Source organism: Heloderma suspectum, chromosome 1 (genome assembly GCF_057233095.1).
Source record: "Heloderma suspectum isolate Gila_16-S chromosome 1, 16-S_ref, whole genome shotgun sequence".
NCBI classification, from domain to species: domain Eukaryota; kingdom Metazoa; phylum Chordata; class Lepidosauria; order Squamata; family Helodermatidae; genus Heloderma; species Heloderma suspectum.
The window spans coordinates 62,426,771-62,570,949 of record NC_139458.1 but is presented as its reverse complement, the minus strand read 5'-3'; the positions used below and the strand labels follow the sequence as shown (position 1 = coordinate 62,570,949).

Sequence of the window (144,179 nt, the reverse complement as noted above, 5' to 3'; positions counted from 1 at the left end):
AACTTAATAGTGGAGGAGATTGAGAAGCATCTTTGAATCTATGACCACAAGCATTTTAAAATGAGATAGATGGCTTCCAGCTGTGCAAGTAGGGTTGGCTCCACAATGTATCATACTTCCCTCCTGGGCTAGCCATGCTCCCTTCCATGCACGCAGAAAACCTTCCCACCATCAACTCTTTTGCTGGTGGTTTCTCTGAGAATGCACTGATAAGGACAGGCTGTGGAAGAAAAGCACAAAGCAGGAAACTTTGCTTACGTAACAGCCCTCTCACTCTCACACTGCTTTTCCAGGTGCCAGGTTGACAGGAGTTGCTATAAGTATTTACTGTGCTACAGGGGAGCACAGTTGGATACAAAAGTGTTGCTCCACCAGCAGAATGGAAACTGCTGGCAGTATGGATTTCCCCTCCTCCTGCAACCCCCCCATCTGTTCTGGAGGGTTGGGGGACTGTGCAGTGGGCTGCAGAGGGAGAGAAGAGGACAGAGAAGTCCCATTGCGCAAGCAGACATCCTCTCTCACAACTGTTGGATCCAACCCTTAAGTGTAAGCCTGAGCCCACTGGTGTAAACAAAAGATGGATTTCAGAGGATGATGGCCTTATCAAAGGAAGTCTGGTGATAGGGCTGGATTTGTTTATCATCATCATTGGCTTTTATTACTATTTGATGTTCATTCTACTTTGTATTTTATTCTGGAAGCCTCCTTGGGAAGGACTTACCCTTAAAGGCAGCCTAAAAATATTTCAGATAAATACTATAAACCATGGTTATTGGGTGTAGATCATGAAGAACAGTCTCTTATGTATTACGTTGACACAATGGTCCCATTATGAAGCAGGACCTGGATGGATGGCATGGCCTGATTAAATTGCTAGAGCTAAAAAATAATGGCTTATTTGATTTTATAGAGCCAAATGTTCCTCACCTGGATTGGCTTATTTGTCTTCTGTTTTGCTGTCAAACTAAATTTAGGTGCTTAAAACTAATATAACAGGGACACGATGATAATTATCAGTGCAGATCCCCTAGGCATGTCTGCACTACAAACTTTTATGGGTTTTGGGTTTTATGAGGCAGGGGTCAGCACAGAAAGCAATTCTGGGTAGGCAAATGTGTGAAGCCCACCCTGTGGTGATCTATGCAGATGGAATTCACTCTACACAAGTGACTTCCCAGTATGAATTTGCAGCCTCATGTAATTTTTCTTGTATTCCAAGGCAGGCAATGACATCAACCCAGGGAGGGTCCTGTCCCCAAGCAGCTTGCCCCAGCTGCTGTCATACTCTCCCCAGAGAATAAAGCAAGATGCTGTGTTATATTGGGCACCTGCTGAAATACAGCAGGTGTGTTGTTCTGGGCTGAATAACATGAATTCTTCATCAGGCAGAATGCAAACACAGAATTCTTCAGCAAGCAAACACTGAAGACAGACATCGGCCAGGAGTGCTTTCAGGACTGGGCAACTTGTGGCCCTCCTGATGTTTTGGCCTACAACTCCCATCAGCCATATCCATCACAGCCAGTGGTGGGGGATGGTGGGAGTTGTAGGTCAAAACACCTGAATGGTCACAAGTGGCCCACCCCTGCTAAATGGTATCTTCTCTTGGAGCAAGGAACTACCAACAAATCCCTTCCTCATTGATTCTCAGATCACACAGTACTCTTATTTGTTTCAAACTGAAAACAAGGAACCTACGAGGAGAGTGAGAAAGTTTCCACATTTACTGCCAATGGGAGATTAAATAATACACTCATTACATTTGAAAGCCTGGATGTACCTGTCTTCCCATGGAGATACCCACAGTGCAATCAGTGGTAATTCAAAAATCAATTTCTCTTCTGTAGTAATTAAATGTGCCTATTTAAACAGATCTAATTGATAGTGCCTGCAACTCATTTCAAAGCAGGGACCCTTCAGGGATTCCAGTGATGAACTGATACGGATTCTGCAATTCCTTTCAAGAAGTGAGTGGGTATGCATGGCAAATACAGGGTTGACTGTGGACTAGGAATTGAATGTCTGTGACAGATGTCACAGAATGAAATGCACCATATCCTTGAAAAAGATTTGGCCATGGGGGCCAAAGGCTACTAGCCCAACAGGCTCTTCCACAGTTCCTCTGGATCACAGGCATCCTGATCCTAGTTTGATCCTAGTATTTATTTATTTATTACATTTATATCCTGCCTTTCCTCCAAGGGCCTCAAGACAGGGTACACGGTGTCTCTCCCCCCCCACCCCCATTTTATCCACACAACGGTTGGACAGGGATTGCAGAGGGATAACGCCTACAAAAGGTGCAAGTGAGGGGAAATGTGTTCTTGAAGCCAGCGTATTTTGGCACCACGCCCTTTGCCTTTAGCCACCCCCTGTTTGCCCCACCCATCACTGGAATGTGCCTCCTGAGTGCTTTTCCGAAATGGAATTCGGCTGAAAACCCCTGCTCTAAAAGCAGCACTCAGCCTACACAGGGCTACAGTACTGTTAGGATTTCTAGATCACCTTCACTCCACAGGCCTTACAAGGGGCCCATGGTGGACATGCCCTCTCCACAGTGGCTAAGGCAGAAGATGCTCCCCCCTCCAGAGCAAGGAGGGGAGGGGACCCTTTGCACTAGCTGTGTGCCTGGTCCTCAGCCCTCAAACACAGTTGCATTTGTATTGTAACGAGATGCTGCATTAAAATCTCCAAACCAATCTACTCTTGACAAAACCAACCAGGATTACGTTGTGTGGGAGAGGACTGTTTCTAAACTTTATTGAATGAAGTTTACTGTTCTTTTAAATTCCATTGTAATGTGCACTTTCCAAGTGGGAAGTATATGACCTGGTTCACATGTAACAACAACCCATAGTACGGGTTGTGTATGGGTTTTCATTTCCTTTATTATATTTCTACACTGCCCCATAGGGATGTCAGAGAATTTCTCCACGAATCTCGGGGAGACCGAATGCCAGCGCATTCAGCCCCCTGAAATTGGTGGAGAAATGGTCTGCCCCCCTTCCCCCCCCAGGACGGGACTTACCTTGTGCGAATGTCCCTGGTGGCGGCGGAGGCGGCAGCGGTTCGGCGGCGGCCGGTCTTCCAACCGGCTGCCGCCGTCGCCATTTCCAAGTTAAAAAACAACAACAACAATAAACATCATAGGCTACGTAAAGATTTACGTAGCCTATCACGGCTGAGTGAAAACAAAAAACAAAAAACCGCGCATACGCAAATGGCGACGCCCATGGGCGCCGCCATTTGCGTTCCTTATTTTGGCATGTGTAGTCTATGTAAACATTTACGTAGACTACGGCGAAAATAAGGGGAACGCAAATAGCATTCCCCTTATTTTCGCCGTAGTCTACGTAAATGTTTACATAGACTACACTTGCCAAAATAAGGAACGCAAATGGCGGCGCCCATGGGCGCCGCCATTTGCGTACGCACGGTTGTTGTTGTTTTTTCACTCAGCCGTGATAGGCTACGTAAACATTTACGTAGCCTATCACGGCTGACTGCAGGGACGCAAACGGCAGTGGCTACGGCCGCCGCCATTTGCATCCTGGCAGGACAGAAGGATTCGCGGCCGGAGGGACGGGGCACCTCCCCCCCAGCCAGAATTTCGGGGGGAGGGACGGAGCGCCTCCCCCCCACTGCGAATCAAGCTTCGGGATCAGGTAAGGGACTTTCGTACATCCCTACCGCCCCATAGCCAAAGTTCTCTGGGTGGTTCACAAAAATTAAAAACCATTAAACTAGATTACATAAAATATAAAACCATTCACGTAATGACATAGAACAAATAACACACACAACAACATATATCTAAAACAGTTTAAAACAATCCTCCAGAGACAATCAAGAGTATGAGTACTGAGTGTGAGGTTGAGTATGGGTTGTTGTAGAATCGTGGGTTGTCGTTGAATCGTGGGTTGTCGTTACATACAAACTCTGCACTATGGTTTAACTATGGGTTGTTAACCATGAACAACCCAGAGTTCACAACCCAACAATAAACCATGGGTTCTCTTCTTGGGTTGCTTGTGGTTAACAACCTTTGGGTTACCCTTGGGTTACCCTTGTGGGGTTACCCTTGAAGATGGTTCAAAAGCTGCAGCTGGTACAGAACGCGGCGGCTTGCCTATTAAAGGCAGCCGCCAGCATGATCACATCACTCTGGTGCTGAAGGAGTTGCACTGGTTACCAGTTGTTTTCCAGGTCAAATTCAAGGTGTTGGTTTTGAACTTTAAAACCTTGTCCAGTTCCGGCCCAGCCTATCTCAAAGAGCATCTCCAGCAACAACAGACAGGCCGCATAACAAGATCAGCCTCGGATGGCCTTTTCTCTGTCCCATCAGCCAGGACAGCTAGGCTGGTGAGGACAAGGGAGAAGGCCTTCTCTGTGGTGGCCCCACTCTGTAGAACTCCCTCCCTAGGGAACTCCGCCATGCCCCCTCTTTAATGAGCTTTTGCCACGTATGGAAAACTTGGTTATTCAGGCAGGCATTTGGAGTGGGTTAGGGTATTTTTAAATAATGTTTTAATGTATAATTTTACTGTTCTAAATTGTACTGTTGTACATCGCCCAGAGTGGCCAGGTGACCAGCCAGATGGGTGATTAAGAAATTTAATAAATAAATAAATAAATAAATAAATAGTATTGGGACAAGCAAAAAAAGTCATATAAGTCCAGAGCTGATAAGAAGCAACAAGAAAGACACCCCCCCTATAAAGAAGATAAAGTTCAGCTCTCCACCAAGTACCTCAAAACTAGGGATGTCAGAGAATTCCGCCATGGATCTCGGTGAGGCCGAATGCCAGTGCATTCGGTTCCCCGAAATCCGTGGCAGAACGAAGCCCTCCTGCCCCCCCACCCTGCGAAACGGGCCCGGAACAGAGCACCTACCTGCTCCTGTCCGCATTGACTTACAAATGGCGGCCGCATCTGCGGCCGCCATTCGCTTCTTCCACGTAGCCGTGATAGGCTACCTAAATACTTACGTAGCCTATCACGGCTAACGCAGAGACGCCATTTGCGTCCCTGCGGAAGCTGTGATAGGCTACGTAAATATTTACATAGTCTATCATGGCAAAACTAAGGGGACGCAAATGGTGGCGGCTATGACGACCGCCATTTGCGTTCCCTTTTTTTTGCCGTTTTAGCCTATGTAAATATTTACGTAGGCTATTACGGCAACAACAACAACAACAACAACAAAAAGGAATGCAAATGGCGTAGTGGCCGCCATTTGCGTTCCCTTTTTTTTTTTTTTGCAATAATAGCCTACGTAAATATTTACGTAGGCTAAAACGGCGAAAAAAAGGGAACGCAAATGGCAGCTGCCGTAGCCACCGCCATTTGCGTTCACTGTTTTTTGTGGGGTTTTTGCCATGTTAGGCTACGTAAATATTTAAAGGTAAAGGTGTCCCGAACCAGTCGTGTCCGACTCTAGGGTGCGGTGCTCATCCCCGTTTCTAAGCCGAAGAGCCAGCGCTGTCCGAAGATGCTTCCGTGGTCATGTGGCCGGCATGACTGAGCACCGAGGTGCAGGGAACGCTGTTACCTTTCCCGCCGAGGCGGTACCTATTTATCTACTTGCAATTTCTTGCTTTCAAACTGCTAGGTTGGCAGGAGCTGGGACTGAAGACGGGCGCTCACTCCATCACACAGCACTTGGGTCTCGAACTGCTGACCTGCCGACCTTCCAGTCTGCAGTTCAGCGTCTTAACCACTAAGCCACCACGGTCCCACGTAAATATTTACGTAGCCTATAATGGCAAAATACGGGGATGCAAATGGCAGCTACGGATGTCCGGCTGCGGGCGGCCTCAGCCGGCGGCTCCGCAGAATGTCCGCGGAGCGGAGCCGGCCAAAGAGAATTTCGGGGGGAGGGACGGAGCGCCTCCCCCCCACCGCGAATGTCACCCTTCGAAAAGGTAAGTGACTTTCGTACATCCCTACTCAAAACTGTACACCCCTGTCGAAAACTGGATTATCGATTCCTGGGACGTTTTCCCATAACCTGGATCATGAGTCCTGTGGCTTTCCATCTCTGCCTTCCCAGCTTCATTAAAATTCATCCAGTGTTCCATTAGTTCCCTTCACAGCTGACTGAGACCCATATCAGTATCATACCCCCCCCCCAATACAAATAGATGGAGGAGTTTGAGGTGCAGGATATTCTGGACAGCTGGGAAATTATGGGGCAACTCCAATCACTAGTTGATTGGAAAGGTTACGGCCTAGAAGAGGGTCATTTGTGGGAGTCCATATCCATGTCTAGTTACTACGACTGATCCAGAAATTTCACAAACGATATCCATCAAATCCTGGACCAACTCAGGTGAGGAGGGGCATGCCTGAAGAGGGGGATGGTGGCATATCTCCTACTTTTGAGGCTCCACAGTACCCTGAGGAGAATTCAGACAGATCACAGGTAATCCCACTTCAAGGGAAGTCCTCAGCATCCTTTTATCCCTGCAGTTTCCCCTGTTCCTCAGCCACCAGGAGATGAGACTACAGAAACTGACACTAGCCGTTAAAGAACTGCAGTCAGTAACCAGCTCTGGTGGAACTACTGAAACAGCAGGCTGTGCCAGGCTTTTTCAGGCCTCAGTTGACTGCAGTCCTTTGCCAGAAGAGCTCTTTATGGGAGAACCTTCCAGTCAGGATGTCAAGCACAGCTCTCTCCAAGGTCTTGCCTAGCCTGAAGCCTTGCCTCCAGCCTTGTCTGATAATGCCTTGCTCAGAGTGACCCAGAACAAAAGTGAATACCGTGTGCAGACCTGGTAAATTAGGACACCTAGCCACCTTAACCCTGGGCTCTACAATGTGGTGTCCGTCGGCACCAATGTGACCACGGATATCTCTTTTGGTCTCTGGCAGGTTCACTGATGTTTATTTTATTTCATAAGATTTTTTTTAAATTAAAATGTGTGTGCTTTTTTAACTGGAAGGCTTAACATACCTCCCTCCAGTGCCAGCTTTATTTATTTATCTATTTATTTATTTATTATTAAATTTATTAATCGCCCATCTGGCTGGTCACCCAGCCACTCTGGGCGATGTACAACATACAATAAAAACAGTTTAAAACAATAAAATTCTACAATAAAAACATTTTCTAAAATACCCTAACCCACCCCAAATGCCTTTAGTTCAACCATAGTGCAGGGTTTGCACGTAACAACCACCCATGATTCAACAACAACCCACACCCTGGGTTGCCCTTATGTGCAAACCAGGCCTATATGTTTGCTACTCCAGCTCTGATCCTCTAGCACTTTCTTTATCTCCTCTACGGGGGTATTTGTTGGAGAAAGGGCTATGAGGATCAGGATTAAATTCATGTTTAATTTAAATAGGCTATGCTGTTTGCATATGCAGAGTGCCTAAGCATGCCCTAGGATTCATTAAATTGCATCAGAAATGTTCAAGTGGAAGATCTTTTTAAATTAAAGAGTGTTTGGAGGATAAGATTTGTGCCAATACATAACATTTGTGCAGGCACATCTTAAAGACCATAACATTTACAAGCACCTTGACAGATCTGGAATCTATACAAGATAGTTGCTTTCAAATTTGGTAAAAATAATACTTGTAGGAAAATACTGTCATTCAAGACATAGAGCAAGTATTTGTGCATGAAAATATAGCAAATCTCCCTTTAGAGACTTTTTGATATAGCCGCCAAGAACTTTGTTCATGGGGAATCAAATGCCCTACTACTCCATATACCCAGCAACCTACGTAGTCTTCCACTGCTCCATATATTCTGTGGGCTAGAGAGTGCATTTTACTAATCATTAATACTATATACTCAAGAAGCATGATGCAGGTGACTCTTGTGATTTCATCAAATCAATAAAGTAAAGTGGACCTTTACCATGGCAAGCCTTTACCACTCTTTACTTTAGAGTAAAACTAGCCTTGAAGCCTGGAGACCTGAGTTCAAATCCCAGCTGAACTATGAATTCAACAGGATTGTCAGATTGAATCCTAGATAGGGTTTCTATTCCGTTAAGAGTTCTGAGGCAAGGAGATGGTTTGCAGATGCAATTTATCCTGATGCAGCACAGCAGAGACACCTGATGTCTGCTATATTTTGCTGTACAAGAGCAAAAGAACACAGGAATGGGGTGGGGAGGCTTTTAGATATGATGCATTTCATCTCTGGTGGGCTACCAACCCAACAAATGAAGAAAATAATGACTTGCCTTCTAGATTTGTAGGGATTAGTAAATTAAGAAATGGATCTAACTAGAGAGGTCAGTTATAGGCCAGTCTGAAGACTTCTCATAGCAGTACAAGAGATGGCATCAATAGTTGGGACAACACAAAGTCAACAATATTTATCGTGATGTCCATAATACAGAAATGTTAACCTGGCATTGCAAGTAACTGATTGAGACAAAACTAAAAATCTGGGTGCCAAAATCTTCCTGAAATGTATTTGTATTTACCCAATTCATGTGGCCATATAATATTTTGTTACATTTGTTCACATCTCCCCTCCATGCATGCTCCTACTGAAATAAATGATCTCGGATGGTTAACTCAGATTGCTTGTTCTTGTTAAAAGGTGACATTACTATGCATAGGTGTGGTTTGTTCAAGAGGTGAACATGATGACATCTCTTGATCTAGCTCTGTCCATTGTTGTTGTTCAGTCATGTCCGACTCTTCGTGACCCCATGGACCATAGCACGCCAGGCCTTCCTGTCCTGAGCTCTCTCCCGGAGTGTTTCCGGATTCATTGCATCGGTGATGCTATCTAGTCATCTCATCCTCTGTCGTCCCCTTCTCCTTTTGCCTTCAGTCTTTCCCGGCATCAGGGTCTTTTCCAGAGAGTTTTCTCTTCGTATTAGGTGGCCAAAATATTTGAGCTTCCGCTTCAGTATCTTTCCTTCCAATGAGCACTCAGGGTTGATTTCCTTTAGGATGGACTGATTGGACCTCCTTGCAGTCCAGGGGACTCGTAAGAGTCTTCTCCAGCACCACAGTTCGAAAGCATCGATTCTTTGGCGCTCAGCCTTCCATATCGTCCAGCTCTCACAGCCATACATTACTACTGGGGAAACCATAGCTTTGATTAGACGGACCTTTGTCGGCAAGGTGATGTCTCTGCTTCTTACTATGCTGTCTAGGTTTACCATAGCTTTTCTCCCAAGGAGCAAGCGTCTTTTAATTTCATGGCTACAGTCACTGTCTGCAGTGATCTTGGAGCCCAAGAAAGTAAAATCTGTCACTGCTTCCATTTCTTCCCCTTCTATATGCCAGGAAGTGATGGGGCCAGATGCCATGATCTTCGTTTTTTTAATGTTGAGTTTCAAACCAGCTTTTGCACTCTCCTCTTTCACCCTCAACAAGAGGCTCTTGAGATCCTCTTCGCTTTCTGCCATTAGGGTGGTATCGTCTGCATATCAGAGGTTGTCGATAATTCTCCTGGCAGTCTTAATTCCGACCTGTGATTCATCCAACCCGGCGTTTCTCATGATGTACTCTGCATATAAGTTAAATAAGCAGGGTGACAATATGCAGCCTTGTCGTACTCCTTTCCCAATTTTGAACCACTCGGTTGTTCCATGTCTGGTTCTTACTGTTGCTTCTTGACCCTTGTACAGGTTTCTCAGGAGACAGGTAAGGTGGTCTGGTACTCCCATCACTTTAAGAATTTGCCACAGTTTGTTGTGATCCACACAATCAAAGGCTTTAGCGTAGTCAATGAAGCAGAAATAGACGTTTTTCTGGAATTCTCTTGCTTTCTCCATAATCCAGTGAACATTGGCGATTTGATCTCGAGTTCCTCTGCCTCTTCGAAACCCAGCTTGTACTTCCGGTAGTTCTCGGTTCGCATACTGCTGAAGCCTAGCTTGGATGGGTGACCAGCCAGATGGAAGATTAATAAATTTAATAATAAATAAATAAATAAAATTTTGAGCATCACCTTGCTGGCATGTGAAATGAGCGCAATTGTGCGATAGTTTGAACCTCTGTAGCTCTGTCCATACTGCATGGTATAATCACCACTTACTGCAGCTTGGGCTGGACCAACCTCCTCCAAGCTGGTGCCCTCCAGATATGTTAGACTACAAATTCCAGCATTCCTCAGCCAACCTAGCTAAGGGATCCTGGGAGTTCTAGTCTAACACATCTGAAGGGCCCAGGTCCAGGAAAGCTGCATTGGACTATTCAGGCTCCCTGGCTGCACCACTCCTCTGCCCCTCTCCAGTCCTCCGCCACAGGCTTATGTCACTTGACCAGAGGACAAGGTACAGGGTAACTCATCAGTTCAGTATTTGGGTAAAGCTTCTAGCTGTCTTTGGTCTTTTCATTTTTAATCCCAATGCCATTTTGCCAACCAAAACAAGCAGTGAAATACTCTCTATATTTAATGTGCTCATAAATAGTTTTGGCTGTTTTTCTTGCTAATTTAAATTCCTCCATAGGTAAATTTGGGATAGCAGTGCTACCATTTGATGGATGTTCTGCTACCTTGCAGAAGCCATTATTAAGGCTCTCTGCAAACAAGAGGTTCTGACTTGATTTCTAGCACTGTCAAAATAAAGAATGGTGAGCATATACAGGCAGTAAATTCTGTGCTTTCCAAACACCTGCTGAGGACAAGCCTCGGGAGATGGGACTTCTGAATTTTTAAAAGATGATTATCATATGCTTAGGCCTATAAATTATGCCTTGAGGTTCTTTTGCCCTCCATTTCTTATTGGGAATTCCCACACACAAGCTGTAGAGTTAACAACACATTTGTGACCTCCTGACAATGGGAAGAGAAAAACTGGAAGTAGACTTGCTGTATATTCAGTTATTCCTTTGTTACAAGATATTTGAGTAGACTCTGGATACAGCTGAGCACCTTATACCAATGGATAACATGATATAATTGGAATCAAAGTCTGCATTGGTTTGAAGTTAATCCTCCTCTCCCAGACAAGATGTTAGTTGTCTAATATGGCTGATTGCAGAAGGCTGATGGTGTCAGTAAATGATAAATGATGCCACACAGTTCTTGTTCCTAAAAGATGGGAGTACTGAAATATACATTCTGGGTCTGGCCCTGTGGTCCTTTTGTAGGAGTAGGAAAATCCTCACTGGACCAGCAAGATATCTGCTTCTGAAAAGAGTCTAGGTTCAAGCTACAGTGTAATAAATAATAATGTATGTTCAAAAGAGCATTTCATTAGAGTATAATCTATCCATTTCATTTATTTTTATAGGTTTATTACATTTATATCCTGCTTTTTCCCCCTGTTGCAAGGAACCCAAGGCAGCTTACATGGTCCGCCTCCTCTCCATTATATCGTCACAACAACCCTGTGAGGTAGGTTAGGCTTAGTCAGTGACTGGCCCAAAGTCACCCAGGGAACTTCGTGACCGAGTAGCCATGACACCTATTCTATGCTCGCAGTGATGCAATTGGGTTCTCACAAATGACAAGATTCACAAATGTTTTAAAAAGTGACACTCTTATTTATTTTTAAAAGACATTTCACTGATACATTTCCATGCACTGAAAATTATTACTCTGTCCCAGCCATGAAGCAAAATTCACATGGGAGGTGAGTATTTTCCCACATCTCTCCTGGCTAAGATGCCTGGAGCTTTAACAGAATATTCTGCCGAAACATTGGCTATGTTTGGATATAACACTAAACAAGCCAGTCTACCAAGACAGCTTTGTTGTTGTTGTTGTTGTTGTTGTTGTTCAGTCGTTCAGTTGTGTCCGACTCTTCGTGACCCCATGGACCATAGCACGCCAGGCCTTCCTGTCCTGCGCTCTCTCCCGGAGCGTGCTCAAGTTCATATTCATTGCATCCGTGATGCTATCTAGCCATCTCATCCTCTGCCATCCCCTTCTCCTTTTGCCTTCAGTCTTTCCCAGCATCAGGGTCTTTTCCAGGGAGTTTTCTCTTCGCATTAGGTGGCCAAAATATTGGAGCTTCAGCTTCAGTATCTGTCCTTCCAATGAGCACTCAGGGTTGATTTCCTTTAGGATGGACTGATTGGACCTCCTTGCAGTCCAGGGGACTCGTAAGAGTCTTCTCCAGCACCACAGTTCGAAAGCATCGATTCTTCGGCGCTCAGCCTTCCTTATAGTCCAGCTCTCACAGCCATACATTACTACTGGGGAAACCATAGCTTTGATTAGACGGACCTTTGTCGGCAAGGTGATGTCTCTGCTTCTTACTATGCTGTCTAGGTTGGCCATAGCTTTCCTCCCAAGGAGCAAGCGTCTTTTAATTTCATGGCTACAGTCACCGTCTGCGGTGATCTTGGAGCCCAAGAAAGTAAAATCTGTCACTGCTTCCATTTCTTCCCCTTCTATATGCCAGGAAGTGATGGGGCCAGATGCCATGATCTTCGTTTTTTTAATGTTGAGTTTCAAACCAGCTTTTTCACTCTCCTCAACAAGAGGCTCTTTAGATCCTCTTCGCTTTCTGCCATTAGGGTGGTATCGTCTGCATATCGGAGGTTGTTGATAATTCTCCCAGCAATGTTAATTCCGACCTGTGATTCATCCAACCCGGCATTTCTCATGATGTACTCTGCATATAAGTTAAATAAGCAGGGTGACAATATGCAGCCTTGTCGTACTCCTTTCCCAATTTTGAACCAATCGGTTGTTCCATGTCTGGTTCTTACTGTTGCTTCTTGACCCTCGTACAGGTTTCTCAGGAGACAGGTAAGGTGGTCTGGTACTCCCATCACTTTCAGAATTTGCCACAGTTTGTTGTGATCCACACAATCAAAGGCTTTAGCGTAGTCAATGAAGCAGAAATAGACGTTTTTCTGGAATTCTCTTGCTTTCTCCATGATGCAGCGAATGTTGGCGATTTGATCTCTAGTTCCTCTGCCTCTTCGAAACCCCGCTTGTACTTCCGGTAGTTCTCGGTTCGCATACTGCTGAAGCCTAGCTTGTAGGATTTTGAGCATCACCTTGCTGGCATGTGAAATGAGCGCAATGGTGCGGTAGTTTGAACACTCTTTGGCGTTGCCCTTCTTTGGAATTGGAATGTAAACTGACCTTTTCCAGTCTTGTGGCCACTGTTGAGTGTTCCAGATTTGTTGGCATATTGAATGCAGCACTTTAACAGCATCATCTTTTAGGATTTTAAATAGCTCGGCTGGAATACTGTCATCTCCGCTAGCTTTGTTGTTACTAATGCTTCCTAAGGCCCACTTGACTTCACTCTCGAGGATGTCCGGCTCAAGTTGAGTGACCGCACTATCATGGCTATCAGGGACATTCAGATCTTTCCTGTATAGTTCTTCTGTGTATTCTTGCCACCTCTTCTTAATCTCATCTGCTTCTGTCAGGTCCCTGCCTTCTTTGTCCTTTATCATGCCCATCTTTGCACAAAACGTTCCCTTGAGATCTCCAATTTTCTTGAAGAGATCTCTAGTCTTTCCCATTCTGTTGTTTTCCTCGATTTCTTTGCATTGTTCACTTAAGAAGGCCTTCTTGTCTCTCCTTGCTATTCTCTGGAACTCTGCATTCAGTTGGGTATATCTTCCCCTTTCTCCCTTGCTTTTCGCTTCCCTTCTTTCGTGAGCTACTTGTAAAGCCTCATCAGACAGCCACTTGGCTTTCTTGCATTTCTTTTTCTTTGGGATGGATTTCGTTGCTGCCTCCTGAACAATGTTAAGGACCTCCGTCCATAGTTCCTCAGGCACTCTGTCTATCAGGTCTAATCCCTGAAATCTATTCCTCACCTCCACTGTATATTCATCAGGGATATGATTTAGGTCATACCTGAACGGTTTAGTGGTTTTCCTGACATTCTTCAATTTAAGCCGAAATTTTGCAAGAAGCAGCTCATGATCTGAGCCACAGTCAGCACCAGGTCTTGTTTTTACTGACTGTATGGAGCTTCTCCATCTTTGGCTGCAAAGGACATAATCAATCTGATTTCGATATTGACCATCTGGTGATGTCCATGTGTAGAGTCGCCTCTTGTGCTGTTGGAAAAGAGTGTTTGCTATGATCAGTATGTTCTCTTGGCAAAACTCTATTAGCTTTTGTCCTGCTTCATTTTGTACACCAAGGCCATGCCTGCCTGTTATCCCCGTGATTTCTTGACTTCCTACTTTAGCATTCCAATCCCCTATGATGAAGAGGACGTCTTTTTTTGGTGTTAGTTCTAGAAGGTGTTGTAGGTCTTCATAGAACTGATCAACCTCAGCTTCTTCGGCCTCAGTGGTTGGGGCATAGACTTGAATTACTGTGATGTTGAATGGTTTGCCTTGGATTCGTACTGAGATCATTCTATCATTTTTAAGATTGTACCCCAGTACTGCTTTTCCCACCCTTTTGTTGACTATGAGTGCTACTCCATTTCTTCTAAGGGATTCTTGCCCACAATAGTAGATATGATGGTCACCTGAATTAAATTCGCCCATGCTTGTCCATTTTAGTTCGCTGATTCCCAAGATGTCGATGTTCAATCTTGCCATCTCATGTTTGACCACCTCCAGCTTACCTTGATTCATTGATCTGACATTCCAGGTTCCTAAACAATATTGTTCTTTACAGCATCGGATTTTCTTTTCACCACCAGACACATCCACAGCTGAGTGTCCTTTCGGCTTTGGCCCAACCGCCTCACTCTTTCTGGCGCTACTTGGAAATACCCTCTGCTCTTCCCCAGTAGCATATTGGACACCTTCCGACCTGAGGGGCTCATCTTCCGGCGTCATATCTTTTAGCCTTGTGATACGTTCCATGGGGTTTTCTTGGCAAGAATACTGGAGTGGGTTGCCATTTCCTTCTCCAGTGGACCACATTTTGTCAGAACTCTCTGCCATGACCTGTCCGTCTTGGGTGGCCCTGCACGGCATAGCTTATGGCTTCACTGAGTTACGCAAGCCCCTTCGCCACAACAAGGCAGTGATCCAAAGATTTGGATGGGTGTGTGTGAATGGGGTGTGTGGATGGATGAATTTGTATGAATAGGTATTCATGAAAGAGAGATGTGGTGAAAGAGAAAAGGGGGTGGCATAAAGAAAAAGGGCTTTCTTTGCCCACTTTTGGCTTTGGCCGTGTTCACTGCCAATGTGCTACCCTGACTACTTTCCCTAGCAGGAACGTGGCACTTGGCTTTAAAAGGTTTCCCCACTCCTGCCTTAGAAGCAAAGAACTTGTTGTGTAGCTTGTAGGGATGTACAAAACACTTACCTGGTTTCGTCCAGGGACATCCACGGTGGGGTGGAGGTGTTCTGTCCCTCCCCCCAAAATCCGCATCGGGGGGGAGGCGCTCCGTCCCTCCCCCCAAAATCCTCGAGGGGGGGGAGGTGATATGTTCCTCTCCCCTGGAATCCTGCATGGCTGGCTCCGCTCCGCGGCCAGGCCGCGGAGCCACTGGCCGGGCCAACCTGCAGTGGGGCCTCCAGCCACTGCCGGGCTGCTGCAGACACAAATGGCGTCCTGAGTAGGTGTCAAGGGCTCCTTGGAGGCCTCTTTCAGTCTAATCCAGTAGCCAAGTCCAGACACAGACAAAGGGATTCCTTTCAAAGCTTTATTCTTCTTTTACAACTTAACAACTCTACAGGTAGCAACTAGATCTGAGCAGCAGAGTACCTATGCCCTAAGTTGAAACAGTTGGTCCCCGTTTGAATGGGAATTACTGGCAGACCCCTGAACTTAAGGACTAGGGAGAGTCCCTCCCCTTTTCCCTTGGATCCTCTGGGCGCAGCCTTTGTTTGAGCGCCAACCGGGCACTACGCCTCCTTTCCGCGCCCTCCATCTGGCGCCACTCTCTGCATCTGCGTCGCGCATCCACCAAGTCTGCTATCTGTGCCTGGTCACTCCCTGGACTGCTTTCTAATCTAGGAATGCTGGTGGGAGGAATCTCTGTCAGCTGTGGGTCCTGGGAAAGAGGAGCGCGCTCCTCTCCCAGGAGCGATTGCTCTTCCTCAGAATCAGAACTACTCTGGGATTCTATGGGCTCAGTGTTCACCCTGACAGTAGGGGACGCCATTTGCGTCCCTATGGTAGCCCGTGATAGGCTACATAAATATTTACGTAGCCTATGACGACTAAAACGGGAACGCAAATGTTGTCCCCTATGCCATTTGCGTTCCCGCTTTAGCCATCATAGGCTACGTAAATATTTACATAGCCTATCACGGAGAAAACGGGAATGCAAATGGCATAGGGGACGCCATTTGCATCCCTGCTTTAGCCGTGACAGACTACGTAAATATTTACGTAGCCTATCATGGGCTACCATAGGGACGCAAATGGCATCCCCTACTCAGGACACCATTTGCGTCTGCAGCAGCCCGGCGGCAGCCGGAGCTGCCGCTCTCACTGCTGCCAGAGCCACTGCCGGAGCCGAAGCCAGGTAGCCAGCCAGTACCTGCCTTGAATTGGAACTAGAACCTCCCACTTCCGTGCTCCCACTTTCAATACCCTGATATCCTGGTATTTCCCCTTAATGTGCTCTGATTTTCCACCTTAGCTAACGTATCTGGTCGTAGTCCCCTCCCCTGCCTGTCCATATGCAGTGGTGTTTGTATTTCCCTCCTGTCCAATCACAGCTCTCGACGGCTCCATGTCATCTTCCGGCTACTGATCACATAGCTTCCTCAGCACTCAATGTTTCCTCAGCAACAAGCAAAGGGATGGATGTGTGTGCTCTTGTCTGATCTCAGAAGCTGAGCAGGGTCAGCCCCGATCAGTAGTTCGATGGGCGACCGCCTGGGAATCAGGCTTCTTGCATTTAGCAGGGGGTTGTTCTATCCCTTCAAATGAGACTAAGTTTTACCCCCTTCAGCTTTTTTTTTTAAAATTAAGGCGTTATCTTTGAAGAATCATGGCTTCTTTGCGATGTTTTTTTTCTAATTCAGGCATGATCTTTGAAGATTTGAAGTTGTGAAGCTTCACATCTTCGAATCTTTGAAGATCATGACTGAATCAGGCTTCCTGCACTGAGCAGGGGGTTGTTCTATCCTTTCAAATGAGACTAAGTTTTACCCCCTCCTATCCCCTGCTCCGGATTTTTTTTTTAAATTAAGGCGTTATCTTCAAAGAATCATGGCTTCTTCGCGATGTTCCCCCCCCCCTAATTCAGGCATGATCTTCGAAGATTCGAAGATGTGAAGCTTCACATCTTCGAATCTTCGAAGATCATGCCTGGATTAGAAAAAAAAGCATCGCAGAGAATCCACGATTCTTCGACAATAACGCCTTAATTAAAAAAAAAAAAAAGCTGAAGGGTGTTAAACTTAGTCTCATTTGAAGGGATAGACAAATCCCCTGCTCAGTGCAGGAACCCTGATTCCCAGGCAGTCGCCCAACCCACTACTGACCAGGGCTGACCCTGCTTAGCTTCCAAGATCAGACAAGCGCGCACACATCCATCCCTTTGCTTGTTGCTGAGGAAACACTGAGTGCTGAGGAAGCTATGCGATCAGTAGCCGGAAGACAATATGGGGCCATCGAGAGCTGTGAACGTGGTGGATGTGGAATCAGCAGAAACAGGAAGAGTTTCTGATCCTCCAATGACAGTCTCCGTCTTTAAGAGCAGGAAAACAGCACAGCGCTTGAGTGTGAACCGAGCTCGCACATTCGATGAAGCATCGCAACGGGGAAAATGGGTGAGTGTGAATAATCACGTTTTAATGTGAGAGCGTTTAACCCAATTGGACACCAAATTCATTGCGATGGCGGGCGCAATGTAGTTTGGCCCCAGGAGCCACTGCTGTGGCCAAATTTTGGAAAGCACTGTTTCAAGCATTGGATGTAGGAGTACACCTCTCCTCTGCTCAGAATCAAACTCTGGAACAGTATCTGCTTTGTTATATCATGTATTGACAATATAACCGGGCCTCACTATTACCCCTGGCTGAGTTTGCTCTACGACAATGTTCATGCATCTACGCAATATAGCTCACTCTTCCCAAATTATGGTTTCCACCCCTGGTACTTCCCTAATTCCTGCTGCCCACATAGTGCTGTACCAGCTCTGACAAGTTCCTAGAAGAGTTGCATGCTGTACAGAAGGTCCTTAGAGAAGTATTGGGACAAGCAAAAAAAGTCATATGAGGCCAGGGCTGATAAGAAGCAACGAGAAAGACACCCCCCTAAATAGGAGATAAAGTTCATGCAAATGGCCACTCAGTCGAGACCCTGGTGGGTGGCTGGAATGCTGCAATCACTGGGGCATTAGATCGGGTGGCTCCGAAACGCCCTCTCCCCCTGAACAGGGCTCGGACTGCACCATGGTTCAATCCATGGTTACAAGCTCTGAAACAGGAGGTGAGACAGCTAGAGAGCTGGTGGCAGAAGTCTCGCTCCGAAGACGATTGGACATGGGCTAGAGCTGTATCTTCAGCCTATCACGTGGCAATGAAGGCAGCAAAAAAGGAATACTATGCTGACTCTATTGCATCCGCAAAGTGCTGTCCCAGGAGGCTGTTCAAAGTGGTCTGGAGCCTGGTCGGTCCAGTTGGCACTTTGCGGATAAAACTGATCGGATTAGGAGTGTTATTCTGTGCGCTGTGGATATAGTTAGCAAACGAGAGGAGGCCTGTGGCAAACTGGTTTTGTGGGATCGGTTGAAGCTTCTTCCTTCTGATGAAGTGGACAAAGTGCTTTCATCTGTAAAGCCAACCACCTGCTTACTTGATCCTTACCCATCTTGGCTCATTATGAGCTGCAGACAGAGATTGGGTGAGGGGATCAGGGCGGTGGTGAATGCCTCCCTTGAGGAGAGAGTGATGCCATCAGCCCTCAGGGAGGCAGTGATAAGACCGCTCTTAAAGAAGCCCTCCTTGGATCCCCAAGTTTTGAAAAAATTTCACCCAGTCTCGGATCTGCCATTTTGGGGCAAGATCATTGAGCGGGTGGTGGCAATGCAGTTGAAGACACACTTGGAAGAAGCCGATTATCTAGATCCATTTCAATCAGGCTTCAGGCTTGGGCATGGGACAGAAACGGCCTTGGTTGCTTTGGTGGATGATATGAGGAGGGCTTTGGATTTTATTTATTTATTTATTATTAAATTTATTAATCGCCCATCTGGTTGGTCACCCAGCCACTCTGGGTGATGTACAACATACAATAAAAACAGTTTAAAACAATAAAATTCTACAATAAAAACATTTTCTAAAATACCCTAACCCACCCCAAATGCCTGCCTGAACAACCACGTTTTTAATGCACGATGGAAGCTCATTAAAGAGGGGGCATGATGGAGTTCCCTAGGGAGGCAGTTCCACAGAGTCGGGGCCACCACAGAAAAGGCCCTCTCCCTCGTCCCCACCAGTCTAGCTGTCCTGGCTGATGAGACAGAGAGAAGGCCATCCAAGGCTGATCTTGTTAAGTGGCCTGTCTGGTGCTGCTGGAGGCGCTCCTTAAGATAGGCTGGGCCGGAACCATATAGGGTTTTAAAGGTCAAAACCAACACCTTGAATTTGGCCCGGAAAACAACTGGTAACCAGTACAACTCCTTCAGCACTGGAGTGATGTGATCTCGCCGGCGGCTGCCTTTAATCAGGCGAGCCACTGCGTTCTGTACCAGCTGCAGTTTCCGAACCGTCTTCAAGGGTAACCCCACGTAGAGCGCATTACAGTAGTCTAAACGAGAGGAGACCAGGGCATGTACTACCGATGGGAGCAGATGGTCGGGAAGGAAGGGGCGCAGCCGCCGTATCAGATGGAGTTGATACAGCGCTGTCCAGCTCACAGCTGACACCTGAGCCTCCATGGACAGCTGGGAGTCCAAAATGACCCCCAGGCTGCAGACCTGGTCTTTCAAGGGTAGCCGTACCCCATTCAACACCAGGTCAACATCCCCCAGCCTCCTCTTGTCTCCCACCAAAAGTACCTCGGTCTTGTCAGGGTTCAGCTTCAGCCTATTCCTCCCCATCCAGCCACTCACTGTCTCCAGACATTTGGACAGGGATTCTACGGCCAACCTTGGTGGAGATTTAAACGAGAGGTAGAGCTGCGTGTCATCCGCATATTGATGACACTGCACCCCAAACCTCCTGATGATAGCCCCCAGCGGCTTCACATAGATGTTAAATAGCATCGGAGAAAGGATGGAACCCTGTGGCACCCCACAAGTGAGTGGCCACGGGTCCGAAACCTCCACTCCCAGTGCTACCCTCTGGCATCTGCTGGAGAGGAAGGACCGGAACCACCGCAATACGGTGTCTCCAATGCCCAACCCCTCCAGGCGGTCCAGGAGGATACCATGGTCAAAGGTATCGAAAGCCGCTGAGAGGTCGAGGAGAACAAGGAAGGAGCATTCACCCCTATCCAGAGCCCTCCTCATATCATCTACCATGGCGACCAAGGCCGTTTCTGTCCCATGCCCAAGCCTGAAGCCCGACTGAAATGGGTCTAGACAGAGGTGGATAGGGGTGAATGATCCTTCCTTGTTCTCCTCGACCGCTCAGCAGCTTTTGATACCGTTGACCACGGTATCCTCCTGGACCTCCTGGAGAGGGTGGGCATTGGAGACATTGTATTATGGTGGTTCTGGTCCTTCCTCTCCAGCAGGTACCAGAGAGTAGCACTGGGAGAGGAGGTGTCGGACCTGTGGCTCCTCACATGTGGGGTGCCACAGGGTTCCATCCTTTCCCTGATGCTATTTAACATCTATGTGAAGCCGCTGGGGGCTATCATCAGGAGGTTTGGGGTGCAGTGTCATCAATATGTGGATGACATGCAGCTCTACCTCTTGTTCAAATCTTCACCAAGGTTGGAAGTGGAATCCTTGTCTAAATGTCTGGAGACGGTGAGTGGCTGGATGGGGAGGAATAAGCTGAAGCTGAACCCTGACAAGACCGAGGTACTTTTGGTGGGAGAAGAGTAGGTTGGGAGATGTTGACCTGGTGTTGAATGGGGTATGGCTACCCTTGAAAGACCAGGTCTGCAGCCTGGGGGTCATTTTGGACTCCCAGCTGTCCATGGAGGCTCAGGTGTCAGCCGTGAGCCAGACAGCGTTGTACCAACTCCATCGGATACGGTGGCTGCACCCCTACCTTCCCGACCATCTTCTCCCATCGGTAGTACATGTCCTGGTCTCCTCTCATCTCGACTACTGTAATGCACTCTATGTGGAGTTACCCTTGAAGATGGTTCAAAAGCTGCAGCTGGTACAGAACGCGGCAGCTTGCCTGATTAAAGGCAACCGCCAGCATGATCACATCACTCTGGTGCTGAAGGAGTTGCACTGGTTACCAGTTGTTTTCCAGGTCAAATTCAAGGTGTTGGTTTTGAACTTTAAAACCTTGTCCAGTTCCGGCCCAGCCTATCTCAAAGAGCATCTCCAGCAACAACAGACAGGCCGCATAACAAGATCAGCCTCGGATGGCCTTTTCTCTGTCCCATCAGCCAGGACAGCTAGGCTGGTGAGGACAAGGGAGAAGGCCTTCTCTGTGGTGGCCCCACTCTGTAGAACTCCCTCCCTAGGGAACTCCGCCATGCCCCCTCTTTAATGAGCTTTTGCCACGTATGGAAAACTTGGTTATTCAGGCAGGCATTTGGAGTGGGTTAGGGTATTTTTAAATAATGTTTTAATGTATAATTTTACTGTTCTAAATTGTACTGTTGTATATCGCCCAGAGTGGCCAGGTGACCAGCCAGATGGGTGATTAAGAAATTTAATAAATAAATAAATAAATAGTATTGGGACAAGCAAAAAAAGTCATATAAGTCCAGAGCTGATAAGAAGCAACAAGAAAGACACCCCCCTATAAAGAAGATAAAGTTCAGCTCTCCACCAAGTACCTCAAAACTAGGGATGTCAGAGAATTCCGCCATGGATCTCGGTGAGGCCGAATGCCAGTGCATTCGGCCCCCCGAAATCCGTGGCAGAACGAAGCCCTCCTGCCCCCCCACCCTGCGAAACGGGCCCGGAACAGAGCACCTACCTGCTCCTGTCCGCATTGACTTACAAATGGCGGCCGCATCTGCGGCCGCCATTCGCTTCTTCCACGTAGCCGTGATAGGCTACCTAAATACTTACGTAGCCTATCACGGCTAACGCAGAGACGCCATTTGCGTCCCTGCGGAAGCTGTGATAGGCTACGTAAATATTTACATAGTCTATCATGGCAAAACTAAGGTGACGCAAATGGTGGCGGCTATGACGACCGCCATTTGCGTTCCCTTTTTTTTGCCGTTTTAGCCTATGTAAATATTTACGTAGGCTATTACGGCAACAACAACAACAACAACAAAAAGGAACGCAAATGGCGTAGTGGCCGCCATTTGCGTTCCCTTTTTTTTTTTTTTTGCAATAATAGCCTACATAAATATTTACGTAGGCTAAAACAGCGAAAAAAAGGGAACGCAAATGGCAGCTGCCGTAGCCACCGCCATTTGCATTCGCTGTTTTTTGTGGGTTTTTTGCCGTGTTAGGCTACGTAAATATTTAAAGGTAAAGGTGTCCCGAACCAGTCATGTCCGACTCTAGGGTGCGGTGCTCATCCCCGTTTCTAAGCCGAAGAGCCAGCGCTGTCCGAAGACGCTTCCGTGGTCATGTGGCCGGCATGACTGAACACCGAGGTGCACGGAACGCTGTTACCTTTCCTGCCGAGGCGGTACCTATTTATCTACTTGCAATTTCTTGCTTTCGAACTGCTAGGTTGGCAGAAGCTGGGACTGAAGACAGGAGCTCATTCCGTCACGCAGCACTTGGGTCTCGAACTGCTGACCTGCCAACCTTCCAGTCTGCAGTTCAGCGTCTTAACCACTAAGCCACCACGGTCCCACGTAAATATTTACATAGCCTATAATGGCAAAATACGGGGATGCAAATGGTGGCTACGGATGTCCGGCTGCGGGTGGCCTCAGCCGGCGGCTCCGCAGAATGTCCGCGGAGCGGAGCCGGCCAAAGAGAATTTCGGGGGGAGGGATGGAGCGCCTCCCCCCCACCGCGAATGTCACCCTTAGAAAAGGTAAGTGACTTTCGTACATCCCTACTCAAAACTGTACACCCCTGTCGAAAACTGGATTATCGATTCCTGGGACGTTTTCCCATAACCTGGATCATGAGTCCCGTGGCTTTCCATCTCTGCCTTCCCAGCTTCATTAAAATTCATCCAGTGTTCCATTAGTTCCCTTCACAGCTGACTGAGACCCATATCAGTATCATACCCCCCCCCCCAATACAAATAGATGGAGGAGTTTGAGGTGCAGGATATTCTGGACAGCTGGGAAATTATGGGGCAACTCCAATCACTAGTTGATTGGAAAGGTTACGGCCTAGAAGAGGGTCATTTGTGGGAGTCCATATCCATGTCTAGTTACTACGACTGATCCAGAAATTTCACAAACGATATCCATCAAATCCTGGACCAACTCAGGTGAGGAGGGGCATGCCTGAAGAGGGGGATGGTGGCATATCTCCTACTTTTGAGGCTCCACAGTACCCTGAGGAGAATTCAGACAGATCACAGGTAATCCCACTTCAAGGGAAGTCCTCAGCATCCTTTTATCCCTGCAGTTTCCCCTGTTCCTCAGCCACCAGGAGATGAGACTACAGAAACTGACACTAGCCGTTAAAGAACTGCAGTCAGTAACCAGCTCTGGTGGAACTACTGAAACAGCAGGCTGTGCCAGGCTTTTTCAGGCCTCAGTTGACTGCAGTCCTTTGCCAGAAGAGCTCTTTATGGGAGAACCTTCCAGTCAGGATGTCATGCACAGCTCTCTCCAAGGTCTTGCCTAGCCTGAAGCCTTGTCTCCAGCCTTGTCTGATAATGCCTTGCTCAGAGTGACCCAGAACAAAAGTGAATACTGTGTGCAGACCTGGTAAATTAGGACACCTAGCCACCTTAACCCTGGGCTCTACAATGTGGTGTCCGTCGGCACCAATGTGACCACGGATATCTCTTTTGGTCTCTGGCAGGTTCACTGATGTTTATTTTATTTCATAAGATTTTTTTTAAATTAAAATGTGTGTGCTTTTTTAACTGGAAGGCTTAACATACCTCCCTCCAGTGCCAGCTTTATTTGGATTCAAAAGAGTGGTTTTGTGTTTTTGAGCTTGGACCCCACCTCTGCCTGGGACTTAAGTTCTTGGGCAAGTTACTTTCCTTTTAACCTCACCAGTTTACCTTCTGGGAACTGAGTGTTTTGTGACCAGCCATGCCCACCATGGCAGCCATTTTATGAATGAACAAGGTACCCTTGTGGCAGCCATTTTGTGAGAGAGCTCATGACACACTCAAAATCCCAAATGTGCCCATTTTACCCCATGGCTCTGGGTTCAGAGAAGCTGTCTGATCCAACAATTGGGTATGCCTGTGTGCTGATTGTACTCAGTAAATCTGGATCTGATTTGTCAATATCTTGGCACCTCTAAATTAAGAGTTTGAAGCTTACTGCAGGGGCAATACAACTGGTGCAGTGAGCAGGGTAACAAGAATACTGCTATGTTCAGATTCAGAGGGAAGGAAGAGGCAGTTGTTGGCATGTTAAACTGACTCCTGGTCTGTCCACAGTTGGAGCTGTGGGGTCTGGTCACAAAGCAATCGGCGGTCCTGAGCGGACCAGGAGCATGCCCAGTGGCTATGAAGGACTGCACTCCAGTGGCTCTGGAAACTACGTGGGAATCTCTGCAGCTGGAAAAGTGGTCAGCTAAGGAGGTGCAAGGTGCAGGAATTCTGGCATGGCTTGTGCTGACAGCATTGCAAACTGTCGGGCAGAAGGAGTTAGAATGGAAAGAGAAAGCAGAAAAGCTCAAGGACGAGCTGGGGCAACAGCAAGATTTGAGGCTGTTAATTAGAGAAACGTTGCAAGACAGCCTGGCCTCCAATGAGGCGTCGGAGCGTAAGGCTGAAGAAGTAGCCATTCAATTGATACGCCGAGCTTGGAAGAAGTGCCCACAGAGTGCCAAGGTGTGCAACATCACCATCTCACCCGATTGCGATGAAATCCCTAGGAAGTGGAAACTGAAGTTGAAGACCCAGGCCAGAAGATGAAGACATGGAATGGAGTAAAGGTGACGAATCAGCGCCCCCAGGGCACAGGCTAGACCCCTCTTAGAGTGCAAAGTGCACCAGAGGATGGTCCCAAGGCAGAATGAAGCAGAGCAACCATGTTGAAGATCTCAGTCACGGTAATAGTGTTTAACTTTGAACTGTTCTAGAATTTCATAGAGCCTGTAGGTACTGACCATCAGCTATATGATTTCTGAAGAGTGTAACTATTAAGCTTTTGCCGTGGGATTCCCTGCAATGAAGAAATCTCACTGATTTGGCTGTCCAGTGTTGGATTGCCTGAGTGTGTGTGCTGAAGAGATCGAGAAACTGGACAGTGTGTTCCTAGCCAAGCCAAAAGCGGAGACAGTCGGACACGTTTTGTTTTATTGTTCTTTTTATCATGATCTTTGATGCACTTTTATTACTCCGATTTTACAACAAATCCCTGGCAGATCTGTTTTATCTTACTTATCGTATTTTTTATCTGATCAGAATCCCCATGTAACAGCAAAAGTGGCCAGTTTTTGTGCAGCTGCTATCACTTGCCAGAGGGTGTTGACAAATAATATTATTTTAACATTATTTTAACATTGTAATAATTTTTAATATTGGGATTGAATGTTTTTAATCATGTTGTCTTGTGTTTGTGTGGTCTGACAGCATGAGTTTTGTATGTTTGTTATTATTTATGCACTTGTCTTGGACCGAAATAAAAATATTCATTCATTCATAGTTTAACTTTTAAGTTCTGCAAATCACCCTGCTGCCTCTCAAAGAAGACTGATGGCTGCATAAAGAATGCAGGTATAAGGTGACCTCCATCTCCCTGCAGAGTCCTGAGTTTTGGCACTTTGTTTCTGTGTGCCAAGTTGAGGGGGAAGAAAAGGGGGGGGGAGGGTGTCATGTTGTGAATCCCTGGCTAGCCTAACTAGTGATGGATGGCCCCAAGAGTTTTTCCCCTCACTCAAGCCTCAGTTTCCCTAGTCCTTGCTTATGAAGCATTTAAAAGTACAATTGTTGTTCCCTTGCTGTTTAGAGCCTGGCAGTTCAAAACTGCCCTGTAACTGTTAAGTTTACTTTTGCAAAGGGGAGGGGAGCATAGCTGATTATAGTGTGTAAAGCCATGTGAACAGCTTTAAGAATGACAGCCAATGTAGATCTCTCCTTCACTCCTTACAAAAGAGATAGTTTTGTTGTTTTTAATATTTGAAATAGCTTAGATTTAGACTTCCAACTAGAGCCATTGAAAGCTCAGATGCACTGGCAATGTCTTTGCAAGCTCCCTAGTTAGACAGTTGCTTCCCCTCAACAATCTCCGAGCAACCAAGCCAAGAAAGTGTGAAGGGAGGAGAGTAAATTTTTAGAGTGAAGAGGCACTATGACAGCAAAAATAATGCCAAGGCCCAGCTTCAGTTATGCAGTGAGGCCTTGTAAGTTATAGCCAAGATTTGGTTAGAAGTAGCATAGAAAGGCTTGGGCATTTTAGAATGTCAGAGTCTGTGTGAGCTTATCTCTGTCAGTGTTCTCAGAGCGGAGCCAGGGGGAGTCACCCAACTCCCTGTCTGCTGCTGGTCTAGCCCTGGCGGGCAGGGAGGCTGGAAGATGTCTGTCAGAACCTGACAGAGGCAGAGTGGAATTTGCAGAAAAGTTGCCCAGGTTGAAGCATCACTGCTAGAGAGCTGAGCAGTGCTGCTCTGTTTAGACAGAAACCTTGCTGAAAGGCTGAAGGCCCTTGTCTGTTGAGTGATCTGGAAGGGGTGTACAGTCACACCTTCCCCCTTAAGCTGATGCAGAGGTGGGGAGCCTTTGCTGGAAACATCTCATCTTCATTGCCCAAAGCCTTCTCTGTTTGGATCCATCATCATCTGGGCTTTTAGAGACACTCTGCACATGGACTGGAACTTTGGATTGTTAAAGACTTGCCATGGAAAGAACTGTGAGGTTTTTCATAGCCTTGAACTCTCATTGCTGTGGATTGTGTGTCTGTGTTTGTAGTCAGCTCAGTGTACAGCAGGCTGAGTTTGATCTATGACTTTTGGACTTCCCTCTGCCAGAACTCATGCAGCATGGAGTTGTCGATGTGAAAGCAGTGGCCTAGAACTCTTTGCATGTCCCAATGTATGCTGAAGTATTAAATACATTAGTGGAAAACCTATGAAAAGTACATCACCTAGAAGAGAAATCCCTCTTCATATCGATTTCTGACTGGTTTCAAGGCATCAGGGTGGTGATGGTGGTGGTGGAAGCAAGAGGCTACAGTAACTGTGAATATCATAAGTAGTTTTATAGCTTTGTGTGCTTGCTCATATGGCTGTCGTAAAATATACAGTAAAGTAGTTATCAGTCCCCTGGTGATCAAACAACAGGGCAAAGAAGATCCGGCCCTCTGGGTAAGAAGAGAATGTGACGCGCAGACTGGTATCATCCTTTGATCATCTGGGGGTGGAATGTAATGGCCCCAGGAGTGTAACCAAGTCACCTGTAGTTTTAGAGGGGCCTAGAGATCCATAATGCTTGGCTTAGGTTCATTATGGGTGCAATTTCCTTGCTAGTGGGCCTCTGAGCATGTGAGATAAGTCAAAGGTCGATAGTGCAGCCTCAGCACATTCCATACTAACAAAGGCTAGTATCTTATCAGGGCCTAGGATGTGCCTTAGAAGTAAGGCTATGTTTATGCTGAGCTACAGGTGGCTGTGCTGGGAAAGTTGCAGAAAAACGCTAATTAATGCTTGCTGCTGTCATGCTGCCTCACTGCTAACATGTATGGTATAAAACCCATTTTACCCCATGGCTCTGGGTTCAGAGAAGCTGTCTGATCCAACCATTGGGCACGCCTGTGTGCTGATTGTACTCAATAAAGTACTCCTTGTAAGTAAACCTGGATCTGATTTATCATTATCTTGGCACCTCTAAATTAAGAGTTCGAAGCCTATTGCAGGGGCAATACAAGGCACCAGCCTTTTAAACTCGAGGGGAGACTGCTACCTTCCCTTCCACACTCTTGTCAATTTCCTTGTATGTTTCCTACTGCACTTGTTGCCTTTGACAGGTGAAACATACAAAGGCATTGACAAGGCAAGGCTATATGTATTGGATAGCCATAAGTGCACACTTGTGCACTTCTGAAAGACTGCCAAACCCCCCACAAACAAATCCAGCCCCATTTGCACAAATTTCTGGGTCCAAAATATAATTTAAAAGGAGGATGGTTAACAAGTGACAGCCCCTCCAAAGTGCCATTTAGGCATCGTTGGAGGGGCAGTCACTAGTGAGGGAAGCTTGAGGCTGCATGGGCAACATGATTGGGAAGAGCAGCAAGGGTTTTTTGCTGAAGGGCTCTTTGCCCAATCACTGCAACCGATGATGGTTAGGCTCTGCTGGGTTCAGACAACACGCCAACCCACCATGGGTTGAACAACCCCAAGAACAAGCCATGGGTTGTCAGGGTGGCTTGTTGCTCCAAAATGAGCTACCCAGAGGGAAGCAGTCTAGGTTCAGATGACAAGACAACCCACCATGGCTAGTTACCCATAATGGGTTGTCATGTCATGCAAGCTCAGTGTGTTTCTGGGGTATTTCACAATAATCCACCAGCACCTATAATTTATGCTGCAATCTTTTTGCACACTAATTTCCAAATAAATCCTATCAAATTCAGTGGCAAATGTCAGAGAAAACATCCATAACATTGGGCTGCATGCCTGTGCTACCTGTGCTGATTTGGCCTTTTGGGGTAGAGAAGATGAGCACAGGGACCAGGGCACAGGCTGTTCTATGTTGTAGCTCTTGGATGCATTAAATGTGTGCATGTGACATTCCTAAAATCTTCTATCTGGAAGTAATGCAATACATTCTCTAATGGTGTAATGAAACTGTGTGAGCATCAGTGGAATCATAGAGTTGGAAGCAATGTCAGAGGTCATCTAGTAGTCCAACCCCCTTCTCAGAAAAGGAACTGCAACTACAGCACCCCTCAGATACCCGTCCAGCCCCTGCTTAAATACCTCCAGCGAAGGAGAGCCCACCACCTCCCAAAGCAGACTGGTCCATTGTTAAACCAGTGTCACCATTAGAAAGTTTCTCCTAATGTTTAGTATTTGGGCAACGTCAGTTTCTAGGGAAAGAAAACCCCTGAATCTCTTTCCTCCAATCTTTGGCACAATCAGTCCTGTCTTAGACAAATCAATGGAGATCAGACAAATTTATGGGGGATAAGGCAATCAATGGCTACTAATCACTATATATTGTCTCTGGTATCAGGGCAGGGCAGGATGCCTCTGAGTATCAGTTGCTAGGGAACACAAGCAGGAGGGCGCTGTTGCACTCATGTCCTGCCTGTGGGCTTCTCTCAGGCATCTGGTTGGCCACTGTGGGAAGAGAATGCTGGACTAGATAGCCCTTTGGTCTGATCCAGCAGAGCTCTTATGTTGGAATGTCCTGAGGCTTCAGCTAAAACAACTCTCTCCCTACCCACCTGCACCCCATACTTCCCCTATTTTGCTGCCACAAACTTTGTTTTTATCTTTCTGAAAACTTTTCTCAATTTTGTGTGATGCCTGGTGACTTCCTTGGGTGAAGAAGAGTGGGAGGAGAAAAGATGTTATCAAACGAAGACAGATGGGAGGATGTATTGAGCGTTCAAGCTATGACTAAGAGCCATCTTATACGTTACTGTAGAAGCAAGTACATGTTCAATATTAAGTGTATGCATGCTTCTTGATTCACAATGTGTGAGGCAGCTACACATGTTCTTAATGACAGAAAAGTTTCTGGGAACTGGCCAATGCAGCTTCCTGCTGCAGGTTTTCATGGTATAAGTACAGGGGGTGGGGAGGAAGGATAGTTGGCTGTCGTCATTGTCGTTGTCGTCATCATCATCATCTACAAGCAGAAACTGCAACAACATCTTGCAGTGTGAGGTGTTCCTGTCCAAGGTTCCAGCCAGCCATGCCCTTTTCCATGATACTCCATTCCCACACCTGGTTTCCCCCTCTCAATGGTCAGTCAGCATCCTGTTGCCACTGAGCATGATGAGTCCTCATTGGCCTGTTTTAGGGTCTTCCCCTGCAGGGTTTTTCTTCCCTAAAGGTTCTCCCCCCTCCCCCTGCTTCTACAAACTTGAGGTTCCACTAACCTACTGATACCTCCCGCTTGTGTCCTCCTGGTGATAGTTTGGCTCCAAAGGGCTCAAGGTAACATACAGTACATGGTTATCCCCTCCCCAATTTTATCCTAAAACAACCTGTGAGGGAGATTTAGCTGACAGATAATGAGTCACCTAAAGTCACCCACTGAACTTCATGGCTAAGTGAGGATTTCAACCTGAGTCTCCCTAGTTTGACATTCCGGCCTGTACACCACACCTTGCACTTAACAAGTACAAATGGAATTTATCTATTTTTACTGTAACATATGGAATGGCCCTAAACTGAGTATATGTTGAAACCTATGGAGGTGAGGAAATGGATAAAGAGTGGCTCAACACATTACCTTACTTTTCTGTACATCCCTGTTAACAGGGTACTGCTGAATACATGTTCTAGTGGTGGACCCGTGCTGGTACTGGTTTCCCCAAGGGAAAGGAAAAACAAGGTTTGCTGAGGGATTCTTTGCTTTGTGGGGTCTTTACTACTCTGGTGTGTAAAAGGCTATATTTGGGTAGGAAGCTGATAAAGCAGGTAGAGCTTATAAGGTGCAAAGCTTTGAATCAATTCAGGAAAGGGACATCACATCAGACACTACTGATGTCACTGGGTGATATTGATGTCACTGGGTGAAAAAAGAAGAAGAAAAGTCCATCCACATAGTTTTAAACTATGAGTATCCCCAATTTCTGACTAAGTAGATCTGAATTCTTGCAGTATAAACAGCAGCCCATTAAAAAAAAAACACCTACAAACTGATTTGACTGGGTTCGGAGAAAACGATAACCCATCGTGGCTTATTTAACTCATCCTGGGTTATCATGTCATTTTTGGGGTATTTTAAAACTCACGATGGCTTATTTGGCCAAAATAACCCACTCTGATAACCCACGGTCTGCAGTAGGGGTTATTTAACCCACCGTGAGTTATCGTTTCATCTGTTGGGCACTGTGGGTTATTTTGCTCACCTACAGAGTTGTGGGACAAGAACGATTTAGATCGCTGCCTCTCTGGTCCTCGCAGGCATTCTCTCTATAACAGAAACACCTGAAATCATCTATTTCGGCACTGTCTATGGGGGGAAATAAGCAATGACTCACCAAAAAGTGAAAATTAGAGATGTATGAATCCCCTTACCTTGAGTCTGCGGGGGCGTCCGCAGGGGGGGAGGCAATCCATTCCTCCCCCCTGGAATCCTTGCTGGCTGGATCCACTCTGCGGTGAGTCCACGGACCTGCTGGCCAGCTTCGTTCCACAAGCGATACGGCCGCCATTGCCGTGCCGTATCGCTGCTGAGCAGAAACAGGAAGTGATCCAGATGCAAATGGTATCTGCCTGTTTCTTCTTGTGATAGGCTATGCATCTGTATTTATGTAGATATTTATGTAGATATTTACGTAGCCTATCACGTAAAAAAACAGGGATGCAAATGGCGTCCACTATGCCGTTTGCATCCCTGTTTTTTCACGCGATAGGCTACGTAAATATCTACATAAATACAGACGCATAGCCTATCGTGAGGAAAAACAGGGACGCAAATGGCATAGCGGATGCCATTTGCATCCGGATCACTTCCTTTTTCTGCTCAGCAGTGATACAGCACGGCAATGGCTTGTGGAATGGAGCTGCGGGCGAGGAGGATTCGGCTCCGCGATGGTCCAGCGGGAGGCGGAGGTGAGTGGGATCGTTCCACCATGGACTCGGGAGGCCGACTTCCCTGGAATTTGGCCTCATTGGAATCTGTGGCGGAATTCTTGGACATCCCTAGCGAAAATCCCATGTGCACCGAAAAGCATTGGCAATATAAATCCTTGGGGTTTGCAGGATCGGGACCAAACTTGACACACAGCTTCCCATAGTCAGGAGGCACCCAATCTGTGCTCAAACCCCTGTGCAATTACCCCAGAGGAGTGAAATCTTAAGTGCTCCAAAAAGGGGTGGCGGCTATAAACCCTTGGGGGTTTGTAGGATCGGGACCAAACTTGACACACAGCCTCCCATAGTCAGGAGGCACCTGATCCACCCTCAAAACCCCTGGAAGTTTGCAGGATCAGGAAAATTCCTAGGCAGCCTCCCCTAGCGGGGTAGGGTAAAATGTGCAATTCCGCTTTAGCGAGATTAGAAATAGTTCCTAATTATTTTAAAGAAAACAAAGCAGATCTTAAAAATATTTCTTCTTGTTGTTTGCAAGGATGCCCAGTGGAGTGTTAGTAGTTCCAGCTGAAAGGAGGGTTTTTGATAAGGATCTTGACAAAATATGAACGCTATCACTCACTGAACAAAATGCTAGCATTTCAGTAGTGTGTAAAAACCAGGCAAATACCCAGGAAAAAGCCACTTATGTGTGACATCTGCTATAGTTTGAATCTCTAAGTAGCTACACATTATCATATACACACTGGCCAAGAGCCATATGAATGTCATGCATGTTGCAAAACTTCTAGGCAATTGGTCCATCTGGAGAGACATCAGCTCACCCTAAAGTCCGCTTTTTTAAAGTGTAACAAGAACTTCAAAAATGTAAATTGCATTCCAAAGCCTTTGCAATAAGAACAAGCAGGATGACACTGAGCAAGCTAAAAGATCAAAGAGTGCCAAGCAAGAGAGACTTTTCTCATGTGGTGTTCTGTTTGCCCAAACTCTCTTACAATGAAAATGGTGTGCGTGCAGCATCAGTGAATGATATCTGATAATCTCCACGGCATCAGAAAGGAGGAGGAACATGCATATGTGAGACATGAAGCAAGATACTTCCTTCACAATCTAAGCTAAATAGACACTTGTTCATCCACACGGGCCAAAACCATTTAAATGCTATGTATGTGGTCAATCTTGCATATTTTCAGTGCTTTCTTCGTCAGAAGGGATTTAAAGCCCAAAACAAACATCTGACCCACAAAATGACTTCATGCCCCAGACTAAATTTTCTGTAGAGTTCTATACAGAGGAAAGAGTTCTAGGAGCTCCTGTGCGACAGACAGCCTTGGAAGGCAGATAACAAAAAGATACTGAGACTATTATATGAGTCCCAGCATCACTTGGATTTTCACTATATTTATGTTGTACCTTATCAGTGCTCAGAGTTCAAGCAACGTTTTGAAACAGAGTAGAGGTTAGGTTTGCCCAAACTTGAAGGAAGCCTAAGAGATGACAAAAAGTAGATAAAAGTAGGCCTATCGCCATAAAGCCTGTATCAGAAGAAAAGCCTTGAGGAAGCTCAAAACATGCCGGAGAAAAGGTACCTGAGTTTTCTCTCTGATATGAGAAAAATGTGAAAATGCAGCACTTTGAAGCAGCATTCTCGTCACAGCAACTTTGTCGTGTACAAGGAAGAGAACAATACATAGGAAAAGATGTTTGTCATGGCACTAGCCCTGCAAGAGCATAAAGAAACCCACAATTTAGAAATTAATCAGAAAAGCACGCTTACCTGTAGAAGTGTGTTAAATGTGGATGACTCAGTGCATATTAAAGATGACTCACTTTATGATTTATCAGATGATGGTTTCTTTGATAATCCAGAAGCACTTCAGTGCACTTTTCCAGCTTTCAGTAAAAATATACATAATAGACATAAAGCGTGCAAATGTGACAGATATGGAAAAACCTTCCCTTCTTCTCCCAAACTTCAAAGATGTTATCTTACTCACACAGGACAGAAGCCCTTTGGCTGTACTCTTTGCAGGAAGACATTTAGATAGTCAGCCTGCTTAAAAAGACATCCGCTCACCCATACTGAAAAGAGCCCATGTAAATGCCCTGCATGCCAGGTAGAATGTGAACATCCAAATTTGCTTGTCAGTCATCTGGGAGACTGCTTTGAATTTAAATCTTCACAGCCCTTGGTTTATCCCCAGACACCTTCACAGTCCTTTGCCTTATAGGAACTGCAGTCAAATCATGGAGCTGAAATCAAAGTGGAGATAGAATTTGAGGGCTCTGTTGTTAACACTGATAATAAAGACATTTCGTTGTGTTTGGATAATAAAAGGGTGGAAATGGACCAAAGTGCAAATGGCCGCAACTATGATCTCTCCACTGGTGAAGAGCAAAGAAGAGTATTGGAGAGGCTTTAGTATTGTAGGGTGTGCTTTAAGACATTTAAAGCACCCTCTGAACTTGAAATATGCTATTTAAAGCATGCCAAGGAGAAGCCTTTGAATGTTCTGTTTGTGGCAAAAAACATGCAGGCAAGGCCCCACTTGAGAAGGCATTACTTCACCCACTTCAAACAGAGCTTGTAAAGAGGAGAACTACTTCAGTTTCAGCAAACGGAATAAGCACTTTGAGGCATTGTAGTTACAAGTGAGAGGATTTTTGTGTGTTGGGTGTGCGTGTGCCATACCTGTTGTGCAAAGGGAGAGGACACCATTCCTGTAATTACTGGAAAAGTTGCTAAGTTTTTTTTCTGTTGCAGCTGAGATCTCAGTTAATCTGTTATTGATTTACTCAATATGGATGATACACTGTTATACATGTCTCTCTCTGTGTGTGTTTGTGTGTGCGTGTGTATTGTTGCTCTGTATGCTTTTGTAATATGGCTTGTATACCTTGCTTTTTCAATGTGGGCTGTGTTTCCACAACAACAGAAGGAGAAGCAAATGGAGGAGTACCAGATTTTTAAAAAGGAATCAGCTTTGCTGTGCAGGGCTCCACAAGCAGGTTCTCCGCACCAGTAAAAATAGCTTCACAGAACATACTTCCTGGGGGGTTGGGGGTTGGAGTGAATGTCATCTGACTGGCAGGGGCTCCTCAACCAATAAGAGAAGCTTCCCCCCTCCCCCCCTTTCTCCTTTCCCCTGAAACTCCAGATGCACCTGCATTTCAGGAGCAAGCCTCATTGAGCACAATGGGACTTACTTCCGAGTAGACACAGATATGCTTGTGCTGAGAAAGGTGAGGGGGAGAGAACACAAATATGGGAAAGCAGCCCCCATTTTAATCTGCAGGACCTCTATAACGAAGGGTTGAAGTAGTTTCTTCCTAAGACAATAAACCAAATGAAGGAGAATTGGAGCCTCGAGATCACACTTTACTTCACTTAGGGAATTGGGCTTTAAGCTGTGCCATGTCAATTGAGGGGAATCTCTGTAAGTTCTGATGTCGGCATTGAGAGGGCAAGCCTCATTCAGCACAATGGGAGTTACTTCTGAGCAGACTCGAGGGGGTTTGTGCAGGGACGGGAAACACCCAGGGTCATGGCGAAAGGCACGCCCCTGGGATGCCTGAGGTAAATGTGGGGGTTGAGGCACACAGCAGCTATACCAAGGAGAACCCAACTTAAGGAAATGAATCGGACCATAAACAGTCTCAGGAAATACAGTTTTTCCTCGAGAAGCTCCGGGGTGGCTGCTGGATGGTCATGACATCATGTATCCCTACCTCCACACACAGCCAGTTCAGAGTAAATCACTCATGTAAACAGGCCCCTGGTCATGGACTGCAATAAAAAGATGTGGATTTGGAAAAAGAGATGATAAAAATGAGCATAGAAAACTGGATAAACTTTTTGGAGTTTGGGGGTCATACTTAAATGACCCCCAAAATAAAATGTTGTGTGGATTTCTGGATGGATATTTAGAGTGCATGGTATTAGCAGTTGTTCTGTATGGGCAAGAGAGGAAGACATTAAAAACAGGTAATATGATTACTGGTTTTATTCAGTTTCTCTTATATGAGTATGCATACGTTTGTTTCAGAAACTCTTTCACATGGCCATTTCTTGGTCTTTACTAAAAAGAAACCTGTACCACACCTTTAAATAATGTGCATGGGAATTAAAACCCAGGTTCATCTCTTTATATGTACAGCTTTTATATGTATAGCTGGCTTGGCAAATCCTGCTATCAGTGATGCTAATATTTGGATCTTCTGTTCCCCACTGGACTGGAGGTGTTTATCTCCAAACTGTATAGTCTCAGGTCTAGGTACTGGTATTACAGAGGTAGGCAACCTTTTGGGGCCCATGGGCACATTTGGCAATTTGAGAATCTTGTGGGCACTACCACAAAATGGCTGCCATATGAGCCATGGCTAGTCACAAAGGACAAGTAATCTTCCCAAATGATGACTAGGTACAAGACAGAGGTGGGGGTCTGAACCTCAACACACTAAATAATTCCTTTAAACCCACACTTTTCAGTGCCAACAGAAACCTATTTGTTAATTTTTAAAAAAATTAGAGGGATTGGGCACCTTGGTGGGTGCCAAGAAAGTTGCCCAGGGGCACACTGGTGCCCGCAGGCACCACATTGCCTGCCCCTGCAGTATTGTCTACAATGGCCATTCTGTCTAAGGATGATGGGAGTTGAAGCCAACATATCTGAAAGGGATCAGGCTTGGGAAGGCTGATCTAAAGTAGCAGCAGAGTCCTTAAATGGTAACTTTTAACTCAGACTGAGCTAATTATCTCACTGTTTTAGGTAGTGTATGCATGCGGATGAGTGATCATCTGTTTGATCTGCCCCAGGATGAGCCCCCCCCCATATATATATTATATATGTGTGTGTGTGTATGAAAGACTTAGGGCGTCTTTACACCTCCAGTTTATTGCACATTCATGATTGGCCACTCACTGGACTGTGCAGGTCCATTACATGATGTCTTCATCATCCAGTCATTATCCCACCATTTCCACCCACCTATCCTGTGTTTTCCTCAAATGGAAAAAAATGTGGTATTTTCGCACATATGTGCAAATGAAGCGCCATGCCCTCCCCATGTATTTCTCCCCTAGCATGAATAAACCGCTGTGTGATGGCAGCCGTGGGTGGTTGTTTTGGGTTGTTGGCTGTGAGGTCATGGTGGCTAAAGCGGTAACGATCGGCTGTAGGGCGTATCGCCTTCCTGTGCCTGCGCCATTTTGGGCCCTTGCCATTTTCAGCCTGCGGCATTTTGAATAAGGCGGCATAATGGCAGGTCCGCAGAGCGGTGTGCCAGCCTTCCAATCTGCCGGGAGGGACCTTCCCTTGCTGTGCTTTTCCAGCGAGTAAATGGCTGAGTAAATGGCAGAGATTGTCAAAAACACTGAACGGGGAGGCGGGGTGGGGAGATTGGTGGTTGGGCTGCCTGCGTGTCGGTCCCCATCCACCAGTAATGTGCAAGGGGAGGGAAAGGTGCAGGAACCAGGGAGGAATTATCGTTATACCCCGAGCGCATGTAATGCTTCTTGGCAGAAAGGTGGCGATGCCTCTGAGCGGCATGTGAGAAGGAAAGAAATGAAAAATAATGCGACGGGGACAGTGAGGGCCCAAAATGGTGAGAATAACCCAGTCCTACAATGATACCAGATGGGGAAAGAACTGGCATTGATGTGGAATTCTCTGCCCATGTGATGGGGCCCTAACAACAAAGTATTCAAAAAATATTTTAAGCTAAACGTTTCAGCTTCCGCCCTCATCAGTAGCTGTGCAGTTCACTGGGTATCAGGAGTGGCCATTTGGAATGCCTGGAGATGAAAGTTTCTTAGGAAAAAAACCAGAGGTATGAGTGGTGTAATGCTGACGAATTGTCCTCCAGATTACGGCCATAAGCATTACACCAATTCCTCAGCATTACACCACTCATACCTCTTTTTTTTCTCTGTTGTTAATACTCTGTTGTTAGTCTTTCTATCTTTCATATACATTTTACCTTAAGACTGACTGCATCCACAGTGGATCCAGAGCCTCCTCATTGCTTTGCTGTTATGATGCTGTACGCCAACCTTTCTCTCTCTCTCTCTCTCTCTCTCTCTCTCGATGGGTTTTCTGACGGTTCAGCTTGAACACTTGAACAGAACAATTCCTCCCCACCACCAGTCCCCACCTTTCCTAAGGGGCAAAAAAATTCCTGACACTGGGAAAGGGGAGTAACAGGTCATGGACGACAGGAGTGTCAACTCCAGGTACAAATGAGAGCTTCCAGGGCTTTTCCTTGGCATTTCAAGCAATAGGTTGTGGAGCCGGCAAGCCCCATACTAATTCAGCTACAAATGGTGCAGGCAGAGCGGAAGCCCTAATTTGGGTCAAGGCAAGCTTAAAGGAGGCGTCCGCACGCTACCTCAACTTATGGCTGCTTTAATTCTAGGAGGGGTGCTCAAACATCCCTGCTTCAGATAATCATCCAGTCTCTGATTATAGTTCTTTTTCTCCCCCTCCCCTGCCGCCACCTTTTTTTTTGCATTTCAAAGTGGCATTTTCTGCACTTGGATTAAATATTTTACTGTCACATGAAGCTAATTTATAGTGCCTTTTATCATGAATATGTACTAAGGTCTCTTGAGCAGCTCTTGAACTGTACTTGCATTTATTCACTCTTTTCTAACAAAATTCCAACCTTCAATGATGCCAGAACAACAGTGTTAAAAGAACAAGATCATTGGTAAGTAGGTACACCAGTGCCTCTATCTTGACCTACATGTTAGCATTGGACCTGATCTCAGTCTTCCCCAAAGTCTTCCAATATGTGTTAAGCTTAGCTGAACCATCCCACTCCTTCAAAATGCTACCTCAGTCTTATTTATTAAAAATATCTTTAGACCGCCAATTTAGGATTTCACAGTACAGATACAGTAATAAAACAACCACACTCCACAAAAATTAAAGTAATAACAACAGATTCAAATGCCTGGCTGAAGAGAAACATTTTCGACAGGTGTTTAAAGGATTGCAGTGTAGGTGCCAGCTGAGCCTCTTTAGGGAGGGCCTTTCATAACCAGGCACCACTGCTGAGAAGGCCCTCTGTCGCTGAATAAGCATGAACGTCTCAAAGCATGAACAGATGGATATGTGAAGAGACGTTTTTCTTCACACCAACCATTGTAGTTAATTTCTGTCAACCACAATGTTTTCACCATTCCACGTCAGCCCCACGTCTTTACCTGGTCTTCAGCCACTTATTGGGTGACCCACTCTGCAGAATCTTACACTTGTATTCCCACAACATGGTAGCAGTCTGTGCTTCTTGGCATAGGATGAAGGTAGGAATCAACACATGGGGAAGGGCCATGGCTCTGTGGTAGAGCCATGCTTTGCATGCAGAAGGTTTCAGGTTCAAAATTTGGCATCCCCAGGTAGGGCTGGAAAACTACCTGCCTGAAACTCTGGAAAGCAGCTGCCAGTCAATGTCCACAATGCTGGACTAGATGGACCCATGGTCTGGCTCAGTATAAGCAGTGTCCTATGTTCCTACGCCAGGTAAATAGTGCTGTGGGGAGCAGTGGGTGGAGATTTGAAAATAGCAGTGGTTTATCTTCTTTGAATATAGGTGGACACTGGCTAAAATGAGCTCACAATGCCTGGTTGAGCTAACTAGTTTTAGGATGGTAGGAAAGGTGTGAAGAAAAATGGTGAGCAAACCATCTACAATTGTCCAGTCTCATCATAGTCTCAAAGTAGGTAACTAGTTCACCTTAGAATATTGCCTGCAGCAGTCTGTCTAGTCCAAGATACATTTCCAATGAGGTTTAGTGTGCATTTTACATACAGACATGAAGGGTGGAACATTTTTCAGAAGTTGTCCTGAGTAAATATTTATACACAAACCAGAACAGCACAGAAGGCTTCTTTTAAAGTCCTGAATATTTCAGAAAGCATCTGTTACTAGACTGAGGCATCATGTACAGCCAACCATTACTGTTTAATGAGATAAACAAAGAAAGGAACTTCTGCTATCTAAAAAATACACACCAATACATTTGACAAATCCTATTCATCTGAGGAGGCAGAATCCAGAAAACTGAGCCAACTAGCATAAGAGATTACAAATGCAAACATAAGTCTTTACAATTAAAAGAAAAATCTGTTGGTGTGGTTACATATACAACATCCACAGAAATTACCTGAAAGCAAACTTTCAATTGAGCATTGCTGATGTGGTAAATGAAAAAACATATTCAGCTTGGGTTTTAGAGATGTGGATTGAAATACCTGTTTGGGGATGGGCTTTAATCCAACACAAAGATAAGCACACTTAAGTCCACAGGTGTGAATGTGCTGGAGGAAGCAATCCTATGGCCACTAGACAGCAGCTAGACGGCCATAGGATATCTGGTTTTCCGGGAACCAATCTCAGAGTTGGTTCTGAGGTCGGTTCCCGGAGAACTGACCTCCCCCCACTTCCGTGCTGCCTTGGAGGCAGTGCAGAACAACCCTGTCCTCCGTGCTTGCAAGAGGAGTACGGAGCAGCTGAAAAGGGGCGTTCCGGGGTGGGGAGGGCAGAGATGCCTGTATGACACATTCAATGTGTCATACAGCAGCCTCCTCCCCCACTCAGCCCTCCTGCAGCTAGACAGCCACAAACAGCTATCTAGCCGAAAATGCAGGGCAGAAGAAGCACGGAGGGAACGATCCCCTCCGTGCTTCTCCTGTCCTGCATTGGATAGGCAGTTGCCTCCAAGTTAGGAGGCAGCCGCTTATCTGAATAGGATTGCGCCTTAAGGATATCTGACTTGGCCTGTGGCTATTGAGAGGTTTGTGGCTATTGAGTGGTTTGATGCACAGATGAGAGTAGGCAGCTTATTTCACATGATTCTTGGCAGGATGAATTCGTTTTGTTTTATATGTCTAGAATGCTTTTATACAAATAGTACCCGAGAAGGAACAGAGTGGCCTCCATTTTTGTTTTTTAAAGAAGTTTAGTTTTAGGAGATTATAGGGTTAAATCTTGCTTGTGTGTGCTCCTCACTTTCAGCCAAAAGGTTAATAGTTTAGAGATCAAAAGTTTAGTTTGAATGTAGAGGACAGGAATTTGTGCTCAAAGGAGCAGGAGATTATAAAATTCAATAAAAGGCCAAAGGAAGGGGAGGGGGGAGTTCCAATGCAAGAAATGGAAACTTAGTTTGCAGAAATTAACCAGAAACTACCCTCCTGACTAGTGTTGGGGGGTGGGGGGAATAATCATTTTAGAAGATATAAACTGAAGGCAAAGAAGCAGTGAGAGAAGGAAGGAAAGAAGCCCAGAGTCTTAAACAAAAGAGTCAGAAATGCTAGAACTAGAGAAGTGATTGAGAGAGCTGGACCAACGACAGTAAGATACTGCTTGGATAAGGGACTGGGATGAAATAGGGACACAGCCTAGTCAGGTTAGCTGGATGCATTTATCCCTGTTTGTTTTAATGCCCTATTGCTCATATGGGTTTTGTTTTGTTTTTGTATTGTGTGTGTGTGTGTATCCATTCAGATTTTAAAGCTTTTTTCCATTGATAATTTTCTTCAGTAACATGTAAATTTCATTATTTCAAACGTTGTGGTCTCTTTTTTTGGTTACCCACCCCATGTCTAATAGGCAACCCTCACACTACCCAAAGTAGATACCTGACAACCAGAGAGTTTTAAGGCTGGTTTGGTAGAAGCACCCAGAGAAAAGATTTCCACCTGGTGGCAGCAAAAAATTGGTGTTTCTACATTAAGCAAAAAACCCTCAGAAACCCACATCCTTTCCGGAGTTTCCTGCTTTCGGTTTCTTTGTGGGATTAAGAAGGGCTTCTTTACACAGCAGCCACATAGTTTGAACTGAGGGGGTGCCTTCCTTCCTCCCTAGTATGTGTGCAAAGGGGGGCGGAATCTTGTTTTTATAGTTTAACTTCTGCTGTACTGTTTTCTCGCAGCTCCCAGGAAACCTCTGGCTTACTTCTGAGTGGACATAAAATGTAAGATTGTGCTGTAAGTCTGCAACCCTTGGCATACTTATGTGGGAGTAAGCCACGTTGAACTCAATCAGACTTACTTCTGAGTAGACATAAGATCACCCTGTAAGTCTGCAACCCTCAGCACACTTACTTGGGAGTAAGCCCCACTGAACTTAATAGGGTGTTCTGAAACAACAGAGGACGTTGCTTCTGAGCTTGCTGGGGTGGGGGATCAGATGTGTCTCCCTTCGCTGCAGGGAGGCATTTTACCCTCTTCTCCCTCCAATTGAGAAATGCAGAGGCAGGAGACACAATTGGCAGGCAATTCTTGCCCTCGCTCCTGTCAAATCTCATCCTGGCTGCACCCCAACAACCAAAAACAAACGCCCACAGCAGGCAGACACAGTGGTTTCTTCCATTATTGGAGAATTTCACAGGGAGGCCATGGCATTCCTGTTGTGTTTGCTAGAAAAAATACCACATTTTTTGTATTTGGAGAAACCATGAGATAGGCTGGAGGAAATGGCAGGAGACACCCTGGAGGGTAATGGTGTCATCTAAAGAGCCCACAAACTTCTGAGCGAGAGCCATCTCAATAGCAAGATAAAAGCTGTGTGTGAAAAAGCTCCATTGACAGGAAAGACAAAAAGTGAAGGCAGACTATTTTGCCTGTTTTCCCTTCCTCTCACAGAACAGGTGTGACAGTATCCAAACCAATACCTAATGGAGTGCCGTTCTAGGTATGAACCCAACCATACACTAACATCTTCATCTGAGGTCCTCCTTCAAGGGACATCTGAGTGATGTTCAGAGGATGGTAACAAGGGAGAGGGTCTTCTTGGTGGTGGCCTCCAATTATGGAACGCTCCCCTAATTGAGGTCTGCCTGGTGCCAACATTGTCATCTTTCTGGCACCCAGTTAAGACTTTCCTCTACTCTCAAGTTTTTGTATGCAAATGGTTTTATATTACACGATTGTATTGTATTTTTTAGGATTTTAATCTTTGTAAACAGCCCAAAGAGCTTTGTCTATGGGGTGATATAGAAATATGATACATGAAATGAAATTTCACAAAAATTATCAAATAAAACCACATATCAAAATGTTCTGTGGCCTGAGCCACAGGGACACATTCAATAACCACTGCAGTAGCCATGATCCAAAGGGTCACATGACAAACTACCTACATCAGGGCTTCCATTAAGCTGTTCACAAAACATATGGGGATCCTCCAACACAGAGTGCAGATTTAGCACAGCCTTCCCCACCATGGTGCCCTCCAGATGGTTATGACTACAACTCCCATCACTGCCATCTAGCATGGCTGATGATCAAGAATGCTGGGAGTTGTAGCCCAAAACATCTGGAGGTTGGGAAAGGATGCTCTAGCAGAAGGACTGTGTAATGGGATAATCATACCATTACACAAAAGTTACCATAGAACTGGTAACAATTGCCTTCAGTGCTCCTGTGGTGGTATTTTCTTTTTGTTTCAGTCCCTTGTGTAGCTCAAAGTCTGTTGAGCTGGTCTGGCAAGGCTAAAATCTTAGTCCTTGTCCAGGGGTGCTTCCAGACGGACAGCTCCTGGCACCACCACTCAAAGGCATTGCGCAGCTATTCCATCTTTCCCTCAATGGTTTTTATCTGGTAAGAAAAAAAAGACAGAGGAAGCAGTGGGAAAATACAAGAGTATTACAAACTGAGGCCAACTTTACCTCTGTAAAGTTCTGTGAGGCAGGGCAATGGCAGAATAAAAGCTTAATCTGAAAGCACATAATGGTAGGGATGTCAGAGAATTCCACGCCGGATCTCGGTGAGGCCAAATGCCAGTGCATTCGGCCCCCCAAAATCCATCATGGAACGGCCTGCCACCCCCCCGCCCCCCGCGGATCCCCCCCGGGATGTGACTTACCTGGGGCGGATGTTCTGGACGGCGGCGGCTCCAGTGGCGGCTTCAGCGGCTGGTCTTCCGAACGGCTGCTGCCGCCGCCATTTGCAGTCTGTGTCTCCCCCCCACAGACTTGATAGGCTATGTAAAGACTTATGTAGCCTATCAGGTCTGGGTTAAAAAAAACAACAACGCGTAAGCAAATGGCAGCAGCTACGGCTGCCGCCATTTGCGTTCCTTATTTTTCGCCGACTTAGTCTACGTCAATATTTACGTAGACTAAGACGAAGAAAAGAAAGGGGAATGCAAATAGCGCCCACTATGCTATTTGCATTCCCCTTTCTTTTCTTTGTCTTAGTCTACGTAAATATTGACGTAGACTAAGACGGCGAAAAATAAGGAACGCAAATGGCGGCAGCCGTAGCCGCCGCCATTTGCGTATGCGTTTTTGTTGTTGTTGTTGTTACCCAGATCCCTCCGCGGCCGGAAATCCGGCTGCAGACGGCCCTGGCCTGGCCGGCTGCTCTATGGAGCCGCCGCGGAGCACAGCTGGCCGTCGAGGATTCCGGGGGGGAGGACTGGATCGCCTCTCCCCCGTTGAGGATTCTGGGGGGAGGGACAGAGCGCCTCCCCCCCGCTATGAACAGAATCTGCGAAAAGTAAGTCACTTTCGTACATCCCTACTTTATGGGCCCTTTGGGGCCAGTAGTAGCCATGGAAGCTACTACTCAACGGCGTCTGAAGAACGCATAAACAACTGTGAGTATGGAATGACAAGCGCATGATAAATGCCTCGTGTAGAAAAGCCCTAAAATTTGCTCAGTGTGGTTTGAAAATCATCCTTGTCCTTAAAATGTTATGGAGATTTTTAAAGAGTTTCTGGCCTCTATGACTGCTTGTGAGGATGAGTTGTGGATTCCTCTCCCCTTTTTTTTACCAGTACGTGGGGGTCAAGGGGCCTTACTTTTGACCTTGGTCTACCATAATTTTCCAACAGAAGAAGAAGTTCCTTCTGGGAAATCCAGGCTTCTTTAAATCTTTGCTCATCAGAGTAGGAGCTAATGGAGAGGCTGTTAAATCTGGTGCCCTCCAGATGTTTTGGATTTCACTTCCCAGCCAGCATGGCCAGTGGTCAGGAATCCTGGAATTGTAGTCCAAAACATCTGGAGGGGACCAGGTTGGAGAAAGCTGGATGGTTCTGTGGTAGAGCACATGCTTTGCTTGCAGGAAGTCCCAGGTTCAATCCTTGGCAGATCCAGTTTAAAAGGATCAGGTAGCAAGGGATGGAAAAGTCCTCTGCCTGAGACTTGGAGGGAGCAATCCTATGGCCGTCTAGACAGTGTCTTTTGGTTTCTGGGAACCGAGTTCAGAACCAGGGCCTTGAGCTCAGCTCCCAGAAACCTCAGTCCCCACCCCTCCCCCACTGCCTCATAGGCAGAGTGGTTCGTCTCAGTGCTCGTAACTACAGCATGGAGTGGGCGAAAAGGGGGTGTTCCTGGGGGCAGGGAGACCACAGAAGTGTTGTTACTATACTTCCTATGCACTGTCCGGCCCCCACGCACCCCCACTCCAACATCCCCAGCTAGACAGCCAAGATCGTCTGTCTAGCCGCAAATGCAGGGTGGCCGGAGCGTGGAGAAGATCCCCTCTGTGCTCGACCTGCCCTGCATTGGATAGCTGGCCACCTCTGAGTTCGGAGGCTGCTGACTATCCCCATAGGATTGCACCCTAAATTGCTCCTGCCAGTCAGGGTAGACCGCACTCGAATAGATGGACTAGAGGTGCTACACTGGTAAATATGATTTGGGAGAAAAATCTACTCAAAATGGAAAGAAAATCTTCGTTGCTCCATATAAGCAACTGGCAAGTTCAGTGTTGCATTTAGAGTAACGAGGGAACTGATAAACGCTGGATAAAAAATGCCCAGAAAGTAATATTAAACTCGTTCCGCGCATGCTATTACACCCGGTGTCCAGCAGAGGGGAGCAGCAAGCAATCACACCAGTTTACCGCTCTTGGGCTGCGGCCATTGCACTCCAGGGCTCAGAAAGATCTTTGACTGTTTTAGACGTATAGAGATAAGACAAGACTGCGTGTCACAGACCCTAAACGCCCGGTACTACTTTGCACGTCTCCATTGGGCACAGTCCCATAATCCTATGCATGCTTATTCGGATGTAAAACCCACTGTGTTTCGTGCGGTTTACTCCCACAAAAGTATGCACATTATTGGAGCCTGAATTATAATTTGTGGACAGCCTTGCCCTGCGGATTGGATTCACCCTTTGGTTTTTTTTTGGTTTTTTTTTGCAGTTTAAAGGTGGTATTACTACTTTTAACTGTAAATAGTAATACATTAACATTAATAATATTACATTAACATTGTAATATTAACTGTTTTCTCCAGCAGTCTAAATTATACGATGGTTTTGAAATATCCAGTCCTTTCTCTCAAACTCCGCAACTGGTAATATGAAGCTGAGCGATCATCTTCCTGCATACGGCTGCAATGCTATCAAAGTAGTTTTTAGTATTTGTGGACCAACATTGTAAACTATGCAAAAGATTTCAGCATATTTTACTGTACAGGGCTGGGGACTGCAGCGCTGCTCCTAAAGGGATCCAGCAGCCCTCCTTTGCAACGTTGGAGGCATGTCTCCAACATCTGTCGGGTTTCCGCTTGCCATGAAGCGTTTAAAAGCGCAGGCGCGTTGCAAGAAGAGGGGAAAAATGGATGTGAGCCCGACTTACTGAAAGAAAAATAAACTTATCTAGCCGTTGCTTCCTTTTTTGTAGATAAAAATTATTTATCTACAAAATAATTATTTTGTATTTTATTACGTTATTATTTTAGTACTTGGGAGGGCATTAATCTTGCCTGCTTCGAGTTCACGCATTTACTTATTCTGTTTTTGCTCCGTACATGAAGGATTCTACCAGCTGCCGCTCCTTTACCGGAATTCTTACTAGTGAACCATTAAGACCATTTCCCCTTGGATGAGGTAAGGACGAAGATCCTCACGAACCGGATACTAATGAACGTTTGCTTTCTTCCCTCCCTGCTCGGCTCTATGCATAGACGTTAAAAGTTGCAGAGGCGATCAATTCCTTCGCTTGGAGACGAGGCTTCCGGGTTCCTTTCCCCCGTCTCGTTAGAGAGGTGGCAGCTGCTCTTAAAAGACAGAGCTTTAGGGTGCAATCCGATGCATGTTCAGACAGAAAAAAGGCCTACAACTCCCAGCATTCCCCAGCCAATACGTAGGACCTTTTTTCTCTCTGGCTAAACATACGCAAGATCGCACCCTTCTTGTAGCTGTGGTTTGGCAGCAGCAGTTCTTTCTAAAAACCGTGCTGCAAATGTAAATATAGCCCATAGATGTATGCGTGCAGGGTGTGTGGGTGTTGCGGCTAACTGCAACCCTATGCATGTCCCATGAAGGAGATACAGGGTTACAGCTCAAGAAAGGTTCGCAACAACCATGCAGTGATCATATCTCAAGGCGGAGAGGGCGGAGAGGGGATGGTTTCTGGCCATCCTGCAGTGTAGTCCAAGGGAACAATCCCATGCACGTTTAGATGTTGCTACGCCCAATAGGTTGGGGAAGGCTAGTCCATTAAATCTGCCACAATAAGGGTGCAATCTTATGCATGTTTAGACAGAAAAAAGCCCTACAATTCCCAGCATGCTGCCTGGGGTATCCTGGGAATTGTAGGGCTTTTGTTCTGTCTCAACATGCATAGGATTGCGTGCTAAACCTGGTTCAAAAGAAAAGTATGCATGTTCACCCAGAACTACGACTGCAATCCTGCGCCCACTTACTTGGGAGTAGGTCCCATTAAACAAAATGGGATTTCTATCTGAGCCGACTTAGCCAAGGTAGCACTATTGATCCCGCTACGTTAAAAGGGGTTTGCTCCCCGGCAAAGGCGCACAGGGTTGCTGCTACCCGGCCCGCCCTAGGATGGATGCTCAGAAGTAAATCTCGCGGGATGAAACGGCGTTCACCTCTAAGTAAAGCATTTAGGAGCGCAGTCTTGCTCTTACTGACGCGGCCGCTCTTGAAAACAAACAGTAAAACCAAGCCTCCCACCCGCCTCAATTTGCAGCAAAGGCAAACCTCGTTAAATTCCCCTTCCTTGGTTTGCAGGCACGTTGTGCTCTTACCCCCCTCCACGTGTAAAATGGGAGAACCCAAAGAACAGGCTCGCTGGACCAGGGAGAAAGTGTCGTGCTAGCAGTGCTATCTCTATGCGCTCCAGTTCCTCGGAGGGCGGGAGCTCCGTGGGAGCGGGCCTGTAAGGGGCCGAAGTATTGCGCGCGGCGGCGGAGGCGGCTTCGGACTGGGCGGGCCAACCCACTCGGGGAGGGGAGGGGAGGGGAGGGGAGACCAAGCGCAGCCGTGGGAGGGCTTGGCGGAGCCCTCGTGGGAGCGGCCGGCCGAGCGGAGCAAGGGCCCTCGCGCGGGAGCGGCATGGCAGCGCCGCAGGAGCCGCAGCCTCCGCCCAAGAAGGTCGTGGCGCCCACCGTGTCGCAGATCAACGCGGAGTTCGTGACGCAGGTGAGGCCCGGCGGCCCCTGCGGAGGCCCCGAAAGGGCGCCTTGGGGGTGTCGCTTCTGGCCGCTTCTCCGGGGCCCGTCCTGCTTGGCGAGCCCGTAATGGGCGCAGGGAGGGGCAGGGCGGGCGAAGAGGCAGCGCCTCGTCCCGCAGCGTTTCCTTCGGCTGTGGGAGCCCGTTCCTGCAAGATGTAGTGGTGATGGCGGGCAGTGTCAGATCCTGGATGCACGGCGCAGCCCTAGACATGTCTACTCAGAAGTAAGGCCTGTTGAGTTCATTGGGACTTACGCCCAGGTAAATTAGTACAGGATTGCAGCTTTAAGGCTCCTACACTCACCCCCCCCCCCCCCAGGACAGCCATGTGTATTACTTCAGTTGTGAAGCGCCCACCGTGCCCATGGTTGGCCACAGTGGAGCAGGTGCTAGTAACCTCAAGACTGGGTTACTGCGGTGCGCTCCATGTGGGGCTGCCCTTGAGGCTGGTCCGGAGGCAGGAGTGGGTGCAGAATGCCACAGCTCGGCTGTTGTCAGGAGCTGCCCCTTTCCAGCATGCAACTCCTTTGCTGAGGGAGCTGCACTGTCTCCCTGTTCACTACCAGGCCAGGTTTAAGGGATTGGTACTAGCGTACAAAGCCCTAAACAGCTTGGGACCAGGATACCTGAGAGAGCTCCTTCTCCCTTACCAGCCTGCCTGGTCACTGAGGTCATCAGAGGGCTTGCTCCTAGTCATCCTGCATGGACTTATGGCCCGACTGGAGTCCAACTGGAGAAGAGCCTTCAGGGTGGTGGCCTCCTTTCTGTGGAACTCCCTGCCTCTGAAGGTCAGGCAGGAGCCAACATTGTGCTGTTTCCCATGCCTCCTGAAAGCATTTTTATTTCAAGAAGCTTTCCGTGATTAGGAAAGCCATGGCTTTTATTGGTATTCTGTTTTTTTAAAAAGGAAACTTTTAATATGGTGTTCTATTCTTTTTATCTTTTATTATTCACTGCCCTGGAATCTGTTTAGAGGTGGAAGGGTATATAAATGTTATAAATAAATACATGCTTTAATTCTGCCTTCACCAACCTGGTGCCCTCCAGCTATGTTGGACTGCAGTGCTGATCATTCCCAACTAGGAATGATAGGAGTGGCAGTCCAACACACTAGAGGGCATCAGGTTGGGGAAGGTTGCTTTAACTGTTTGCCAGCCCCCATGATGGTGATGATAGCAGTAACATACTCTGAGCCTGTGCAGTTTCTCATTTTAAATTTATTGAAATAATAATGCCAGCATGACTACAGGAATAAAATGGGGTTTGCTTCTGTAATCTTGAGGCTAAACACAATCACTTGGGAATAAGCACCCTTTTGTGGTAGGAAAAGGTAATATATTTTTAAAGTAAAAATAACAGCATTCGTAATCATGTACATGCCTATCTGGTTGTCCCCTGACTATAAAAAGACAAAAGAAAAGATGCTGCAGTGAGCAGTGTCAGACCTCACGGGCCAGCCAGGCGTTGATGCTGGGCCTGTTTCCCGCCACCTCAGTCATTAGTCACTCTCCTTTGGCAGCCCCTGGTCTTTGGCCCTGAAGTCCAGCCCTAGCTGCACCACTGTGATGGCCACCAACTTAGACAGCTTTAAAAGAAGTTTACACAGATTCATGGAGGGTAAGGCTGTCAACGGCTACTAGTCAAAATGGTGATATGCTTCCTCCAGGATCTGCCTGCTTCTAAATCCCAGTTGCTGGGAAACAGCAGCAAGAGAGGGTTGTTGCCTTGCTATCCTGCTTATGGACTTCCTATAGGCATCTTGATGGCTGCTGTGAGAAACAGGGAGCTGGACTAAATGGGCCAGTCTGATCCAGCAGGGCTCTTATGTTCTTATAAAAAGAGTCTGGCTCGATCAGACCAAAATGCCATGTTCTAGGCCGTCATCTTGTTTTCTGCAGAGGCCAGGAAGCCTGCAGTAAAGCATAGAACCGATGGTCCTCAGCTGTTGTTTGTACAGCAGTAACTGGCATTCAGAAAGATGCTGCATCTCTGGTTCCATTTAGCTCTCATGGTTGATAACTATTGATTGTATCCATGCTAAGGCAGGACGTTTGATCATGTTTTCTGCAAAGGCAAGCATCGTATGCCCAAATGAATTCCAGGCCTTTCTGTCTTCAGCATCAAACGTATGTGTATTTGTGGGAGTACCGGCTGTTAGGTATATGTGTGACTTTTTCTCCTTCTCGGCATTTAATTGCTCAACTAAGGGAGCAATCCTATGTGGAGAGGTGGCTGCCTATCCAAAGCACGGTGGGAGGAGTGCGGAAGGGATGGTCTCCTCTGTGCTCCACCCACCCTGCATTTGTGGCTAGACAGTCAATTTTGGGACGCTGGAGTGCGTGGTGGGGAGGCCGTCTGATGCATAGGAAGCGTCATACCGGCACTTCTGTACTCCCTGCCCCTGGGAATGCCCTCTTTTGCCCTGCTCCATGCTGCTGAGTGCGGAGCCCACTTTGAGGCGGCGGGGGCGGGGAGGCAGTTCCCTGGGACCTGACCTCTGACCGTGGGCTCTGAGGTCGATTCCTGGAAACCAACCAATCCTATGTCCTTCTAGCCACTGTCTAGCAGCCATAGGATTGTGCCCTAAAATAATGTTGGTAAATACTCAGGGGCAAGTATTAACTCTAAATATCTTGATTATAAGCTGTGAATCATGGTTGCAAATTGGGCTGATTTGGACAGATTTGGGAGATGTCTGAATTATTTATTATTTAATCCATTTATATACCACTTACCATATTTAAAAATATCTCTAAATGGGTTAAGTTGATTGAATCGAAGTGGGGCTCCTCCAGAGCGGACTGAATCTGAATACTTGTGAAGATTTGGGATTCGGAAAGGCACAGAGACAAACTCATGTCTTCAAAACTTGATAAGTTTCTCCCCAAGCTCTCCATATAAGGAAAATACCAGGGGGGAGGAAGGGGGTGTAGTTATGACTGGTAGCTCTAGCTGCCAATCACAGTGAATGGTTTTGCCAGGGCTCTCCAGTGTTTTGCGGGAGGGATGTTGAAGTACTATATCACAGGACTGAACCAGTGTTCAGTGCTCTTTGCTAGTTCCGTGTCCCTAAAGCAGGGACATTAAAAGAGGTTTGGTGGAGTCTGTGGGACCTGGGAAGGTATAGTATAGGGTCCTCTCTTGGAAAATACTGGGTGTTCAAGTCCTTTTGCCTCTGCCACTCTGTGCTCCACATCCATTGCCCACCTCTGTCCATCCATTGCACTTTCTGAGACTTTCATGTCAAGTGAGCAGCAAACTAAAAAGGCTTAAACTGTTTTCCATTCATCATAACTCCTTAGCCCCAGCATGTATTCTTCTGAAATTTTGCTGGTTCCTTGGCTAGGGATCTATGACATATGCCATGTTCATACGAATTGCACTTCCCCGTACCCCATATTCTGTTGTGGTGGTGGGTTGGTGTTTGTTTGTTTTTTGCAGTTTGTATGAACATGGCATATGTCACTTCCCTTCTACCAAAAAGCACTGCACCTATCCTTCTGAAATTTCGCAGGTTTCTTAATCAGGCCCACATCTGTATCTCTGTCATTTTCATAACAATTGTCCATCAAAAAACCATGGGGAGATAACTGCATCCATTTTTTTGGGAAACCCCCAAACAGCAAAGGCTGCTCTTGCACAAAGCTCCTGGTACCTAGTCATCTGAAATTTGGCAGGCTTGATCCCCTCAAAACGGGCAACTATCCCTGCAAATATCTAATTCTGCCAAAAAATTTAAGAAGTTATTGTCCATTCCCTTTTTAAAAAAAAACAAAGTTTAAAGATGCATAGCACACAACCCCCCCCTGCATTCTAGTTGTCTGAAATTTGGCAGACCTAATCCCCTCATAGGGGACCACTGTGCCTGCAGATTTCATCTGATTCTGTCTAACAGGAAAAAAAAGTTATTACCATTCATTACTTTCCAATGATAGTCAATGGGAAGCATGAAGATTTGGATTTCTGACTCAAGGTTAGTATCTGAGTTGAAATAGGCAGCCTACGAATCAGTTTGAACCAAAACGGGCTATTTTCCAAAGCACCCAGTCAGGGTTCAGACTGAATCTTGTGGTTGGTGCATGCCCCTATTCCTATTATGTATTTGTTTTGTTTATTTACAGCATTGCATCCCCACAGTATTGTATACACTGGGGATTGTAAGTGCAGAAATATTCTCATGTTGTCCTACGCGGTGGAGGCCAAATGGTTACAGCAGGATAGGCTTTCTGTGTATATATTTTAATGGTCTTTTATCTTACAGTTGGCAAATAAGTACTGGGCACCACGTGTCAAGAAAAAGCTACCTTTTGAGTCAAAGGTAATTGCTTATTTGTTTGGTAGTTCTATCTTGATTTGGCATTAAGTGCTAAGAATTAGTGGGATTACTTTTCTCATTATTTTTGCTTTAGGACTTTGAGTCACAGAGCAATAAGAATATTGATTTGATGCCAGCTTTCCATGGCTTGTTTGTATAGTTTTAAACAATGCTGATTGCAATTTTTAAATTCAGTTTTTACTGTTATTGCTTATGAGTATGAATACTGGGTAAAACCACTAGATTCCTTTATTTATTTATTGTATTTTTAGCCTGCTCTTCAGCCAAAAAAGGCTCCCAGAGCAGCTTAGTTTTTTAAATCACTCTTTATTAAAATCTTTTGATTTTCAGTTTATAGAGTCTTATTCCTTCCTAGCAAAGCCTTCTAAATTATCCTGATTTCAGTTGTAGAAAAACAACAAGTTAATATGAGGCATTATTATTGTTTTACGAACATGCTACCGTTGTTAATCATTCACTAGCATTCCTCTTTGCAAATGCATATTACTGGAAAGCAAGGGAATGAATCTCACCAAAGCATGAATTTTAGTGCATATCTTAAAAACAAAAATCCCTCTCTCTTTTTTGTAGGTTATTGAAGATGTATATGGAAAAGAAATTGTTAGATCAAAGTATGTACACTGCATTTCCTGTATTATAGTTGTATTTAAGAAACATCCAAACTAAACTGCATATTCTAAACTATTTAAAGCATGGTAGTGACCTTAACCCTTTGGATATGTATTGTCAAACTACTTAATATGAGCTGTTGTCATTGATACATTTTAGACTTTGCAGACAATGAAGGCTTTGTAAAATAAATATCTGAATTGTGGACTGTGTATGTTTCTCTAGTGTAAATTAGCTTGCATGGCCATTTTTTGTTAATTAATTAATTTGTAACATTTCTATACCACCCAATAGCCGAAGCTGTCTCGCGGTTCACAGGAAGAAATTCAGGGCACAGATCAATTCAGGCCCTCATCCACTTGCCACTGACTCTGGCCACTTATCTAGCATATCCACTATGCCATGTAGACTATATGAAAAGCGAAAATTGAAAAGCAGAAAATGGGAGTTGTCAGCAAACTGACAACAACTCACGCAGCAGTTTCATGTAGATCTTAAATAGTATGGGGAACATTATAGAACTCTACAGGACTCTATAGCACAAGTGCCATGGAACAGACAAAAGTCCAACAACAGCACATTCTGGAATTTGCCCACTAGGTAGGATTGTAACTTCTGGACCACAGTTCTTAAAATTCCCAACCTGGACAAAAGATCCAGAAGGATGCCATGACTGATGGTATCCAAACCACTGAAATGTCCAATAGAGTCAACAGGTTCACATTCCACCTGCCTTTCTCCTGGCATAGGTCATCCACCAGAGTGGTTTCAGTGCCAACACTGGTCTTGAAGACAAATTCAAATGGGCTTAAATAATCATTGTCATCCAGGAATGCCTGTGGCTTAGCTGCCACCACCTTTCATTCAATCACCTTGCCTAGAAAAGGCAGTATTTGTGATTTCTCAATGGTTGGTGTGATCATCTGGATCCAGGGAGGGTTTTTTCAGGTGTGGTCTCACAGCTGTCTCCTTCAAAACAGCTGGGTTTATCTCTTCTCTTAATAAGGCATTTACAACCTCCTGGAACCAACTGGTTGCTCCCCTTCAACCCAACGTTATTAGCCAATAAGTGCGAGGTTCAAACGAGGCTGATAGCACCTCTCAAAGTACCATGTCACCATCCTCACACTTCAATAACTGGGATTCATCCAAGCAGTAGCAGCAAGAAGCTGAGTTGCAGTCATTCAGCAATGGATTTCCCACACTTTCAGGCTATAATTTAATGGGGTGAGTCAGGTTGAAGAGCCTTCTGTACTCAAAGGAAAGGCAAAGAACTTAAGCTTATCAAGTGTAATGAAAATTCTGAGCTGCAGGGAAGACAAGCAGAGACTCTGGAATCCTTGAGTATATGATAATCTGGAAACATGGGCTTGTAGTCATTGGTGTCCTTCTGCCACAGTATGGACACCAGTGAGGGATTAAATTTTCCCACCCTGCACATCTCAGTTCCGCTCCAGATGGCTGGGGGATTCATCAGAACAGATTGGGGTGGCCAGTTCCAGATGGAGAAGGAGAAAGGAAACCTGCATTACGTGAGTGGAAGTCTGCTCGCATAATGTTGGATTTAGCTCATGATGCATATGTTATATACAGTTCAGTCCTGGGACCTGCTGCTTCTGCACCTGTAGGATGGAGGTGTACCAACAACTATGCCAGTGTGACATACAAGATGACATGTCAGTGCTGCAGGGGAAGATGTGTGAAAATACAAGAGTTTTGGGTGGAAATGCAGGCCAATCAAAGGTTAATCCATTTTTTCCCTGTCTTTGATTTCAGATTTGCTATTAGAAAAATAATGCTTCTAGAATTTAGGTAAGTGTTTTTGAGCAAGAAGTCCATTTTAAAATTAAAAACTAAGTATAAGGAGAGCTGGCATGGTGTAGTGGCTCGGTGTGAGGCATCTCTCGTTCAAAACTTGCCTTAGCCCTGAACTCACAAAGAGAGCAATCCTATGAGCCCTGGGAGAGCATCCCGGGGAACATAGGATTGTTTGGAGTCCCTGTTCCGAGACCGTAGACACTCTTGTGACCTCAGGAGGGGGACTCTTAAGTTCCAATCCCCCTTCAATGCCCCCACGCAGCCACCGTGGAATTAACTGCTGGCTGTTTCCCTTGGTCACAAACACGGCTTTGGAAGGAGAGAAAAGGGAGCATTCCAGTTGGCGGGAAGGGGAGAGGAAAGGCTGGGATACAAGAAATCCTATAGCCTCTCCAGCCCTGGCCTGGTCCCCAGCAGCACGCTGTCTCTAGACTGGCTCAGAGGCCTGTCTAGAGGAACATTTCATAAAAGTACAACGGAGAGGCGAACGTCATCTCCGTTGCTCTTCCCGCCCTGCTGGCAGCAGCCCAACAGGGCAATGGATATTCAGAAGCTCCCGAGATTTTGGAGGCTTCCTTCTAAGGGAAGCCCTTTAAGTGGCCTTTGGCAAGTCACTATAACCCAGCCTCATCTCCATACCCTCCATCTCCAATGCGGAGTTGATAATACTCACTTGGGATGTTGGAGAAATCCGTAACAGATTCATACTAGTACAGAGTTCCATGGCTCCAACCTGCAGATTCCGCAGTGGACTGTCTTTTTCTGAGTTCAGTGGACTTGCGGAACACTTTTTTACTTTTGGGGGTGATTTTGTACATGCATTTGCATGAGTGCAAACAGGACTGAAATTCTCGTACATCCCTGAAAAGAATCCAATTCTGTCAATGAGCAGACAGTGGAATGAAAGACGCCTGACAATTCCTGAAACATGGATAGAATGGAACAAATTTAACCAAAGCTGTACTTCCCTAATACTGGCCACATCTTGCAAGGTGGTTGTAAGGATTGCTGCAATAATTTGAAGTGCTTTGAACATTCTGACAGATAATTTGTATGATTGTTATGGTGAGAATGAAATACAGTAACTCAGCTTTGCAGGTTATTGTAATTCCTTCATCCACTCGGCTATACCCCAGAGCGCAAGCTGTACAGTTGACTCTATAGCAGCTTTCCCCAACCTGGTGTCCTCCAGATGTGTTGTACTACAACTCCCATCATCCCCAGATTGGGGAAGGCTGCTCTGTAGGAAACATAACATAATGTGCACAACCACCAGTCAGATTTATTTGCTAAAAACAATTGGTCATCACAAACATACAACATAATCAATCTGAGAGTTACATTTTAATACATAATACACATAATAATGCCCTTTGTAAAGCTTTTCTATGTTAGATTGTTCGCTTTGTCTCAGGAGGCCGTGGACATTCTCTTGGAGTACTCAAGCAAGTGTCTTTTCAAATGTGTCTTATGAGTAAGATGTGTGCTTATTCCTGTGGCCCCACTGCACAATCAACATGGATTAATAATCAGCCTAATACAGTGCTTGTACCAAGTACATGTAAAGAACCCTTTAATGAAAAGAGCCTTCCAGAGGGCTAAATCATGTGTTTTGTCCGTTCAGATTGATTTAAATGGCCCCGAAAAGTTTTACTGCAGTGACCTGTGCTAGAGGTAACATTTGAAGCTACTCGCAAATCATATAGATGGGTCTTCTATAAATGATATATAATTGTACTTACCTCTGATGAGTGTCAGATTAGAGGGGTGGTAACTCTCTTGTCTTTTCAATGTTCACAGCCAGTACCTTGAAAATTACTTGTGGATGAATTATTCTCCTGAGGTGTCCAGCAAGGCTTATCTGATGTCAATCTGTTGTATGGTGAATGAAAAGTTCAGGGAGAATGTTCCAGCATGGGAGGTAACAGACTTCAATTACAGCCAGCAGTAACTTTGATTCACAATTTGCCACTTTCACATTGCCCACTTAAAGTGTTGTCAGATGTCAAAATGTACAATGCTGGCTGTCCTTGTGCCTTGTCTGAAGTTGTCTGCTATAGCCTTCTAAACAGCAGCCTACTCCTGTTAGAGAATTGCAGTGGACAGTTGAAAGGTTTCACGGTGGAAGCAGGAGCAATGCAAAAGGAATTGTTTCAGTGACTGGAGGCGATTCCTCTCTGTTGCTGCTTGGCAAAGTCTAGCATTTAATAGTGGAGTATTTATGCTGTCTAAAGAGACATTTTCATTTGTGTAAGAAGAAATTGGAGAGTGGCTTCAACTTTGGGCTATTTTTACATTATGGAAGTGCCATGGTTTCCACTCCCCATGGCTCTGTTCTGTGCGGAGACATGGGACGGGCAGGGAGTGCGGACCACCTCAAGAGGTGGGGGAAGGAAGCAGCAGCCACAGTTGTAATTAGGAATGGGCCCTGAGTTTTACTCAGGGCCAAGCTATCTATTGTTTATGTATCCTGAGTGTTTTTTACCCTGAGCTAACCTGTGTGTCTGCTGGCCCTGACCTCTGTGTGTTCAGCAAAATTTGAGAACATGTTCTATGCATGCACAACTGTACACGCTGGAGTCTTTATGTGCAATCAGGAACCCTGACTGCACCAGTTTCCTGATTCCATGTACAGACCCTCTGCACATAAAACAGTTGTATTTGTGTAGAGCACATTCTCATCTTTCACTGACCGCCTGGAGATCAGGGATGTGACCAGCAGGCACAAATCCCCCTCCATCTATCGGTCCACTCAGTACATAGATATAAAGGCTAGAACAGGGCTTGTATCTCTCCCCACCCCTCACTTTTCCAAAAAGATGTTCCACTTGAGATCAATGACCATCTTATTTTCTGCTTAGACTTTCAAAAAGAAGCCAGAGCACTTCCCATTCTTTTTTAAGCATGTGCTGGATGCATCCTTGGCTGAGAATGACAGTGCATTCTCTCTGCAAGAGCAGACGATACTCCTACTATTCCTTGATCACTGCTTCAACAGTTTGGTAAGCTGCTTTTCTAAGATGTCTCATGGTTACAATTTATGGCTAATTTGGCACACAGTGTAGTAGTGCCTGTAGTACTATCTACTCTCAGCAATCCAATTTAGCCTTGCTGTTGTGCCTATTCACACTCAGTCATTGCAGCCCTTTCTGCTCAAGGAGCTCTCTTAAGTGTATCATCTAAAAGTTAGGGTCACAAGATCCATAGAGAAGCATTCTCAGTGGCTGCCTCTGAACTAGAGATTACCTTTCCTTTAACATGTATCAGAGCTGGGGTTTGAGCATTTTTTGGAGGTATTACAAGCCCTCCTTCATTGCGCAAGTGCTCAGTGGTCAGGCCCAGGATTTAGTAGTAAATACAAGTGGGATCTGCAACAAAGTGTTGCAGCATTCCAGGCAGCCATACCTGCTTTCTGGATACTCCATTTCGTTCCACCTCTTCTTCCACCCACCCCTCATTCCCTGGTTTTCAATTTTCTGTGGCCATGGAGCATGCTCAGTCCTCATCAGGCTGGTTTATTTTTACCCTTTAGATTTTCCTCTAAATATTTTTTCTACTACTGCAAACTTTGGGATTCCCCCTGAAGCATGCTCCCTCTTGCTTCTTGGCATCCCCATTTGGGCTACATAGCCACCATACTTCAGCACCTGAATTAGCTGTTAGTATATATGTCATTATATAGGATACTTTAAGGGCACAATCCTATGCTTGTTTAGAAGAAGAAAAGTCCTACAACTCCCAGCATTCTGTAGCTTGCATGGCTGGCTGGGAAATCCTGGGAGTTGTTGGATTTTTTTTCCCATCTAAACATGCATAGGACTTTGCCCCAAATGTGTGTGTATGTTTTATTTTCTGTTAGCATTTGTTCATATAAAGCTGACACCCATCCTTGGCTGGGTGGATTATAAATATAAAATATAAACAGATAGCTTCTGAAGAGTCACCTTGCACAGGAGACTCTCCATATGAATAGGTCAGGAAGATAATCCCTTTAGATCACACCTACACAATTTATGACCCACTAAACCAAACATGGTGTATTAGCCATTTATGGTGGTCCAACAAGACCTCAATAAACTATTGATTTTTTACCTGTGCTTCTAGTCTAGGAGTTGGCAACCTGGTGCCCTCCAGATGTTTTGGACTGCAACTCCCATGGCCCCCAGTTACCATGGTCAGTGGTCAGGGATTATGGGAGTTGTAGTCTTAAACACCCAGAGGGTGCCAGGTTGCCTATCCCTTTTTCTAGCTTGTAAAAGAGCTGGCAGGCTGCAATTCATGGCCAGTGGGCTTGGTGGGACACCAGTTGTGTAGACCTGCTATAGATTATTGCTTCCATGAGCAGATTTCAGTTCATGGAATGGAGCTTTCCTCCATTCCGCCCCCCCCCCCCCTTTCACTCCCCAAAGATGTTCCTGAGGGTTGGAGGATCTTCTAGTAGAGCATGGGGTGAGGCTGCATTGGGAAAGGGAATTGCCAGCAATCGGGAACACCCCTTCTTTCTACTTTGTGTGAGCAGTAGTGCCTTCTGTTCATGCCGTAGCACCTTTGGATCCAAGCCTAGATAAGTATCCTAATTGCTTATTTAACTTCTTGTGACAGGAAGTGGATTTGATCAGAGGGCAAGTCCAGCAACTCATCTCCTTGCCCATGTGGATGGGCCTCCAGCCTGTAAGTGTTTCAAGATAAAGAACGCAAAAACCTCTGTAGGGTCACGCAGGGTTTTCAATATGTAGATTCATATCCATGACTACCAAAACATAATTGGTGCATACGAAGAAAATTTCTTAAGTACGGGCTTTCCTAAATTGGTAGGCCAGTATTTGTCTGGAGGTCTTGGCAAGTGTACTGCAAATCAAGTCCACAGTATATGAGGGTGCGCCACCCGTGTATGTTACATAATGTGCTGCCCCCATGGCCCTTGTGACTTTGCCTCTTGTCTACAAAGTTGGACAGCCAGCGGCAGCACACACAGAAGAGGCAGGCAGAAGTGCAGGTCTCATTCCGTGCCATTGCCAGGCTTCTTTCCAGGAGTGCCAGAAATTCCTGTCCATGCCGTTAGTACCTACTATGTCCTAAAGCAAGAGTAGGCAACCTGGTGCCCTTCAGAGGTTTCAGACTACAACTCCCATAATCCCTGGCCACTGGCCATGTTGGCTGGGGCTGATGGGAGTTGTAGTACAAAATACCTGGAGGGTGCCAGGTCTGCTACCCCTATCCTAAAAAATCTTGCATCCAAATACTCCAGCTTAACTAGGACACTAAGCTTTGAATGTGTGTGGAATATGATCTTTACATAGGTCAAATGAAGTTCCCATTTCTTTTCTACAGTTTCTGGACAAAGCAGAAGTTTTGTTCTCTTACTGCCTTTACTAAAAGTCACGATGGACAAGCATAAGTTCTTGTTCTTTTGTGGGGTGGGGGGAAGATTAATGGCGATAGGAACAGACATGTTAGGTGAGTGAAACTGCTAGAGCTTAGTATATTCTGGGAAATTAAATGTCATCTTGCCATTTTAGGCTCGTCTAGAACACGAATTGAAAAAGACACCAAAGCTTAGAAAATTTTGGAATTTGATTAAGAAGAATGATGAGAAAATGGATGAAAATACACGGACACAGTAAGCCTCGTACTATCCATGTATTGCATTGAAAATCTTGGGGGCAGGGTGGATTGTAATCCAATTGCTCTTTGTGAATAATAGCTCTTGTACTTGGCTGGGGGCCCTTTTGTGCTCCATGCTGCTTAGGGAAAGCAGGAGCTGGGCTGGCTACAACACCCCACATCTAACTGGCCACCTTGGCTAGCCAGGGTGGGTGGTGAGCTCATGTAGCTTTGCTGTGCTCCTTGGGCTGGTGTCGTGCAGCAGTGTAGGCCCATGGGAAGTCTCCTGTGTAATGCTTCTCTCCCCCTTCATGATGACAGGCTAAAGACAGCAGTTCATACCAACCGTCTGTAGTTCAGTTGTTTCTGGTATTGTGTGAAAGTTCTTGCAGAACTTGACCATTAATGGAAGAATTCCTTTGATATGCAGTTGAACGTTTTGTTTGTTTGTTAACAACAAGATCTTGTTCCGTCTGCTGACTTTTTTCTTTTTAAAGTTTTTTTTTAAAAATTACTGAGTTTTAGTCACATATTTTTCAATGTAATCAGTGAGCACATAAAAAATATTCTAATAAAACACAAACATTACATAGGAAATCCAATTACAGTCAACTGGGATCACAGGAGTTTCAATATATTAATAACCTTATATTTATCCACAGATGTTCTTCAGGGATTTAAGGGTCAGTTGCAGTTATTGAAATGTGTCTCTCCGTATCTGTCCATGACATGAGGGCCTCAATTTCTCTTTCCAAGAATCCTTCCTTCCTTCCTTCCTTCCTTCCTTCCTTCCTTCCAACCACTTTGTATATCTTTCCCTGCCAGCGCCTGTCTGTCTGTCTGTCTCACCAATCAGTCTTCCTCCCTCCCTCTTTCCAACTACTTTGCAAATATATTTGCTTTCCTACCCCGTATCCATCTGCTGACTTTTTACAAAAAATATTTTAGGGTGCTAAAGGTACAAATGCCAGGGAATATGTCAAATAGTTCCCCTCTCATTCTGTGCATATAAACTGCATCCGTTGCAGAAGCAGTGATATAATAGGAAGATAATTTATTTAAAATGGCTATCTATGCTGACTATCACTGGCTCAAACTGTTATCAATTTTTTTTAGGGCATATCAAGAAAGAAGGTTTCTTTCACAACTGATCCAGAAATTCATCTCTGTATTAAAAGTGATACCTGTTTCAGGTAAGTAGTATGAAGTGTGTGTCTGGGGCGGGGGCGGGAAGAGACCCCCCCTACCTTGCCCTCCTGTACCTCCAATTTAGCACCCCAAATGTAAGTAAATATAGTCTTTGAAACTATTAACTTTGCAGGAATTTGGCGTTGTGCAGAGCATAACATGCTGATTTGAAGACATTGCAGAGAGAAGGAAAAGGAAGGGACCAAAGATTATTTTTATTTAGTGGGTGTCATGGTGGGATGAAACCTTCTTCTCGGTTCAGTCCCTCCCCCCCTCCCCAGCAGTGATTGGTTCAGTGGTAGAGAGGTGCATCCCAGACTGCTGAAGACAAGAGGGAATTGGACTCAGAAGAAGTACACCAAAGGGCTTGCTTTTTTCCAGGCCCCTCTTTCTTCTTCCTTCCTGTAGTTGCTTCCTGAAGTAAAGTGTGGCGGGGAGGTGGAGGAAGGGGGGAAGGTGGCAAGAGGTTGTATTGCAGCCTGAGAGCTCTCAGTGCAGTGTACCCCACCCCAGAGTTCTCCCACCTGGCAGCAAACTAGCATGTGACAGGGCCTTGGAGGCTGCCACAGAGTCAAGGTTTGATCCAACCCTTGCGCAAGTGAAGGTCTGCTCATGCAACAGGATTTCCCCTCATGTGGTGGAACTCCCCCATCCTCTTCTCCCTGCTGCAGCCCCCTACACACACCCCAGATCTGTTCCAGAGGGTCCCCAACCCTCTGGAACAGATTTGAGGTGTGTGTGAGGGAGGGCGGCAGGGGGGAGTGGGGAATTTGTTCCGCCAGCGGTTCCCTCCCGCTGGCAGAACTACACCATTGGATACAACCCCCAGAGCTCTGGCAATGTAGTTTCAGCTCCCCAGAGTCCTTTTGCCTGGCAACAAACCAAAAGGCAACAGGACCCTAATAAGTTCCTGGAAGTTCCTCGGAGTATTGTTGCCGGGTTGCTCTAGGGAACTGCTGGATGTAGGGGGGCAGGAGGGGGTTCGTAGGGAAATTAACACTGTGGCTCGAAAGCTTTTGAGATGGCAGAGTCGCTTCTCCAGAGTCATCCTGGCAGTGGTGGAATGGGAAGAGAGAACTGCATCTGCAATTCTAGTCCAATTCCTCTGATAAAAGGCCATTTTTTACTCTTCTATAGATCCCCCCCCCTCCCCCGCTCTCCTCACTGTGTGGGGTTTGTCAGCCTGAGGCAGAGATTAGATTTTGCTACTAAAATGATTCAGTTCAAATTAGAATTTGGCAGTTGTTAAATAGCTAAAGGAACCTGTGTTTTTAACTTGTATTAGGTCCTCAAATGATTTGGTCACTTGTAAATTCTCAGAAAACTCCATTTGAACTCAGCATCAAGTGGCTGTAAGTTTGAAGTAATGGCAAGTGTTATTCATGCATAACTGAAGAGTTCGTGAGAGTCCAGTGCAAATTAGCTCTCTACATTAAACATACTCTACTTCACATTAAATAGTATTGGGACATTATTTTTTAAATATCTTCCAGGATTTATATCTCCCAGCTGAAACAAAACCTCTAGGATATCTCTCAACTGATTTATATTTAGAATAGCCACACTTGGCCGGATATTAAATTCCCTCACACCACCTCTTCTCTGTTCTGTTTTCTCTCTACTTATCAAGTCATTTTATTTTGATGTTTTGATTTTCTTTTCTTTTTTTACAGTTATTTGGAGAGGGAATAGTTTTCTTACATCAGAGGTGTGCTTGGGCTAGGGGCGAGGGAAGGAGGTGGGGTGGCTGAGTCCCCTTAGCTTCCCAGATGGAGAGGTGGCAGGGAGGGGGGTGTCAGCGGGTTTCACACAACCTGCCTTCTTCCTACGATGAGGGTAGGAAGCGGGTTGCACAAAGCTGGCTGAGTTCCCGCCGCCATCAGGGAAGTGAAGGGGATTCAGCTACGTCTTCTTCGACTGCCTCACCTCCTTTCCCCAGCGTGTTAAGGATGGTTTAAGGAGAAGTGGCTTGGCTTCACTGCATGTGGGGTTTTCCCTGACCAGTGGTTTCCCTAACCAGGAAAACTCGCACTCAGTGAAGCCTGTTCCTTGGCCCAAGTGCCAGGTGGAAGATCCACCCCATGTTTGGGCCAGGAAGCAAATGATGTCAGGTGGGCGTGGCCACGCTCATTGACCTCAGGTGCGTGACTGCACCCACTTGAAATCATATGACTCACAGAAGCCTGTGGTGGGGGGGCATGTCGTCTGGGCCCCCAAGCCAAGACTAGTTCTGCACCTTAGCGTACGTTGTTGTAACTTGGACTCCATGGATACCTAAGTACCATTGGGTAATTTGCTCTCCTGCTGTGGCAAAACACCCCTCTCACACCCCATCCTAGTGTTCTATCAAAAAGATGCAAGTATGTTAAATTTTGCATGTCAAGAATAATCTTTGAGCCTTTTTTTACTAATTCACATATTCAACATAGTTTAGCTTCCTTAAACAGCCAAAGTTAAGATGTAATAACAGATGGTTTAATACTAAAGCAAAACTTGGTACTTAGATATGAAGACCAGTGAAATTAACATAATATATAGCAAAAATATTTCAATAGGAAGAGTTATGGCACACAAACTTTCCTTGCCAACACATGGTGATCGTAATGATCACTATGCCTACATATGATCACAAATGTAATGTTGCACTGGTTTTATAATGATCTTACCAGTAGTACATATGCCTTCGACTTAAGAAAATGTTAAAATTGTGCTTTGCTAATCTTTAGATATTTCCTTTTCCACCAGTAAACCTTATCTAGCCACACTTGGTTATAGTTGAGGTACCAAAATAGAAATGTCAAGAGCATCCGTCAAACTGAATTAATCTCTGCCTAGGACTCAGAGTCTTAAAATAACTATTAAGCATCAGCTGTTAGGTCCAAGATTCTACGTAGAAGCATTATTCACCAGTTCCAGGGTTAGTTTGTAATTGTCTCTGTTTTCTTCTAGGTCCCCTTTCTATGGATAAAGTGCACTATTGTGAAAGATTCATTGAACTCATGATAGATCTAGAGGTATGTCAACTGCAAGGCCAGTATAGAGTCACCTACAGTATCATCTGGAATAAACAGACAGTGTGCTGTTCGTGTCCTAGTGTTAAAGCACCTGATAGAAACATGATTAACTTATAATGTCTGAAGATAGGAAGTCAAACCATTGGCATATCTAGCTCAGTATTGTCCACACACTGACTGGCAGTGGCTCTCCAGGGTTTCAGACAAGATCCCCCCGCCCCCTTGTCTTGCCCATATGTCCTGGGGATTGAACCTGGAATCTTTTATAGGCAGACTGTGGATTTGACAATTTAGCACGGCCCTTCCTGTAGCCAAACCAAACTATCTTTCATGGGACTGAAATGTCATCCCTAACTCAAAGTAAACCTCTCCTCATTTCAACAAGACTTTTACATGAACCTCAGGCAAGATTTGTGGAAATGAATGGAGAGTGTTCAGAAATGGGCTTTAAAGCACTGGCCAGTTTCCCTGGGTGCCATTTTGAAAAACAAGTGAAGGATGATGGTCCAAAACTTCATCTCTCATCCACTACAGTTCTGTTGCCACAGATACCATTTTCTCCACATCTCTAGAGGGCCAGTTGTCGTTCCCTGGCATAGGGGGGCTGGATTTGGCCCAGGGGCCTGCAGTTGCCATTTCTAGCATAGAGAATTGGATATGCAGAATCTCATTAAACAGTACGTTGCAACAAAAATAGACATGGCTTTCTTTGATTTTGGACCCCAAGACAGCGTTCTTCACTGCAAGGTCCGAGGGCCAATGGCTGCTCTCAATCACCTGAAGTGAGGCTCTCCAGCTGTCTCATTCTTTCACACACACCCTTTGCAGTAGCTGCTCACTCCCAGCAGGGGCTCTGTAGCTTTTCCCTCTCTGTTTTAATGATGGGCTGGCTGCTGTGATCTGGGCTACCGGAGGAGGCTTTGGGCTGGGGTGTCAGGAGCTTGTCTGCTGACTCTCCATTGCAGCAACACCCCCTATGGCTCAGGAATGTTCCCCAAGAGGCCTCAATGGCTCCTGCTTGAAAAAGTGGCTCCTGCTTGAAAACTAGTGAAGATTGCTGCCATAAGAGATGGCTGTTCAACGTCATTGTTTTTATGCATCTTTTTTGTGTATGTCTTTTATTATGAGGTGCCTTGAACATTAATGTGTAAGAAGAGTGATAACATTTAAAAACAAATGTATCTCTATCATAATGAAATGAGCTATCAGAAAGCACTGTGGAATTGGAGATCAGTAAAAAAAAATGATTTGTCAGTGACCTGGTTTGCACAATTTGAAGGGTGGTTAATAAACCACAGTGGCTTGTTAACATGCCAGTTGCATGCCAGGAGAATTAGCATAATTACCTTCAGCAGCATAGAGTATCATGTGAACCTGGCCAGGGTGACTTGTTGTGGTGGTTAACAAGCCACCCAGAACCCATGGGCTGTTGTAGGGAAGCCATGCTGCTGAGAGTAATTATGCTAATCCTCCCGGCACGTGACCAGCATGCGCATCGAGGGAAATAAGCCACCATGGCTTATTTCCCCCACTGTGATTGTGCAGACACTCTCAGTGAGTAGTAAAATGATGCATCTTCCTGTCCTATGGGGTCAGTGCATACAGTAAAGTATGTTTCGCATGATGTGTTGCATCATGTAACTGCTTCCTTATGCTGGCTGTTCCAGGCAGAAGCTGTTCTTATACTCTTTCTTGCCACGCGGCTTATTCTTCCACATACAGACACACGTTGTGGGTTGCCTCCATGTTGCTGCCAGGGTTGCAGCATGGAACATAAGAAGAGCCCTGCTGCATCGGCCCAAAGTTCTGTCTCAGTCTTCCCAACCTGCTGTCCTCCAGAAGTGTTGGACTACAACTCCCAGCATTCCTGACCATTGCCCATGCTGGCTAGGGTTGATGGGAGTTGAAGTCCAAAACATCTGGACGGCACCAGGTTGGGAAACACTGGCCTACCTAGTGTAGCATCCTATTTTCCACAATAGCCAACCAGATTAGTACCCAGTGATAGCCTTATCCTTCCCTTTTAAATCCATCTGAATGGATGGCCATCACCACATCGTGTGGTATGAACTCCATACTTTAACTATGCACGGCGAGAAGAAAGCTTTCTTTTTGTTTGCCCTGAATTTTCTGCCGCTCAGTTTAATTGTATGAGCCTAAGTTCTAGTATTGTGAAAGATGGAAGAAAACCCTATCCACTTCCTATGCACCATGCATAATTTTATAAACCTCTTATCATGCCCCCCCCCATTAATTGCCTTTTTTCTAAACTACAGTGCTGCAAACATTATTGATCATTTTGGCTGCCCTTTTCTGCACCCTTTCTAATTCTACAATATCCTTTTTGAGATGCAGCAACCAGAACTGTGACTGTACTCCTAAAGCAAAGGTTTGGGGCGGAGAAGCGAACGGGGAGAGGATATGGCTGTGAACAGAATATGACCAGAAAAGAAACAGCCTTCCATTTCAAGCAGCCTCCCTATGGCCTCTGTATCATGAGAAGCAACCCAAGCAATGCATGTAGAATATAATTTATGTAAATGCTGATATTAGCAGCATTCTTCTAGGTTTCCCAAAAGTTGCTATTTTGAATACCGAATGAGTTCATGCATCAGGAATTCCCAGGAATTGTTTCAAATATGAATGCCCTATTTCAGTCTGAAATTTAAGTAGAAATTTAAGAAATTTAAATTATCTCTACTTGAGAATCTCTGTTAAAAAAGATGGCTGTATCACCCATTGTGGAAGCAATTGGCTACAAAGCATAGGAGCATTAATCTTTAAATGTTTGTTGGCTCTGCTAAAAAGCTTCCTTTTCCAAGGAGCATCATAGTTGGTATCATTGAGCCCAGCCATACTGAACTGCAAGATTCTGTCTCCAGAGAGAAGGTATGATAGGTATTCTGCTGGGATGCTGCTGGATCTTAGCCAAAATGCCATACAGAAGAACATTTCATGTTGGTTCTTTTGACGCTGAGGACATTACAGGAGAGTTAAAAGACTTCAGATAGTTTCTGAAGCCTCGTGTGCTGATTGGAACTGGCAAACCAGAAATAGGCTATGAAAAGCCATCACATTTGTTCTCCTGTAGCTTTCCCATCTGAACAGAGTGTCTTTACACATACTTAAGATCCTTTTTCTTCCCCAGGGCGTTGTAGTGTTTCGTATTTGGTTACATTTATATTATGATTGAGGCTAAGCTACTTGAACATTTCACTGCTTAGCAGTGATGTGACTTGGCCAAAAGCAATCCATATGCTCTGACTGGTTCATTTTTTATTTACAATAAATACAAACTCCTCACTGTTTAAAAAATAGGTTCTGGTTGTTTAGCATGAATAACTATATTCTGTCTCTCCAAAACCTTTTGCCTGTTGTCGTCAAGTATGGCATTTTTTAATTTCTACGGAGTGTTTCTGTAGCATGTAGCTATAAAAGCTAAAACATTATATGGCTGTAGTAATATATTCTGTGTTGAATCCCAGTTTCTCAAAGGAGAAGCTTACCTCATAGTTTTATGAAATCTGTTAGGAAGATACTTTAGATGTTATTTAAAAAATATTATTGTAATTGTAGGGGTATTTTATTAATGTCAAATTCTGAAATGGTCATTATTAAAAGGTGAAGGGAAAAGGGCCACTTCCAGTTTTTCAGTGCACTTCTGTACATGTCTCCATGGAAGTATGTCTCTGAGTTCAGTAACCTGAGTTACTCCCAGGTAAGTGTTACAGGATTGCAGCGTTAAGGTGCATCCTATACATGTTTAGACCGAATAAAGTCCTACCATTCCCAGCATGCCCAGCCAGCATGACTGGCTGGGGGATGCTAAGAGTTGTAGGATTTATTTCTGTCTAAACATACATAGGATTACGCCCTAAAAGTGTTTACTGCTGATAGTAGGTCAGCTTTTAGACTTCCATAATTTGATATAGGCTGTCCAAATTGGGATATAGGATGATATAGGATTATGCATGGCCAAAACCGGAACTTCTTCACCCAAAAAGAGGACATGCATTTAATTTATGCATTGTTGAATTCTGAGTTGTCGTGATGTGTGATCCCAGTTCCACCAAGAAACCATGGTTGATTAACTATGAACAACCCAGAAAGAAGCCCATGGACCTGGGTTGCATGTCATGGCAGCAATTTCTGTGTAGTTTAGCCCAGGAATTGCAGGGACGAGCATAGTGTGTGCTCCACATGCCCGTCATCTCCACCTTTAATTAACAACCTAGGAACACCCCCCATTCCTGAATTGTTTGATGATGTGCAAACTTGGAAATCCAGCACCAAACCACAGGCTTGCATGCTCTGCTCGTCCGTGCAATTCCTGGTTTAAACAACACAGGAATTGCCACCTTCCCTTGCGAACTGGGTCATGCTTTCTTATTGGGTTGTGAAATATGAGTTTAAAACATGAGTTGTTGATACATGTCAACCCAGAACTTTGGGTTGTTCATGGCTTGTTTTGCCAAGCTGCAGCGGCAATGGGCAAGAGTGGTTAAAAAACAACAACCTAGTTCTACATTCCAGTACTATAATGCCGCAAAGACATTTGGGATACAGGGAGGGAGTGGGCAAGGAAGGAGGGAAACAACCCAGGAATTCAGAGAACGAACCAGGAATTCAGAAAACAAACCATGTTTTGTTCGATTGTCTGCCAGACAAATCATGAGTAGGGCAACAAACCATGGGTTAATCATGTGTGGATGAAGCAATCCTGTGCAGATCGACTGTCACCTCCGAGCCCGGGAGCAACTACCTATCCAGTGCAAGGCAGGAGGAGTGGTGAGGAGCAGATCTCCTCCCCGCTCCTGCCACCCGCTTTTGCGGCTAGACAGCCGATTTCAACTATATAGCCTCGGGACCTCAGAGTGCAGGGAGAGGCGGCCGGACAACACATAGGATGTGTTATACTGGCACTTCCGACCGCCCTGGCCCTGGGAATGCCCTGTTTCGCCCACTCTGCGCTACCTGTGAGGTGGCGCAGGAGGGGGTGGATGTCTGTTCTCTGGGAACTGACCTATCCTATGGCTGTCTAGCCGCTGACTAGCAGCCATAGGATGGTGCCCTAAATAAACCATGAGTTAGTGTTACGTGTGAAGCAGGTCACTAACTATTGCTGTTTATAATTTTTCCTTCTCCTCAAGCTAGAAATCTTGGTATTTGTTTTTATTCTTTTTCTTATATTTTGTCATTAGTTATGGCGGGTGGTTTTCAGTTGTAAAATATTGCTGACATTTATTGTGTCCCTGCCCCCCGCCTGCTCATACTTTGGTTCACTCTGTACTATTTTCTATTTGGACTATTGAAATGTTTATTATGCAGATCTGCTTAGAAGTAAGCACTATTGGATTCAATGGGACTGACTCCTGGGAAAGTGTGTATTGGATTGCAGCCCTAATTGGTCTTCCCTATTTTTCATACTGTGGCTGACCTTATTTTTCAACACGCAAATAGGATTATGTTTCTGCACTTTTTATTTTTTTCCATTGTTCCCTTTTCCCATTTTTCATTCAGTTTAAGACTATATTACTTTCAAGTGTACTCCTTCCCTACCATGACTCTTTATCAGCTAACATTCACTCAGTTGTGTCTCTTCCTCTCTAAAAAAAAAAAAAAGCCTCAAGCCTCTCATTTATTTCAGCTGGCTTGTTTTTGGCCTTCCAAGTTTTTAGTTTTGTTTTACTTCTGGTATTTTGTTCTTCATCTAAATAAGGTGTTTGTTTGTTTTTTACAGTGCTTAGTTCTGTAGGCAGTCCACAGATATTACTATCAGAGTGTATATCATTAGGCCTTCATGATAACTAATTATCACCAACTTTTTACAAGCGCTAAACCAGTCTTCTAGTTGTAAATGCAACCAAACAGCCAAACTTTGTCCTTAAGGTTCTTATTGTGTGATACTATCTATTCTAGGCCCTGCTTCCAACACGACGCTGGTTTAATACAATACTAGATGATGCCCACCTAGTTGTGCATTGTTATTTATCCAGCTTAGCTAAAAGGGACAAGGAAGGCCACCTTTTCTGCCAGGTAAGCCTTGCTTTTATTTTACAGAGAACCTCTTTGGGCACCTCAACATACTTGCTAGCCTATGTAATGCTAGATTATTACCACAATATTGCAACTGGAAAGTGATAGCCAGTGACTGACCATCACTTGCTGTTTGCCGTGATGGGTGATTTGGTGCTTAATGAGAAACATCCGATACTGGAGTGGCAGCATAGTGCAACTACAGTTGCCAAGCTCTCCCTGCTGCTGACTACTCTTAGGATCCTGAATAGAACGGAAGCATGGCTTTTTGCCTTGTTTGGGTTTTGAGGTTTTTCATGCTAAGATCAAATATAAGTATCTTTTCAGGAACTGCACCTATGATGCATAAAAGTGTAATGTTAGAATGTCTTAAAATGTTTTGTGGAACAAATTAGAAAGCAGTCTTGTATAAGTATTAACTGAAATCCAACTTTCTCCCCTGCAGCCCTCTGCACCACCCAAAGACCTGCTCTGGGTTTCCCAGCCCTCCAGAGGAGATTTTGAGGGTGCACTGGGTGCTGTGTGTGGGGGGGGATTGCCCCCTCAGTTTGGCTGATGGAAATGCTTTCATCAGCAGAACAACACGGTTAGATCCTGCCCAATATATTGAAATATTTCTTCTTAAATCTGAATTATGTACCCAATAAATAACATGTGCACTGATACCAGAATTTAACATTCCTCATTATGCTAGGTTTTATTAGGGTAGTCGCAAATCCTAATTTTTTATTAACCTAATTTGTTTCAGCTTTTAGACATGCTCAAATTCTACACTGGCTTTGAAATTAACGATCAGACTGGAAATGCATTGACAGAGAATGAGATGACAACAATTCACTATGACAGAATTACTTCCCTCCAGGTATTTCATGCCCTTCATTTCAAGTCTTTAAAATTTGCCAAGATTTGTTAGCGTGCCTTTTATTACAGCTCTTTTGCAGCAATTGCCAAACATTTTTTCCCAGTACTGGGCACAGATTCTGTTTTAATTTTGTTGCATATTATTGAGAGCTTCGCACAGGCTTCATCTTGCATTCTCAGATAATGGATTTGGGGTGATGACAAAGCTTGAAAAAGGCCATCACCTCATTTGTAAGCCTAGAAATAATGCCAATTTCACATGTAGTGATGTCCTTATGCATTTAGTACAATAACGCAGGAAACCTTGAATGTTTGGAGGAATGGCCTTGGTTTATTGAGTAGATGGTACTGGAGATTAGCTTCCATGTCTCTGTAGTCAGTCCACACAGGCAGTGGCGAGTTGGAATCACGCCAGTGCTCTCCGCCTCACATGGTGAACCTGCCCCCTCCTGACGTTCGTGCATTTAAGCCTCATGTTTGTGTAGCGTACAGTCCAAGGGTGTGTAGGCTCAATCTGTGTGATTTGCATACCACAGAGTTGAAGCATACATAATGTGAGTGAGGCCTATGCAAACTGAAGGGATCCTAAAGTGTCTGATTTCTGCATTGAGTAGAATGCTGGATTAGACGATGCTCAAGGTCCATTCCAATGCTAAAATTCTATGATTCTAACTCCAGTAAATTAACATCAGGTAGAATATGGGTCATGTGCCTCATGGGGATGGCTGGCTTAATCCTGATCCTCCACTGCAAATATGAATTGAATGTCTCAGATGAATTGCAGGTGCCCAGATTTTGACCACTAGAAGTGAAAGGTTTTGTCCAAAATTCTGAATGCATCTCACTCGCAGATTTATTGTGTACGTCCATGCTTAAGCAGCCCGGTTTGTGATTCACTGTTTTTGCTTTTGACCACTGCCAATGTTGGGGAAAATTGGAGTGCTACACTAATTTGGGAGTTTCTGTCTTTTCCATAGTTGCTAAACCATGGGAGAGGAATTTCCTCCCTCACACTTCAGGAAGTAATTGTTTAGATATTTGTGATGTATCTGACCATTTTAGAGTAACATTTGGAAACAGCAGCATTTGTTTCTCTTCAATTTCAGTGTAGCTTGATGAATGGATTATTTATATAGCTGCACTGGTGTGCGTGGTGCTTTGCAGAGTGCAAGAGGTCAGGTTTCCTGCCCCAAGGAGCTTACAGTCTAAAATTTAACATAGAGAAAAAGAAGAGGAAGAAGTGGGAAGAGGAGGCAGGGTTAACCAGGGAAGCAATATAGACTTGTTTTACGTGTATGTGCTTAAGCTTTTTACAAGTTGAGTTATAGTAGGTTACCCTTCCCCAACCCTCCAGATGTTTTGGACTTCAACTCCCATAAGCCCCAGCCAGCATGGCCAATGGTCAGAAATGTTGGGAATCCAAAACATCTGGAGGGCACCAGGTTGGGGAAGGCTGCAGTAGGGCAGTGACATACTTAACCCCATCTCTTCTGTACTCTTTGCCATCTGTGTTAAAAATTTAATTAACTGCCCTGTCTTGGGGTGGGGGGCTGGTCTAATACTAGCAATAGCATGCTATCTGGTAGTTCTCAAGGAGGCAAAAGGAACATAATATTGAAGTGTAACTTAGTTACCATATGTTAACTCAAAACTGCTGGGGTTGCAATGTTTTTTCCTCATCTGATAGTCTTCGCTCCATATTAGCCAGTTGCCTCACACTATTCTTAGAGGTCTGCATTTGGCCTGTTAAATTGCAGCGTATTGCATAAGTTGAGTTGCTAGATAAAGATAGTTGTTGATTCTCCTCCTGGTTCTTGGTTGATTTCCAGAGAGCAGCTTTTGCACATTTCCCAGAACTCTACAATTTTGCCCTCTCAAATGTATCTGCTGTAGACACACGCGAATCTCTGGTGAAGCTTTTTGGGCCTCTAAGGTAAGCTCATTTTTTATTGACAACATTTTCTAGTTGTGTGTGCATGTTTTCATTTGGGTAGTGGGAAATCCTGCAACTTCTATAGTGTTCAAGATTCTTTGGGCAACAGTTGGAACTGTTTTTTAAGCCAAGGCTTGATTATTCTGTCACCCAGAGTTACAAGGCCATAGCTAAATTTATGGCCCATGATCCAGAAAATTGGGGAGGTGGGGGTGGTCTTGGACATCTTTTGTTTACTCTTTCCAAGCAGCAACTCCTCAACAAATTTTTAAACAAGGTCAGAGGAGAGATGATCTGCAGTTTCTAAAAAGCAAAGAATCTTGGTATATGTGTATACAGCTATCTCATTTGCAGCCCACAACTCCAATGCTTGGGAATTTTATATGTCAAAGAAGCTGTGTAATTTGTTTGCAGGTTTTAAAAAAGAATCTGGATGATACTGGCCTGATTTGCAGATATTGCTAAACCATTATTTAATAGTGCATGCATGAGCCGGAACAAGCCCAAGCAAAACCTCAGGCTCTTACACCCCCCCAGTACCCACATGGCTGGGAGGACTCCTACCGAGTTCATGTGACACAAAAGCTGGCTTGCGGTTGCTTTGGAACTAGAGGTGATAGTTTAAAATAAATTCTGGTCAGTTTCAGAGCAATCCAACTTCAAACAATGAATTGTTTTGCCAGTTTGTTTAACCAGAGTTTATTTTAAATCAAGGTATCTGGTTTGAACAGAACAGTAAGCCAGCCTTTGTGGAAAGTGAAACTAAACTCTGAAGGAATCCTCCCCCCGCCACACAGGAGATGGGATGGGGGAGCGCAGAAGCCCAGGGTTTTGCTCAAGTTCATTCCAGCTCACGCATATACTTCTAAATGTTAGCCTAGTGTTACGAACCAGGCCGCTCTGTCAAGAATGCTTACAGAGTTGGGTTCCATGCATAAGAGCAGAGTTGTTGGCTAGAATATGACTATTATGATCAGGGCTGGGCCATTTGTGGCCCTCCAGATGTTTTGGCCTACAACTCCCATCAGCCCTAGTTAGAATAACCAATGGTGAGGGATGATGGGGGTTGTAGGTTAAAACTTCTGGAGGCCCACAAGTTGCCCACACCTAGTCTAGATCAAAATCTTGATCAACAGGTCAAGCAGATAGTTCTTGGGTCCTTTTCTTCTGACTTTTTCAGAGAATATTTTTTTAAAACATTAATAAACAGCTCTGTTTCTTTCTCACAAGAGCTATATGACTCTTACTTTTGTTTTATTGTTCAGTCCAAACACACTCCACCAGGTGGCATCATATCTCTGCTTATTGCCAGCCCTACCTGAAGGGGAAGATACAAGCTATGAAAAAGAGTTTCTGCTCGAACTACTGGTAAATGTTATCAAGTTCTTATATCTGCGTTTGCTTGGGCAAGTTCTAAATCTAAATATCTAAATTCCTCAAACCAGCATAATTTTTTTTAACATTCCTTAGATTTTTCCAGTCCTACTCTTTGAAGTCTTCCACTCACAAGGGCTTTCCTTTGATTTCAGTAGAAGGGGATATAACTGCACAGTCAAAGGATGATGCACATTCACCTGTGTTGGAGTAAATGGGGCATCCCTTCCCACATAGGGGCTTCATGTTTGCAACAGACCACATTCATGGCTGAGGCTTAGAACACAGATCTTTATGCCATTTTATAAATTCATCCTTCCAATTAAAGGCTCATTAAGAATATTTTCAATGGAAAGTTGTCCTATCTATTATAATAACTTAATTAAGCATCTTAAATATCAGATGTGCCCCTATCTTGCAAACATTTGTTTGGAAAAAGTCTCAGTGATTTTCAGTTGAATTTATTTAATACAGTTTGCTTAAGATCACAATTCTGAAAATTGTGTAAATAATGTCTCGAAAACATTTTTCCAGGAAAACTTGTATTTTCAACTCCTTAATTTCTGTTTAGCTGTCCACTCAGCTAACGTTACTAAACTTTAGTTTATAATTATCTTTGTTTAGTCAAGTATCTCTCAGAGAATAATCCCACCTGAATAGTGGGAGGTTCAGGACAAAGGAGGAGTACTTCTTCACACAATGTTAACGAGCGAATCAGTTTCCACAGGATGGGGTGATGGCCACCAACTTGAATGGCTTTAAAAGGGGATTAGACAAAATCATGGAGGATAAAGGGTATCAGTGGTTACCAGTCATGATGGCTATTTGCTGTCTCCAGGATCAGAGGCAGTATACCTATGTACATCAGTTGCTGGGGAACAGCGACAGAGGGCTGTTACCCTTGTGTTTTGCTTGTGGGCAACTGGTTGGCCACTGTGGGAAAGGAGATGCTGGACTAAACAGGCCTTTGGTTAGATGCACCAGGGCTGTTCTTAAGTTCTTGTGTTCTTATGGCCATCCAAATTGGTGTAGACAGCTTCGTAATCTGCCATTTTTAAACTTCCACATGTTGTGTTACTAGGAGGTCATGCTAACTATTGTACGACAGTGTCCGCATGAGGATTTACTTGCATTTAGCAGCAGTTGAATCTCTCTGCAATGTTGCTAATGCGTCACTGGATCCATGCCATGTTCTCTGAGGCCCTGTTCAAAACCTGTTCAAAGCAGCGTAGTCTTTCAGCTAATGTCAGTGGACTGCTGAAAAACACTTCAAAAATATCCAGGTCTTCCCCCACTCCTTGTAATAGGTAATACATAGTCAAAGCCTACATCAGCGATTGCCTGGGTATCTGCAATGCACTTCTGGACTTGTGCATGTCAGAAGTTGGGGTGTGTTTAAAAATGTTACACTGAATGTCCAAAATGTGTTGAATATTGATGCTCACAGTGCCAGATGAATCTCTTCATACAATGCATAGTTTGTCACATAACACATAATTTATGGATTTGGTGATGGTCACCAATTTAAATGGCATTAAAAGGAGATTTGATGGATTCATAGAGGATAATTCTTAGCAATGACTATTAGTTGTAATGGGTATATGGAACCTTCAGGTTCAGAGGCGGTCTACCACTGAACAGCAGCTGCAGGAAGCAATAATGGGGGAGGGCTATTATCTTCATGCCCTGTGCCTGGACTTCCTAAGAGGCATCTGGTTGGCCACTATGGAAAACAGGACGCTAGACTAGATAGGCCCTTGGTTTGATCCAATAGGGCTCAGTTTATATTCTTAATTTTGTGAATGTCCCAAAATTGATGATGATGATTTATTTCATTTCTATAATGCCCAATAGCTGAAGCTCTTTGCACAGTTCACAAAAATTACAAACTGCAGAATAAAAACATAATATACAATCTTTAACAAACAAAAAGTAAGCAACATTTTAAACAGCTAAAATGGTTACAGTAAGATACATCTATCAGTGCTATTTGGACATGAAGAAGTGAATGCTATAATCACACCTAGGTGACTGACAACAATAACTGGTGTATCTGAGGTTTTGGACGCTAACCAAGCTTAGCGCACTTGTTGTGGAATTAGCATGCAGCCTGGTGCCGATGTAGCATTGACCTACTGCTTAACAATACTTAGGCAGTTGGGAGCGCTTTGCAAGCTTTCATGCTCTTCCCTCACTCCTCTCTCACATGGTCATTTGCCCACTTTCAATTTCACATGTAACTATGGTTAGTGTTGCATGTATTTTCGCTAACTGTGGTTAGCAGAAATGGCAACCGTCATTGATTCCAAAATTAAAAAGAAGGGGGGAATGTCTTCATCAAGGTGAAACAGGGCATCGGCCTAGTCAGGCAATGTTCTTTACATTTCCTGTTCTTGCACTTAACATGCATGAGACAACGTGTGCACCTGACAAAAAACAAATACAAAAACATGAAACCGAACAATACAACAATAGCAGCAGCTTCACCAAACTGTCATAAAATTATGTCCGAGGCTAACTATGGACAATCTGTTTGTTAAATATTGAATTACTGGAGTCTACACCTTCATAATCTGTTCCATTTACTCTGTAATCGGACAGCATTACATCTGATCAAGTCTCAATGTGTATGTGCAATAGATACATATGTAGGTATATTGAGACTTCTCAGAGAACTTTTTCAAACATCCTGATCTTTCAACTTTGCTTCTATTATATGTTCAGCACAAAAGAAAAATAAACAGTTCAAAGAGTTTAAATGTTTTTTGTTGATATAGGTAACGTCTAATTTGCAATTTGTCTTTTAAAGCAGCTTATGAAAAATCATGTTTTTAGCATTCTTGATTATCCTTCTATAAATATTTGCCATTTCCGTTAGGACACATTATAATGATTTTTGTTTTCTAGGTGTCTCGTCACGAGTGTCGAATTTCTCAAATTCAGCAGCTTAATCAGATGCCTCTGTATCCTACTGAAAAGATAATTTGGGATGAAAACATTGTCCCAACTGAATACTATTCTGGAGAAGGTATATTTGCTGAAAGATATTTAGATTTTTAAATATTGCTAGTCTGCAGGTGGGCAAACCCATGTGCCTATTCATGGATTGGGGTAGCTCACATGAACGAGGAAATAACTGTGCTTATTAACCCTGTGTGGAGGATCAAAATATTCAGGGTTGTTGCTTTACCCAGTGCTGGAATTGTGTGTTTATTTGTGTCATGCACCTCCTGCTTTATTTTAAAGAGACAGACAGATATCTTGTTCATGCAGCACAACAACCCAGAGTATGGGTTGTCATTGAATCGTGGGTTGTTATGTGAACTTGGTTACACTAACAAATCATGGTTTGTTAACCACGAACAACCCACAAAGAAAACGCATGGTTTGTTCTTGGGTTGTGAACTCGGGATTGTTCATGGGTAACAAACCATGGTTTGTTAGTGCGGCTGGGTTCATATAACACAAAACACCATGATTAAACAACAACTCGACCCATACTCTAGGTTGCTGTGTTATGTGAACCCAGTCAGTGAGAAAACCTATTATGAAAGAGAGATCTTTCTCTGTATTTTTTGCTTTAAAAAGATTACTTAATTTAACACATCCTTACCTACTTTATATTTATTTTAATTGATTTTGCAGTGGGTCTGGGTATGTAAGTATGGAAGGAGACACTCCCTCAGCTAATCTGTCCCCAAGACGGTAGAGATTTAAAGGTTTAATCCAGCACTTTGAATTGGGCCTGGGAATTGCCTGGCAGCAAATGCAGATGGCAAAGGACTCACATAATTTGATGATATTGGTCAGTCCCTATTAACAATCTAGCCACCCTGTTTTGGATTAACTGAAGTTTTCGGACCGTTTTCAAAGGCAGCCCCATATATAATGCATGAATAACGAATACTGAAATCTTTTGATGTGGAGCGGTATATAAATATTGTAAACAAACAAACAAACAAACAAACAAGGCAATCAAAAAATTGACATCACAGTATTGTTTTAATATTGGTGAAAGATGCTATGGGTTATCCCCATACTGGGCCTCTTCATGCCTTGTATATCCCGTAGCCAAGTTATACATGCTTGCCACAATTGTGATATAGTGGTGGACCTGCGTTATTGCTACTACTGCATCATCCTTGTGCATGATACCTTACAAAGAATGAGAGGACAAGTCTCTGCTCCAAGGGGATTACAATCTAGAAAACACACGAGGCAGACAACAGAGAAAGGGATGGGAAATGGAGGCAGAATAAATGGGGTAAAAAGATGCTATTATTTATTTAATAGGATTTGTCTATTGCTGTTCAACCATGATGGTCCTCAAAGTGGTTCACCATAATAAAATCAGATGTATATGTGGACCATATTGCCCTCACAATGATTATTGCAATGATTATTGCAGGTCCTTAGGCTTAGTTACAGTAGGGTATGGGGACAAGGGGGTTGTGCCAATGGCATCATGGAAAAGGAATGAGGAATGGTTCTACAAAAATATGAAGGAATTCTCCTGTTGTTCACTGGCTGTAATCCCAGGCTTGTTTTCTAGTGTGGCAAATGTAAACAGCAGAAAATCAACTCTGACCTGTGTGTGTGTGTGTGTGTGCGCACACACACACACATATGTTGTTGTTGTTCAGTCGTTCAGTCGTGTCCAACTCTTCGTGACCCCATGGACCATAGCACGCCAGGCCTTCCTGTCCTGCGCTCTCTCCCGGAGCGTGCTCAAGTTCATATTCATTGCATCCGTGATGCTATCTAGCCATCTCATCCTCTGCCATCCCCTTCTCCTTTTGCCTTCAGTCTTTCCCAGCATCAGGGTCTTTTCCAGAGAGTTTTCTCTTCGCATTAGGTGGCCAAAATATTGGAGCTTCAGCTTCAGTATCTGTCCTTCCAATGAGCACTCAGGGTTGATTTCCTTTAGGATTGACTGATTTGATCTCCTTGCAGTCCAGGGGACTCATAAGAGTCTTCTCCAGCACCACAGTTCGAAAGCATCAATTCTTCGGCGCTCAGCCTTCCTTATAGTCCAGCTCTCACAGCCATACATTACTACTGGGAAAACCATAGCTTTGATTAGATGAACCTTTGTCGCCAAGGTGATGTCTTTGCTTCTTACTATGCTGTCTAGGTTTCCCATAGCTTTCCTCCCAAGGAGCAAGCGTCTTTTCTTTTAATTTCATGGCTACAGTCACCGTCTGCGGTGATCTTGGAGCCCAAGAAAGTAAAATCTGTCACTGCTTCCTTTTCTTCCCCTTCTATATGCCAGGAAATGATGGGGCCAGATGCCATGATCTTAGTTTTTTTAATGTTGAGTTTCAACCCAGCTTTTGCACTCTCCTCTTTCACCCTCAACAAGAGGCTCTTGAGATCCTCTTCACTTTCTGCCATTAGGGTGGTATCGTCTGCATATCGGAGGTTGTTGATAATTCTCCCAGCAATCTTAATTCCGATCTCTGATTCATCCAACCCGGCATTTCTCATGATGTACTCTGCATATAAGTTAAATAAGCAGGGTGACAATATGGAGCCTTGTCATACTCCTTTCCCAGTTTTGAACCAATCGGTTGTTCCATGTCCGGTTCTTACTGTTGCTTCTTGACCCTCTTACAGGTTTCTCATGAGACAGGTAAGGTGGTCTGGTACTCCCATCACTTTAAGAATTTGCCACAGTTTGTTGTGATCCACACAATCAAAGGCTTTAGCGTAGTCAATGAAGCAGAAATGGACGTTTTTCTGGAATTCTCTTGCTTTCTCCATGATGCAGCGAATGTTGGTGATTTGATCTCTCGTTCCTCTGCCTCTTCGAAACCCAGCTTGTACTTCGGGTAGTTCTCGATTTGCATACTGCTGAAGCCTAGCTTGTAGGATTTTGAGCATCACCTTGCTGGCATGTGAAATGAGCGCAATTGTACGGTAGTTTGAACACTCTTTGGCGTTGCCCTTCTTTGGAATTGGAATGTAAACTGACCTTTTCCAGTCTTTTATTTATTTTATTTTTTATTATTTATTGCATTTATACCCCGCCTTTTTTCCTCTTGCAAGGAACCCAAGGCGGCTTACATTATCCTCCTCCTCTCCATTTTATCCTCACAACAACAACCCTGTGAGGTGGGTTGGGCTGAGAGTCTGTGACTGGCCCAAAGTCACCCAGTGAGCTTCCATGGCTGAGTGGGGACTAGAACCCGGATCTCCCAGCTCCTAGTCCAACACTCTTGCCATTACACCACACTGGCTCTTGCCACTACACCACAACAATGACACTTGCGGCCATTGTTGAGTGTTCCAAATTTGTTGGCATATTGAATGCAGCACTTTAACAGCATCATCTTTTAGGATTTTAAATAGCTCAGCTGGAATACTGTCATCTCCGCTAGCTTTGTTGTTACTAATGCTTCCTAAGGCCCACTTGACTTCACTCTCTAGGATGTCCGGCTCAAGTTCAGTGACCGCACTATCATGGCTATCAGGGACATTAAGATCTTTCCTGTATAGTTCTTCTGTGTGTTCTTTCCACCTCTTCTTAATCTCATCTGCTTCTGTTAGGTCCCTGCCTTCTTTGTCCTTTATCATGCCCGTCTTTGCACAAAACGTTCCCTTGAGATCTCCAATTTTCTTGAAGAGATCTCTAGTCTTTCCCATTCTGTTGTTTTCCTCGATTTCTTTGCATTGTTCATTGAAGAAGGCCTTCTTGTCTCTCCTTGCTATTCTCTGGAACTCTGCATTCAGTTGGATATATCTTTCCCTTTCTCCCTTGGTTTTCGCTTCCCTTCTTTCCTCAGCTACTTGTAAAGCCTCATCAGACAGCCACTTGGCTTTCTTGCATTTCTTTTTCTTTGGGATGGATTTCGTTGCTGCCTCCTGAATAATGTGATGGACCTCCGTCCATAGTTCCTCAGGCACTCTGTCTATCAGGTCTAATCCCTGAAATCTATTCCTCACCTCCACTGTATATTCATAAGGAATATGATTTAGGTCATATCTGAATGGTTTAGTGGTTTTCCCTACGTTCTTCAATTTAATCCGAAATTTTGCAAGAAGCAGCTCATGATCTGAGCCACAGTCAGCTCCAGGTCTTGTTTTGACTGACTGTATAGAGCTTCTCCATCTTTGGCTGCAAAGGACATAATCAATCTGATTTCGATATTGACCATCTGGTGATGTCCATGTGTAGAGTCGTCTCTTGTGCTGTTGGAAAAGAGTGTTTGCTATGATCAGCGTGTTGTCTTGGCAAAACTCTATTAGCTTTTGTCCTGCTTCATTTTGTACACCAAGGCCATGCCTGCCTGTTATCCCAGTGATTTCTTGACTTCCTACTTTAGCATTCCAATCCCCTATGATGAAGAGGACATCTTTTTTTGGTGTTAGTTCTAGAAGGTGTTGTAGGTCTTCATAGAACCGATCAGCCTCAGCTTCTTTGGCCTCAGTGTTTGGGGCATAGACTTGAATTACTGTGATGTTGAATGGTTTGTCTTGGATTCGTACTGAGATCATTCTATCATTTTTAAGATTGTACCCCAGTACTGCTTTTCCCACCCTTTTGTTGACTATGAGTGCTACTCCATTTCTTCTAAGGGATTCTTGGCCACAATAGTAGATATGATGGTCACCTGAATTAAATTCGCCCATGCCTGTCCATTTTAGTTCGCTGATTCCCAAGATGTCGATGTTCAATCTTGCCATCTCATGTTTGACCACCTGTAGCTTACCTTGATTCATTGATCTGACATTCCAGGTTCCTAAACAATATTGTTCTTTACAGCATTGGATTTTCTTTTCACCACCAGACACATCCACAGCTGAGTGTCCTTTCGGCTTTGGCCCAACCGCTTCACTCTTTCTGGCGCTACTTGGAAATACCCTCTGCTCTTCCCCAGTAGTATATTGGACACCTTCCGACCTGAGGGGCTCATCTTCCGGCGTCATCTCTTTTAGCCTTGTGATACGTTCCATGGGGTTTTCTTGGCAAGACTACTGGAGTGGGTTGCCATTTCCTTCTCCAGTGGACCACATTTTGTCAGAACTCTGCACCATGACCTGTCCGTCTTGGGTGGCCCTGCACAGCATAGCTTATGGCTTCACTGAGTTATGCAAGCCCCTTCGCCACAACAATGCAGTGATCCATGAAGGGGACACATATACATATATACATATACATATACACACATATGTATATGCTTACTAAATAAATATCACTAAGGAGTGCAATCCTATGCATGTTTAGATTGTACAAAGGCATAAAACCAGGGCTGGCTGAGGAATGCTGGGAGTTATAGGGCTTTTTTCCATCTAAAAATGCATAGGATTGCATTTTCAGGGACTTCGGGGGATTGTGTGTGTGTGTGTGTGTGTGTGTGTGCGTGCCCACACACTCACCCTACCATCAGGGGGGCCTGCTCCAGAACCTGTGCAATCAAGGTTCAGGGTCCTAAACCATGGGAGAAGCCTAGGCACAGTAGAGCAGGCTCCCCTCTCCAGCTTTCCTCCTCAACACAGGGACGCTGGAAGAGCAGAGCAAAGGGAATGGGGCCAGGGGGCACAGATCCACTCCATGTGGTTGTAAGTGCATAAACTGAATAGGGCTTACATGTTCATATCCATACATTGACACAGGTACAGGGTTGGTTCCGGACTTGCTAATGGCATGCTTCCATGGGCAGAGGGGAGGTGGAGGAGACTTTGTTGTTTCCTCTTCAGCTCCTGAAAAGGTGCTCTGAAGTCAGGGGATCCTCCAGAACACCATGGGAGGTGGCAATGGAAGGAAGGGGGAATTGGCTGAGATTGCCACTGCCTCTTCCTCCAGCAGGCACCTCGGCTTGACCCTTTTGTGAATGGGAACTGCCCCTCCATTTCCAGAAGGGTGATTCTGGATCCAGGCCTTGCAACACAATCCTATCCAGGTCAGCTCAGAAGTAAGTTCCTTTGCGTGCGATGTGGGTTTACTCATTAGTAGAATAGGATTGCAGCCCTAGCGTTTATAGGAAAAATGCAATTCCTAGAATAAACTAGAGTGATAAATTCCTTCCCCACCTTCCTGTTTTTTCTCGTTTCTTAGGCTGCCTTGCCCTCCCAAAATTGAATTTACAGTTTCTGACTCTCCATGACTACCTCCTGAGAAATTTCAACCTCTTTCGTCTAGAGTCTACCTATGAAATCAGGCAGGACATCGAGGATAGTGTCAGTAGGATGAAACCATGGTAACTAATGCAATTGTTACATTGAAAGTGTGGGCTCAAGAAAGAATCTCCCCTACATAATTATTTTTTCCGGTTGGTCTCCTCTCCGCTCCCTCGCTTCCAGTATTCCTGGGCTTTTGGAAACTACCACAGTTAGAAGAACATTGGGTGGAATGGAGTTCTCTCTAGCATGTGTTTTATTCTTAAGCAAGGCCTGGAAAGCTCCTTTGCTGTTAGCAAGGAGCTTTCCCTGGGTCAGATTGCCCAGAGAACTTGTGGGAAGGGATGTCATTCCTCAACTATGTGGCTTGGTTATTTCTGTCTTTGTGCAGGAGGTTGGATTGGAGACCATGTGGTCCCTTTTGATTCTGTACATATTTCCAAATGAGTTTGTTAGCAAGTTTGTAACAAGGGATGGTTCTGTGTCTTTAAAAACCTGAATGCAAAAGTTACTGCCTCTAATTTTTGCTCTTGGTCTTTAGGCAATCCGAATATGGAGGTGTGGTCTTTGGTGGATGGGCTCGAATGGCACAGCCCATTGTCTCTTTTACGGTCATAGAGGTGGCAAAGCCCAACATCGGAGAAAACTGGCCCATGAGAGTCAGAGCAGATGTTACAGTTAACTTGAATGTTAGAGACAACATCAAAGATGAATGGGAAGGTGTGTGTGTTTGGTTATATCTGTGTAATGTCACATCCCAAGATCCACCGACTAGAGCCAGGTGTAAAAAAAACATAGAGTTAAAGAACTCTGATCCCAGGAATTTGGGGGTTCTGTTATATGAACCTGGCGAGCATGGGTTGTGCGAGGGTTAAACAACCTCTGATGATGGGTTAGGTGCATAACCCACACTCGCCAGATTCAGACAACACAACAATCCCCAAATGGGAGTTGGATATGCAATCTTATGATGCATTTTGTAGTTTTAATTCTTGTGAACTACCCAGAGAGCTTTGGCTGTTGGGTGGTATAGAAAGAAAGAAAAGAAAGTATAAGATAAAATACACCTGCAGCTCATTGTGGGGTAAATAACCCACGGTAAGCTGCAGCATATCATCCAAACTCGGTCAGAGGATTGGCCTTTCACCTCACGTTGGCTTGTTTTAGATGTGCTGAGAGATATTTGCTGTTTTTAGTGCCTCCTGCTCTGGTGTGAGCTGTGAAGCTGATCCTTTCCCTCTCTTGGTCCTCTAGTGCTTGGGATCATTTACTCACCTCAAGCATAGCTGGGAAGCACTGCAAGAGGCAAGAATTTTTTGCACTGTTTCTGAGTGTGTCGCAGGCTGGAGTGAGGTGGATGATTGTGCCTCTCTGTGACCCCCGAAGGATCTCCTCTTACACTGCACTGAGAAGTGTGGTGTAACCTCCTCTCCCCCTCTGTGTTTGACAGAAAACTGACAGGGAGCAGGGAGGTCACAAATAATGGACTGGCTTACCAAGACTAGACAAAAATGTATAGACCCCTTCTTAATGCTATATTGCTGTCTGAGATCTTTGGTTGGGAAGTGGTCAATAGATCTTTATAAATAAAATCAATACACATTAGTGATAGCCTACAGGACAGAAATAAAGTTTTACTCAGTAACTACATACATGTCTTGTGCAATCCATTTTGGTATAATATGATTTTGTTTTCACTGACCTAAATTACTTATCCTTCGAATCTACATTTATAAAAGCATATATTAGCAAATAAGCCAAATGAATTGATTTTTTTTTCGTTTAGGTCTGCGCAAACACGATGTTTGCTTTTTAATTACTGTCCGACCCACACAGCCTTATGGTACAAGGTTTGATAGAAGGCAACTGTTTGTTGAGCAGACTGGCCTGGTATACGTCAGGGGATGTGAAATCCAGGGCATGTTGGATGATAAGGGACGCGTCATTGAAGAGGGTATGATGATACTCAAATCTGTAGTTGAAATATGAAAGTGCAGTCTCTGTTGTACTTGTGCCAATGAAATGTCACCACAAAACAGCATGTGTGTGACTGTTGCTGCTGGGTGGTGCTGGTTAGCAAGAGTTCCCCTTCCTGTAGCAGAATGGCTAAGATGGACAAACACAGAAGCCCTGAATGTGCAAGTCCCAGACAGGCTATGGAAGTGCTGGTTCTATAGGTGGCAGAACTGAGCCTGGTGGCTTGACCTGCCCAGGCAGTGATACACACCTCTTTCCAGTCTGTTCTGAACTGCTGTAGCCATTGGGGACTGGAAGGCACCGAGTAGGTAGCTTTTGTGCACAGGCTACCAGATGTAAGAAGGAGAAATCGTGGAGGGATGTAGAAAGTGTCTTCCCCAAGGTACTTTCTTGAAGTGGGTGCAGGAGGCTATAGTTGGAATCTTCTCTTCTTCTCACTTTTGGTGGTCTAGTCCAATGAGGAATATGCTACTAAGTCTTTAAGGTACCACTCGACTGTTAGAGGAATTTGAGACTCTGAAAGTAGAATTCCAAACTGATTATCTAGGCCTATAGGAAAGAGGGACAGTCAGAACATCTCTCATATATATTATAAGAATAGGAAGAGTTCTACGCTATGTCTCTCTGTTGTTGTTGTTGTTGTTGTTTTAAAAAACTGATTCACAGTAAATTGTTGCAGTTCCATATGTTATTCATTGTTCTTTGATGTTATAATCCCTAGTTCATAAAAGGAAAGACATTGGTTGCCACAGAGTTCAAGCATATGCTTAATTTTCTCTTTGAAGTCAGTGGGACTTCAAATGCTAAAAGTTGCCTCAAAATAAAACTTCGATCTATCATGTCCACATGTGCGGGAAAGGAAGATGGTAGAGTGCAGTGGTGTGATGAGCAAGGGGAGGAACAGGGAATTGTTTGTCTTGCTTATTCTTTCTCTTCTTTGTCCCCTTCCTCTCTCAGGCCTGGTTTGTACAGAATGGCAAAACAGAACGGGTTGTGTGAATGCAACAACATACTGGTGTGTGCTGCCTGATCACTCCCTCTCAAGCAGGAGTGGCTAAACAACAATGGGCACTCTGTCCCTGGGATGCTTAACATCACATGCAGCCAGGAACTCTGGCTTGCCAGGGGAGAGGCAAGCCAGAATTGGAACCCTGGGTCAGAGCATCCTTGAATTGTTTAGGTCAGTTGGGCAGTGCACACCAGCATGCTGCCTCGCTCGCACATTCACAACAACCCAGAGTTTTAAAAAAACCTAGGTTGTTATGACGTGCAAACTGAGCCCCTCTCTCTTCCTCAAACTCTGTCACAGCCCCTGACTAGTGAGATTTTACCGGGATGCATCCAGTGATTTAGACCAGTATGTAGAGCGGCTATTCCTGCTGCCAGAAGCCTGTTCATGGCAGCATGGATCATTGTATGTGAGAAGAGAAGGGGCAGAGAGAGTGAGAGAGAAAAGAAGGGGTAAGGAGAGGTGGAATACGTTGGAGACGACTGGTGGTAGCCTGAGCTGATTTCTCAAATCAGTTTTTCATGAGTCATTTTCTGTTTTATTTTTCTTTATTTGTCTTTAAATGGAAGCAGGACCAGAACCCAAACCAAGACTTAAAGGTGACTCGAGAACATTTAGAGTGTTCTTGGATCCAAACCAGTATCAACAGGACATGACTAATACCATCCAAAATAGAAAAGAAGATGTCTATGAGACATTTAATATAATAATGAGGAGAAAGCCAAAAGAAAACAACTTCAAAGTAAGCTATGTTACAGTTCTCTTTTTGCAAATAGTTATTGAAAATGCTTGAGCAACCAGAAGGTTTTTTAGAACTTTGTGTGCATATGGGCCAAGTGCCCATTTAAAAAGATAGTGGTCAGAATTAATTTTTTTGCACTGCTTAACTGTCTTTGTTAAATTTGGTAATACCATTCATGGTGAAAACATAATATTGTAGTCCTTAAGGTAGATACTTCCAGTATTGCAAGGGTAGAATAATAAGTATTATTCTTATAGAGTTTCAGCTATTGGGTCGTATAGAACTCTAATAAATAAAATAAGCATTGGGAATCACCAAGTGATGATGAAATCCACAGCGACTGCTTAGGGCACCTTAGCAAAGCAGCATTTTTGGATGACAAGTAGTTGTTGCGTCAGAGCTCCCAGGTATGCAAGCAGAGCAATTCTGTTCTATAAACGATAAGATATTAATGGTTAAATTCAATATATACTACGAAAATTCCTGCTTCTCCTGCTAGCATTGTAGTAGTCAAACAAATTATGCTAGTATTTGCTTTTTCTCAGTGAAACTGAAGCTGCAGCAAATGCTCAAAAGATTTCCCAGTGGCCTACTGAAGACTAAAGTTTTGCCTTTGAAGTTTTAAAAGGTTATTTGCAAGCAAAGTACAGCCAAACAACCAGATAATACAGAAATGATTTGGCACTGTCTATTCAATTTCACATTTTTCTCATGTTAAAAGTTAAATCAATTGATTAGACTCGGCCTGCTTTTTGGATCACTATATCTTGGAGGATAGTTATCCATAGCTGCTTTGTGCCTCCTTATTCACATAATAGAACATAAGGTAAGTCAGTCTCACTAATGACAAATGTTGGTGGTGTGCCAAGTGGATAGTAGACAGCTTGATTTCTTTGCTGGGCCTGTAAGGAGAAAGATGTGAAAATCTTATGTAGTCTCCTAAATTAAATGAAATGATAGCTGTAGGAGCACAAACATAATGTGATAGCTAAATACGGTAGTTGGCACTTCTCTGGTAGGTCAGCCCTCTTGCCTGTTATTGCTTGTGGCCACTGCATTAGTATTGTGGGACTTGTTTCCTTTTGTACTAGTCATCTGTTGAATAAATATATTTTTGAAAAATGTAATGTTGCCATTTTTAACAGGTCCTCTCAGATAACTGTGTGTCATAAATAATAACACCTCTTTCTTCATCCACTAGTTGAGAACAGATGTTCTGCAATTTTATGCAAAACTGTACTTTCGCTCCCTGATCATGAGGTGGCCTCTATATCAGCGGTCCCCAACCTTTTTTGCATCCTGGACTGGGGGGGGGGGGGTGTTCACGGGCAGACTTCCAGCTGTTGGGACGCAAATGGCATCTGCATAGCGATTTACATAAAGATTTACATAGCCTATTACTTGAAGAACAGGGACGCAAATGGCTGAACATTTGCGCCAGCGGCTGGAAGTCTGTCAGCGGCTGGGGCTGGCCGGCAGCTCTGCAGATGTGGAGCCAGCCGGGGCCGGCGAGGTTTCCAGGGGGGGAGGGATGGACCCCCCCCCCCGCGGACCCAAGGTAAGGGGGTTTTGCACACCCCTTCGTGGCCCGGTTCCTAACAGGCCATTTATTTTTATTTATTTATTATTAAATTTATTAATCGCCCATCTGGCTGGTCACCCAGCCACTCTGGGCGATGTACAACATACCATAAAACAATTTAAAACAATAAAATTCTACCATAAAAATTTTTTTAAAATACCCTAACCCACCCCAAATGCCTGCCTGAACAACCACGTTTTTAATGCACGACAGAAGCTCATTAAAGAGGGGACATGACGGAGTTCCCTAGGGAGGGAGTTCCACAGAGTGGGGGCCACCACAGAAAAGGCCCTCTCCCTCGTCCCCACCAGTCTAGCTGTCCTGGCTGATGGGACAGAGAGAAGGCCATCCGAGGCTGATCTTGTTAAGCGGCCTGTCTGGTGTTGCTGGAGGTGCTCCTTAAGATAGGCTGGGCCGGAATCATATAGGGTTTTAAAGGTCAAAACCAACACCTTGAATTTGGCCCGGAAAACAACTGGTAACCAGTGCAACTCCTTCAGCACTGGAGTGATGTGATCTCGCCGGCGGCTGCCTTTAATCAGGCGAGCCGCCGCGTTCTGTACCAGCTGCAGCTTCCAAACCGTCTTCAAGGGTAACCCCACGTAGAGCGCATTACAGTAGTCTAAACGAGAGGAGACCAGGGCATGTACTACCGATGGGAGCAGATGGTCGGGAAGGAAGGGGCGCAGCCGCTGTATCAGATGGAGTTGATACAGCGCTGTCCGGCTCACAGCTGACACCTGAGCCTCCATGGACAGCTGGGAGTCCAAAATGACCCCCAGGCTGCGGACCTGGTCTTTCAAGGGTAGCCGTACCCCATTCAACACCAGGTCAACATCCCCCAGCCTCCTCTTGTCTCCCACCAAAAGTACCTCAATCTTGTCACTATCCAGTACTGGTCCGCAGCCCGGGAGTTGGGGACCCCTGCTCTATATGATACAGCGCTTAAAGTTATGAGCATGCTGGCAAGCCAAGCAGATAGTTTGTTTTGCTTTTACAGTTGTCCATTGTCCCAAATCAGTGAAAGTTACTTTTGCTAGTACTTTCTGTGTATGAATTACGCTTTCAAGACAGAATACAAGTCTTTTGCAATTACAGATGCAGCGTCAAGGATCCCAGCTTCTTTGGCTTACCTGTAGTTTTTTTTGTGCTCTTGAACTGAATGTGTTTATATGCACTCAGAAGTCATTCATTAGTTTATTATCGGAGGCAGTTGCATTAAGTCACATAACAGATAAGATGATTATATCATTGCATCTGTACATAGAAGAATCTGGATGCTTTCAAATTTCACTAAAGTTTTCATGAGGGTGGTTAAGTCAAAGGTGATTTATAGAGCAGGGCCACTAACACATTTGAAGTTTCTTCATAGCAATAGTTGTTTTAATCTCAAGTGTTTTACTCCTTCAGACAGGCCTGGCATCCAGGGTTCGTGCCATTGGGCAGTTGCTGATAGCCCTTAGGAGGGCCTACTGCTGGGGAAGCAACCCTCCCAATTCTGCTGACAGAACTGCTTTCATAGAGGGATAGCAGCGTTATAGCCAACCAACCCAGTGCCTCTGGGCCCCCAATGTAGCATCGCTATTGAGCAACACCATGCCAGAACCCTAAAGGCATTTTGGGGAAATTAATATGGTAGGCTCCAGCAGCACTTCTTGCTGGCCACACCAGCCTTTTCCTGCTGCTGTGCCTACCTGCTGCTGTCACCACTGCACCAGTGGCAAAAACAGCAACAAAATCCCGTCACTCCACACACCCCAGCTACTGCCAAAATAAGAGGAGGGAGGAGGTGCACGTGAGGGCTCTGCCAAACCTGGCACCAGCCCTGACTTCAGACTCATACTTAAATATTTGTCGATCAGCAAGGCATCGGATGACCAAACAGGGGTTTGGGCTGATTGGATCATTGCATTAATCCTCATGTCCTGGTGGTCATGTATTATGTCCTTGAACTATACACATGAATAATTAAGGCATCCACCCCTTTGGTCAGCCTTCCCCAACCTGATGCCCTCCAGGTATGTTGGACTACAACTTCCAGCATTTGTCAGCCAGCATGGGGAATGCTGGAAGATTCCTGTGTCCCTATCAGGGGAGACAGCAAATCAAGTATGAAGATCCCAAGCGATTATTTATTGACTGGATTGCCAAGGCTGCTGTTATGCACATATTTAAACAGTAGGAAGGATTGACCAAAGTGACATTTCCAGAATATTCTCTTTTGTTGGCAAAAGATTTTTCAGGGATTCACAAATTTTGGCTTGGCTTACTAACCAGTTATAATGTAGGATCAACCGCTGATCCCTCCTGTAAGTCCTCTGCATGTGTCAGAGGACTCAAAGGAGGGATCTCCTCTTACACTGGGCTTTAGAGCAGGCCCATTCCCCACAAGTTGAGGGGAGCTACTCACAGCCTTGGGGCAGTCAGAGGCAGTGTGCGCTGCTTTTGCATGCTCCAGAGCTTAGCATGATATGATATGAGAGATCCTATCCCCAAAGTGGCTTTTTGTGCTGATCTGGGAGCTTCACTGGGAGGACAGGAATTTCTTGTTTTTTGTTTTTTTTAATGTATGTATGAAGCACATCACAATATTGTACTATTGCAGGCTAGGTTTGTCTGTTGCTGCACAGGGAATATTGAGTGATCCTGGTGTCTGACCTGGTACACCAGCAGATACAGCCACTGTTTTTTGGTGAAGGTGGATGCAGTCGCAGCAACACACATTTCAGCCATTGTACTCTTGCAGATCTTTGGCATGGAGCAGCAGCTGTATTTTGTGGGCATCCTTCTCAGAAATTACTTCCTTCACACAGTGGCACCCTGAGGCTGCTCAGGCTGCTCTTACCTAGAGCAATTTATATTTGTCTGAACCAGATTCCAGTGGAAGTGTCATAGTCTGTTTAGAGAAGGATTGTAATTTCTCAGCCTTCTGCTATATACTGTCACCATATATACTGGAAATATATATTTCCAGTATATTTCCATATACACTGGAAAGTAATATTGACTTGGCTATGTTTTGTACCTTGATATCCCAAACATTGTTTTACTGTTAATTTAAGAACTTTATATAAGCTGTGGAGCCTCCTGATTTTGGCAAGAGTAGAAGGTGCAAATGATTTTTTAAAAGCAACTGTGTATTGCTCGTAATGGCTGCTTTCAGATGTAACCGTAAAGTGTGGTTTATTGTTACTGGAACAAACCAAGGCGAGCCTTGGACTCACATGCTCCCTCTCTCCTCTCTCCTCCTTCAGTGCAGCCTTGGGAAGATTAGAAGTTTCTTTCTGATTAGCCACAGTTTAGCATGCATCTGAACCCTAAACTGTGTTTAACCTTAACTATGGTTTATTGAACTATAGCTTCATAAACCAAGGTTTGTAGTCAGAGGCACTGCCATGCTTGAGGACCCTCTGGGCAAAATCCCTTTAGGGGGAGGGGCTGTATCCTGGCCATTCCATTTTTAAAAAGCTTTTGTTGACCAGCAGGGCCTCTCTTCTCACTCACTCCCTGTTGCCACTGCCCTGCTTTTTACTTTTTGCCTTTGTTCATGGGGGTGGAGGGTGTTGGTTGCTTGAAAGGGCTTATCTTGGCTCTGCTCCCCTCCCCTGGCTGGCTGGCTGGCTGGCTGGCAGGCAGGCAAAGCAGATAAAGAGGTAGGCAGCTGCCACAGGCTGCTGCAAACTAGAAAACAAAGTGCTGCACAGGCTGACTCCAAAGATGCACTTGCACGCCATTTTAATTTAGATCATTTCCCCGGAGCGAGAGTGGCAGCTAGCTCAGCCAGTCAAATGTAACCTTTGGGGCATGTGGCCAGTGAGGGCACCGGTGTGACCTGGGGCTTGGCAGAGCCTGATTGAATGAACTAGCAGCCACTCTCACTTTGGGGAGAAATTATTTAAAATAAAATACTGCGCAGCTGCAGTCTTGGCTCCTGGTGTAGGCAGTGGTTTGCTTCCACAGTGTATTTGCTGCTGCCACTGCATTGCCTTTGCGCTACCATCTCTTTGGGGACCCTTTGGGCTGCCCTCATGTGGCAGGACCTGGACCTCCACCCAGTGGTCCACGGCTAGCAGCAGTACTGTTTGCAGTCGGTATAGTCCATTAACTCAGGTTAGTCAAAAACAGAAAGCTTCTGATCTCACTGCTGCACCAGAGAAGTAGATGGGAGACGGGGGAGAGGGGGGGCGCAAGTGAGCTCAGGGGCACATAACATTCTCATAACAAGAAGCCATAGCATAATTTGATAAGACATTGAATTTAATTTCAGGAGCTGCTCTGCAAGTGATCCTGAAAAAGACAAGCTTAAGCCTCTGCCTCTGTTGTAGTTCCCGTCCCCCCTCCCTTGTGTCTTCTTGCTGATTTAATATTCTCAGGCCTGAAATGTGCAGAACAATTAAGCTATCAATACTGCACATGATGATGTGGGGTTGAATATAATCCCTTTTGCCCCTCTGTTACAAAATATTCACTCTGCAGTGTTGCGTACAAATACCATGTTTGTTGATGAATGCATGTATACTGCAAAGTGCCTTTTCTGGGTAGTGTTCCTCTGCAGATGACATAAAGAACAGCATCATCAAATTTTTGTCAACGGAACTGAGTTTGCTCTTGCTTTTGGAATAGTTTGGTAGTTAGAGGCTGTCAATAAATACTGCTGTCTTTGCTGAGCAAGCTTTTTATGGGCTGATATCAGCAGAAAAGATAGTAACTGATTCATTCTGACCAACCCGAACACCTGTCAGTGGAAGAGACCTTGTCTGCTCTGAAACACACAGGAATGCTGGAATAGCTCATGGTTACTTGTGAGTGTGTTTAAAGCCGGGGGACAAATCCATCACTTACTCATTTTTTTTATTATTATTATTACAGGCTGTTCTGGAAACTATAAGGAATTTGATGAACACAGACTGTGTGGTTCCTGACTGGTTGCATGACATTATCCTTGGTTATGGAGACCCAAGCAGTGCTCACTATTCAAAAATGCCAAATCAGATTGCCTCCCTAGACTTTAATGATACCTTCCTCTCCATTGATCACTTGCAAGCCAGCTTTCCTGAATACAGTATTAAAGTAACAGTTGAGGACCCTGCATTGCAGTTTCCTCCATTCAGGTGATTAAAACAAAAATCTCCCAAAACGTTCATCTTCATTCCATTATATAGCTCACTATTTGGTTGTCAGGCCCTCCTGCCATTCATTCATCTTTGTGTGGGTGTGTCTGTCACAGAAAGCCATGCTAATGTTATACCCTGTGACAGGTTACACTTCCATATAATGTTATTATGTCGCCCTTCTGGAAGATGGAGCTGTGCAATCCTCAAATGGGCTCTTTCACATTGTTAATTTATTAGGTGCCATCTTCTTTTTGACTGGATTCATGAAAGCAGTATGAAGTACTAACACCTTACAGCAGTGGTGGAAAAACTCAGGCCAGCAGGCCAAACTCCAGCTGTCTTGGGGTCCTAGTCCAGCACTCCAGGGTTCCCCAGATGGCCATGTCCTCTGTGGTTTCCCAGCTTTTGTGCAGCTTTTTCCCATTCAGAAAGGTTGACATGCCTCCCCTAAGGCTTAGTTACTGGCAATAACAGCTTCAAGCTACAATATGCTGGAATTTTTGTTTGTTTGTTGGCCTCAACCCTACTGCCTTTGGCTCCTCCCCACATTGGAATGTGGCTCCTGAGAGCTTTTCCAGAATGGAGGCTCCGCACCTTCTGATTCAAGGAGATTCAAGGGAATGGCCTTTGTGCCACCTTGTTGTGGGGAGGACATGACTCATGAGCTGAATAGTTCTTCTGTCTCTTCTCTCATAACTATTAGGATGCTGTTCAGCAGCCATTTCTTTTCATTTTTTTTAAATTTCAGTGTGTAATCTGTGCTCCAGTTTTTCCTCCTCCTTTCTGCTCGAGAATTTTGTTTTATTGATATCTTAATGTCTTGTGTTGCCCTTGCCTCCAGCAACTGCTGTCCTGTGTATAGAACTGTCTCCAGTTTCCCCTTAAAATCAACCCATTAGAAAATAAATAAATCATACTCTATTCTCATGTTCTTCAGTCATCTCAAATTGTATCTTCTCTGCATCCTACTGGCTTCTACATTTTGCTGTAAAAGTCATAAGGTTTTGTGGGTACGGGCTGCTAGTCAGTGACTGAAAATAGTTTGTTGGAAATATCTGAAGCTGAAGAACGATGATTTCTTCCAATAGGATAACATTTCCAGTTGGAAGTGAAGCTGGAAAGAAACGGAAAGACAGCGATGAAGAAAAAACTGAAAGCTCCAAAACATTGATTGTAGAGCCACATGTCATCCCCAACAGAGGACCTTACCCATACAATCAACCCAAACGGTAATATCATTGTAACTCTCTGCAAAAGAATCTGACCGGGTTGGCTGCTCCCGCTGAGCTAAACAACCGAAGGACAAAACATCCCTGGTTTGCTGTCTGTGACATATTAACTTGGAATTGTGAGTTGTTGGGGGAGGAACAAGCCATACCTGTAACACACGGTTTGTTCTTGGGTTGTAAGTTAGGTTGTTCCTCCTCCAACAACCCACAATTCTAGGTTTGGACGTCATGGACAACAACCCAGGGATGAAGCATCCCTGGGTTGTTTAGCTCAGTGAGAGTCTGGCAGGAGCCCACCCGCTCCTACTTCATCCTCAACAACCCACAGTTTAAGAAACCAGAGGTTACTGTGTTTGTAACCATAGGATGTGCACACTGGACCTATATGTGGTTGTAGCATGGTTGAGTCAAACAAACATGATATTGAGGGCATTTCCATTATGAAACCTCCATCAGTAAAACAACGTAAAAACAAGGTCATGTTTACATGTTCTGGGATTGACATCTGGAACTATATGAAGGAAGCATTACTTAGTTAAAATATTCAAACTGGCTAAAATATTTTCTTAAGTTGGTGATAATAATTAAGTAGTAAATTGTGATAACCTATTGACATAAAGTATCAAAGTATTGAGATAGGCAAATTACAGGGATAAATCAGGTTTTTAAACCTGGATATATATTGTTGGGGTAATTTGCTATGAATTTATTCATGCATGCTAAAATTACATTTGGCGGTGAATACCCAATCTTTTCAAGCTTGTGATAAAATATGACTTCTGACATTGATCAAATTAGCTGTTTTGGTATCTTAATTACAAATGAGGAACCGTAACTTAATAATTTCAGAAGGGTCGTGTAATGACTTGGAGTACTGTAGTGTCGTCTTAGCCCATAAGGCAGGAATTGATTTCTCTTGCTATTTGTGAATTCTTTCATCTTACCAATTCTGTGGAAAGCAGATTTTGTGGGAGCAGGTTCAAGTCTTGAAAGGATGGACAAGACTGAGGAAAATGTTCATGAAGACCATCTTGAAGAAATTAATATAAATAACATGTTCTGGATTAACAATGTACTTTTATTCAATTTTCAGCAATACCATTCAGTTTACTCATACCCAGATTGAAGCTATACGTGCAGGAATGCAGCCTGGTTTGACTATGGTAATAAGGCATATTACTGCATGCTTACTCTTTTATTGACAAATTATGTTTTTTAATATTAGCTGATCTCTGAAGTACATGTAATTCTAGTTTCTTCTGCCCACTCTGTAAAATTTAATGGTACCCAATGCTTGGTATGCTCTTGAATATTGAGTAGTTTTGTATTTTCACTAGAGACAATGGGGGGAAATGGGACTTAAATGTTGAGAGGAGAGCTGCATCAACTGACCAAAATGATACATTTTCATGGTTGGAGCTCTCTCTTTGTTCCAGATGACAGAGCTGGCTGGGGGATTATGGGAGTTGTAATTCAACACATCTGGAGGGAACTAGCAATCAGTGCTGCAGCAATCAGAATAGTAGCTGTATAGCTGAAAAGCATTTTTTATTGCCTTTGCAGCAGTAAATTCCTCCTCTTTGTTTTCTTTGCCATTATCCCTTTTTAGAGATTCAATTTCACAAGGGAACCATTATTGAAACGCTGCTCCGCCATGACACAGTATACAGACTGTGCCCAGGTGACCTTTACTCAAGTCTCGTATCCAGGTCCTCTGGATTCCCTTGACTTCTTGTCCCTACGTGTGTATTCACACCCTGCTCTTTCCCAAATGCTCATGCAAACAAATCCCATCATATGAGTCTACTTTCACTCTGGCTGCTGTGTTCTTGCCCAACTTACACTTTCATGGCTGTTTCCCCTGAAATGAATTATTTTTCTTTTTACAGGTAGTGGGGCCACCTGGCACAGGCAAAACTGATGTGGCAGTACAGATAATATCTAATCTCTATCACAACTTCCCTGAACAGAGGACCCTTATTGTTACACATTCCAATCAGGTAAATAAACCTTATGCCCGTTTATTCCTTTGAGTGTCATTTCAGATTCAGAACAAGTAGTGAGGTTTGGTGATGGGCCAGTAAGGAAGGGAACCATTTTTCTTTTCCCCCCTGTGTTTCTTGATTCACTAATTTGGGATGTGAGGCTTTCAGCTTTAATGTAACTGAACGATGTCTCAGCAGACACTGGCTGATACGTCTTAACTCGGGGCCTCTTAGCTGGTTTAAATGTTGTACATAAACCTATGGTCCAAATTAGGTTGAAAGACATTTCTTTAAAGTTTTGGGCTCTTTGAAAGTACAAAGCAGGCTTTCCTTACAGCAGTTAGGACTCTGTCATATAGATCCCCTTCATATTTGCTTTCGTTTCAGTTCTTACCAAAATAGGAATGATTTTTTCTAGCATGCTGGGTTTCCCTGAAATAGCATCTGGATTTCTAAAATCTACCCTTTCTGTTGCTCTTGTCAATCTTTAGGCCTTGAACCAGCTGTTTGAGAAAATCATGGCTCTAGACATAGATGAGCGTCACCTCCTACGTCTTGGTCATGGAGAGGAAGAATTGGAGACAGAGAAAGATTTCAGCAGGTGAACTAATGGCTAATAAACTAAACTATGTAAACATTAAAATTGTATGTGTGTGTATCTTATCTATCTACAAATTAATATCTCTCTCTGTGTGTGTAAGCTTCTCTTGCATTCCTAGCACATAAGCAAGATGCTAATAGAGAAGACCTGTTAATCTTTGTTTTTATGGTAGTAATTTTCTGTTGTGTGAAATCTTGATTTCTCTGAACAGCTAAGATGAGTTTATTTCTGGGTACTACAGTCTGTCCAGAGTTCTAGCAGTAATGGAAGCAGGGTATGCCTGTAGGAATGTTTACCTATAACTTAAAAGGAGGGAGTGTATTGAGAATTTTGCATGAATTAGAACAAAATAGAGTCTTGTGATGGAACATTAAAATATTACATCAGCTGCCTTGGAAGGATTTGTATATTGAAAGGTTGAATTTGAATGTCAAAGATAATTCAAAAAATGCTAAATAGATCAAATAGCAATGATAAAGACTTCCTTTGTAACTTCAGTTCAACGTTTTTCCTTTCCCATTTTTGTAATGTTTTATTTGTTTGTATATAGTACCGTTGAAGGCTACAATCATCTATCTCAATACCTCTTTTATAACCTATACAATATCACAAAATAGAGGCTTCTTTTAAAGAGCCATTTTACGCACCCCATGGGCTTCAACATACCCAGTTTATTAGCACTGAAGATCCCTATGCCCAATCAAAACTGCTTGTGATATTTCCTCAGAATGAATAAAATATATTTTAAAACATTAAATAGAAAGCGGGTCTACTGCTTCACAAAAATGGTTTACATGAGAGCCAGTGTGGTGTGGTAGTTAGAATGTTGGACTGGGTCTCAGGAGATCCGGCTTCTGGTCCCCACTAAACTCACTGGGTGTCTTTGGGCCAGTCACAGACTCTCAGCATAACCTACATCACAGGGTTGTTGTGAGGAGGATTATGCATATGCCGCCTTGGGCTTTTTTGGAGGAAAGGCAGGATATAAATGTAACAAGTAAATAAATTAATTACAGTGCGGCTTTGAAAGCTAAAAATGGGGTTGCCATACAGTATGGAAAGTAGTTGTTTGAGAAACACAAATCTAAATTCTCCTTGAGTGCATGACTCTAGTCATATCATTCTCCAGATCCTTTGTCATAATTCATGCAGCTTTTTTCATAATGCTAAATTGTGTTGTTAGTCAGAAAACTGGTATATCTCATTCTTCACTGTATTAATCTGATCTGCAGGTATGGAAGAGTAAACTATGTTCTAGCTCGGAGGCTGGAGCTTCTGCGAGAAGTTGGGAGATTGCAGGAGAGTTTGGGGGTCCCAGGAGATGTTTCCTATACTTGTGAAACAGCTGGCCACTTCTTCTTATATCAAGTAAGTTATTAGCAGAGCAGTCATGTCCCAGGGTGAGAGATTTCCACAGCGGAGCCGCCACTGCATCCAGAGTCCTGCTACCACTGAGCAGCCAGGGCAGGAGAATAGGCCAGCCATTTTGTTCCTCTCCCACCCACCACCATTGCCTCCAATGTGAGGGAATTTACTATGCCAGCTCTTGTGCTGGTGTAGGTTCCAGCTCCATTTAGGGCATATTGGGGCAATGAGGGGCCTAGGATCTTGTGGATCCTCAGTCGCCTCAAACTGCACTCCCCTCCCATATCCTGTTTTGGGCCCCAGCATCAGTGGTGCACCACCTACTGGCCAACCAGAGCAGTAGAGCTTTCTGCCACCATCTAGGGAAGATTGCTGTAGGTGGAATGGGAGGTCCACCATATCCAACAGGCCCTTGGTTAGCCTTCCAGGGATAATAGAATTGCTCCCTAAATAAAGTGTAGATGTGAGTGCAGCATATTAAGGAACATAGTATGGGAATTGGCACAGTCTCAGAATTTGGACTGAAGAACCAGTTGTGTTTCACTTAAAAATACAAGTGGCAACTAGAGCTGTAATTACGCCGTTACTTCTTTTTGTTGCTATTGTTTCAACTCTGTGTGAGATGAGTCATAAATAGAAAGTCTGATGTTCTTGCTTTTGTATGACAGTTGGTAAGGCATCTGAACTGGTTTATCCCCTCCAGTTCTCTGCCATGATTATACATTTCAGAGCAGTAATCCACCTTGAATTTTGAAAGACACATTCTGAAAGGAAATAAACAACATATTTTGCTTTCTTGTTATTTGTAGGGAATCCCAATTAAAGGCTTTGTGCCTCTTTATGAAAAAGGTTCTTCCAAGCTGTTTGTAAATATTAAATGAAATGGGTTAATAATGGTAGCTAAAAATGGGCATTAATCGAATCCAGATTTATGCTGGGCCAGCTGTGCTGACAGAAGTGGACTTCCCTTTCTCCCCACTTCCCATGGCAACCCCCCGAAAATGCTATACAGAGAGTCAGGAGAGAGCCTGCTGAGTGGGATAAGCTGTGGCATTGAGGGAGGGAGGATGAGGGATCTCCAAAAATCAGGTGGAGCAGAGTCCTGCCTCTCATGGAAGGCAGGTCCTGGGTCCAGTCCATTGTACGCACCCAGGCTGGGGTCCGGAGACCCCCATGTATAAGTGGAAAATGCTTGTGTGTACAGTAGGGTCGTTGATTTTCCCTACCAGCTGCATCCCCATGTGTGCATTGAACCTCACCCCGGCGAGTCCCCTGACCTTCAGAAAAGGGAAAGGGGCACAAGAGACTGCTGCATTGGATGCAGGTTGGAAAAGCTGTGATACACTTGCAGTGTTTGGTTCTTGCAGGCCTTCTGGATTCTAGATAGCCATAGTAAAGATAAGATGGCAGAATATGATAATATATGATGTTCGCTTTATTTTTTTTCAGGTAATGTCTCGTTGGGAAGAGTATATGAGCAAAGTGAAAGCTAAAGGCAGCAAACCGCCTGATGTTGCTGATATCTGCAGCTTCTTTCCTTTTCACCAGTATTTTGCAAATGCTCCTCAGCCAATTTTTAAAGGCAAATCTTACACTGAAGACATGGAAATTGCTGAGGGATGTTTTAGGCATATCAAGAAGATATTCACTCAGCTTGAGGTAAGACTTATACACCAGAAGTTACCCTGTCATTCATTTTTAGGTAGAGAACGGTACGAAGCATTCTTTTAAATCATGTGAGTGACACAACTATACATACTGACCGTTCATAGGTTTCTGTAAATAGAACCTTGCCAAGTAATAAATAAATAGTGTTTGGGCAATAGATCTGATGTAAGCTGGGAAACCGCTTTGGGTTCACTGGGCAGAGGCAGAATCCAATGGGGTGCTTATGCCTCGGCTGATTCTCTTGCGCCCTGTTGATTGTGCTATGCAGGTGGTGGGTCCTGCCAATTCCGCTGTGTGAGCGGGACCCACCGCATGTGCAACAGCAGTTTACCACTTCCCAGGGGAAGCCCCGCAACGAGCGGAAACACTCATTTCTCAATTGGGGCTGGTTGGCAAAGTTCCCTTTTGCGACCTCTGCCGACCTGCCCCATTTCTGGAATGAGCATTTTGCTTGTTGTCCCGGAAGCGCTACATCTTTCTTCCACAAGCGGTGAGTCCCACTTCTGGACAGGAATTGGTGGGGCGTAAGGAAATCGGTGAGGTGTAAGCGCCCTGTTGGATTCTGCCCATAGTTCGAAAGATCCGCCTGCATCTTTGTATGTCAGATGTAAAGAATCTGTATGCCAGATTTAAATAAAATCACTTTAAACTGTTAGTGGTATGTAACACCTCAAAAGATAAGATTTATAAAACAAGAAATGCAAATTATTGGAGATGCAGAGGTATTAAAACTGATCTTACACACCTTTGGTGAGGTGGCCCTAAAACTAAAGTTTATTGCAGGGGTGAGCAGCATACGGCCCATGGGCCACATGCAGCCCCCACCCCCACCCCAACATGCAGCCCCAATGGTACTGCCATGCTAACAAATTTGGTAGCCAAAATATATTTTTTAAAACAAAAAATGGTGCTTTTAGCACTATATGGTGCGAAAATGGTCAAGGTTATTTGCAAGCAAGCTAAATGTAATCCTTTTAGTGCTCCATAGTACTGTGCAACAGTTTGCCACCAATTTTTTTCTCCTGGGGAGCCTCGTGGACTGTGCAGCGCCCCACAGAGTGTGGCTGGGGGACAAAATTGGTCCCTGGATCTCCTGTAGTGGCCCACCCCTGGTTTATAGGAAGAATTTAATTAAACAAATTGAAGATATGACATGGTGTATAATTCTGAAATAATTTCCAGAGGGGTAGTCACCCTAATGTGTTGCAACAAGAACAACAAAAGTCTTGTGGCACCTTAAGGAGTTAACAGTTTTATTACGCTTTCATGGACCAGAGTCCACTTGATCAGGTACCATAATATTACTTGGAAATATTTAAGACCATGTGCAAATGTTGAATCAGGAATTAGTGGGCTATATGCTTCTTATAGTAAAGTTTTTTTCTTTTACTAAATAGTTACGTTTCTCAGTTAATGAAATTAACATCGTGTGTACAAAGTAGACAGAGCTTACTAAGAAGGACTAACTTTTCTGGGGTTGTTTTGTAAGAAACTGGGTTGAAAAAACATAAGCGGTATTTAAATCTGTGATGAACAGTTAATGTATTGTATGGCATACTTTGCATATGTTGCCTTAATACCCTTATTTTACATTGAGTTCAGAAAAACCTGTTCTGGTGGTATTGTGAACCTGATCGTTGTTTTTGAATGTGCTGGTAATTTATAGTAAAAATGTGAAGAAGAAAAAATGTCTTTCAAAAAGAGGATAATTGATATGTTTGCTCCTTCTTCCTAATCAATAGCTTTCTCTATTGATTAGGGATTGATATATTTCTCTCTCGATTAAGGATGCTTCCGAATTTCCCAAATGCACCAATTTTGAAATTAATTCTGTATGAAAACAAGCAGAAGGCAGGTGGATTGGAACACTGGGCACAGACCACCTGTGGAACCCTGCTATTGATTTTAAAGGAGCGAGGACCTTTGCACACAAACATCTCACTTTGACATTAAAATGAATGAGGAAGCATGCATGTGGGAGTTCCATATGTGCATCAGAGCATCCATGGAACTCTGGATTACAGTTGCTGTATTTGGTGGCCGTTTGACAGTTATACAGTTTTGTTGTAAGCATTAGTATTTATTGTTTTATTTATTGTTTCACACAGCTGTGGATATCATCTTCTATTTTCTGTAGGAATTCAGAGCATTCGAACTGCTCCGTAGTGGATTGGACAGATCGAAATACCTACTTGTGAAAGAAGCAAAGATCATTGCAATGACTTGTACACACGCTGCTTTGAAGCGCCACGACTTGGTTGAGTTGGGTTTCAAGGTAATGCCACATGGATAAAATGCTAAGAATTCCCTGCATTCCCTGTGTGTCATCTGTCACCCTAACCAGAGGTTAATGACATCAGTGATTCTCCATGCTTTGTTTGCCCTTCAAGTGGTAATTGTAACACAGTTATACTTGTTAGGGGGTTATAAAGACAACAAACAGGAGAAGGAATACATTGTGGAATGGCAGAGGTAGACACCCAGCTTGGATTTAAAATTGGGCACACAACTTTATTGCATACTTGCATATTTATAATATTTATTTATATTTATTTATTTATAATAAATATAATAATAAATTATATTTATAATTATAATAATTATAATAATATATTATATTATATATATATTATATTATATTATATTATATATTAAATTATAATAATATATTATAATATATTATATTATATTATTTATAATAAATAATAAATTCAATAAATAAATAAATATGCATAGGCGTAATGTGGAGGAAGGTCTATACATCTCTACCTGTCTACCTGACATGGCCTGAGGAACTGGTCTGGCTGTCCAGCCTCAATTGGCTTAAGCCCCAGTCATCTGCCTACCATGAAGCTCTATAAATTACCATATGGATAGTAAAAAGCAGGTCCCAGTCCCAGCAACTCTCCAGCTCTGCTGGGTGGCCCATACCTTTGCCATCCTGGATGGCAGCAGATTACAGAAGCCACCCAACTTTTAAATGTTCTCCTGTCCCAAGGCTGTGATGAGTTGGGATACCGTCCAAAACTCAACCTATGGATCTACTCTCCACTGTGACAAAATAGTAACTGGACTAACAAAACAGTGGCATCCAATCAAGATGCAAGGGAATCACTCCATGGGTATGGAAAAAGTCCTTGGACCCTATGAAGGGAGATCAGCCAACATCCAGAGGGATGGGTGGGCCAGATTTCTCTCTGCCCATACTGAGGCCTAAGAGACAAGATGGGTTTATAGAGGCCCTCATCTCACCAATAATTTCCAAGGCTCATGATGGCTAGGAAGCCCCAACTATCACGAGAGCTCACTCTCGAGTCTCATGATGGCCAGGAGCCACCCAAACCATTACAAGACCTCGCTCCAAGCCATACAGTGCCAGAAGCTCCTGCCGGCCACTGTGACACCTCATTGGGATCTCACTAGGCCCTTTCAGCCTCCAGACGAGGTGGATGACTGGCACTGTCTCCTGGCCTCTGCAATAATTCCCTGCCCCCTCAGGCTTCACCATGAGGTGCAAGGGATTCCTTTCAAAATCAAGCAGCCCCAACAAAAATCCAGATGCCATAAATATTGTGGTGTATAATTGCAGACATTCTAGGTTAAGGGCATCTGTGGCAATAAAATATAAATAATCAAAGAGAAATATTAAAGGTACAGCAACTCCATTGAAACGATGGTTGTGTGCAACATACTGTGAGATTTGAGGTGGGTATAGCTTAACTATATCCAGACCAAACATTCTACCAACCAAAGACCTTTGTTTATGCAAGTTAAAAATAAGAATTCCATTACCCAGAAAGTCAGATATTACAAGTTTATTTTAAGCAAAATGCATTATACATATAATACTGTATTTAATAAATTATTGGATGACATGTGCATGCTAGGAAACAGGTCAGTTCTGTCCTGAACTAATTATTCCCACATTAACACACCACACACATGCACACACACACACATACACTCCTTCTGCTCTTAGGCTAATGTATTTCTGTTTAATTTCCTAGTATGATAATATCTTAATGGAAGAAGCTGCTCAGATTCTGGAAATTGAAACTTTTATACCACTCCTGTTACAGGTGAGAACACTAGCATCACTTTATGGCCCTTATTTTAATTTGATTGTTTTATTATTCGCACTTCAGATTGCTTCTATGAATAACGAAATTTTTTTTTAAAAAAAAGAAGCATTCCAGTTGACACATGTGTATGAATAGTGGAAAGCCATATGAATCTACTTTCGAACTGTGGTGCTGGAGAAGACTCTTACGAGTTCCCTGGACTGCAAGGAGGTCAGATCAGTCAATCCTAAAGGAAATCAACCCTGAATGTTCATTGGAAGGACAGATACTGAAGCTGAAGCTCCAATATTTTGGCCACCTAATGCGAAGAGAAAACTCTCTGGAAAAGACCCTGATGCTGGGAAAGACTGAAGGCAAAAGGAGAAGGGGACAGCAGAGGATGAGATGGCTAGATAGCATCACCAGCGCAGGACAGGAAGGCCTGGCGTGCTATGGTCCATGGGGTCACGAGGAGTCGGACACGACTGAACAACAACAATATGAATCTACTATATCAGGAATATTGTGCTTACATCACACTTGGACTATTGCAGTGTGCTCTATGTGGGGCTCCCCCTGTAGAGTGTTCAGAAGCTTCAATTGGTGCAAAATGTGGCAGCTTGGCTGCTAAGTGGCACATGCTATTGGGAACGTATTACACCCGTTCTGATAGACTTGCACCGGATGCCAGTTGCTGTCTGGGCTCAATTCAAGGACTCGGTCTTAACCTTTTAAAGCCCTAAATGGCTTAGGATCTGGTTATCTACGGGATCACCTGTCTCATTATGAACCTGCCCAAGTACTAAAATCTGCAAGACAGGTCCTTCTGAGGGCACCATTACCCACAGAGGCCCATTTGTCAGGCATGCTGAGACGGCTTTTTCCTGTGCTGTCTCCAAACTATGGAATGTGCTAACTTAAGAATTACAGTTGGTCCCCACTCTCTTGGCCAATCTTTCTCGCTTTCAGTTTAGCCTTTTAAAATGTGTAGTTTTTAATGTTTTAATGTTTGTAGTGTTTTTAATTATCTTGTTTTAATTGTTGCAGGGTTTTATTGTTTTAAATTGTTATGCACTGCTTTGATGGCTTTTTAGCAGCTAAGGCGGTATATAAATGTTAATAATAAATACTATATCTGTGTAGGTTTAAAGTACATCTGGGTATAAACATCTGAATTTAAAGTAAGAATTTTTTTTACAAGAATCTGCCTTATGTATGAATTATTTGCAAGGGGAAGGAGAGCACATTCCCACTTTCTAGACAGACAAGTGCTACCATTCAGAATATTATAATAGAGAATGTCACTTTTTTTTCCAGCTGTGACTTCATAGTGTATTTCATGCAGCTGAAATGTAGTACTCAAAAAGTAATGCAATAGATCAATTCAGTCCTTTACAGCGCAAGGATGGCTTTTGATCAATGGTGATTATAGCATTTTAATCCTAGAATCTTGCTTCTATTCAACAGAATCCACAGGATGGGTTCAGCCGACTGAAAAGATGGATTATGATTGGGGACCATCATCAGCTGCCACCAGTCATTAAAAACATGGCTTTTCAAAAATACTCCAACATGGAGCAGTCTCTTTTTACACGGTTTGTTCGTGTGGGAGTGCCAACTGTTGACTTGGATGCTCAAGGAAGAGCAAGAGCAAGGTAATGCAAAAAGATAAATCTAGATTATAGAAGAAGGTCTTGGATGGAGGGGGGGAAAATTCTACCATTATTATATATGCAATAGGTCTATAAATTACTGGAATGAGTATTTCCCTAGCCCTGAGATAGATTTAATCTATGGGGAGAGGTAACGAGCGGAGCACCGCAGGGCTCAGTCCTGGGCCCAGTGCTCTTCAACATTTTTATTAATGACTTGGAGGAGGAAGTGCAGGGAATGCTCATCAGATTTGCAGATGACACAAAATTGGGTGGGATAGCTAATACCTTGGAAGACAGAAACAAAAGTCAAAGTGATCTTGATAGGCTGGAGCATTGGGCAGAAAACAACAGAATGAAATTTAATAGGGATAAATACCAGGTTCTGCACCTAGGAAAAAGAAACCAAATGCACAGTTTCAAGATGTGGGATACGTGGCTCAACAGCACTACAAGCAAGAAGGATCTTGGAATTGTTGTCGATCACAAGCTGAATATGAGCCAACAATGTGATGTGACTGCAAAAAAGGCCAACGCTCTTTTGGGCTGCATTAATACAAGCATAACTTCCAAATCCCAGGAAGAACTAGTCTCCCTCTACTCAGCACTGGTTAGGCCTCATCTGGAGTACTGTGTCCAGTTCTGGGCACCACACTTGAAGAAGGATGCAGACAAACTGGAGAGGGTTCAGAGGAGGGCAACAAAGATGATCAGGGGACTGGAAACAAAACCCTATGAAGAGAGACTAAAAGAACTGGGCATGTTTCACCTTGAAAAGAGAAAACTAAGGGGAGATATGATAGTGCTCTTCAAGTACTTGAAAGGTTGTCACAGAGCGGAAGGCCTGGATTTCTTCTTGATCATCCCAGAATGCGGGACACAGAATAATGGGCTCAAGTTACAGGAAGCCATCAGGAAAAACTTCCTGACTGTTAGAGCAATATGACAATGGAACCAGTTACCTAGGGAGGTAGTGGGCTCTCCCACACTAGAGGCATTCAAGATGAAGCTGGACAGCCATCTGTCAGGGATGCTTTGACTTGGATTCCTGCATTGAGCAGGGGGTTGGACTCAGTGGTCTTTTAGGCCCCTTCCAACCTTACTATTCTATGATCCTATGTATTGTAAGAACCAGACATGGAACAACGGAGTGGTTCAAAATTGGGAAAGGAGTACAACAAGGCTGCATATTGTCACCTTGCTTATTTAACTTATATGCAGAGTACATCATGAGAAATGCCGAGTTGGATGAATCAGAGGTCGGAATTAAGATCGCTGGGAGAATTATCAACAACCTCCGATATGCAGACGATATCACCCTAATGGCAGAAAGCGAAGAGGATCTAAAGAGCCTCTTGTTGAGGGTGGAAGAGGAGAGTGCAAAAGCTGGGTTGAAACTCAACATTAAAAAAACTAAGATCATGGCATCTGGCCCCATCACTTCCTGGCATATAGAAGGGGAAGAAATGGAAGCAGTGACAGATTTTACTTTCTTGGGCTCCAAGATCACCACAGATGGTGACTGTAGCCATGAAATTAAAAGACACTTGCTCCTTGGGAGGAAAGCTATGGCAAATCTCGACAGCATAGTAAGAAGCAGAGACATCACCTTGGCGACAAAGGTCCGTCTAATCAAAGCTATGGTTTTCCCAGTAGTAATGTATGGCTGTGAGAGCTGGACTATAAGGAAGGCTGAGCGCCGAAGAATGGATGCTTTCGAACTGTGGTGCTGAAGAAGACTCTTAGGAGTCCCCTGGACTGCAAGGAGGTCCAATCAGTCAATCCTAAAGGAAATCAACCCTGAGTGCTCATTGGAAGGACAGATACTGAAGCTGAAGCTCCAATATTTTGGCCACCTAATGCGAAGAGAAAACTCTCTGGAAAAGACCCTGATGCTGGGAAAGACTGAAGGCAAAAGGAGAAGGGGACGGCAGAGGATGAGATGGCTAGATAGCATCACCGATGCAATGAATATGAACTTGAGCACACTCCGGGAGAGAGCGCAGGACAGGAAGGCCTGGCGTGCTATGGTCCATGGGGTCACGAAGAGTCGGACACGACTGAACAACAACAAATGTATTGTCCATTTCTTGATTTCTTGCAAGCTGCCCTTCCCCTTTTACAGTGCTATAGTGTTCAGATTGGAAGCACTTCATATTCTTTTTAAGATTTAAAAAAATAGAAATTAATTTGTTCACAGTAAGAACCTTTTCATACTGTGGTAGATTACAGGAGTCTTTTGATTTACTAAGAGTGCAGACCTAAGGGACTGATGCTCTGTAGACAGAGGGCTGTGAGATTGGAGCCCTCCATCTACCCTAAGGTCTGATAGGCAGGGCAGGAGGACGAGCGGAGGCATTTTTGTCTCCTGTTCCTGTTTTTTAAAAAAATATTTTTAGCTTACTTCTCCATGGGTGAGGAGGGGAATGGAGAGGTTCAGGGATATAGTGGATCCACAGCCACTCCTTCCCCCTCCTTGTCCACCCTCCCACCCCCTTTTCTTCCTCCCCAACTCTCTTCTGAGGTCCCTCTTGCAGAGCTTTCTGTGGCTGCAGTGATGTGTGAGGATGGGGAAATCTGTGCTTGAATTTCTGTCCCCAAGGTCATAGCTGTGTTTACGGCCTTGGGCAGGGAAATTTGCACCATCCTATGGTCTTTGGGATGCCCTCCTAGGGTCCATAGGATTGCTCTCTTAAGAATGTTTATAATGTTGAGGTTGTGGATGTAGGCAAATATGCCTTTTCAGGTCATATGTTCCTTCTGTCAGCTTTTAATGCTGAAGGAGAAGCATGCTGTGGATTCTGCGCTACAACTGATTCAGGTGGTACTCAGTGGTATCGGCAAGAGCAACCTGAACTTAACATTGTTTGTAGGCAGATAGTGAATATCAGTTCTGATGTTTAAAGCACCCCAAAACATTGAAAGGAATTTTGTATTAGCCCACTCAAACATCAAGTTGCTCACATTTTGGACATTCCACCATGTGTCAAGAAATGCCCCTCCAAATTCCAGTCTTTGCTGCTGTCCCATTCTTCTGCTCCTAGCTGCTGTCACATGCCATTCAAAGCACTTGCCCTTATCTTCCTTGCCCTTGAAGGCTCATGCAGTCTTCTTGTCCCTCCCTCCCTTGGCTTTCCATACTCACATCCACTTAATTGCCATGCTGGCTCTGACCCCTCCTATATTTGTCACATCCTATTTCTTTTGATTGTGCCCTGTGACATCCCAGAGTTGGATGCATTGAACAAGCATTCTAATGAGAGCAACAGACAGTCACTACCCTGTTGAAAACTGTACTCCAGTACTGTGTTATCAGCAGTTTTCTGTCATTGATGGGATTCAGCTTGCCCTGGCCCATTTAAGGATTTAATTGTGCCTGGTCTCCAAGTTGTAGCAGTGGTTAGAAATGCTTTTTACCAGTTATGGCTGGTAAAAAGAAGTTCTGTCCTTTTCTATCTTTGCTCAGACTTGTTCAGATCAACTGTCAGTTTTGTCCTTGTAATCTCAAGAACAGTCTATGTCTTGTGCGTGTGGCTTCTTGTGGAATGTATTTGGAGATTCACTTGGGGCAGAATGTAGAACTAGTTTCTTAAGACAAGTGGGTTGTTGCCCATTTACACCAGTGCTTTGAAATCTGCATTACCTGTCAGCCTGCATCTCAGTACAATTTGAAATGCTTGTTACTACCTGTGGAGGTCTAAATGTTTCAAGACCCTACAGGCCAGTGACGAGGAAGGTTAGGTTTTTTTACCTCTATTTTTTTCTCAGTTGTATGCTGCTTTATTGTGATTTTTTCTGCCTATTAGTTTTTTAATGGTTTACCTCACAGTGGTCCAAACTGCTTGTTTTGTAATAATGTATTCACTTTTTATGCATCTGAGTTACTATGTTGGTGGCATATTTTAAAATTAATTTAAAATGCCATGTTGAAATAGTAAAGGAATACAGTTGAACTTATCAATAACTATCTTCCATTATATTTCTCACAAAGCTTATGTAATCTCTACAACTGGCGTTACAAGAACCTGGGTAACTTACCACATGTACAACTTTTGCCTGAATTCAGAACAGCAAATGCTGGTTTCTTGTATGACTTCCAGCTTATAAATGTAGAAGATTTCCATGGCATAGGAGAATCTGAACCCAATCCTTATTTCTATCAGGTTAGAGAAACCATTTCTTTTTATTTCTTTATTCGCATTAAGGTGTGTACCTTTTCAGAGCATTAACTGTGAAAACAGAATGCTAAGCAAGTTATGATTTTGTGGCATTAAATTTAATCACAAGTAGTAAGCAGTAGAACTTCTTCCCTACGTGCACACCAGTGCACAGAACATTTTCTTTTTTAGGTTGGAGGTGGTGCAGTTAGTACCACTTGGTTGGAAATGGGAATGTTCTTTTCTGGGAGTTGTTCTGCCAGAGGCAGCTGTAATTCTGAGGCTTGCTTTGGCAATGAAATACCTAATCGCTTTCTCTGCCCTTGCTTTTAAGTAAATATCTGAATTAGGACAGTTTTAGGTAAATACCTGAATTAGGACCTATGAATTGTTGCCCATGAGCAAAATGATTGATTATCTCCTAAAGAGGTTAAGCAACAAACTACTGCTGAAATGTGTGGGTGGATGTGTACATGCATCTATATAAAATAAGGAGACCAGCTATACTGGTGTAGTGTGTTGAATTGAATGGGACTGCGCTGGTGTCAATGGTATTTCAATTGTCCTCCTTTTTTGGAGCAGTGAAATCCATTATAACGTCATATCAGGGCGGAGAATAGTTGGACAGGCTGGAATCTGGCTATTCACCTTCATGGGTTGTTCTGGTTTTGCTCCTGCATAGTTATATGAATATTTCGTGATCAGATGAATAAAGCAAATTCATGTTTGTTTTAAAACTTTGCAGAATCTTGGTGAGGCGGAATATGTTGTCGCGCTGTTTATGTACATGTGCCTGCTAGGATACCCTGCAGAGAAGATAAGTATCTTGACAACATATAATGGGCAGAAACACCTGATTCGGGATATTATTAATCAACGTTGTGGGAATAACCCAATGATTGGAAGACCAAACAAGGTAACATTTCAGATATTAATCAATTGCATTTTCCCTTCATTTCAACAAAAATGATGAATAACTAAAAAGTATTCTAAGTTTCTCTGTTGGTCGTATTGAGTGTCACCTGTGGATTGGAAAAGTGGAAGTCAACTAGTGTTTTCCCTGTCTAACAATGAGCCTAAAAATTAGATTAGGCTTGGCGATCCTAGCTGGTGAACTATAGGAGATAATATTTGAAATTATATATGCAAATACCTTTTTGAATCATTAGTTCTCAAAATACATTGTTTTGCATATCAAAGGAAATGTTTTAAATTATCAAAACCTGTTCAGAAGAAAAAAATAAGCCCTCAAGTACAGCATGAGAAGTTATAATGGCTAATTACATTGCTTAGACTTTCTAGTTAGTTTTTCTTCTGTTTGCCCCACAGCAGTTATTTACAAGCAATATCAATTAAGATTAGAAAAACTAACAATTAGTAGTTGCATTTCAGGAATCCAATTACTGTACAGCGAAGAAGATGATTTTGATATTATGGCACCTCCTAAATTTTGCACAGATGTTTTTTGATGAAGACATTACATTTGAAATAAACAAATTAATTATGTATTTTCTTTATACTTCGAAGACTGTGTAGTTTAGGCACACATCCCTATTCTTGGTGCGTATTTCATCATTTTTATTGTATAAATACATACGGATTTAAGATTTTGGTGCATAGACACATACACACACACCACGCAGATCTCTCTCTCTCTCGCTCTCCCCCCCCCCCCACAGGTACTGCTTATGCTACCTTCTTAGAACCCCATTTATCCAAGCATGATTTTTGATATGTTGGTTCTAATAACAGTGAGACATTTGAGGTGCAATCTTGTGGTCCGTGGGAGTGTGTCCCAGGGCTGTAAAATACTGTGGACCTCCCCTTCTGCAAGTGTAGAGGGAGGTTGTCCCACAGACATCATCTCTGGACAGCAGCAGAATGTTCTGCTGCATTGGCAATGAAAACAAGGCAGTTTAGAGGAATGTTGGTGACAGCTGAGGATCCTAGGCCACCTCATTCAACTGATCCCCCCCCCCAAAAAAAACAAAATCAGAGCAGGACATTACACCGTGGGCCAAGCTGGCATAATACATTCCAGAGGGAACAAAAGGAGGAGAAATGGCCACCCCCTCTCTGTCCCAGCTGGGACAAGCCACCAGGGCTTAGGAAGGAGTGGTTCCTCCGCTATGCACCTCCTCCACCAGCAGCTGCTTAGAATTGCTTGGCCCATATGTTAAGACATAAATGTTCTTGCAGAATTTCCTAACTCCTCTTCCAATGGTAGCTGGTAAAGAGGTACGTATGAGTTTAGTTTATATTAGAGGAGCAGTTCTGATTTGAAGCCAGCAAAAGCTAGGCATGCATGTCTCATTGAAATGAATAAAGCTTGTGAGTATATCTGTGGGCTTTAGTCCTATTAAAAGCAGTCTGGGTTGTGCCCAGTAGTGGCAGTCCAGTTAGACTTCTGAGACATGCACAAAGGCTTGCAGGAGTGTACGGGGGGATCTGACATTTTTCTGAACATACCCTTTTCTGAAAGCAACAGCTTTCTGAAAACCCCAAGTTCCAAAGCTAAGTGGGCAGAAGACAACTTTCAGGACAGACAGAGACTGGGAAGTTCTGTTTTGCATGTGGAGTTCTCTGGTTTGTACCCAATATGTGTTTGATTTTTGTTACTAAGAATGGCATTTTCACTGTTGCCTGCTCTTGTTCCTAAGGGGGTAAATTTTTAGCATCATTTCAGAATGGGACCTTTTGCTCAAAAAGTTTGCTTTCACCAAAATGTCCTTTTGAAATCCCATTAAGATGCCATTGAGTAAGCACTCTCCATTTTTCCACTAGGTGACAACTGTAGACAGATTTCAAGGTCAGCAAAATGATTATATAATCCTTTCACTTGTGCGAACCAAGGCAGTTGGACACTTGAGGTATGTCATAATATATTGTCATACAGGGCACAATCCAGTCCTCCCATAAGTGGAGTGCTCATGAACAGAGGATTCACATATAGCTCAATAGAACCATGTTTCCCCCCAATTAGCTATTATGAATATTGGGGTACATGTCTACCATATCCCATCCAGCCTTCCCTCTCTGTGCATTGCTGGTAAGGAAACCAGGGCTCTGTTGAGTCCTATGGGAATTATCCATGTTTGGGTGTTGCATGCAGTAGATCTGGATTGTGCTTGGAGATTTTAAAATATATCATTCAACTTCTTGGACATTTTCTTTTTACATATGCACTTATATTCTGCAGTACTAAGACTCACCTATGCATAGTATTGGCAATTACCTTTAAAGCCCTAAATGTCCAGGATACCTAAAAGTCCAGGATACCTAAAGCAGGGGCAGACAGAAAGTAGATCTCCAAATGTTTTGGACTTCCACCCCAGCATTCCTGACCATTGGCCATACTGGCAGGGGCTTCTGAAAGATGAAATCCAAAACATCTGGAGATCTACATTTTGCCCAACTCGTAATGGATCACCTCCTCCCATACCAGCCTGCCTGCTGCCAAAAATCTGGTGAAGCAGTCCTTCTCTGTGCCCCATCTAGAGAAAGGTTTCTCTGCAGTAGCATCCACATTGTGGAACATATTTCTTCATGGGGTTCGGTCTCTTGCCATTTTCCACCAGGTAATGTATACCTTTCTGTTCTAGCAGGCTTTTGCCTTGCTGGGTAGGAAATATTTTGATTTACAGATTTTTTTTTGTCTGTCATACCCACTTCTATTGTATTGTATGGAGGCTGTGGTTTTATTGTGAGATGGTAATTTTAAGTGAAGTTAAGTTGTCATCAGCTTAGGCATCAGAAAAGTCGGATATACAATTTCTTATAAATAAATAAGATTTATAACAAATTGAAGTAACAAAGCATTTATGGAAAGAAATTCAAAGCTTGATTCCAATCTATAGATTTCTCAGTAACATCCTTTATAGCCACCATGTCCACTGCTGTTTAATTATATCTTCAACCCCCAGCTATGTTACATTATCACTTAGTTTCAGAAATTGTCAAAGGATTTAAATGGTCCTGAAAGAGACTGTTTCACCTAAGTGGTCTTTTTATTTTGTATATGATGTGCACTACATCTGTGCAAACACATTGTACATAAGGATTAGAGTTCTTCCACCCATTCTCAGTGGGAAGAGATATGGGTGCCAACTACTTTCAGATTTCTAATCTACTCTCTCTGATTGTGATGAAAACTGTCATGGCCTGCTATCTAGTTAGAGCACACAAGTTTCCTACAGTTAAGCAGAACACCTGAGCATAGTAATTGTTTTTTTAAAAAGCATAAATGCTACGGAATAGCTTTTCATGCTTCTTTGATAGATTGTAAATTCTCCTTTAGTGGAAAGGCAGTCTGCTGTTTTGTGCAAGCCCCATTGAGACTTGCACAAGATTATAGTATAGTTGAATTGAATTCAATCTGCTTTTTGAGATAGTATAAATGCAATGACATCTTGTACTAAATCCTGGATTTATTTGTTCTAATATATGGCCTGCTTGAAAGACGATGCCACTTGGTAGCTAACCTAATGACTAGCCCTGGCAACTTCTCAAGAAGAATGTACAGTGACAAAGGGCTATTCAAATGCATGCTATGAAGCTATCAAAACTGAACTTTGATTTGCCTACATGTTTTGAAATTCCCCACATGAAGCAGTCCTCTTGTCTGTCACACCAAGTGAGGGAAATAATTTATGAACTGGAGTGTCTACACAGACTCCAGCTGGTGAAAAAGCAGCTGGTGGGAGGATTTGCAGGGGAAAGTCAGTGGGTGGGGGCAGAAGTCAAGGACCCCTCTTGCTGCCTGCTGGTCTCACTTGCAAATGTGTTTGCTTCCATTGCTGCTTAAAACAGCCGGACTTCCCCAAGACAAGTTAGCCACTGAATATATAGGAGTGTCCAGGCTCCTACATCGAACCATTGGGGGGGGGGGGGGTTGCACATGAGGAAGGGAGCCCATAGCCAGGATCCTTCAACTAAAATATCAGAGGTGCAGCCAAGCACACATTTCTCTCTGTTCGGTGATTATCTGTTGGAAAGTGGTGATATCCATTAGCACAGGGACCACAGTAGGGAGGATTGTAGCTCAGAAGGTTCCAGGTTCAGTACCTGGCATCTTGAGGTAGGGCTAGGAAAGAATCTTGCCTGAAACCCTAGAGAGCCACTGTTAGTCAGTGTCAGCAATACTGAGCAAGATGGACAAATGTCTGATTTGGTATAAGGCAGCTTCCAGTGTTCACGGAACGTTGGAACAGAGCAAGGACCAAAAGTAGTGACAGCATATCACCAGTGAACTTTGTTGGATGATTTTTGTTAGAAGTGCACAAATGTCCAAACACCAAAGTAGTTAAGTAACCAGTAATAATTTGGTACCAAATACTGAAGGTGAATTTTCCTCCAGTAATTAAGAAGATTTTTTTTAAAAAGACACAAAAACTTGGCATGTGTTACCAATTTCATGGAGAGTCAGAGCCTCAAATCTGAACATGAATATACCTCCAGGTTTATATATATATATATATATATATATATATATGTTGGAAAATAGAACAATTTCTATTCCTATGGAAACACTTGGGCAAAAGATGTTGAGAGATTTTCTGTGGTTAGGGGAAAAAATGAGAGGCTGCAGCTACTATTCAAAAGCCATATGAAAAGGGTGGAATGAGATATCAAAATGTAACGTATTATTATTATTATTATTATTATTATTATTATTATTATTAATGTGACTCTGCTGAAAACGACTGGTAAATGGAATGAATAACCAAACTGCTTGCCCTGGTAACTTATTGAGCAAAGCTGTGTTAAAATATTGAATAATTCTAACCCCTGGGCTTAACAGGGAAATACAATCAGGGCCAGAAATATTGGAACAAGTATAACTGTTTTGGCAGTTGGCCTCTGTACACCACCACGTTGAAGTTGGAAGGAAACACACCCAGATGGGAGCGAAGTCAGGACTTTCAGCTGTAATTCAAGGGGTTTGACAAAAGTGGGGCACAAACCATTCAGGAAGTACAGCCAGTGGCATAAACACACACCCATCATTGGTGGCTCATAAGTAATGGAACGAACGGTTGACAAGCAGCTGCATGGCCAGGTGTGGCCTGTTTCCTGGGTACCCCATGACCAATCAAGCAGATAAAAGGCCTGGAGGTGGTTCTGAGTGTTACATTTGCATTTGGTAGCTGTTCACTGGAACTCCCAACATGAGGTCCAAAGAGGTGTCCATGCGAGTGAAGGAGGCCATCATTAGGCTGAGGAAACAAAATAAACCCATCAGAGAGATAGCAAAAACAGTGGGAGTGGCCAACACAACAGTTTGGAACATCCTGAAAAAGAAGGAATTAACTGGCAAGCTCAGCAACAGCAAAAGGCCTGAAAGACAACTAAAGTGGATGACCGCAGAATTCTGCTCATGGTGAAGAGGAACCCTTTCACAACATCTAGCCAGGTCAAGAACGCTCCTGAGGAGGTAGGTATGTCATTGTCAACATCTACAGTCAAGAGACGGCTTTATGAATGTAAATACAGAGGCTTCACAACAAGGTGCAAACCACTGGTAACACTCAGGAATAGACAGGCCAGATTAGCCTTTGCCAGCAAATACCTAAAAAAGGCTGCCCAGTTCTGGAATAAGATTCTTTGGACTGATGAAACCAAGATTAACTTGTACCAGAATGATGGGAAGAGAAAAGTATGGAGAAGGAAAGGAACAGCTCATGATCCAAAACATACCACATCATATGTCAAACATGGTGGAGGCAGTGTTATGGCATGGGCATGTATGGCTACCAATGGAACCGGGTCACTGGTGTTTATTGGTGACCTGACTGCTGATAAAAGCAGCAGGACGAATTCTGAAGTGTATAGGGATATACTTTCTGCTCAGATTCAGCCGAACGCTGCCAAACTGATAGGATGCCGCTTCATATTGCAGATGGATAGTGACCCAAAACATACAGCAAAAGCTACCCAAGAGTTTCTCAAGGCAAAGAAATGGGATGTTCTTCAATGGCCAAGTCAGTCACCTGATCTCAACCCAATAGAGCATGCTTTTCACTTACTGAAGACAAGACTGAAGGCAGAAAGACCCACAAACAAGCAGCAGCTGAAGGCAGCTGCAGTAAAGGCCTGGCAAAGCATCTCGAGGGAGGAAACTCAGCATTTGGTCACGTCCATGGGTTCCAGACTTCAGGCAGTCATTGACTGCAAAGGCTTTTCATCCAGGTATTAAAGGCGATCCTTAAGTTTGAAATGATGTTGGTTTGTTCCATTACTTATGAGCCACCAACGATGGGTGTGTGTGTATGCCACTGGCTGTACTTCCTGAATGGTTTGTTGTTGTTGTTCAGTCGTGTCCGAATCTTCGTGACCCCATGGACCATAGCACGCCAGGCCTTCCTGTCCTGTGCTCTCTCCTGGAGCGTGCTCAAGTCCATATTCATTGCATCAGTGATGCTATCTAGCCATCTCATCCTCTGCCGTCCCCTTCTCCTTTTGCCTTCCATCTTTCCCAGCATCAGGGTCTTTTCCAGGGAGTTTTCTCTTCGCATTAGGTGGCCAAAATATTGGAGCTTCAGCTTCGGTATCTGTCCTTCCAATGAGCACTCAGGGTTGATTTCCTTTAGGATTGACTGATTTGACCTCCTTGCAGTCCAGGGGACTCTCCAGCACCACAGTTCGAAAGCATCAATTTTTCGGCGCTCAGCCTTCCTTATAGTCCAGCTCTCACAGCCATACATTACTACTGGGAAAACCATAGCTTTGATTAGATGGACCTTTGTCGGCAAGGTGATGTCTCTGCTTCTTACTATGCTGTCTAGGTTTGCCATAGCTTTCCTCCCAAGGAGCAAGTGCCTTTTAATTTCATGGCTACAGTTACTGTCTGCGGTGATCTTGGAGCCCAAGAAAATAAAATCTGTCACTGCTTCCATTTCTTCCCCTTCCATATGCCAAGAAGTGATGCGGCCAGATGCCATGATCTTAGTTTTTTTAATGTTGAGTTTCAAACCAGCTTTTCACTCTCCTCTTTCACCCTCAACAAGAGGCTCTTTAGATCCTCCTTGCTTTCTGCCATTAGGGTGGTATCATCTGCGTATCTGAGGTTGTTGATAATTCTCCTGGCAATCTTAATTCCGACCTGTGATACATCCAGCCCGGCGTTTCTCATGATGTACTCTGCATATAAGTTAAATAAGCAGGGCAACAATATGCGGCCTTGTCATACTCCTTTCCGAATTTTGAACCAGTCGGTTGTTCCATGTCTGGTTCTTACTGTTGCTTCTTGACCCTCATACAGGTTTCTCAGGAGACAGGTAAGGTGGTCTGGTACCCCCATCTCTTTCAGAATTTGCCACAGTTTGTTGTGATCCACACAATCAAAGGCTTTAGCTTAGTCAATGAAGCAGAAATAGACGTTTTTCTGGAATTCTCTTGCTTTCTCCATGATCCAGCGAATGTTGGCGATTTGATCTCTAGTTCCTCTGCTTCTTCGGAACCCAGCTTGTACTTCCGGTAGTTCTCAGTTCACATACTGCTGAAGCCTAGCTTGTAGGATTTTGAGCATAACCTTGCTGGCATGTGAAATGAGCGCAATTGTTACGGTAATTTGAACACTCTTTGGCGTTGCCCTTCTTTGGAATTGGAATGTAAACTGACCTTTTCCAGTCTTGTGGCTACTGTTGAGTGTTCCAAATTTGTTGGCATATTGAGTGCAGCACTTTAACAGCATCATCTTTTCCCACCCTTTTGTTGACTATGAGTGCTACTCCATTTCTTCTAAGGGTTTCTTGCCCACAGTAGTAGATGTAATGGTCACCTGAATTAAATTCGCCCATGCTTGTCCATTTTAGTTTGCTGATTCCCAAGATGTCGATGTTCAATCTTGCCATCTCATGTTTGACCACCTCCAACTTACCTTGATTCATTGATCTTACATTCCAGGTTCCTAAACAATATTGTTCTTTACAGCATCGGATTTTCTTTTCACCACCAGGCACATCCACAGCTGAGTGTCCTTTTGGCTTTGGCCCAGCCACTTCACTCTTTCTGGCGCTACTTGGAAATACCCTCCGTTCTTCCCCATTAGTATATTGGACACCTTCCGACCTGAGGGGCTCATCTTCCGGCGTCATATCTTTTAGCCTTGTGATACGTTCCATGGGGTTTTCTTGGCAAGAATACTGGAGTGGGTTGCCATTTCCTTCTCCAGTGGACCACATTTTGTCAGAACTCTCTGCCATGACCTGTCAGTCTTGGGTGGCCCTGCACGGCATAGCTTATGGCTTCACTGAGTTACGCAAGCCCCTTTGCCACAACAGGGCAGTGATCCATGAAGGGGCCTGAATGGTTAGTGCCCCACTTTTGTCAACCCCCTTGAATTACAGCTGAAAGTCCTGACTTCGCTCCCATCTGGATGTGTTTCCTTTCAACTTCAATGTGGTGGTGTACAGAGGCCAACTGCCAAAACAGTTATCCTTGTTCCAATATTTCTGGCCCTGACTGTACACTCAAAGAGCTGTCTTTAAGGAAACACATATTTGCTTCAAGCCTTTGGCAAAATTTGGAACAAAGTTTAAAGGAACCTTAGTCCTGGCAAATGAGATGATAACTCTCAAACACAGTAGTAAGTTATCATCCCCATAGTATTTGAATGGGTATGTGGGGCCTCTTGTGTCTAAGCATTGAGATCATTGTAATTAATGTAAATAGCACCCCCATAGTTTCATTGGCAAAAATACTGGTGCGATGGGAGGCAGAGGATTATACATCTTTAACAGTGGAAGGCGACACAAGGCAAATGTTTCAACGTTTTTCTGGCATCACAGCAATCTGTTGTCCTAGAATTACTTAATGGTTCTCAAAATCTGTCTGTATGACTTAGCACTCCTTTGGGAAGGGCTGCAGTTCAGTGGTAGAGCAGGTAGAGCACATACTTTGCATCTAGAAGGTGCCGGGTAGCCCAGGGAAAGATTCCTGTCTGAAACCCCAGGGAGCCACTACTAGCCAGCGAAAACGGCACTGAGCTAAATGGATCGGTGGTCTGACTCAGTGACGGGGTTCGGAGGACACACCACTGCTTGTCGTGGGTTATTTAGTGAGCTGCAGTGCCCATGGGCACCAGGTAACTTATCCAACCCCCACTCGGGGTTTTTCGTGTGGTGTGAACCCAGTGAGTGTAGGTTATATGAGGGTTAAACAATAGACCATGAGTTATGCAAGGGCTGTTTACTCCTTGCATAACCAACACTCACCAGGTTTGCATGACACGACAATCCCCGAAATGGGGTTGCATATTAAAAATGGCAGCTGCATACACCACAACCTCACTGTGGGTTAAATAACCCACGGCGAGGCTGTGGCGTGTGTGTCTGCCATTTTCAATAATCCATGGTGGGCTGTCACATCATGCGAACAGCCCCAGTATAAGGCAGCTTCCTGTGTTTTTTTCCTTTCTTTAAAAATGTTTAATTAACGAGTAGTAGTAGTGCTAGCATTCTGAGGGAAGAAATGCATATCTTTGGATATGTTGTCTGAATTGTTGAAGCAGTTTTTTAATGGTGGGTGATCATAAGATTGATCCAGTGGCAAATGACTTTATAGTTGATTTTAACGATATGCTAATTTCATTTTACCTCTTGAAGGGATGTTCGGCGTTTGGTGGTTGCTATGTCACGAGCCAGACTTGGGCTGTATATATTTGCAAGAGTATCGCTATTCCAGAACTGCTTTGAGCTGACTCCAGCTTTCAGCCAGCTCACCGCTCGCCCTCTTCAGCTGCATATAATCCCCACAGAATATTTTCCAACAGTCCGGCAGGTATGACTAGCTGTGTTGAATTACAGATACAGAGTATAGTGCTGACTGTAGTGTAAGAATTGAAACAGTCTTTTCCCTCTAGCTCTTAAGGGCATAACTTTCATAGGGAGGCTTTTAATTTTTATATCTGACTACAGAAGTGCTCTTGTCTTGGTTTTGTTCTAGACCTCTAAACAGTGCCTGTTTTCTCTTCCCCTAGAATGGACAACATCCTTCTCATCAAATACATGTTATAAAGAATATGCCTCAGATGGCCAACTTTGTGTACAATATGTACATGCATATGATACAAAGTACACGCCAACACAGACAGGTAAAGAATACTGAAAGTTGAGCAAACATCTGTCATTTGTTTTGTTCAAATGTCATGGGTGAAAGCACTTGGAGGGCGCAATCGTATGGGGATAGTTGGCTACCTCTGAACTCGGAGGGGACCAACTATCCAAGGCAGGGCGGGCAGAGCGTGGAGGGGATCTTCTCCGCGCTCTAGACGCCCTGCATTTGCGGCTAAACAGTTGATTTTGGCTGTCTAGCCAGGTGATTTGGAGCGGGGGAGGCTGGATGGTGCATAGGAAGCATCGTACTGCCCCTCCTCACCCCCAGGAACACCCCCTTTCTCCCAGCTCCACGCTGCTCTTCTGAGCACAGAGCTAGGAGCGAATTGCACCACCTACGAGGCGGTGGGGGAGGGGGCAGGGAGGCGGTTTTCTGGGAACCAACCTTGGAGCACTGGCTCTGAGGTCGGTTTCTGAAAACCAAAAAATCCTATGGTCATCTAGCCACTGTCTAGTGGCCATGTGATTGTGCCCTTAATGAATTTATGTGGAATTGATGAATTTATGAAGAGTTGAGAAAATCTGGTGGCTAGCTAGAAGGGTTTGGTTGGCTTCTTTTTATTTTTTCTTTTAAGTTAGCAAACTTCTGGTGTCTTACTCTGAGTAACTTGCTAAGCTCAAGAAATATTTCTATCATATAATTAATACAGTACCTTTAGCAATAACATATGAGTGCTCATTCGGCGTGATAATGTCAAACCTGTTTTTATAAAACAGGATGATGATAGCGAGGGGATGGAAGGTATAGAAGCAGTGGATGCAGCTATCAAATAGAGTGTATCCACAAATGACTGGAGTCAATTAACACAACAATAGAAGCTTCAAACAGCATGGTTGAACTTTAGACTGATTATACTGTCACCATTTATCTCCTTTTTCACTTCTGTTAGCAAAACGTATGTGTCTTCTAGCTGGTAAAGATTGTGAGCGAGTTCGGACGATCAGCGGAGGAAACAACCAAGCATCGATTGTTTCCTCCACCCCCGTGAGCACCAGTTGTGTAACCAGGATTACCCTAATTAGCTGCGCTGCATTGCGGGTTACTGTGTCATCTGAACCCAGCACGTGGTGCGGGTGTAGTTCATTTTCATCCGCCCTATGCCTTGCAGTATGAGTTGTAGGGTGGGTGAAAATGAACTATTCCCCTCCTATGCACTGGCTTCGGATGACATGGCAACCTGCAATGTGGCATGGGTAATTAGGGTAATCCCTGTCCTGCAACCAATGGGGATGGAGGAAACAACTGACACAGAGTTGTTTCCTCCACTGATCATCCGCACTCAGTCACAGGAGTTTTGTTTTGTTTTATTTATATATTTATTTACAATATTTATATACCACTCCGCATCAGAAGATTTCGGACCGGTGAACAACAGCATGTTAAAACATTTTTTAAAAGACAAGTTCCAATAAGGTCAAATTTAATAAAACGTGGCTGGTCATGCAAGGAAGGCCTCTCAAAATAACAATGTCTTCAGGAGGTGCCAAAAGAAACACAAGGTTGGCGCCTGCCTGCCTGACCTCCAAACACAGGGAATTCCACAGGGAGGGGGCCACCATGCTGTAGGCTCTTTTCCTGGTGGACTCCAACCAGGCCATAGGTCCATGTCCACCTTATAGGTAAAATAAATAGCCTAAATGTGTGTTCCAAATACATATTTTTTAGAAATGCTTGCAACTAGTAATGTAAAAAGAAATTAGTGTTTGCTAGGCCTCTTACATGGCGAAAGCAGTGTGTCTGCTGCTTCCCCCTAGCTCCATCCCATGCTTATTTGGTATTATCTGTATGAAGTAAATCACATAGGACAAGCTGATTATGTGGTTACTCCTGCAATACCATCGCCACTACTCATGTGATGGGACTTCCCTGTCCTCTCCTCCCTCCTGCACCCCCAGCACTTCCCAAATCTGCTCTGGTCCCCAGCCCCCAGTGAAACTGATTGGCAGTCATTCGAATAAGGGCAGAAAAAGGAAAGTATTTCTTCACAGATAATGTAATTAATTTATGGAATTCACTGCCACAAGTTGTGGTAATGGCCACCAGCTTAGATGGCTTTTAAAAGATGATTAGAGAAATTGAAGGAGGACAGCTCTGGAAGACAGTTGCCTTCATATCCTGCTTCTAGGTTTCCTAGAGACATCTGATTGGCCACTGTGGGGAGCACAAATCTGGACTAAATACATGTTTGTTCTTATCCTCTGGAGCTCTTGTTGAAGAATATAAGAAGAGCCCTGCTCACGAAAGAATGTCTGCAGACCAAAAGTACATCTAGTCCCAAAAGTATGACATGAGGCCAATAGTTTGTTTTCATTTGTTTGCATTTAAGTAAGTAAATAAATATTTTTAAAACATCAAATTAAATAAACAACAGAAAAAGTAATTAAACAGCGAAGTGTTAAAACTCAGAGCAAACATTAAAATAGCAGCAGATAAAGTCAGAATTCCCAAACTGCAGAGCATAAAACACTCTGATAGCTAAAAAGTTATCCACCTGATGGCTAAAAAGCCTTGGTGAATAAAAGCATCCATATGTTCTTAATATGGAAATAAGAGTGAGTGGAGCACATTGGTTGTGTTAAGACATCATGCTAACCTATGGTTTAAGAAGATGTGAATAAGCCTCTCCTGTCCACAGGCTTACAACCTCGTTTTGCTTCCCCTCCCTCATGGTTTTGAGGAGGAGTTCAGAAGCTTTTGCTTCTGCGTTCGATTAACATCAGCTTCCTATTTTGTCCAAACCTGGTGAACTGTTAATCTTAACCATGGTTCGTTTCAAAGAAGCCAGCTTTCTAAACCATGGTTTGAAGTTGGCTTGTTTGAAACTAACCATAGTTCAAATTAACCACAGTTTGCCAGGTTTGGACAAGATGGCAAGCTGTGGTTAATCAAAAATGGAAGCGAAAACTGGCCATATTGGAGGAGGAGGGAGGCGGAGTGCATAAGCCTGGTGGTAGGCTCGGCTCATTCACGTCTTAGTAAGCCAAAGTTTGGAATGAAAATAGGAACGCAGCCATTGTGTGGCAACTACCACCCTATGCACATGTTATACATACAGACAAGGTATGTGTGAATAAAGGTGAGCAGGGCCACACCATTGCTCCCACCCCTTCAACTTCCATGCATTCTGCCAAACACACAAAGCATTAATTTGGAGGTGGGGCTAATTTTAAAAAAATCTAGGTAATTCCTTTAGCTCCAAATGTTTCTCTTCTCCCCTGCCCCTGAAAATGGGCCCTAGCGCTCTGCTAAAACAGGCTTATTGATAGGAATGAGAACTCCAGTGACTGATTGTTCTGAAGAGCAGGCTGCAAGTCCATTTTATGCTCAAACACTCACTGTCAGTAACTGGCAGTGACTGGCTAAACTTGTGAGTCCGTAACTTATGCTTATTCCCACAGACATGGCACAAATGCTGTGGTGCGTGTTCTCCACAGTACTGTTAAGATGTTATTTTTAACATCATGTTAGTCCATTCTTACAAAAAGACTTGAATGACAATAATCTTGCGTGGTTAAAAATTGTACCAGCTGCATCACAGAAGGAGCCCCAGTTTGTATCCGGCAGCATGAAATAACATATTTTGCCAAGAACAAAGGAATCCTTAATTTGAGAGATTCAGATTTTCTGAATGCCTATAATTAGTCTTCCAAAAATATCATTTTTGGTCACATATTGTGAGGTCTAGATATAGTAATTTCAAGGTTTAAGTGTCATTCTCTCAATGGTCGGTGTAACATCAAATCTCTCCATGGCTGTCAGGTCAGAAGCACGAGTTAATAGATAGAATTTCAGTTTAATCAAATGCTTCAATTCTAGGATATAAGAGCTCCCTTAAAACAATGAAATAGAATAGTGTGGGAGAATTGTGGGGGAGCGGGGGGAGTGGCAATTATTACTCTGTCTTCTTTATATCAAGACTGGCGTGACCAACTCTTTTCCAGTATAAGGGAAAGAGGAGGAATGTGAGGAGAGGAAGGCATATATATAATAATAGTTTATTGGATCAGTCTGTTTTCAGCATATGTCAACAAACCAAATAGACTTTTAAATGGAATGGCTAGTCATTTCTTCCATGTACCAAAAGGGCCTGTTTGGATGTTACATTCGCTTGTCCCAAGAGCAGTGAGTCAGAGGTCGGTCCCTGTTCTTTCTCTCACCTTTCCCTTTCTCTTTGCAAAGAATAGTCTTCCCCACCTAGGTGCCCTCCAGATGGACTTCCAACTCCCATCAGCCCCAGCCAGCAAGGCCAATGTTCAGGAATGCTGGGAGTTGTAGTCCAAAATAATCAGAAGGGCACCAAGTTGGGGAAGGCTGGCATAGAAGGCAACATCCAGTGTGAGCCACTGTAGTGGTTAGAGTGTTGGACTGGGACTTGAAAGACCCGGGTTCTAGTCCCCACTTGGCCATGAAGCTCACTGGGCAGTTACTGACTCTCAGACTAACCTACCTCACAGGGTTGTTGTGAGGATAAAATACAGAGGAGAAGAATCATGTGCCTTGAGCTCCTTAGAGGAAGGGCAGGATATAAATGCAATAAATAAATCCAAAGTAGGAGACCTACATGAAATGTTCTGGTTCAGGTGTTACCTCCTCCATACAACGAACTGAAAGGGGCAGGACGTGTGAGCACCATGGGCCTACCCCCAGTCTTAGCTTATGGAATTTGGGGGAGTAATATCATAGAGGTTTACAGAGGTGGGACATGCATAGGAAAAGCATGATTCAGGCTGCAATCTATGCACACTTACCTGAAAGTAAGTCCCATTGATTTCCCATTGAGTAAGTATAGAATTGCACTCTCCGGAGGGTTAATCCCCAGACCATCCTTTCTATTCTCAGAAGTGCTGTGATAAATAAATGGATTCCAAAATATTAACATATGATAATTCACACTGTTTCATCCCACTGAAAATGCTTGCTTGCTTTAATCGGATACTCATTTTCAAAAATGTGGTGAATCACCGCACTTGCATCTAGCTTTTTAAAATAGCTGTCTCTCTCTTGTGCTATCCCACATTAAACAATACTGTGTTGAGGTTATCGTATAAATTAGTGGTAATAACTGTAAGCAAGCAGCATGCAGGGAATTCCTGAGAAGCAACATCTGATTTCACAGGCTAGTGTATTTTGTATTGAATTGTGTTGAAATCTTCTAAGTATGCCTAGTTTGACCAAACATGTGGTTTAAATGTGAATGTATTCATAAACAAAATCCAGGCATGTTCATAGTGAATTCTTTCATTTTCTTATTAGCAGGATTTATTGCTTCCTCCAGCACTCATTGAAGAAAGTGAAACACTTCAGCCTCAGGACAGTGAAACACCTCAGTCTCAGGAAAGTGAAATAGTTCAGACTCAGGAAGGTGAAATAGTTCAAAGCAAGGAAGCTGAAATGGAAACAGAAACTGAAATAAAAAGCACACCAGTGGAAACTGTGGAAGATAAAGTTTTGGATGAGAAACAGAAGGCAGTAGAGGAAGAAGAGGAACATCGGAAGATGCCTGAACATCCTGGAAGAGATAGCGATAGTGAAGACAGTGAAATGGAGGACAGTGCTGAGAAATGAATCCTGAAAAAGAAATCTATATTAAGGAACTATGAAAAGATGACCAGTGCTGTGTGCACCCACGAACTACTTTAGTGTGCCAAACAGAAGTAAACAGTAATGATAATTGAAGTATAATTTCTCTCTAGCATAAACATTACAAGTGAACCATTATCATGGTTGTAATCAAAGGACTGCTGGCAGAATTACATTTCATGTTTTTACTTGTGTATGCTGTATTTAGTAAACCTTTTAAAAACTATTTGAATGCTTTTTATATTATAAACACATAGACAAATGGGGAAATCAGGAAGAAAACTAGGCTAGAACCCGTTTTCTTGAGAACTGCTTTGCTACTAACCAGGGATTCTTCATTTGGAAAAATATTCAGTCATATTATCGTGCACCTGTGGTCTGGAGCAGTGCACTCTAGGAACAGTTTTGTCAAATCTGCTATTTGTAACTGAAGGCATATGAATCGAGTCATTAGCTTTTGTAAGAAAAATGCTCATGGTTATGTGCTTTGCTGACTCAGGAAAACAACAACACCACTGTTTGCATTTTGATACTGGCCTTTCTGTGTAGAAAGTGATAGCCATGTGATCCCAAAGACATTTTTAAAAAACAAATAAACCCAAATCTCGCAATCAAATTCATTTGAAGAGGAGACATTTGCCTCGATTCAATGTTCATATATAAGAATAAGCCAGAATTCTGGCTTATTGTGAATGAGGCAGCTTGCATGCCAGAGCACAATGCTCATAAATGATAAGCCATGGTTCCCCTTAAACCCTGGCTTATTGTTATGTCTGCACCAGGCCACTGTCTCTGGTGTACATGTGGGATTCAGGGCTTTAATGCATAAAAGGTCTCCACAAAGCTTTGGCTTGTTGCCAGCAGAATTAACAGTAGTGTAAATGTGAGAAAAATAAATTTTCCTTTTGTTCAGATCTCATAGGCAATTCAGAAGCTACAATCACATAAGCTTACAATTCTTTTAAGTAGATCAGTGATATACTACAAGAGCAGATGTTCTAGATTAACTTTCACATGTACCTTCTGTAAATCCCCAGATTTACAATTGATAAAAGTTATTTTGGCAGATGATTGTGGATTTATAGCCATAAAATTAACCAAGCTTCACATTCTTGGCTGCCAAGATTTCCTGGTAAAAGATGCTAACAGGATTGCTCTGTTCAAAATATAGATAATTAAAAGAACATTTAAGTCTTCAAGCTATATTATTTATGTTTTCTTAGTTTTGCCTCTAGTCATGTGGCAAACTACAGTAATGTAAGCAAGTGGAAAGTGATGCACGCTAGGGCAAACAATTCCAACTTCAGGTATAAGCTGATGGGATCTTAGCTAGCACTAACCAACTAAGGGAGAGATCTTGGGGTTGTGGTGGACAGCTCAATGAAAATATCAATCCAGTGTGTGGCTGCTGTGAAAAAAGGCAAACTCCATGTTAGGCATAATTAGGAACAGAATTGAAAATAAAACTGCCAATATCATACTGCCCTTATACAAATCTATGGTGGACCACACTTAGAATATTGTGTACGCTTCTGGTCATTGGACCTAAAAAGGGAGATTGTAGAGTTGGAAAATGTGCAGAAAATGGCAACTAAAATTATCAAGGGGTTGGAGCAACTCCCCTATGAGGAAGGGTTACAACAGCTGGGAATGTTTAGTGTAGAAACAAGGTGAGTAAGGGGAGACATGATAGACGTGTACAAAATTATGCATGGTGTGGAGGAAGTGGGTAGGGGGACATTTTTCTCCCTTTCTCAAAGTAGTAGAACCCAAGGTCGTCCCATGAAGCTGATTGGAAGATTCAGGACAGATAAAAAGAAGTACTTCACATAGTGCACAGTTAAACTATGGAATTCACTTCCACAAGGTGTAGTGATGGCCACAAACGTGGATGCCTTTAAAACAGGATTGGAAAAATTCATGGAGGAAAAGGCTATCAACGGCTACTAGTTCTGATGGCTATATGCTACCTCCGGTATCCGAGGCAGTATGCCTATGTACACCAGTTGCTGGGGAACATGGGCAGGAGGGTGCTGCTGCACTCATGTTCTGCTTGTAGGTTTGCTGTGGGCAGCTTGTTGGCCACTGTGTGAGCAGGGGGCTGGACTAGATGGATCCTTGGTCTGATCCAGGATGACTCTTATATACAATGTTACATGCATACAAAAATATCAAGCAAAATAAGTTTGCCTTGTATTAAATGAAGGATAAAGTTGTCTTCTGTTAATGAGAATCAATACTTCTCACCCTGTCTTTTTCTGTAAGTTACATAGTATACTGACTTGATAATTTAGCCATCTGTGAATGTACATTCTTGAATTGTCTTGCCAAAGTAAAAAGACTATGGTTTTGAAAATACGTGGTTACATAAGTTCCATCATGTAAGAAAATGAATTGCAGCTTTTTAACCTGTCACTGAGAGAGGCCTAATGGTAAGAGCTTAGAGATTGGATGATAGTTTCATAAATTAACATTCATATACTTAATCAGGGATGAATCCTTCAGGCAGCATTTGACCAGCTCAGCTAAAGATTGTCTGCTTTCTAACCTATTTTCTAAAAAATATTCCAGTATCTAACAACTTTGGGGTTTTTTAATAGATCCAAACACTGGCAGGAACAGCTGCTGATAGTTTTATGTATTTAATGAAGCAACTTGAGATATTTTTGCTCATATACTTTAACATGGAGGCAGGATAGAAGTCTCAGTAGCAGGAGTACATTGCCCAAATTAGTGTAAGAAGCAATTGGTGAGAGTTTACAGAATATTTTTGCATTTAGTGTTTCTTAGTAGGTCCAGCTCTGTCGTTGGACATGTTCAGCAAGGAGTTTGAGAGCACTAAGCTGAGTGAAGGTGGAAGTGCTGAGCCTATCAGTGTCTGCACTAGCATTTAACAGGCTGGCAGACTGGGCACAATTTGTGGGGAATATGAAACAGGTGCCCATAGGTACTGCTGGGAAACAGAATTTGTGTATTTTATGTATTTAGGCATTTCTTGCTGCATCATCTGATGTAAATAGTAACAAAAGTAATTTAGTACTTGGGACATGCTATCATGCCCCTGATGAAAAATGCTTAGCGTGATCTTGAGATGGAGAATGAAATCAGGGCAGCATCCAATAGATAAAGTGTGCTAACGGGTGACTTCAGTTACCACAGACTGGATAAATATGTGTTCTGGTCGCAAGAAAGAGGTAAGATTTCTAGATATCCTAAATGACTGTGCTGTAAAACAGTTGGTCATAGAACTGACCAGAGGGGAGGAAACCCTGGACCTAATCCTATGTGTTTTAGGGCCTCGTGTAAGTGTGAATGCTGTTGAACCAAGTTGGAAGCAATGACCACAGCTATCAAATTTATTGTAGGTGGAAAATTGCCAAAGGAAGTCCAACACCATCATATTTGACTTCAAAAGAGGACATTTCTCTAAAATGAGGGGGCTGGCAAAAAAGTAGTTGAAAGGAAAAGTTAAGAGGGCCAAATCTCTCCAGAACGTTTGCAGTTTACTCAAAACCACAATAATGGAAGCTCAGCTAGAAGATCTACTGCAGGTTAAAAAAGCTACCACTAAGTTCAAGAAGCCACTAGTCCAGTTAATGAGCAGCTATTAGTAAAAGTACACTTCCTTCAGGAAATGGAAGTATTGCCTAAATGAGAACAAAAGGGAACACAGAATTGCATGAAAGAAATGCAAGCAGACAATAAGTAATGCAAAAAACGATTTTGGGGAACATACAGCTAGTAACAATGGCCTGCATCCAATGGTGTCTTCACCTGTGAAACAGACATTTCTGGAAGATCAAATTTCCCCTCCACTGTGCCACCCCCACATGTGCCCCCAAACTGCTCTAAGAGGTTTGAGGGATGCCCCAGTGCATATTTGTGGGGTTGCAGGCAGGGAGAAGGGGAAGGGAAACTCCCATTGCGTGACCAGAATTCAGCTCACATAATGTATTTAGCCCATTAAGACCAACAATAAAAAAACCTCTAAATAATAAGCAGGAAACTGACTAGGGTGGTGGTTGGACCATTGGATGATGAGAGAGTTCAAAGAGTACTAAAGAAGGGTAAGGAGACTGCAGAGAAATAGAATGAATTATTTGCATCTGTCTTTACGGCAGAATATAATATATAGGGCAGATATCCAAGCCTGGACTGACACTTTCAGGAAGTCTGAGGAGCTGAGGCAAACTGGTAACAAGAGATGGAAGTTCTAGACCTTATTGACAAATGAAAACAAACAAATCACCAGATCCAGATGGTATCCATCCAATAGTTCTTAAAGAAAAATAGGTAACACTGTCCCTAAGCTTGGTCTCTGTACTGAATGTAACATCACTTTTTTAAAGGGTTCCAGGCAGGATCCAAGAAATTACAGGCTCATTACCTTACCATCTGTTCTGGATAAACTAGTGGAAAGTGTTACAGAAGGTAAAAGGATCAAGTATATATGGAAGGGCAAGTCTTGCTCAAGAAGAGTCAACATGGCATCTGCAAAGGTAAGTTGTGTCTCGCTAATCTTTTAGAGTTCTCAATGCAGGGAGGTAAACAGTCCCACGAGTATCTGTATTGGAGCAGACGCATTTTAACAACCATAAATGATCTGGAGTTAGGGGTGAACAGTGCGGTGGTCAATTCTGTAGATGACACTAAATCGTTAAAACAAAACGGGACAATTAAAACGGGATGGTGAAGAGCTCTAAAAGGATCTCTCCAAATTGGGGAAATGGGCATTACAATGGCAAATCCAGTTCAATGTAATCAAGTGTAAAGTGATACACATTGGAGCAAAAAACGCTGAATTCACATACATGCTGATAAGGTCTAAGCTGGCAGTGACAGATCAAGAAAGTGAACTTGGGGTTGTGGTGGATAGCTTGATGAAAATGTTGACCTGCTGTGTGGCTGCTGTTAAAAAAAGAGTCATACTCTATATTCAGAATCATTAGGAAATGCATTGAAAATAAAACTGGCAATATCATAATGCCTTTATACAAATCTATGGTGCGATCACACACATAGAACACCACACCTCAAAAGGGATACTAGTGCTGGAAAAGGTTCAGAAACGGGGAACCAGAATAATCAAGGGACTGAAGCAACTCTCAAGGTTACAATATTTGGGGCTTTTTAGCTTAGAAAAATGTTGAGTAAGGGGAGACATGATAGAGGCCTGTGTCTCTCATATAGTAGTAGAACCCAGGGTCATCCAAAGAAGCTAACTGCTGGAAGATTCAGGAGAGATAGTGGGAGCTGCTTTTTCGCACAAGCATATGGTTGGGCTGTGGAGTTCACTGCCACAGGATGTGGAGATGGCCACTGCCTTGGATGACTTTGGAAGGGGGCTAGACAAATTCACAAGGGAGTTATATAACTAGTGCTGGGGAACATAAGCAGGAGGATGCTATTTCGCTCATGTCCTGCTTGTTGCCTTCCCATAGACATCTGGTTGGCCACTGTGGGAACAGGATGCTGGACTAGATAGGCCTAACATGGCTCTTATGTTACCCAAAGATGGACCCTAACATTGAAAACAACTGGACTGGATGTTCTGTCACCATGGTATTGATATTGTAGAGAACTATACAACGTCCAGGTGGAGACCTCTCTAATAATAATAGTCTTGGCACTGCAATCCTTGCTGGAGATAAATGTGACAGGGCCTGCCCATTTATCAGCTATGAATTCCTGAATTACCAGGCTGCAGCATTAGAGTAGTCCTGTTATGTATCACAAGGCGCTTCAGCATCCTGCTGTTCAAATTTGACATCTCTCTGTTGTCAGGAGAACTATTTTTAGGTTGATACTCTGGGGGCATGGAATGTTTATTAATTACTGTAAAGGGAAAGGGATGGGTTATGGGGTATGTGTGCTGCTTTTTAGCATTTCAAATCCAGCAACTTACTGAAATTGCTATATTAGTATGAGACATTAAGAATTTTTAAATTATATATAAAAAGTATGTGTGTGTATGTCTGAGCTCCCCCTCCCCCCTGTTAAAAGGTTCCCAAGGGTCCATCACACTACTGTAAACAAGAAACTGAGTCAGGGATTGCAGAGAGAAGTGCATCATTGATTCTTACTGGATAGGAAGCAGATTTGACCCCAATCCCAGCCCGGTCCCCACATGCACCTCTTTACTTTCTCGCCCCATGAGTGAATGGCCTTTTAATTTTTTGAAAGAAATACGCTGCCCCGAGGCTGGGCAGCCTGGCCTTGGTTGAAGATGCACTTGGCTGGGTCCCTTGCAAGGATTATTTATTTATTTGTTACATTTAGATCCTGCCTTCCCTCCAAGGAGCCCAAGGCAGTGTACACGATCCTCCTCCTCTCCATGTTGTCCTCACAACATGTGCTGCGTAGAGGGTTATCTCCACAGTAGGTTAGGCTGAGAGGTAGTGACTGGCCCAAAGTCACCCAGTGAGCTTCATGGCTGAGTGGGGACTAGAACCCTGGTCTTCTGAGTCTCAGTCTAACACTCTAGCCACTACACCAGACTGGCTCTCCATATTCCCTTAATGCTCAACATAATGATGTCAAGAACAAATTAATCTGATCTCATTTTTTGATCAAGTAACCTCCCTTCTGGACTGTGGGAATGCTGTGGACATAACATACCTCGACTTCAGCAAAGCTTTTGACAAAGTGCCCCATGATATCCTGATGAGCAAACTAGCTCAAAGTGGGCTAGATGAAACAACGATCCGGTGGATCCACAGTTGGCTACAGAATCAGACACAAAGAGTGCTTATCAATGGGATCGTCTCAAACTGGGGAGAGGTAAGGAGTGGGGTACCACAGGGCTCGGTCCTGGGCCCAGCGCTCTTCAACATTTCTATTAATGATTTGGATGAGGAGATGCAGGGAATGCTCATCGGATTTGCAAATGACACAAAATTGGGAGGGATAGCTAATACCTTGGAAGACAGAAACAAAGTGATCTTGATAGACTGGAGAGCTGGGCAGAAACAACAGAATGAAATTTAATGGGGATAAATGCCAAGTTCTGCACCTAGGAAAAAGAAACCAAATGCACAGCCACAAGATGGGGGATACTTGTCTCAACAATACTACAAGCGAGAAGGATCTTGGAATTGTTGTAGATCACAAGCTGAATATGAGCCAACCGTGTGATGTGGCTGCAAAAAAGGCAAATGCTATTTTGGGCTGCATTAATAGAAGCATAGCTTCCAAATCCCAGGAAGTACTAGTTCCCCTCTACTCAGCACTGGTTAGGCCTCATCTGGAGTACTGTGTCCAGTTCTGGGCACTACACTTTAAGAAGGATGCAGACAAACTGGAGAGGGTTCAGAGGAGGGCAACAAAGATGATCAGGGGACTGGAAACAAAGCCCTATGAGAAAAGTCTGAAAGAACTGGGCATGTTTCACCTTGAGAAGAGAAGACTGAGGGGAGATATGATAGCACTGTTCAAGTACTTGAAAGGTTGCCACAGAGAGGAAGGCCAGGATGTTTTCTTGAACATCCCAGAGTGCAGGACACAGAATAATGGGCTCAAGTTACAGGAAGCCAGATTCCAGCTGAAAATCAAGAAAACCTTCCTGATAGTGGAATCAATTACCATGGGAGGTCGTGGGCTCTCCCATACTGGAGGCATTCAAGATGAAGCTGGACAGCCATCTGTCCGGGATGCTTTGACTTCGATTCCTGCATTGAGTAGGGGGTTTGACTCGATGGTCTTATAGGCCCCTTCCAACCCTACTAGTCTATGATTCTATGAGCATTTCACTAGTCCATGATAATGCTGATATGAATACCTGGGTTTTTGACTATTGGCCAAGTTCTAAACATGTTTAGGGCTTAATATTTTCTACCTATTTTAATTGAAACATGATCAATCAACACTTAATGAACTCCTTATATAGCTCTTACAATTGGATTCAATACTCATTACTTAGAAGTAAATTATTTTGAATCTAGTAGCCTTTCCATCTATTCAGTTAAGTGGGTAACTACCAAGCATAACAGACAACCAACTATGATAGCTGATCCATGGCAGTAATTTTGTAAAACTCTTCATGTCCTCTGTGGGAAGGACAGCAAAACTGCTGTGGGGCTTTAGTCAAAGACTGTTAGGAAGAATGTGTCCTGTTCATCCTTCTGGCTCTTTCACTGGCCTTTGATGCTTTGGTGTCAGGACCAGGCAGGGATTCTTGGAGATTCTGCTTCGGTCTAGTCTAGTAGGGAGTACATTTCTGGGTACTATTCAAAGTGCTGATTTGACTTGCAAAGCCTTCACAAGCTGGTATCCAAACAACCTCTAGCATGAGTGGAAGATACTTCAACTTGGGAATCAGGCTTCCTGCGTTGAACAGGGGGTTGGACTCGATGGTCTTGTAGGCCCTTTCCAACCCTATGATTCTATGAACTTGTGAGTGGGTTCTCTGATTTCTGCCAACTCTCTCGCCGCCACCCCCCCCCCCCATTCTCACCCCACTGCAGCTGCACATGCTGCATCAAACACCATTGGGTGCAGGGAGCAACCTTCAAGAACAACTTTTGGGCAGGCAAAAGGGCTGGAAAGCAGGAAAGCCTCACAGCACCAGTGGAACTCAGTTCATAGTATGTGTGTAATATCATTTTCATACACCCATTCTTAATGTGTATTCCTGGAATGTCTTTCATTGCTCAGTATCACAAGCACTTCATTTGGTCATATAATTAGCAGCTGGGAATAAGCATGACTCTGTTTTATATATAAAAAACAAAAGCATCCATGTCAGCCAACAGAAAAATTCCAAAATCCATATAATATAATGACTTTATTAGGCCACCTCAGAAAGATCACAAAAAATGTGCAAGCTTGTGAGGTCTCAAGATTTCTTCATCAGGCAAGATGCTACAAAAAGCAAGTTGGTTGGGGTGCAGGGTGGGAATAGGGAAAGAAAGGGTGATTAGATGTTGTAGTCAGGATGTTTGCATGGTCATAGAGGATTTCTACATGAGGCTAAAATCCTGCACCCTTATTGGGGCTTCTGCTTCCAGATTCTTTGCGGGATTAAGTTGGCTCCATTATACACACTTTCCCCTTTCTTCTGGCGGTTTTCTTTGTCTGGAAGTTCCATATGTTTTATTATAAAGCCACTAGATGGCACTGTGATATAGCAGGATTCTGGAAATACACCAGCGATTTTAATTGATTACTGCATTTTCATCAATCTTAAAAAAGCTGGGATAAAGGTTAAAAATAACGGGAGAGGCCCTGGAGGTTGATGGTTTTGTGTAAAGGACCCACAAATTCCGTGGGTGACCAACCACGAGTGCACGATAAAAGCCTCGGGTAGAAATCCCCATAGTCTTAAGATGATATGGAGGAGGACAGGTTGCAGACATTCAAACTGAGGTGATTTGATGGTTTCAGGTGTCAGTGCCCCTAGGACCACCAGGTAGATCTTTGAATTGGCTTAATTAAGATATTGCACTATAACTATTTTAGAAGTACATCTTAAAACAGAGGTGCAGAACCTCTTTCAGTCCAAGGCCAAATTTCATTTCAGAGAAACTCTTAGGGGGCAGGGATGAAGGCAAAGGGGGCAGGGTCAAAAAATAATGCTGGAATATTTTAGATTAAAGTTTTTCTGCCAGTGGCTAAACCTTAGGAGAGGCATTTCAACCTTTTAGAATGTGGAAAAAACTGCACAGAAGCTGGAAAACCGCTAAATTGGTGGTTGTAGGGGAGGTGGTGTGGTCTTCTAAAGAACCCCAGATGGCTGAATTGGGACCCTCAGATTTGACTCTCAGGCCTGAGGTTCTTCACCCCTGTCTTAAAACAGTGTAATATATAGTATTGCATTTGCATGATAAAAGTTGTGTACTCTTTAGATAGATGATAAATGTACATCTTGTTCGTGATATTTTGCCAGAATTCATTCCTTTCAATATGATGGATATCTATAGCGTTCATTTGCCCCCATACTTTTCATCGGTATAATGGCAGAATGCTTGACGGGATTCTACCCAAATGTCAGCAAGATCAGCAGTCTCACATTTATGATTCTGGTATAACTAGAGTAACTTACAGTTGGCTGAAAAAACAAGGGATTGAAAAAAAAATGGTTTAGGGTGCGATCCTATGCACCTTTAGACAGAGAAAAGGCCTACACCTCCCAGCATGCCCCAGGGAGGTGTAGGCCTTTTCTCTCTCTAAACGTGCATAGGATCGCACCCTTGATCACTGTTCACTCTCCCCCTGACCCTTTAAAAAGAAGCCAATTTGTCACAGTGGGAGAACTTGACCTTTTAGATGCTGCCGTGATGCATTATAACCTGAAAAAAGTACAGCTAGGTTGACAATAAAGTCTGCTGTTGCTTTTTTATTTTTTGTACTGGGACTTCAACTATAATACTCATCTTTGATAGCTAATCACTTGCGTTATTCTTGAACTCTTGGCATTCAGTTATGAGTAGTAATGGAACTAAACGGATTAATTTTTTGGATTTTATGTTCCCTATTTTATCTCCAGCTTACCTTTTTATTTTTAGTACTGTGTACACTATGCCTTAATCTCTTCTCAATTATAAACTCAGGTCAGATTTCATTGGTGAGCCATTTGTCCTAAATTACTCCCTACTCATACAACATTCACCCACTGGCATCCTGTCAGCCTAAACTATGCAATAAAAGGGGCTGTTAAGGACAGCTGCTCCTTCTGACTCCTCTCCTCTCCCAGTCTTACTATAAAGAATGGTACTATAATTTTTAGATGAAGCAAGTAAGTTTACTGATGCAGAATTATTAGCAAGAAAACTCTAGAAACTGTAGGTTGCTTCTCATGAGCATGCAAATGTGTTGACATGTTTTTCACTGTGCACACACCTACATACTTTAAAGAAGCCAACACTTTCTCGACATCTGATCTCACATGCCAACGTGGCATATATCCAGCTGATGCTTTAACAACTCTGAGTTGTTCAAATGGGAAAATAGGCCACTTTATTTATTGGGGAAGGAAAGATGGGGTTGAGAAATTCATGACATTGTTGCCCAATGTGTCCTTCATACTGAATTCCATTGGTCATGGGTGGCACTTTGCTCGGGATGATGATCTGCTGATGTTCTCAGTTTCGGCAAATAACCAAGCTACTGCTTTATCTGAGCTTAAAGTTGCTGTATACAGGTCTGGCTGATTAGCTGCTCTGGTTACTAGTGTGTTTCCAAGCCCAATTTAAAGTGCTGGTTTGGTTTTGACCTTTAAAGCCTTAAATAGTTTGGGACCAAGTTACTTGAAAGACCGCCTTCACCCCTATCAGCCTGACCACACTTTAAGATCAGAAAGAGAGGCCCTTCTCATTTGCCCACCTGTGAGAGCAGTCAAATGGGTGATCACATGTAAGAGGGCCTTCTCTGCAGTGGCCCCACACCTTTGGAACAAGCTGCCATAGGAGGTCCGCCATGCTCCGTCACTGCAGGCTTTTAAGAAGGCCTTAAAAACGTATTATTTTACCATGGCCTTCTCTAGATATGACTGCTGTTGTTGCTTTTATTGTCAGCTTTTACTGTTGTTTTTGTTATTTTATTGTGTTGATGTTTTTATCGTGTTTAATATTTTAACCATTTTTATGTATTTTATTGCTGTGAGCTGCCTTTGAAGGGCTTCTGCCCTGAAAGGTGGCCAAGAAATTTTATAAATAAATAAATAAATACAATAGCTAATCTTTTGCATTCATAATTAGATAGTTATTTTTGTAAATAGAGAACAAGGAAAACATTTCTGCTTGTTTTCAGTCTCAGAGGTGAGGAACCTCTTTCAACCTGAGAGCCAAATTCAATTTTGGAGAAGCTCTCGGTGGTCACATTCCCATGCTGGGCAGAGCCAGAGCCAAAGCCAAAGGTGGGGAGGAAATCATTTTTAAAAACAGCACATTGTAGCTTAAAGCCATTGCTGCCAGTAACTAAGCCTCATGAGAGACATTTCAGCCTGTTAGAAGGGCGGTGGGACTGCACAAAAGCCAGGAAGCCACCCAACGATTGGAGATTAAGGGAAAGGGCATGGGCTATCTGGGAACTTTGGGTAGGCTGGATTTTGACCATGGGCTTGAGGTTCTCCACCCCAGTCCACTTCCCCTTAGTGCCCTGGCCCATCATGCTTTGGGAAAGGTCTCTCCCTACGACTACCATGGAATACTCATTTCCTTTACTCAGAGATAAATGATTAGGGACAAAGGCTTCCAGTTGGTTTGTTTCTAAAAACTCTTTCGGCCCATGGCATAGTCCTGGCAAAAATTGCCCTCCCGAAGGTGCCATTTGGCATGGGAAGGACGCAACAATGGTACAACAGCCTGATTGTGGGCATGGTCACATGTCACACTAACGCATGATGGGTTGCAAGCTACGCACTTGGGTTGATGATTATGCAGACAACCAACTGTGCTCCCAACAGACGATCAGGCAAACAAGCTACACAGTATTGTTTATCTCCCATCCCTTCGCACTGCCTCCCCCTGTAGTTCTCCCACCACCTGGCCGGGCAGGTATCCCAGTTTCCTTTGCAGTGGAAACAATATACCACTGTCCCTCGTGCTGCCACTACGTCAGCGACCTGTCTCAGATTGGTCTGCTTCACGCTAGGGGCATCTTCTTCTGCCTCTGTCAGCTGTCCCCATTCTTGGTCTGATGTCGAGTCTTACCCGCTGACCCTACTCCCCCACTGCCGCCCCGATCCCAATGCCTGACTTCGAAGCCTCTGCCGTCTCCCATTCTTGGTTGTTGTCTTCCCTTCCCTTCTGCTCACAACCCCTTCTCCCCAGTGCCAATTCCTTCCCCACCACCTTGGTTTTCAAAGTCTGCATTCCAAAGCATTTGCAGCTTTCCTTTCCACACTACCCCCTTCCCTTCCATTACCTTCCCTTCCCTGTCACCCTCATCACAAAGCCTGATTCCCAAGCCTTTGCTGCTTACCTTTCTCTCCTCCACCCATCCTGGCTTTCGCTTCCTTACTTGCCACCCCAACCCAAGCTGGATTTCCAAGCCTTCACCGACTCCCCTTTTCAATTGAAAAAGTCTTTGAAACTTTGCAGGAATACCACAATATTTTATAGATACGCTCCTCATATTGGGGCACACCTGCCCCTGTCCTGGATAATTGCTCCACTTCGCATTTTCATGACCTGTGGGATCATTTCACAAAACGTGTGTGTGTGTGTGTGTGTGTGTGTGTGTGTGTAGCCTCTAACTCTGGGAAAGATTGCAGGAATGGGACCAAATTTATAGACACACTCTGCAGTTGCATTCTAACAGGCGCCATTGAACATGGCTGTGTCTGGCTGTGCCCATAGCATGCCCATAGCAGCGACGGGCCAGGGCACAAGTGTCTGCAAGCCACAGCTCTATGCTCTCTTCTCTGCTGGCATGCACCAGGCTGTTGCCAGGGAGAGTGTATTGGCAGGCTTGTGGCAGTCACGTCATTTGCTGCTAGGCAGATCTCAACTACGGCTGTGCACCATGTCGGCCCGTGGCCTGAACCCTGAGTCGAAGCGGGCTGCTTCGGGTCACTTTGTGCCCATTCCGAGGTGAAACGGAGGGGGCATGAAGCGACCTGGGGTGGGTCGCAGCCTCTCCGAAGCACTCAGTGTCCTTTGGAGCTTCAGCCCCGCTGGCCTAGACCCCCAGCCCAGCCCCCCTGGTGCCTCCAGGTCCTTACCTGAGCTGCCGCCGCCGCCACCCTCACCACCACTGTCCTCCCCGCCGCTGCCATCTGCTGGGGCCTGGATGCGCACGGTGACTCTTACTGCAGGGAGTCGCCATTTTAAAAATGGTTGTCATTTTTAAAATGGCGATTCCCTCCAGTAAGAGTCGCCGCACGTGTCCAGGCCCCAGAAGGTGGCAGAGGCGGCAGCAAGGTAAGGGGGTTTGTGCAGGAGTGTCAGGGGGGACCCAAAGCGGGGTTTGACATTCAAACCTCGCTTCAGGTTCAGGGCTGAGTTGGGTCGGGGCCCCCCGAATCTGCCCGAGCAGCAAGTGGTTGGTTAGTCTGTGGTTAATAAACCACCACGTCTGGGAAAAATGCTGTTCAGACATCACACTAATGGTTAGTGTGATGCTTAGCTCAAAACCGCTAACCGTCATGGCTTAGCATGATGTCTGAACAGGCCCGTTAAGTTTATTGGGAAGCAGCAAATCTGCATTAAATGATCTTGCACAATTTGCTGGAGAAGTAATTTAGCTGGTTGCTTCTTTTAAGAGTTTAGAGGGCATCTATTGAATCTTCTGTCTCCACTTGTATATGCCTTCACAATAAACATAGAAAAGGTTTATCACCCACCTACCCATCTTTTAAGGCAGTTCCTTAAAAAGTGGGAGTAAGAAGACAAACAGGTTGCCAGATCAAAATTGTATGAATAAAGTGCTGTGGAATTTAGATGTTTGGGAATAAGGAACACTTCCAATATTCTATGGGTTTATGATGTCCTTCCTAGAATAAGGCGCATCTGGGAATTCTAGAAGCTCTAGTAATCGGGGGAAATTTCTTATTGTTGACTGGCAATTTGATTTACATTCTGTTTATGCTCTGAGTTTTACACAGTACCAAATACCAACCTCCAAATTTAGGTTTAGGTGACCTCATTTCAGCCAGGAATGCAGACAGGACAGGACATGCCTTTGTAATTCCCAAATATGTACCGGCCAGAGGTCATATAGATCAATGGTCAATTCTAATTTTTAAACTTCTGATAAGGAATTTGCTTCTCAGTGAAAAAGCTTCCAATGAAAAATAGGTGGAATAAAAAAATGAACAGCAGAAAGAGATCCTTTGTTTGGGGTCCCTTTAAGAGTCTCCTTCAGGTATTACATGTGGATAGAGACGTGCTGGTGGCTGACCAGGGCTAGCCCAAGAGAATGTTGCTGCTTGAGGCAAAGAACAAGATGTCCCTACACAGACACACTCCACCTACAGAACCTAACCAGACTGCCAGCTGAACCTTACTTCAACACTAGCAACAGGGCAGTATCCTCACCGCACTGGAGAGCAGCAGGCTGGCTTAGGGGGTGCAGGCAGAGCAGGGTGCCTGACACAGAACTCGGCCCTCCAACAGTGTGCTGCCACCCCCAGCAGCTGCTGCCTGAAGCAGGCACCTCACTCTGCCTAATGATAAGGACTGGCCCTGTCTCACTAGATGACTCACATTTCAAGCTACAAATATGATCTAAAGAAGGAAGTTCTCTCTAACCCAAGGTAAAATGGCCTGCTCTGGTCTTCATATGTAGGAAGCATGTAAAGCAGCGGTAGGCAGCAAGAGGCCCGTGGGCTGCATGCGGCTCCCACTGCTCCCAGCTCCCGCTGCCCCCCCATCAAAATTTGCAGCAGCAAAAAAATCACTATCTGCCGCCCATTTTCAGCAACAGACGACTGCACAACGTTACAGTGGCCAAAGTCAGCTTGAAGACAAGCTAAATGTGGCCACTGTAGCTTTCCATAGAGGTCTGCTGCTGGAATTTTGCAGTTGATGCATTCTGTAGGGCCCTGCCGGCAGTGGCAAACGTGTAGCCCGTGGGGGCGTCTGAGGGGTGAGAATAAGCCCCAGACCTCCTGAAGTTGCCTACCCTGCCCTGATGTAAAGTGTGGGGAGACAAAGAGAGAACTTATTCCATCTTACTTTACTCGCTGCTCAGTTCGGGAAATAGTAATCTTTTTCTTACGCAGCGTTTCCTTTTTAATGTAGGATATACTCCGCAAAAGATTACACTTTTAAAAGAAACATTCAGCCTGTATGTGTTATACAACTTGAATGTGCTTGTTATAATACACCACTATAAGGAGTAATGATGGGGGAATGAGAACCTCTCTTGGCTGTAATTGCTTCAGCCCAGAGGGATTCCCAGGAGCTGGATCTTTAGCCCTTAGTAAAATTTGAAAACCAAAACAGGTGTGTAACTTCAAAAGTCTCATAAGGAGGAGGTTAAATTAGCAGAAGTGTTCAACTGAAACTTCCTAGTTTGTTTTGCTACTTTCTCTGGTAGAAAGAGTATAAATCTTTTGGAGGAGGGAGGAAAATAGGGCAGAGAAGAGATCTACAGCATCTCTACACCAGCCTGAAATCCTGCATTTAAAAAGGGGCTTTCTGCTTCCGTTTATATGCAGGATCACAGCGTGCTTTGCTTCTCCCCCCCGCCCTTTTACCCCTTATTTGAGTCTTCCATATATTTCATTGGTCTAGCTCCTTGTATTGCGACATTTCCTTTCTCATGAAAGGAACAAAAGCAGAACACAAGCTGGGTAATTTGATACCTCATTATCTCTGATCTATTTAAAAACA

At 44.0% G+C, this 144,179-nt stretch overlaps 1 protein-coding gene across 6 annotated transcripts; it reads left to right on the top strand.

Annotated features, from left to right (window-relative positions):
* Positions 1-47,960: 47,960 nt before the first annotated feature.
* On the top strand, positions 47,961-130,257 carry AQR (aquarius intron-binding spliceosomal factor). 6 transcript variants are annotated; one of them, XM_084844375.1, is made up of 35 exons: positions 47,961-48,145; positions 52,437-52,493; positions 53,082-53,122; positions 54,897-54,932; positions 56,739-56,859; positions 57,800-57,940; positions 59,541-59,609; positions 60,458-60,558; positions 61,659-61,735; positions 64,680-64,744; positions 70,664-70,780; positions 71,529-71,642; positions 73,471-73,574; positions 74,840-74,942; positions 77,856-77,976; positions 84,007-84,148; positions 84,610-84,788; positions 85,855-86,022; positions 87,627-87,796; positions 94,248-94,489; positions 95,581-95,721; positions 96,815-96,884; positions 97,611-97,721; positions 98,198-98,307; positions 99,540-99,675; positions 101,122-101,331; positions 103,478-103,615; positions 105,348-105,419; positions 106,869-107,056; positions 111,045-111,216; positions 111,956-112,126; positions 113,995-114,080; positions 121,815-121,989; positions 122,189-122,302; positions 127,582-130,257. In XM_084844375.1, the coding sequence occupies exons 1-35, from the start codon at positions 48,059-48,061 to the stop codon at positions 127,888-127,890; spliced, it is 4,458 nt and encodes a 1,485-aa protein (XP_084700501.1). In that variant the 5' UTR covers positions 47,961-48,058; the 3' UTR covers positions 127,891-130,257. The 6 variants fall into 6 exon arrangements, with proteins under 6 accessions (XP_084700501.1, XP_084700492.1, XP_084700538.1 ...); XM_084844366.1 differs by having other exon boundaries at positions 127,579-130,257; XM_084844412.1 differs by having other exon boundaries at positions 48,002-48,400.
* Positions 130,258-144,179: the final 13,922 nt, after the last annotated feature.

What these genes read in the sequence shown, in the direction of transcription:
- AQR (XM_084844366.1), top strand. Translation starts at nt 48,059, where the DNA reads ATGGCAGCGCCGCAGGAGCCGCAGCCTCCGCCCAAGAAGGTCGTGGCG. An exon ending in ACGCGGAGTTCGTGACGCAG is followed by an intron (nt 48,146 to 52,436) that starts GTGAGGCCCGGC and finishes TTTATCTTACAG; the next exon opens with TTGGCAAATAAGTACTGGGC. An exon ending in TGAATACTATTCTGGAGAAG is followed by an intron (nt 77,977 to 84,006) that starts GTATATTTGCTG and finishes CTCGTTTCTTAG; the next exon opens with GCTGCCTTGCCCTCCCAAAA.